The sequence below is a fragment of the Oncorhynchus tshawytscha genome, linkage group LG05, assembly GCF_018296145.1.
Source record: "Oncorhynchus tshawytscha isolate Ot180627B linkage group LG05, Otsh_v2.0, whole genome shotgun sequence".
NCBI classification, from domain to species: Eukaryota; Metazoa; Chordata; class Actinopteri; order Salmoniformes; family Salmonidae; genus Oncorhynchus; species Oncorhynchus tshawytscha.
Window position 1 is genome coordinate 16,692,396 of NC_056433.1, and position 141,240 is coordinate 16,833,635.

A 141,240-nucleotide genomic window follows, 5' to 3' on the forward strand; every position below is an offset into this window, starting at 1 on the left:
TATATATATATATGTATATATATGTATATGTACAGTGCCTTGCGAAAGTATTCGGCCCCCTTGAACTTTGCGACCTTTTGCCACATTTCAGGCTTCAAACATAAAGATATAAAACTGTATTTTTTGTGAAGAATCAACAACAAGTGGGACACAATCATGAAGTGGAGCGACATTTATTGGATATTTCAAACTTTTTTAACAAATCAAAAACTGAAAAATTGGGCGTGCAAATATGTATATATATATATATATATGTGTATGTGTATATGTGTATATATGTGTATATATATATATATATCAATTTTATAAATGGAATAATTGTGTGATATGATAGCACTTTGCAAACCCGCTCCCCCCGTCACCCCAAGATGAATGGTTATATATATGTATATATGTGTGTATATATATATGTATATATATATGTATATATATATGTATATGTGTACACAGACTAGCTCAAAAACAAGTGGAAATTGCTAAATTATCCAATGGATTATGATACTTTTCAGGTCAAAAAAAAGTGGAGTTGCAAAACGTTAGCAGCTCTTGTTTAGTTTACTCCATGGCTCAGGCTACCAAGTGGACACAAGGCTGTTTGGCTCATCTGTTTTGCAGAAAGGAATAACTTTGCAGCTGTTTCTGATTAGCCCTGAAATGAAATGTAGGCTGAACATATCATGTAGGAAAAGATTCACTCAGATTTGCACGAAGTGGGCATTTCAAATTTGTCACTTCAAGCCCAAATATGTCATACTTTGACTAAAATGATGACTTATTGACTTAAATTGTGTGCAACATCATGGGTATGCTCTGGCCATCGCTCAAAAAAGTGGATTTCTACTGGGGTGTGTGTTTAAGGAAAAGTTCACATGAAACATTGATAGCCTGAGAGGACGTGACCTTATTTCCCCTCCTCCTCCTGAAGCAGTGACCAAATTGAAATGACCTTTCTCCGGTTTTCCAAACAGGCCACAAATATATTGACAACATTAAGAAAAAGTAACTTCCTCAAAGTGATGAATAAAGCGCCGAGGTGTGGCTCTCTATTGAGTGGAATGTAAGACGGGCGGACGGGCATCATATTGGGGATTGAATCAGTAGCTGACTGCTAATTAGCCTCTCATTTCCCATTGGAGATATGGACTGGGGTAGTTGGACACAGATGGCCACTGAGGCGTAGCAGACTGAAGGAAGGAGCCGCCTAGTGTAGCTAGGAGCAGGGACCGGGAAATTGCAGTCAATCAGAGCGTAGCCCAGGCGTCAGATTTAACGAGGCTCGGTCTGTCATGTTCAAGCAGCATCACTACAACTAGAGGCCTTACCTCTCTGTGTTCTCTGGACTGTGTCCTAAATAGCACCTTTGCATTCCCTCTATATTGCACACTAGTGTCCTCGTCAAAAGTAATGCACTTTATAGGGAATAGGATGCCATTTGGGATGCACACTGAGTCTGTCACTGTATAGAGGCATCACAACTAGACACCTTCCCTCTCTGTGTTTACTGGGTCTCCAGTGCTGTCAGGGTCTGCTGAGCAGTGAGACAAGCGTTTAAGCTGTTTAAGACCGAGGGACAGCCCTGTTTTAGGACGCTCCCTCATTAAGTAGTGGACCTTTATACCCTCCTCTCTGATATTGTCTTTCTCCACAAATCACCTTTTCAATCAGGTTGGAGGATAGTTGTATCACATCAATCATAACCGGTATAACCGACACATCATAACCGGTATAACCGACACATTCCATTTGTTTGGTGCCTCCCCATTAAGGCTTTGAGTAGCAGACTAGCAGTGTATACAGTACCTCTGGGTGTGAGTAGGGCTCAAAGTGGTATGTTTGAAATGACTGATTTCATTCTGAAGTGCTCATAATTAAGGTTAAGGGACTCTATCATTCCATTCTCTCTCCTTATTGAATCTCTGTATGTGGGCCAGTAGAAAATAAGTCAAGTAGTGTCACCTTGGACTCCACACATACCAAGGCAAAATGATTGTAAAAACCTTCAAAACATCTAATGGGGCATGAAACAGAGATGGTATTGTTTCACTGCTTTGATCATTTGGTTTATTGTTTTGCTGGTTTTTGTCCTTTGGAAATGGCAATGCAAACATTTGGCCCATGGAGAGAGTTTGTCAAAGTGTGCATGACAGAGTGGACAGAATTTAGAGCGTTCCAAACTCTGCGGTCTTCTCCACATACTGTAGAAAAGGTATTTTTATCCACCATGCTCTCATAAAAGCATGCCTCGTAGGACTAAAGAAGTAGCCTACATTTATGACTATAGATGAGCTGATGTCAAAATAACAGTAAAAAGAGATGATTCAGCAACAAATCTATAGATTTCCATCTCTGTAGATCCGAGAGTCATGGAAGTGCACGTTTCAATTTCATGACAGAATGTAAGATCTGAGCTACTTTTATATCAACAGTTTTCTATATAACTAAGGTTAAACAATTCTATAGATTTTTTTTGTTCAAGAGTCTATCTTTCGACTGTTATTTTGACATCAGTCTCAAAGTTAAGTCAACATATGTTTACTACTACCAGACTATCCTATATACAGAATAGGAACACGGAGTGTGTGAGGGGTTGTCACTCATCCACTCTAACCAACATCAAACAGAAGAAGAATTACATCCTTGATTAATCGGTGCAATTACTGGCATGGGTAGATTGATGGGTCTTGTGAAGAATTTAATTTGGCTGTAGGAGTGCTTCAAAGATTCATGAGGGGGGAAAGGGCTGGGGACTATCTCTATTGAAGCAGACTCTTAGTATTCCAGCCACATCCAGCCAGAGGAGAGGAGGCAGAGCCAGCACCCACCCATATGAGGACAGCAAGCTCTTCTGATGAGCTCAGCCGAGCGCCTGAACTCTTAAATCTGGGCTAAATCTCCTGGCCTCCACACAGGTCAGTCGCTCGCCAGGGGATGGGATGGCCTTGGTGACAACAAGTATTTTTGAAGCCCGCCTGAAAAAGCAACCTGGTCTCAGAACATTTAGTATTATTCATTATGTAAATCCAAGACACTCCATTTACTATGATATGTTATGTTTTGTATGATATGTATTCATTTGTGGATGTTCAGCACCCATTTTGTATGATATGTTACAAATTACAATTCTTATTATATGTTACGAATTTGCAAAATGTACAATATGTTATGAATTAGCTAAATGTACAATATGTTATGAATTTGTAAACGTATGATATGTTACGAATTCTAGCTAGATGGCTAGGTGCTAACGTTAGTTAGCTCGCTAACATTAGCAAGGCTAGAGGTTTGGGTTAGCGTTAAGTTTAGGAGTTAGGTTAAAGGGTAAGGTTTGGGAAAGGGTTAGCTAAAAAGGTTAAGGTTAGGCTTATATGAAGGGTCAGCTAAAATAATTAAGGTTAGGGGAGGGTTTAGCTAACATGCTAAGTAGTTTCAAAGTAACTAAAAAGTAGTAAGTAGTTGAAAACTTGCTAATTGGCTAAAATGCTAAAGTTGTTCGTGAGATTCAAACTCGCAAACTTTAGATTGCTAGACGTACGCGTTATACGCCCACCCATCAACCCCAACCAAACACCCTAAGTAACCATCTGTCTTATGTAATCATACCAAAGGTAACATATCATACTAAATGGAATGTCTCGGATTTACGTACAGAACAATATGTAATGATCTGAGACCAGGTTGGAGAAGGATGCAACAAGGATGCTGCTTTCAGTGGCTGATAGGTAAAATGAGACAGATTGAGACATGAATGGTTTTGGTTTTGAACTCTCTCTCCCCTACTTTTCCTGACGTTGAGTTTTAGGAGTCCTGAAATGTTCCACTTTTATTCTTAGCATCGTTCTTTTATTAACCACAGTGTTTTTCTGGAAATCTTTAAAGGGATCTGGTCATGTAATTCTGACTGTGGTAATAGGCCAATTCTGCAATAAATACATTTTCCTAAGAATCCCACGTACTCTCAGTTTTTGTATTTATTTTGTGTTTTTCAGTTTGTAATTATGTAATCTCTCGTGGGAAGATCTATGTTAACATAACAGGTACTATATCTGTCTGGAAAGAATTTGGGATGCGTGGGGTAACGAGCAGCAGTAGTTCCGAGGTTTGGGTTTGTCATTAGGACAAATCACGTGTTAGCATCTTTCGAATTTGGGAATGGGAGGGGACATTTGGCCGATCACTTGCCCGTAACTTGCAAAGCGAGACGGTCGCATCTCTTAATCCCTTCTCTTAACAAGTAGGAACCCAGAACATAATCGAGCAGCTGACCAATTACTCAAGACTTTAGTTCTGGGTTTAGCGATTCGTATGTATGTGCTCCCTATTGCCTCCTACCAAATGAATAGCTTCTAGTACCTCAGAGGTTGATTGAAGTAGCAGTGTTTGAGAAACAGTTTCATAACACTCTGTTTGATTCAGTGTTGATGTACACCCACTTCTTCATGGAGAAACAACATACAATCCTTCTTTCGTGTATCCATCCCTGTTTATAATTGAATGGGCGACCCCGAGCTAACATCAAACAGAGCAAAGAGAAATTCAATAAACAGTGCTGTGGTGAATGACGCAGTGGTGGGCTGAGTGGAGCGGCTATCTGGACAGCTCAGGCCTGGCTGGCACAAACAGGGAGTTTGATTGCCATACTCTTTTGATGGCTCTGTCCATCACTCTCCAGATGGACTCAGTCGTCTTGATAAATAGAGAAGCAGAGAGGCAGTCAGAGGAGAGGCTCTTCCATCACACAGGACTGGAGGTCTCTGGGGCCGAGGAGATGTGGATGACTCAGAGGGAGGGGGGGTAAGGACATCTTGTCTGTGTGGCTTGTATGGGGTCTGAATACACACCAGGCACCCAAGGGGTTACAATCAAGTGTTTGATGTTTTTCCTCATACTAAGAGATTCTAGTCACCGGTTCATAGTTTAATCAGTGAGTAATGGCACCGGAGTGGATGCCTGACATTTTATGGGCTCTTAACCAACCGTGCTATTTTGTTTGTTTTTTCGCATTGTTTGTAACAGATTTTATACATAATGTTGCTGCTACTGTCTCTTATGACCGAAAAGAGCTTCTGAACATCAGAACAGTGATTACTCACCTTGAATTTGACAAATAATTTTTCTTTAATGAGTTGAACGAGAGGGATTTACTCCAGACACCCGACGAGGCCATCATCCCCTGCCATTCGCAGAATAAAAAGGAGATATAGAGGAAGGAGATCAGGGTGCTTTGTAAGGATCCGGCAACGAGTGGCTAATCTGCCTTTGCCATCGGTGCTATTGGCCAACGTACTATTACTGGATAATAAAGTGGAGGAACTACAAGCACATACATCCTACCAACGGGACATTCAAAACTGTAATATCTTATGTTTCACCGAGTCGTGGCTGAACGACGACATGAATTACATATACACTACCGTTCAAAAGTCTGGGGTCACAGAAATGTCCTTGTTTTTGAAAGAAAAACACATTTTTTGTCCATTAAAATAACATCAAATTGATCAGAAATACAGTGTAGACATTGTTAATGTTGTAAATTACTATTGTAGCTGGAAACAGCATATTTTGTATGGAATATCTACATAGGCATACAGAGGCCCATTATCAGCAACCATCACTCCTGTGTTCCACTGGCACGTTGTGTTAGCTAATCCAAGTTTATCATTTTAAAAGGCTAATTCATCATTAGAAAACCCTTTTGCAATTATGTTAGCACAGCTGAAAACTGTTGTTCTGATTAAAGACGCAATAAAACCATCCTTCTTTAGACTAGTTGAGTATCTGGAGCATCAGCATTTGTGGTTTCGATTACAGGCTCAAAATGGCCAAAAACAAAAAACACTTTCTGAAACTCATCAGTCTATTTTTGTTCTGAGAAATGAAGGCTATTCCATGCGAGAAATTGCCAAGAAACTGAAGATCTTGTACAACGCTGTGTACTTCTCCCTTTACAGAAATGGTCTCTAACCAGAATAGAAAGAGGAATGGGAGGCCCCGGTGCAGAACTGAACAAGAGGACAAGTGCATTAGAGTGTCTAGTTTGAGAAACAGACGCCTCACAAGTCCTCAACTGGCAGCTTTGTTAAATAGTACCCGCAAATACCAGTCTCAATGTCACCAGTGAAGAGGCGGCTCCGGGATGCTGGCCTTCTAGGCAGGGTTGCGAAGAAAACGGCATATCTCAGACTGGCCAATAAAAATAAAAGATTAAGATGGGAAAAAGAACACATACACTGGACAGAGGAACTCTGCCTAGAAGGCCAGCATCCTGGAGTCGCCTCTTCACTGTTGACGTTGAGACTGGTGTTCTAAACAAGGGGCACCACCAAGGAAGCGGCACCATGAAGTCCAAAGAACTCGCCAAACAGGTCAGGGACAAAGTTGTGGCACCACAACAAACCTGCCAAGAGAGGGCCACCCACCAAAACTCACGGACCAGGCAAGAAGGACATTAATCAGAGAGGCAACAAAGAGACCAAAGATAACCCTGAAGGAGCTGCAAAGCTCCACAGCGGAGATTGGAGTATCTGTCCATAGGACCACTTTAAGCTGTACACTCCACAGAGCTGGGCTTTACGAAAGAGTGGCCAGGAAAAATCCATTGCTTAAAGAAAAAAAAGAAAAAATGTTTGGTGTTTGCCAAAAGACATGTGGGAGACTCCCCAAACTTACGGAAGAAGGTATTCTGGTCAGATGAGACTAAGATTTAGCTTTTTGGCCATCAAGGAAAATGTTATGTCTGGCGCAAACCCAACACCTCTCATCACCCCGAGAACTTCAGTCCCTGCCGATGAAAAACATCCCCACAGCATGATACTGCCACCACCATGCTTCACTGGGGATGTTTTTCATCGGCAGGGACTGGGAAACTCGTCAGAATTGAAGGAATGATGGATGGCGCTAAATACAGGGAAGTTCTTGAGTTTCAGACTTACAGAGATTTGAGACTGGGACGGAGGTTCACCTTCCAGGACGACAATGACCTTAAGCATACTGCTGAAGCAACACTTGAGTGGTTTAAGGGGAAACATTTGTCTTGGAAATGTCTTGGAATGGCCTAGTCAAAGCCCAGATCTCAATCCAATTGAGAATCTGTGGTATGACTTAAATGTTGCTATAGACCAGCGGAATCCTTCCAACTTGAAGGAGCTGGAGCAGTTTTGCCTTGTGGCTAGATATGCCAAGCTTATAGATACACCGAAAGAGACTTGCAGCTGTAATTGCTGCAATAGGTGGCTCTACAAAGTATTGACTTTGGGGGGGTGAATAGTTATGCATGCTCAGGTTTTCTGTTTTTTTGGTCTAATTTCTTGTTTGTTTCACAAGAAAAAATATTGTTTATCTCCAAATTGGTGGGCATGTTGTGTAAATCAAATGATACAAACCCCCAAAAAAATCTATTTTAATTCCAGGTTGTAAGGCAACAAAATAGAGAAAATGCCAAGGGTGGTGAGTACTTTCGCAAGCCACTGTAACACTGAAACATGCGTGAGAGCATCAGCTGTTCCGGACAACTGTGTGATCATGCTCTCCATAGCCGATGTGATTAAGAACTTTAAATAGGTAAACATTCACAAGGCCACAGGGCCAGACAGATTACCAGGATGTGTACTCCGAGTATGCAATGACCAACTGGCAAGTGTCTTCAGTGACATTTTCAACCTCTCCCTGTCTGAGTCTGCAATACCAACATGTTTCAAGCAGACCACCATAGTCCCTGTGCCCAAGAACACTAAGGTAACCTGCCTAAATGACTACCAACTCATAGCACTCACGTCTGTAGCCATGAAGTGCTTTGAAAGGCTGGTCATGGCTCACATCAACACCATTATACCAGAAACCCTAGACCCACTCCAATTTGCATACCACCCCAACAGATCCACAGATGATGCAATCTCCACACTGCTCTTTCCCACCTGGACAAAAGGAACACCGATGTGAGAATGCTATTCATTGACTTCAGCTCAACACCATAGTGCCCTCAAAGCTCATCACTAAGCTAAGGACCCTGGGACTAAACACCTCCCTCTGCAACTGGATCCTGGACTTCCTGATGGGCCGCCCCCAGGTGGTAAGGGTAGGTAACAACACATCCGCCATGCTGATCCTCAACACAGGGGCCCCTCGGGGGTGCGTGCTCAGTCCCCTCCTGTACTCCATGTTCACTCATGACTGCACAGCCAGGCATGACTTCAACACCATCATTAAATTTGCAGATGACACAACAGTGGTAGGCCTGATCACCGACTACGACGAGACAGCCTATAGGGAAGGGGTCAGAGACCTGGCTGTGTGGTGCCAGGACAACAACCTCTCCCATAACGTGATCAAGACAAAGGAGATGATTGTGGGCTGCAGGAAAAGGAGGACCCAGCACACCCCCATTCTCAGCTACTGGGCTGTAGTGGAGCAGGTTGAGAGTTTCAAGTTCCTTGGTGTCCAAATCACCAACAAACTAACATGGTCCAAGCACACCAAGACAGTCATGAAGAGGCAAAACAAAACCTATTCCCCCTCATGAGACTGAAAATATTTGGCATGGGTCCTCAGATCCTCAAAAGGTTCTACAGCTGCACCATCGAGAGCATCCTGACTAGTTGTAGCATTGCCTGGTATGGCAACTGCTCGGCCTCAGACCGCAAGGCACTACAAAGGGCAGTGCGTTTAGCCCAGTACATCACTGAGGCTAAGCTTCCTGCCATCCAGGACCTCTATTCCAGGCAGTGTCAGAGGAAGGACCGGAAAATTGTCAAAGACTCCAGCCACCCTAGTCATAGACTGTTCTCTCTGCTACTGCAAGGCAAGCAGTGCCAGAGCACTAAGTCTAGGTCCAAGAGGGTTCTAAACAGCTTCTATCCCGAAGCCATAAGACTCCTGAACATCTAATCAAATGGCTACCCAGACTATTTGCATTGCCCCCCCCCCTCCTCTTTTACGGTGCTGCTACTCTCTGTTTAATATCTATGCATAGTCACTTTAATAACTCTACCTACAGTATATGTACATATTACCCCAATTACCTCAACTAACTGGTGCCCCCGCACATTGACTCTGTACCGGTACCCCCTGTATATAGCCTCACTATTGTTATTTTACTGCTGCTCTTTAAATATTTGTTACTTTTATTTCTTACTTTTTAGGCATTTTCTTAAAACTGAATTGTTGGTTAAGGGCTTGTAAGTAAGCATTTCACTGTTGTATTCGGCGCATATGACAAATAACATTTGCTTTGATTTAATAATTTAGTCAAAGTAAGTCTGAGGAAAGAGTAAGATGTGGGAGGGTTTCTAATGCAACTGACTCTAAGTATCAGTAGTAACCTGGCTGAGTGCTGAAATGTTGAACAATGCAGAATCATTTGGGCACTATGTGCTAATCTTACCTCCTGTCATACAGTCAGCCCCTATAAAAGACAAGTTAATAGATTTCTGTAATTGTTTCTATCTTGACTCTTTGACACCGCAGCACTTACTTCTCACAATTAAAATATACCAATGTTCTCCACACATGTGCAGAGACAAGTACAGATGGTCCCAGTCAAAAGTGTATGCTTTTTCCTGCGCCTTTTAAAATGCGTAGTGTAGCTCCTAGAGTCTAGAACTAGCTATGATGAAAACACAGTTATTTCTTTACTGATATACTGAACAAAAATATCAACGCAACATTTAAAGTGTTGGTCCAATGTTTCATGAGTTGAAATCAGAGATCCCAGAAATGTTCCATACTCACAAAAAGCTTATTTCTCTCAAATGTTCTGCACAAATTTGTTTACATCCCTGTTAGTGAGCATTTCTCCTTTGCCAAGATAATCCATCCACCTGACAGGTGTGGCATATCAAAAAGCTGATTAAACAGCATGATTATTACACAGGTACAGGTAGACCTTGTGCGAGGGACAATAAAAGGCCACTCTAAAGTGTTTTAAGGGAGCGTGCAATTGGCATGCTGACTACAGGAATGTCTACCAGAGCTGTTGCCAGATAATTAAATGTTAATTTCTCTACCATAAGCCGCCTCCAACTTAATTTTAGAGAATTTGGCAGTATGTCCAACCAGCCTCACAACAGCAGACCACATGTAACCACGCCAGCCCAGGACCACCACATCTGGCTTCTTCACCCGGACAGGTGAAGAAACTGTGAGTTTGCACAACCAAATCATTTCTGTACAGCCTGTCAGAAGCGCATCGTCCTCACTAGGGTTTTGACCTGACTGCAGAGTGGCGTCGTAACTGACTTCAGTGGGAAAATTCTCACCTTTGATGGCCACTGGCACACTGGAGAAGTGTGCTCTTCACGGATGAATCCCGGTTTCAACTGTACCGGGCAGCGGTTTGCTGATGTCAATGATGTGAACAGCGTGCCCCATGCAGGCGTAAGCTACGGACAATGAACACAATTTCATTTTATCGATGGCCATTTGAATGCACAGAGATATCTTGACGAGATCCTGAGGGCCATTGTCATGCCATTCATCCACCGCCATAACCTCATGTTTCAGTAAAATCTTTGAAATTGTTGCATGTTGTTAAATTTTTGTTCAGTGTACTTAAGCTCTCAAGGAGAGTGACACAGGGGTTAGGAGAAACACTGTAAAGTGACACCATCTCTACCATGCTGAATAGGTGGATAGAACCATAGAATTAGAATGAATAGAACTTAGAAGTGAATCAGACAGGGGATATGGAACTCCCAAGCCTGATTATGAGATGCATAGAGTGAGAGAGAAATTCCATTTCTCTTCTCTTTCAGGAAATGAGGTAAGGCTATATCTGATAACATTTCATTCAACATGAAATGAAATGATCCCCTCCGACTTCATATGAACTTTTGTGATTTGGTTCTGGGGGGTTTGGTTTTATGCTCGCATAGAAATTAATATGAATCAACATTGTAATAGGACTTTGTATCAATCCTCATGTGTACTGCTTTCTGCTTAGAATTGTTTTAAATTTTGATGACATTGTCTCACCTTTAATTCAGATAATGATATGTAATATGTGCCGGGCGGATAGGATAGTGCTGTTCCACTGGAGTTCTGAATCCTTTTCCATCACAGAACTCACGAGTCTCAGCTTTTATCTCCTATTCAACCATTTAATTAAAATATAATTAAACAAAATCTCCATTGATTACAAAATACACATATGAGATCTCAGTTAGTTAGCAGCCCACTGAGAACATTATTTTTCAGACCATTTTTTGTTCTACTAATCAATTTCTGCTAATAACTTTTATATTTTTCAGAGTAGCATCTGTGTACCAGTCACTGATTCATGCTGCTACCCACGAGGGTGCTAGTGGCTTAGTAGTTGGCAAGAAGATCAGGCAAGGCAAGAGGGCTAGTTTCCCACACCACCACCCCCATGTTCTGTAGTTGTGATGATGCCAAAGTCACTGCTTACTTTCTCCGCTTTTTTAATGTATATAAAACATATTAGTATCCCCATGGTGACAGTCTTACTGGGGCCCGACACATAATGAAAAAGACATTACAGACAAAATGTACATACATTTAAAACATTAGCATGTGGTGTGCGTGCGTGTGCATCTATCAATTACACATACATGTCAGTACATACACACAACAAGTAGGTCACATGGGGGAGAGGCGTTGTACCGTGAGGTGTTGCTTTAGTCAAACAGTAAAAGTCTCAACTCAGTTAGTGATTTGAGAGGGCCAAAATCCCAAATCATAAAAAGCTGTATACAACTATATCATCCATCATTTTGTGACCATTTCAAATTAGGCTAGTAACTGATATCACTGAACTTCTCCACATGGCCAAAAGTTATTTATCACCAACATGTGTTCATTAAATCACGGAATGATCACGGAATCAAACAAAACACAAGTTCTTCAGCTGGAAAGCTGTGATGAGGTGTCTTGAAGTCACAGCTGGCAGGTTGAAAACATCTTCAAATGCCTTTCATGAAGAAACGGCACTAAATTCACTCCATTTCAATTCACCTCGGAAAATAAAATCACAGCAGATCTTTAGAAAAGGACGCCATCTGGCATTTAAGACTTCATTGAGAGGGAGCTATAGTCTTTTGAGAAAGTTATTGTGTCAAAACTGTGCATCAAAAATGTCTTTATGGAGAAAATTACAGCAATGCAAAAAATGACTTCTCTCTTTGAATTTAGAGGGTCTTAGAACAAATTGTAAAATAACAGCTTTGGTTTCCCTTTGAGGACATGTTCCTTTTCAACTCCTGTCTCAATCTCACACCCTTAGCCCCTCCAGCTATAATTTCTGACAGTCTCAGAACCTCATCACTCTATAATTCCTCCAACCCCTTTACTTTTTGGAGAGTTCTGTTTCATCCTCCCTTTCCGCCCACCCAGGTCTGGATGGGGGACAAGAACAAGAACATGCAGTAATGCACAGCAGGTCATTTCATCACTCTATTTCAACCCATAGTTCCCTAGGAGCCCAGCAACAATTTCATTCCTCACCAAGTGCTCTTCGTCCTTTGGTCTCATCAATCATCATTCATATCGAGCAGGTCCTCTTCCTCACCTATTCAGAACAAGGCTTATGGGCCCTGGTCAAAAGTAGTGCACTAAAAAGGTATATGGTGCCATTTGGGAAGCACACCATGTCAACAACATGGGGTTCATCTTCGACTGAGGACATGGACAGGTACGTGAGGATGACAGGCCTGCTCTTGACTGGTAAACCCATTCATGATTGGCTACAGGGCCTTGTATGAAATGCCATGGTCATTCATTCATTGTTTATAAGATTGGACCACTGACCCTTATCACCAACACTATCATTATAGGTAGTCATATTAAGGCTGGTGTATGAGAGGGTTGGCCAATGGCCATCAGTACAAAGTAGAGTTACTTCTAATGGAAGGACTCCCTCTCCACATAGTGCCTCCACTCTCTCTTTCTCTCTCAGTCTCAGCCTATAGTGAAACGTACTCGTGCAGGTCTTTGTGTTTTTCATTTTGTCATTTGTGTTGAATGTGAAGTGGGAAGGTGAGAGAGACTGTCAGTGTGCAAGCCCACACACACAGATCATCATTCATTTGGTGAGCAGCTGTTGTAAAAAAACAGGGACTCTTGAGAAGCTGTCAGATGTTCTGTGAATTGTTTCAGCCATTACATTTGTCATCTAACATCAGGCTTGGCTTTCATTTCAAATATCCAGTGAAGTAGTAGTCTCTATTATTTGAACGGTCACCATGTCTGGTGGTATCTGGTGGTGGAAGGTGCTGGTACGACACGGTTGTTAGCCCTGTAACACATCAAAACAGTCCCACATGCAGCGTACCTCATCTCTGGGTAAACAGTCCATGAATTAATGTTTACTGCCACCTTGTGCGTCAAAGGTGCCCCTGCAGTATGTCTAACTAATAACACTATCATTTCTCTACGATTTTCATAGCATTGGAACATACCAAATAAAGGTTTAGTAAATGTGTAATAAATAGCCACAGAAGAGGTACTGGTGATGGATAATGGGACCGAAATTATCTTAAAACACAGGATTATTATGGAAACAATGATGTGTTTCCGGTTTCCAAGACATAGATTAAGCCTAGTCCTGAACTAATAAGAATGTCCAATGGAGAATCTCTATTGAAAGTGTCATGGTAATTGACCCTAAAGGTCTACGACATGAAAAAAGAGCCATTCCACTGGAACCATTAACAGCAGAGATCCACATAGCACGTTGGGGGCGATGAAACAACAGAAGCCCATTCATTTTAAATGAAGGAAGCCAAGTGGGTGGGGGGGACCGATGGGCCATGCGAGCATGTGCGAGGGACTAAGGTTGGAGAAAGTTGAACTTTATTCAAATATTCTGCAACATCGTGTCTGGTTGCAGTCAAGGTCACTATAGCTTCCAGCCCCTACTGGGTTGGCTGTTTCCACTGGGCACAGACGTCAGTTCTATCATTCAGCCTACAGTAGCAGTCAAGTGTGGTGTTCAATGTATGCCTACATTCCATGAAACTTTTTTTTTTAAAAACATGCAGGGCTTGACATTAACCTGTTGACTTTAACTTGCATACTATTGTTTGTACAGATGAACATGGAACCTTCAGGCATTTGGAAATTGCTCCCAAGGACGAACCAGACTTGTGGAGGTCTACAATTATTTTTACTGAGGTTTAGTTCTTCAGACAAGGAGGTGACTGAAAATGTTGCTGTGTTGTTTGATGCAAGAAACCACTTTACAAAATAAAATGCATTATTATTACCATACCATCATTACAGAGAATCAGACAAGTTATGCTACCCTCTGCCTATTGGCTACTTAGCTTATTCAAGCCTGTCTCAAAATACAACAGTGCCCCTTTAGACAAAAAAAACTCTACCCAACTCGCTTTTCAAAGATGTCTAGAAATGTACACATTTTGTGCTCTTGTAGGAAGCAATCACTCCCCTATTGCTGACTACAAATGATCTATAACTGGGCTAATAACTCACTAACAAGCAAAGGATATGAACAAATATGCACAGGCACATCTACTCACAACCGCTCATGCTGTAAACAGTCCAGTTCAAAGTGAATGGCACAGATCCATATATGGCAATGTTCTATTTGCATATGGGTCTACTGCAGGTCTGATTGGTTATGCCGCACCGGTCTGTGTGTCAATGCAATAGAATTCTCCTTCGATGTGTTCTGCCAACAACAAAATCTCTTGCATTGTTAGTTTTGCATACTAAATCTTGCATAATTCATTTTATTTTGGTATGTTCATTGAAAGTGGCTAATACTGCGTTGATTCAATCATAATTCCCACCTTAAAGGGAAACGTTGATAGTGTTAACTAAGGCGGAAAACTCTAGCGTAGCTTAGAGGGAACATTGGTCCCAAATGGGCCCTGGTCAAATGTAGTGTACTACATAGGGAATAGAGTGCCATTTGGAACGCATACACACTGCTACTTCTTATTCACTGATAGAAAAAACCTTTTGTGTTACCCTACTCATCAGCACATACTGTAGCCAACTCTCCTGTTATGATATCACCTCAAGCCCAAGACAAACTATTACTGGTAGTTCTGGTCCATGTACATTATATGCCTCTGTCAGCAGACATAAGAGAGAAAATGTGTTTGTGAGCAGTAATTGTAGCAATACAGCAGCATGCAAGGAGTATGATTATAGCCTCCACCGTTTGTGGTGATGAGTTTGCAGACTTGGTCATTTTTACAGACGTGGCACTGAGTATCTGCTATTTAAACAAATATTTATTGGGAGCTGTACATTTTTTTAAAAGTGACTCTCCCTGTACACCAGTGGTATTCAAACTTTTTCAGCGGGGACCACATTTTTTCCACCAGAATATATATTTTTACATCAATAAATAACCTTCAATTCATCAAATGTTAATCTCTTATCAAAATTAAAAGAAACCATAATTTTTTAAAAACTCAATAACCCCACTGCAGTTCCTCTAGGGGGATACGACCCAGACTTTCAAATACCACTGCTGTATTTAACAAATTAAGCAATAAAGCCTGAGGGGGTGTGGTATATGAACAATATACCACCACTAAGGGCTGTTCTTATGCACGACGCAACGCGAAGTTGTTAAATGCGGAAGACACATTTCAGTTGAATACATTCCGTTGGACAACTGACTAGGTATCCCCCTTTCCCTTTTTATTGGCCATATACCACAAACTCCCAAAGTGCCTTATTGCTATTATAAAGTGGTTACCAACATTAGAACAGTAAAAGAAAATGTTTTGTAATACACGCGGTATTTGGTCTGATATACCACGTATATCAGCCAATCAACATTCAGAGCTCGACCGCCCAGTATATAATGTTTAATCTATTATTCTAAATGAGTATACCAGTAGCAGCCCACACATACAGTTGAAGTTTGAAGTTTAGATACACCTTAGCCAAATACCTTTAAACTAAAGTTTTCATAAATCCTGACATTTAATCCTGGTAAGAATTCTGTCTTAGGTCAGTTAGGATCAACACTTTATTTTAAGAATGTGAAATGTCAGAATAATAGTAGAGCGAATGATTTATTTCAGCTTTAATTTCTTTCATCACATTCCCAGTGGGTCAGAAGTTTACATGCACTCAATTAGTATTTGGTAGCATTGCCTTTAAATTGTTTAACTTGGGTTAAACGTTTTGGGAAGCCTTCCACAAGCTTCCCACAATAAGTTGGGTGAATTTTGGCCCATTCCTCCTGACAGAGCTGGGTCAGGTTTGTAGGCATCCTTGCTTGCACACACTTTTTCAGTTCTGCCCATATATTTTCTATAGGATTGAGGTCAGGGCTTTGTGATGGCCACTCCAAAACCTTAACTTTGTTTTCCTTAAGCCATCCTTAAGCCATTTTGCAACTTTGGAAGTATGTTTGGGGTCATTGTCCATTTGGAAGACCCATTTGCAACCAAGCTTTAACTCCCTGACTGATGTCTTGAGATGTTGCTTCAATATATCCACATAATGTTCCTCCCTCATGATGCCATCTATTTTGTGAAGTGCACCAGTCCCTCCTGTAGTAAAGCACCGGCACAACATGATGCTGCCACCCCCGTGCTTCACAGTTGGGATGGTGTTCTTCGGCTTGCAAGCCTCCCCCTTTTTCCTCCAAACATATCGATGGTCATTATGGCCAAACGGTTCTATTTTTGTTTCATCAGACCAGAGGACATTTCTCCAAAAGTTACGATCTTTGTCCCCATGTGCAGTTGCAAACCGTAGTCTGACTTTTTTTTTTAATAAAAAAATATATATATATATTTTACCTCGTTTTCTCCCCAATTTCATGGTATCCAATTGTTTAGTATCTACTATCTTGTCTCATCGCTACAACTCCCGTACGGGCTTGGGAGAGACGAAGGTTGAAAGTCATGCGTCCTCAGATACACAACCCAACCAAGCCGCACTGCTTCTTAACACAGCGCGCATCCAACCCGGAAGCCAGCCGCACCAATGTGTCGGAGGAAACACCGTGCACCTGGCAACCTTGGTTCGCGCGCACTGCGCCCGTCCCGCCACAGGAGTCGCTGGTGCGCGATGAGACAAGGATATCCCTACCGGCCAACCCCTCCCTAACCCGGACGACGCTAGGCCAATTGTTCGTCGCCCCACAGACCTCCAGGTCGCGGCCGGTTACGACAGAGCCTGGGCGCGAACCCAGAGTCTCTGGTGGCACAGCTGGCGCTGCAGTACAGCGCCCTTAACCACTGCGCCACCCGAGAGGCCAGTCTGGCTTTTTTATGGCAGTTTTGAAGCAGTGGCTTTTTACTTGCTGAGCGGCCTTTCAGGTTATGTCGATATAGGACTCTTTTTTACTGTGGATATAGATACTTTTGTACTTGTTTCCTCCAGCATCTTCACAGCATCCTTTGCTGTTGTTCTGGGATTGATTTGCACATTTTGCACCAAAGTATGTTCATCTCTAGGAGACAGAACGCATCTCTTTCCTGAGCGGTATGACGGCTGCATGGTGTTTATACTCGCATACTATTGTTTGTACAGATGAACGTGGAACCTTCAAGCGTTTGGAAATTGCTCCCAAGGATGAACCAGACTTGTGGAGGTCTACAATTCTTTTTACTGAGGTTTTGGCTGATTTATTTTGATTTTCCCATGATGTCGAGCAAAGGGGCACTGAGTTAGAAGGTAGGCCTTGAAATACATCCACAGGTACACCTCCAATTGACTCAAATTATGTCAATTAGCCTATCAGAAGCTTCTAAAGCCATGATATCATTTTCTGGAATTTTCCAAGCTGTTTAAAGGCACTGTCAACATAGTGTATGTAAACTTCTGACCCACAGGAATTGTGATACAGTGAATCATAAGTGAAATAATCTGTCTGTAAACAATTGTTGGAAGAATTACTTGTGTCATGCACAAAATTGCCAAAACTATAGTTTGTTAAACAATAAATTTGTTGAGTGGTTGAAAAACGAGTTTTAATGACTCCAACTTAAGTGTTTGTAAACTTCTGACTTCAACTGTAAACATATACTGGTTAGGGGAGGGAGAGAGTGGAGTGACTGCAAAGAGCAGTGGTGCATGTCTAAATGTCTGCTTAGTGTGCTTACAGCTTTATGCTGTAATGCATGGCAGCGGGAAGATGTTTTGGGGTGGGGGTGCTGTCGATTGTTTGGGGTGGAGGGAATTTTGGTCAATGAGTATTTTTCTCTGCTCATAATGGCCTAGTGCTTCAGCACCCTCAGGGGTGCTTCAGCACTCTCAGCACCCCTACATCCTGCAGCTATGCCATTATTCAGTGTGTGGGTGGTGATTGAATTGAACAATTCAGATAGCGAGAAATGTTTTTTATATGCTGTATACACCTCTGTGGTAAAAGACACTACAATATTATAACTATATAATGTGTAAATGGAAAGGCACAATATTTTGCCCAAATTACTCTCCCTCTCTCTTTACGGACATATTCAATCAATCCCTATACCAGTCTGCTGTTCCCACATGCTTCAAGAGGGCCACCATTGTTCCTGTTCCCAAGAAAGCTAAGGTAACTGAGCTAAACGACTACCGCCCTGTAGCACTCACATCCGTCATCATGAAGTGCTTTGAGAGACTAGTCAAGGACCATATCACCTCCACCCTACCTGACACCCTTGACCCACTCCAATTTGCTTACCGCCCAAATAGGTCCAGACGATGCAATCTCAACCACACTGCACACTGCCCTAACCCATCTGGACAAGAGGAATACCTATGTGAGAATGCTGTTCATCGACTACAGCTCGGCATTCAACACCATAGTACCCTCCAAGCTCGTCATCAAGCTCGAGACCCTGGGTCTCGACCCGCCCTGTGCAACTGGGTACTGGACTTCCTGACGGGCCGCCCCCAGGTGGTGAGGGTAGGCAACAACATCTCCTCCCCGCTGATCCTCAACACTGGGGCCCCACAAGGGTGCGTTCTGAGCCCTCTCCTGTACTCCCTGTTCACCCACGACTGCGTGGCCATGCACGCCTCCAACTCAATCATCAAGTTTGCGGACGACACAACAGTGGTAGGCTTGATTACTAACAACGACGAGACGGCCTACAGGGAGGAGGTGAGGGCCCTCGGAGTGTGGTGTCAGGAAAATAACCTCACACTCAACGTCAACAAAACTAAGGAGATGATTGTGGACTTCAGGAAACAGCAGAGGGAACACCCCCCATCCACATCGATGGAACAGTAGTGGAGAGGGTAGCAAGTTTTAAGTTCCTCGGCATACACATCACAGACAAACTGAATTGGTCCACTCACACAGACAGCATCGTGAGGAAGGCGCAGCAGCGCCTCTTCAACCTCAGGAGGCTGAAGAAATTCGGCTTGTCACCAAAAGCACTCACAAACTTCTACAGATGCACAATCGAGAGCATCCTGGCGGGCTGTATCACCGCCTGGTATGGCAACTGCACCGCCCTCAACCGTAAGGCTCTCCAGAGGGTAGTGAGGTCTGCACAACGCATCACCGGGGGCAAACTACCTGCCCTCCAGGACACCTACACCACCCGATGCTACAGGAAGGCCATAAAGATCATCAAGGACATCAACCACCCGAGCCACTGCCTGTTCACCCCGCTGCCATCCAGAAGGCGAGGTCAGTACAGGTGCATCAAAGCTGGGACCGAGAGACTGAAAAACAGCTTCTATCTCAAGGCCATCAGACTGTTAAACAGCCACCACTAACATTGAGTGGCTACTGCCAACACACTGTCAATGACACCGACTCTACTCCAGCCACTTTAATCATGGGAATTGATGGGAAATGATGTAAATATATCACTAGCCACTTTAAACAATGCTACCTTATATAATGTTACTTACCCTACATTGTTCATCTCATATGCATACGTTGATACTGTACTCTATATCATCGACTGCATCCTTATGTAATACATGTATCACTAGCCACTTTAACTATGCCACTTGGTTTACATACTTATCTCATATGTATATACTGTACTCGATATCATCTACTGTATCTTGCCTATGCTGCTCTGTACCATCACTCATTCATATATCCTTATGTACATATTCTTTATCCCCTTACACTGTGTATGACAGTAGTTTTTTTTTTTGGAATTGTTAGTTAGATTACTTGCTCGTTATTACTGCATTGTCGGAACTAGAATTACAAGCATTTCTCTACACTCGCATTAACATCTGCTAACCATGTGTATGTGACAAATAAAATTTGATTTGATTTGATTTGATTCTTAAATGCTACGATTGGAGAAGAACAGTGTCCACGCCTTCTGGTGCAGTCACTGAAAGTAGGGGGGATAACTTCAGTGTTCTAATACACTGCGCGGGCAACGAGCAGATAAAATGGGAGTGCGTGAGCAGGTGAAGAGCATTTTATTATACCTCTGCGTCTGTAGTCATGTTTGTACTGAAGAGTGGGAACTCACGCTGCTTCATACCAACGATGTCCACGCACGGGTTGAGGAGACAAGCAAGGACTCCGGCAAATGCACCAAGCCTCCGTGTTTTGCCGGGGTGGCACGGAGATTTACGAAAATAAAGGAGATCCGGAACCGGGAGAAAAATGTGATGCTGCTGGACGCAGGAGATCAATTTCAAGGAACCGTTTGGTTTAATGTCTATAAGGGAGCAGAGGCTGCACATTTTATGAACAAACTTGGCTACGATGCAATGGTAAGCCGTTTAGTCCTAGTTGGGTAAGAATTCATATAAATATGGGCTAGTGTTGGGGTATTCAACTACTATTTGAGAAAGTCCGGTCACACACATTTCCTAGGTGGCAAAGGTCCTGATAGATATTGTAATGTATCGGTGTAGTAACATATGATACCTGAGTGACAGAATCAATGGGGGCCCCCTGGCAGTCGAGGCCTCTGGGCACATAATCTGGCAATGATAACTACAAGATTTAGATAGCTGGTTAGCCTAACTAGCTAACATGGGCTGGTAGTTGATCCACTGGACATTTCTGACAGTTTATGAAAAGCTCTCTGTCTATCAGTGAATGAGATAGCAAAACTGCCCATATATTACCACATTTGGTCATTTTACCTTGTGCATTCTACGATACAACTCTCAATAGCAGTAGCCTAAATTGAAAGCCCCCCCCAACAAGAAAAGATACAGGTACAACGGGGACATCTGTGATGTACAAGGGACAGGTAACCTGGAGTAAGGTGTCAATGAGGTAGTGGGTAAAACTAGTCCTGACAAAGGACTACAATTCCCACTGGCCCGGGAATAATTCCAGGCATCTTCATATTATGTTTAGGAAGCCAACCCCAGGATATGTCCAATCACAGAGATGTTTTTAATTCCATCAGTTGTTAGTAGACATGTAGCCTCTACTCCACTGACCAGGGGAAGTGACAGCCTGGGGCAGAGGCTAGTAGACATTAGATGAAGACAAATATTACTTTTGATTCGATTAGATATACTAATCTAAAAATATGTTTATTTGTTTTCTAAGATGAACTTGGCAGCACAATAACTACTGAACATTATGGCTGATTTGTTGCACACTTTGTTAACAGGTGAAATATTGGGGATGACTTTTACCTTTGTTTTGATTACACAGGAGGTTGGTGGCACCTCAATTGGGGTGGATGAGCTTGTGGTAATGGCTGGAGCGGAATAGATGGAATGGTATCAAACACATGGTTTATGTGTCACATCAAACACACCACCATTCCATTTACTCCGTTTCAGACAATATTATGAGCCTTCCTCCCGTAAGCAGCCTCCTGTGGTTTTGAACTATCTTTATAGGCTCTGGGGAATCATGAGTTTGACAATAAAGTGGAGGGACTTATCAAGCCGTTTCTCCAGGAGGTGAAGTGCACAGTCCTCAGTGCTAACATCAAAGCAGACGACACACTAGCACCTCGCATCAGTGGCCTTTATTTCCCTTATAAGGTATTTGATGTAGACTCTAAGAAAGTGGGCGTGGTGGGATACACATCAAAGGAGACGCCTGCTCTGTCACAAACAGGTACAATTGATTGAAGTTCTAGCTCCTCTTCATCTGTCTTCCTCTCTAAAAATCTCTTTCTCTTTTCCTCAATCCCTCTATTGAGCTTCACTTAATACATTGTTATTCATATTCAGGCATTGTCTCCTCACAATAATCCATATTGATCACTTTGTCCAGGTTGCTTCATATTTGCTTCCTATTTTTGTCTTGGAGCAAATCTGATTTTGAGATGCCTTTCCATACGTAGCTACATTTGAGGATGACCCTGGTGTAAAACCATTTTTTGTTCCAGGACCTAACTTAGTGTTTGAGGATGAGATTGATGCTCTCCAGCTCCAGGTTGACAAACTCATCACTTTGGGGGTCAACAAGATTATCGCCCTTGGTCACTCTGGCTTCGTTACAGACAAAGAAATAGCCAGAAGGGTAAAGGGTGTGGATGTGGTCATCGGAGGACATAGTAACACCTTTCTGTACACAGGTATGCATAATGTTTGCTATAGGCTACTTTTCTTATTTACAATCATAGTAGCTAGCCGCTGTAATTCTTCAGAACACCATCTGGTAAACTGTCATCATTTTTGTAAGGAGCCTACAGTTGATTTATTCCAGAACTGAACATGTGTCCCTGGCTGTCTTCACAGTTTTCAAATCAAATCAAACTTTACTTGTCACATGCGCCGAATACAACAAGTGTAGACTTTAATGTGAAATGCTTACTTATACAAGCCCTTAACCAACAGTGCAGTTCAAGAAGAGAAGTGATCCAAGAGTGAAATCAAGTAACAACAGACTGGAAATGTAAATGAACGTGCCAGAGGTTTCCTTCTAACCTCAGCACCATAGAAAGTCCAAAACAACGTAGCATGTTATGTCCAATCAAAAGGACATAAATTCTTCTTCCAGTCCTGTCAAGGAAGTAGGTCCACTAACAGCTCAGCCAAAACACTAACCATGCTGTTTCTGCTACACATGCAGTAGATGTTTGTACTTTATGCCTCAGCAGCTCTTGGCCCATGACTGTGACCATCTCATCCTTAGTGCAATTTCAAAAAGCTGAAACGATGAGTATCTGCCACCTGCCTTACCTGTTCTCCGGTGATGCCAATCATAGCCTTACTCTTTGTTAACTTGAGCTGTGCTGATAACTGCTTTTTCCACAGCAGCAGCCATGATTAATGTTGGAATGTTTTGTTAGGGCCATTAAACTGTCTGGTTCCCACACCTGCAAGTTCAATAAACTGTAGGGGAGAGTGGGTTAATTTGAGCCAGAGAGGACTAAGTGACTAAGGGAGGGACTAAGAGAGTGATTAAGTGATTGCTATAAGGTTTCCCTTTGAACGGTGGCCTATACAGTTCACTTATGTGGTGGGAAAGCACAGAAATTAGCAATGCAAGAAGACTGCATTGAGTCTTTATTCACCCCACGGTCATTTAGGGGTTGTATAAATTGCAACGCTGTTTTAGTACACATGACTACAATGCAACTGATGACTGATATTAACAATGTTAATCAATTCAATGGTTTACATTCACCGTTTCTAGGAAAACAGCCTTCCTCTGAGGTCCCGGCAGGTCCCTACCCGGTTATAGTAAGGTCAGAGGGTGGGCGTGATGTCCCTGTGGTGCAGGCCTTTGCCTTTGGGAAATATCTGGGTTACCTCAAGGTGACGTTTGACGAAGCTGGCAACGTGCTCCAGTCCACAGGCAACCCCATCCTTCTGGACAGCTCTGTACCAGAGGGTGAGTACAGTACTGCTGAGTAAAATGAGGGGAAGTTGACAGTAAGTGCATCCCAAATGGCACCCTATTTCCTATATAGCGCACTACTTTAGACCAGGACCCATAGGCAACCTTTCTTCAGAACACTTGCATCTGGTAAAACTGTTATATGTTTTTGTAAGGAATTATGGAGCCTAGAGTGGATTTATTCCAGAACTGAACATGAAAGCAACAACAACAGACTGGAAATGTAATTGAAAGCGCCAGAGGTTTCCCTCTGACCTCCGCACCATAAAAACTCCATAACAACATAGCCTGTTTTATGTCCAATCAAAGCACATCAATTCTACCTCTAGTCCTGTCAAGGACGGAGTTCTGGTCAAAAGTAGTGCACTATATAGGGAATAGGATGCCATTTGGGACGTAAACAGTGAAATGGACTTCCGATTGCATCAGCAGTGAGTACATGGTGATACACAGTAGTTGTATACTTGTAGTGCATGGTGATATACAGTAGTTGTATACTTGCAGTGCATGGTGATATACAGTAGTTGTATACTTGTAGTGCATGGTGATATACAGTAGTTGTATACTTGCAGTGCATGGTGATATACAGTAGTTGTATACTTGCAGTGCATGGTGATATACAGTAGTTGTATACTTGCAGTGCATGGTGATATACAGTAGTTGTATACTTGCAGTACATGGTGATATACAGTAGTTGTATACTTGTAGTGCATGGTGATATACAGTAGTTGTATACTTGTAGTGCATGGTGATATACAGTAGTTGTATACTTGCAGTGCATGGTGATATACAGTAGTTGTATACTTGTAGTGCATGGTGAAATACAGTAGTTGTATACTTGTAGTGCATGGTGATATACAGTAGTTGTATACTTGTAGTGCATGGTGAAATACAGTAGTTGTATACTTGCAGTGCATGGTGATATACAGTAGTTGTATACTTGCAGTGCATGGTGATATACAGTAGTTGTATACTTGCAGTGCATGGTGATATACAGTAGTTGTATACTTGTAGTGCATGGTGAAATACAGTAGTTGTATACTTGCAGTGCATGGTGATATACAGTAGTTGTATACTTGCAGTGCATGGTGATATACAGTAGTTGTATACTTGTAGTGCATGGTGAAATACAGTAGTTGTATACTTGTAGTGCATGGTGAAATACAGTAGTTGTATACTTGCAGTGCATGGTGATATACAGTAGTTGTATACTTGCAGTGCATGGTGATATACAGTAGTTGTATACTTGCAGTGCATGGTGATATACAGTAGTTGTATACTTGTAGTGCATGGTGATATACAGTAGTTGTATACTTGTAGTGCATGGTGATATTTTATTTATACTGTAATATATCAGTAGTATGTCTCTCTGTCCACTGTCACTGTATCTTAGTACAATGATAAGCAGGAGTTCACCATGAAAACGTCAACACTGTTATTATCACTATCAGGATCATTATAATCTACACACGCATTAGAATTATTATATTGTATGGAGTATATAGTAAGTGTATATGATTCCGTCTTGTCAGACCCCAGTATTCTGGCTGAAGTCAACGAGTGGAAAAAGGCCCTGGCAAATTACTCCTCCCAGTATGTGGGGGAGACCCTGGTGTATCTCAATGGAACGTTTGAAGAGTGCAGGTTCCGAGAGTGCAACCTGGGAAACCTAATCTGTGACGCTATGGTAAGTTAGTAGTATTCAGAAAAGCTAACCAAAGGAGGTACCTTTGTGCCAGTCTGTAACCTACTGAAATCCTCTGTTTTTTCGCTGTAGGTACACCACAACATTAAATATGCAGACGAGCTTCAATGGAACCATGTTAGCTCCTGTATCCTCCAAGGGGGATCGATACGGTCATCCATAGATGAGCGGAGTCGAAACGGTGGGTGTGCCTTTATGGGTCCGTTTCCTGGACACAGATTAAGCATAATCTTGGACTAAAAAAAAAAACATTTTCAATTTCTCCAGGACTAGTCTTAATCTGTGTCCAGGAAACCAGCCCTGTGTGTTTAAGAGAGAGAATAAACTCCAGCAAATGCTGAGGAAACTGAGTGAAATGTCTTTTGTTAGGTTCCATCACGATGGAGGACCTCATTGCTGTGTTGCCGTTTGGAGGCACCTATGATCTGGTTCAGCTGAAGGGATCTACTCTGAGGAAGACTTTTGAGCACTCCGTCAGGAGATATGGAGGGAACACAGGGGAATTCCTTCAAGTATCAGGTATCAGACACTGTTTTATTTGAATTGGTACAGAGGGTCACAATATGACATCATGCAGGGGCAGTTACGCTGAGTGTACAAAACATTAGGAACATCTTCCTAATATTGAGTTTGCCCTCAGAACAGCCTCATTTGTCTGGGAATAGACTACAAATGGTTGAAAGCATTCCACAGGGATGCTGGCCAATGTTGACTCCAACAACTGATGCTACTGAGCCAGATGTCTATGTGTCAGGGAAGAAGCTCCAGGTGGTATCTGATTTTAAGTACCTTGGCATCATACTTGATTCCAACCTCTCTTTTAAAAAGCATGTGAAAAAGGTCATTCAAATAACCAAATTCAACCTAGCTAATTTATGATTAAAACAATTTTTTTTTACTACAGGAGGTAGCAAAACTGTACTTCAAATCTATGATACTCCACCACTTAACATAAAGCTTGACTAGTTGGGTCCAAGCTTGCTGTACAACATTAAAACCCATTCAGTCTGTCTACAAACAGGCTCTCAAAGTGCTTGATAGGAAGCCCAATAGCCATCATCACGGTTACATCCTCAGAAAGCATGAGCTCCTGAGTTGAAAAAATCTTGTGCAATACACCAACGCATGTCTTGTACTCAGGATCCTAAATGGCCTGGCTCACCCTCCACTCAGTACTTTTGTTAAACAGAAAACCCAAACATATGGCAGCAGATCCACAAGGTCCTGCCATGAGAGGTGACTGTATAGTTCCCTTAAGGAAAAGCACCTTTAGTCAATCTGTTTTCTCTGTGATAGCTTCCCATGTCTGGAATACACTGCCATCAGACACACATAACTGCACCACCTATCACACTTTCACAAAAAAACATGAAGACATGGCTAAAGGTCAATCAGATTTATGAACATTATCCCTAGTTGTGTATTGCCGCTTTCCATGTTGTCTGTAGCTTATGAGGTGCAACACTTTGTTGCTTTTATGGATTTTGTCTACGTTGCTCTGCGTGTGCTCAATGACTGTCTGTATTATTGTAATTGTAAATGTTTTTAATAACCTGCCCAGGGACTGCGGTTGAAAATTTGCCGGCTGGCTAAAACCGGCACTTTTACCGAAACGTTGATTAATGTGCACTGTCCCTGTAAAAATAAACTCAACTCAATGCTTCCCACAGTTGTGTCAAGATGGCTGGATGTCCTTTGGGTGGTGGACCAATCTTTTTTTAAATTTTTTATCTTAATGATTTTTAAAAAACATACAATCTACCCACAGTGAAGCAGCTCAACATTTACATTACATTCAGTCATCTAGCAGACGCTCCCATCCAGAGCAATCCACAGGAGCAACCAGGGTCAAGTGTCCCGCCCATAGGCAAATTCGACAGATCCCCCACTTTGTCGAATCGGAGACCTGAACCATCCAAGATCCCCCCCACAGTTCCCTGTGAGAGCTACCCCTCAACGATCCAAGACTCCCCCACAGATCATTCTTGATACACACAGGAAACTGTTGAACATTAAAAAAACAGCAGCGTTGCAGTTGACACAAACCGGTGTGCCTGGCACTTACTACCATACCCCATTCAAAGGCACTTAAGTCTGTCTTGATCATTCACCCTCTGAATGGCACATATACACAATCCATGTCTCAATTGTCTCAAGCCCTAAAAATCCTTCTTTAACTTGTCTCCTCCCCTTCATCTACACTGATTGAAGTGGAACACTCAGTGTGTCTCTAATAGTTATCTATCCCCAAGAGCCTGTGCACCTTTATTGAATTTAGTTTTTGTTACATATTGGTTACATATAAGTTAAGACCAGCAACAGATTGAGGAACCTACATGAGGAAGCGGAATGAGGACAGGTGTTTGGTCTCCCGCTGTGTTTTGGACTGATTTTATTTCACTCTTGTACAATCTCAATAGGATTTCATGTAGAGTATGATATGTCGAGGCCCCCTGGGGAGCGCGCTAGGAGTATTAGTGTGCTCTGTACGGACTGCCGGGTGCCAGTCTATGAGCCTCTGGACGACAGAAGGCTATACAAGGTGGTCCTGCCCTCATACATGGTGGAAGGAGGAGACGGATTCTCCATGATTAAAGAGGAGAACCTGAAACATGACAGTGGTGAGCTCACAGAACTGAACAGATTACAACACAATGGTTGTCCTAAATGGTACCCTATTCCCTGTATAGTGCACTACTTTTGACCAGGGTCCCAGTCAAAGGTAGTGAACTACATAGGGCACAGGAAGGAAAGAGTACCATTTGCGACACAGACAATCTATCGCTATGGGTGAGCTCCTCTCTGCAGACTCACAACTTTCTTATGAACAGGAACCCTTTGGTAATTTTCTGTTGTACAACCATTAGAGACCAAGCAATGTTGGTGAACTGTTGCATGAGGGTTGAAAATTGAAATGTTCTTGACGTCACAATGAATCTGTGTCTGTTTCTCTTTCAGGTGACATGGACATATCGGTGGTGGCCAGCTACTTTGCTGAGAGGAAGAAGGTGCACCCGGCTATAGAGGGACGTATCAAGATTTCCAACTCAGCTTCAGGGGGGCCTGGTCACATGGCTCTGTTATTCATGCTGGGGCTAGTGATGGCTCTGTTTGGGAGACTATGAGAGATCCCTGGCTGCAATCATGATGCAAAGCTCACCATTGGATATGTTCTTCTCACCAACAGCATTCAAGGGAAGAGCTCAACTCTAGTTAGTCTATTGAGTACAAATTGAACAGGGATATGGTGAATGGATATTTCACCAATGCTCTGATTTTTCTTTCTAAATACTGCAGTTTGATATGAAATTCGCTATTGAAACTTCAGGGAAAATACTGTAAATGTATTATCCTATGGCTAAAACTAGAAATGATGCACTGGTAAGTCTCGTGTACAGTCGCTGCTGTCAAGCTCTTGGTCTGCGATCCAGTTTGAGCATAAACATACATTTGCTATGTACTCAAACAGATGACCGGTGCTTGTTTAAGTGTGTGCCCCTGGCAGAGCCTGCTTAACCAGCATTAGGACTGAAGCGTTACAGGTTTTGGGTCATTTCCGATTGAGCCGACATATGCAGTCTCCGCTAACGGGGGACATTGCCTTTAAATGTCAATCACGCTGTAACACCGAATGTCCATTATACGGATAGAATAGACTTTGTTTATGAGATAGGGTGTCCAAACACAGAGCTCCAGAATAGTTGTCTAAAAGAGCTTCAAAATATTGACGACATTAAATATAATCTCTCAAGGTGGGATAAACAAGTAGTGATCAAACTTTTGTAAACATTTAGAGAACTCTATTTACAGGACATACCCACTCAAAGTAACGAGGTAGCAGGAAACTGATACACTTGGTATTCTTGATTCACACAGAAAACTGTTGAGTGAAAAACCCAGCAGCGTGGCAGTTCTTGACACAAACTGGTGCGCCCAGCACCCTATTACCATACCCCATTCAAAGGCACTGAAATATTGTCTTGATCATTCAGATTGAAGTGTATTTAACAAGTGACATCAATAAGGGATCCTAGCTTTCACCTGATCATGGAAAGAACAGGTGTTCTTAATGTTTTGTACACCAAAGAGGGAATGTTTTTCTCTTGAGTTGTAATTTCTAAATAGCCTATGATAAATTGTGACCTAACATTTTAGATTTGGTGTTGTGATATTGCAACAAGGTTGGTAATAGTACAATATACTGATGATATGTACCTAAAGCCTGAAGGTTATACAGGCAAATTAACAAATTGTTCTCCTTACTGTTTTTGAACATCTAGCAGCTATTTCTGCATATACAAACTGGTCACCAACTGTAACAATTCATCAGTAAAAATACCAATAAATTGTCATGACCAAAAAAAAAAAAAAAAGAGCTCATCTTAAACTTGTTAAAAACAAAGAAAAACACAAACTATGAAATGCCACCCAGGCGTAATTCCATTGAATGTAGTAAAGGAAAGAAGGAAAGAATTACATAACATCCCTCACAGTTACTCTTTAACTTGTGAGTGGTGTAACCTTGAGCTTTGCTGCTCTCACTATTCATCAGATCTCTGTCAGGGCCACGGGGTAGAGTAGTATTCTGAGGACAAGGACCATTCTGTCTCTGGATTGCTCACAGAAACACAAGCTTTATTATTCACAGGGGCCTGCTATTAGTCTCCACTGATGGCACTGACCCAGCTGGCTCTGACCAGTGGGAATGTACATGGTGTTGCCAATTACCACATCCACGGAACACTGCATGGAAAGTATCTCCTTTTCACAGTGGACTAAAACATTATCAGGGCAGAAATGAGACTCCAAGGAGGGAAGGGAGATGGAAATCACATTAGGTCATATGCAGGACACAACCTCATTTTAGAAAACAGAAGCTGACAAACAAATTGAATGAGAAACAAAACAGGTCTTAGTGCTCAGCTTATTGCTCCAACCTACTTCTCAGCTGTAAAATGACACAAATGAACCTACAGTTACCATACAAAATACAGAGACTGTTTAAAGCCCAATTGAATCTGTCATCTCACTTGGAAAAGGGAAGACATCTAAAATTGACACATCTAACTAAAGATGGACCAGTTTGCAGGCAGCAAGGCATTATTATATCCAATAGGTAAATATTTGACCACCCAGTACAATCTATAAATATATTTTTATTAATGCATTATTATACATTGGAATGTTGATATATGCTCACAGAGACATTGGAATTTGCTGTATTGCACTTTGGCTCCAGGAAAAGGAAGCAAGCTGTTTTCTAAATTCACTGGTTACTGTCTGCCGACTGCTCCCCTTGTCCCTTCTGAAGAGACAACATACAGTATCAGCAGGGAGGTACACAACCTACATCCTGTTACCGTTCTACTTTCACTTAATTTATAAATGTCTAAATAGTTTGGAAAAGACATCCGGTTGATTACCCCCTAGTTGAAACACAAAGTGAGTGTTTACTTTCAGGAGCCCTATGGCAGAGAGATGCTTAAGTTAAATACAATATACGGTGCCTTGCTAAAGTATTCAGACCCCTTGGATTTCATTGTGTTACAAAGTGGGATTAAAACAGATATAATTATATTATTTTTGTCAACAATATACACAAAATACTCTGTCAAAATGTAAGGAAAATGTGATTTTTTATTAATAAAAAATATATATAACTAACAGTTGTTGCATAAGTATTCAGACCCTTTGTTTAGGCAAGCCTAAATTAGTTCAGGAGTAAAATATGGCTTAACAAATAAAATAAAAAGTTACATCGACTCACTGTGAAATTATAGGGGTTGACATGATTTTTAAATGACTAACCCTTCCTTTGTCCCACATACATACAACATATGTAAGGGCCCCCAGTCAAGTATTGAATTTCAAGCACAGATTCAACTACAAAGACCAGGGAACTTTTTTGAAAGCCTCATAAAAAGGGCCGTGATTGGAAGATGACAATAAAACATCTGGCATTGAATATCTTTAAGCATGGTCTAGTAGTTAATAATTATGCTGTGAATTATACAGTATATTAATAAACCACCCAGACACAGCATGGACTAGTTCAGGGGTCGGCAACCCTGTTCCTGGAGTGCCGCACATACTGCAGCATTTTGTTCCAACTATGTACCACACTTGATCAGTTCAGTGATTACCTAAATTCAAAACACCTAGTCTTCCAGGCTGGTTAAATCAAACGCATAAAGTGCCTGTGGCCCTCCAGGACCAGGGTTGCCCGTTCCTCCTCTAATTATGCTGTATTAAACGAGCAAGCCACATCAAAGATGTAGTCATCCTTCTGAACTGAGCTGCAGGATAGGAAGGAAACTGCTCAGGGATGTTACCATTAGTGATTTTAAAACAGAAATGGAGTTCATTGGCTGTGATGGGAGAAACTGAGGATGGATCATTGTAGTGACTCCACAATAATGACCTAAATGACAGAGTGAAAAGAACACAAATATACAAAAAAAAAAAACATGCATCTTGTATGCAACAAGGCACTACAGTAATACTGCAAAAAAAACATGTAATTGCCTTCTTATTGTCCTGCATGGTGGTGGCTGCAGCATGGCATGCGTATCAGGATAAAAAAGAAGCACAGGCTAAATCCTAAAGGAAAACCTGCTTCAGTCTGCTTTACACCAGACACTGGGAGATGAATTCACCTTTCAGCAGGACAATAACATACAGCACAAAGCCAAATCTACACTGGAGTTGATTACCAAGAAGACGGTGAATGTGAAGTTACAGTTTTACATCAATCTGCTTGAAACACTATGGCAAAACTTGAATTGCTGTGTAGCCATGATCCCCAACATCTTGGCAGAGTATGAAGAATATTTACAAGGAAAAATAAAATATCTTAGACACTTACCCAAGAAGACTTACAGCTGTTATCGCTCCTGAAGAGTTTCTAACATGTATGGACTCAGGGAGCTGAATACTTATGAAATTACTATATTTGATTTATTACATTTTTATTAATAAAAAAAAAAGGTTGTATTTTTCAGACACTGACAGAGTATTGTGTAGATTGTTGAAAAAATATATAATTAAATCCGTTTTAATCACACTTTGTAACGCAATAAAATGTGAAGAAATCCAAGGGGTCTGAATACTTTTGCAAGACACTATCTAAAGCTGTGTTTGGTAACTTTACATTTATTTGTGTAATACAAGCAAATACACAGTAACGTCATAAAGAATTAAGAAACAGAATCTGGCCAGTTTACTTTTAAGAACACAGCTAAGGTTGACGTATACAGCACAATAATGGCATTGTAGTAAGTAGGCATACATATTATGACAAACGTATTACGAATGGTTGCCCTGCATACAGTGGCTTGCAAAAGTGTTCACCCCCTTGGCATTTTTCATATTTTGTTGCCTTACAACCTGGAATTAAAATGAATTTTGTGTGGGGGGTGTATCATTTGATTTACACAACATGCCTGCCACTTTGAAGATGCAAAATATTTTTATATAAATATTTCAAACAAGACAAAAAACTGAAAACTTGAGCTTGCATAACTTTTCACCCCCCTCCCAAAGTCAATACTTTGTAGAGCCACCTTATGCAGCAATTACAGCTGCAAGTCTCCTGGGGTATGTCTCTATAAGCTTGGAACATCAAGCCACTGGGATTTTTGCCCATTCTTCAAGTTGGATGGGTTCTGCTGGTGTACAGCAATCTTTAAGTCATACTTCAGATTCTCAATTGGATTAAGGTCTGGGCTTTGACTAGGCCATTCCAAGACATTTAAATGTTTCCCCTTAAACCACTCGAGTGTTACTTTGGCAGTATGCTTAGGGTCATTGTCCTCTGTTCCAAGTGAACCTCCGTGCCAGTCTCAAATCTCTGGAAGACTGAAACAGGTTTCCCTCAAGAATTTCCCTGTATTTAGCGCCATCCATCATTCCTTCAATTCTGACCAGTTTCCCAGTTCCTGCCAATGAAAAACATCCCCACAGCATGATGTTGCCACCACCATACTTCACTGTAGGGATGGTGTTCTCGGGTGATGAGAGGTGTTGGGTTTGCACCAGACATAGCGTTTTCCTTGATGGCCAAAAACCTATATTTTAGTCTCATCTGATCAGAGTACCTTCTTCAATGTTTGGGGAGTCTCCCACATGCCTTTGGCGAACACCAATTTATTTCTTTAAGCAATGGCTTTTTCTGGCCACACTTCCGTAAAGCCCAGCTCTGTGGAGTGTACGGCTTAAGGCGGTCCTATACTGCAACAAATACTCCAATCTACGCTGTGGAGCTTTGCAGTTCTGTCAGGGTTATCTTTGGTCTCTTTGTTGACTCTCTGATTGATGCCCTCCTTGCCTGGTCTGTGAGTTTTGGTGGGCGGCCCTCTCTTGGAAGGTTTGTTGTGCCATATTCTTTCCATTTTTTTTATAATGGATTTAATTGTGCTCCGTGGAATGTTCAACGTTTCTGATATTTTTTTATAACCCAACCCTGATCTGTACTTCTCCACAACTTTGTCCCTGACCTGTTTGGAGAGCTCCTTGGTCATCATAGTGCTGCTTGCTTGGTGGTGCCTCTTGCTTACTGGTGTTGCAGACTCTGGGCCCTTTCAGAACAGGTGTATGTATACTGATATCATGTGACACAGATTGCACACAGGTGGACTTTAACTAACCATGTGACTTCTGAAGGTAATTGGTTGCACCAGGTTTTATTTAGGGGCTTCATAGCAAAGGGGGTGAATACATACACACACACACCACTTTTACATTTTTTTTATATTTTTAAATAAGTAATTTTTTTCACTTCACCAATTTGGACTATGTTGTGTCTGTCCATTACATGAAATCCAAATAAAAATTGATTTAAATTACAGGTTGTAATGCAACAAAATAGGAATAACGCCAAGGGGGATGAATACTTTTGCAAGGCTCTGTATAGCTGATTCTCAGAAGTTTACCTTGCCGAGTTCTGGAAACAGTTCTTCGACAGCAATATCCATCAGAACGTACGTCATCTTAGGGGAGCCAAAAGACAGAAACAAGAGGAGAGAAAACAGTTAATATCGCCATGAGACCTTGGCTGCAGAGAAGCTGTTACTCGTCTTCATGTTTGCCTTTTAGCTTTACCTGCTTGTTGAGAAGTGGCTGCTGGAAGCCGTCAAAGAGAAGTCGGATGCCCTCGTACTTGGCCTCCTGTCCAATGCACTTTTCCATAAAGTCTACAAGGTGAAAAGACAGACACAGCAATACTGTACAGCTGAACTGAGGCCAATGTTATCTGCCTTTGCCATTAATGGGACTGATTGGTGAAACTGGAATGTTTTTACAATGGAAAATATCTGGGATAGGAGGAAACTCTAGGATGATCCCAGAGTTTCCGACTTGCAATTCCGTGTTGGATGATCGCTCAAAACAAATTTTTCCCACTCAGAGCAGGTGAATATGGCAAAAGAAAACTACTGAGTAGAGATAATATTAATAGTCAGCCAAAGCCTGGGTCTAACCTGGCAGATAATTAATCATCTCTTCAAATGCCTTCTTGGCTCTTCTCTGCTTGTCTCCTGTCGTGCGTTCCTCACTGTTCTCGCAGAACACAGCATCTGAAATTTAGCAGAAAATGTAATTATGAGTTTAGGAGAGCTGGATTAAGTAAGGCAGGGCAATCCCAGACCTCAATGGACATGGGATAACAAACAATATCATGGTGATTGGATTTGGATGAGCACTGAAGTGAAACAGCACATCTACAGTGATTGTATGCTACTCTTAAACTTTGGTTGAGCCTTAGGTAGGAAGTAGGAGGGGTTGGGGGAGAATGTCAACAAAACAGGATGCGTTACTGAAGGAACATACACAAGCGACCGCACGCACAAACACACACACGGAGAGAGACCAACACACACACAGTACCTCTGAGCATGGTGACGAGAGACACCACACGGTGCTCCTGCAGGATCATCTCTAGTTTGTGTTGAATGTAGCTATCCATGTAGGCCTCAAATGTGTTCTTGAGCAAGATCCGCCCCCCTGACAGGATGTGATGCAACCAGTCTGGCATGTGGAACACGACTCGACCTGTCCATCAAACACAATGAAAAGAATCATGACTGGGCAACAGGTGTGTGTCTGACAGTCTGCTAAATCAGTGTTTCCCAACTCCAGTACCCCCAACAGCACACATTTTTGTTGTAGCCCTGGACAAACACCTGATTCGGCTCATTGGGGGCTTGAGGATTAGTTGACAGGTTGAATCAGGTGAGTTTGTCCGAGGCTACAACAAAAATGTGTGCTGTTGGGGGTATTGGAGGACTAGTTGGGAAACACTATGCTAAATGACTAAAATGTAAAAATAAAAAAAAGTCTATTGGCTGAATCCTATAACAGTTAGTCATATGTTACAAGCTTTGGCTTTTCCATTTATGTTTTGAGGTTGGTCTTTAGCTCGTTATCACGTAGGGCGCACCAATTGCTGTCACCTCGTTAGTCAGTATCTGTTACACCTGTGCTGGTTTCCATCTTGTTAGTGGGAAGGTGTTTCACCTGTGCTGGCCCAAGTGCTATTTAAGAGTGGCTGGCCCAGTGCTCCAGTTGTCTTGATAGATGCAGAGGGTTAACACCTTTAGTTGGCGCTCTCTATTTTGATTTTTAGACAAACAATCCTTTATCTGACTTTGTTTCACGCCATTAGTTTGGTGTGGGTTTTTCTTTTGTTAGCTTTTTCTTAGGCAAATTTAGTGGGCGCTCATGGTGGGTCTCTTAGGTTCCAGTTGTTGTTGCTAGTCAACTTTCTGTGGACACCCCCATGAGTGTTTTTCAGAACCCCTCCTAAAACCCCACTTGTTTTGGTTGTTGTCAGTGACTCATTGTTTGTTCTCCCTTCTGAGTGCTGGGGAACGTACCACATAGTTCAGTTCTTCTCTATGAAAGGGAACTACTACTTGTGCCTGGTCACTTACCCATAAACATCATGTAGTCATACATCCCTTCTACCGAGATCATCTCCATAAAGTAGTTCCGGTTGTGTGTCTCCAGAGTCTCAAACAGATTAGCATTGTTTTTGTAGAGGTCATTGGAGAGCTAGGGAGATCGGAAGGGACAACGTTTTTTCATTCTGTCAATAAATACAACTGTCAAGGCAGTTCTAAGCTATAGAACAGTCAGTCAAGCCATCTTCTAACATCTTTAATTAGTGGCTCGCAAAAGTATTCATCCCCTTGGCACTTTTCCTATTTTGTTGCCTTACAACCTGGTATTAAAATTGATTTGTTAGGGGTTTGTCTCATTTGATTTACACAACATACCTACCACTTTGTAGAAGCAATATGTTTTTATTGTGATACAAACGAGACAAAAATTTTTTTTTTTAAACTTACGCGTGCATAACTATTCATCCCCCAAAATCAATACTTTGTAGAGCCACCTTTTGCAGCAATTACTGCTGCAAGTCTCTTGGGGTATTTGACTCTAAGCTTGGAACATCTAGACACTGGGATTTTTGCCCATTCTTCAAGGCAAAACTGCTCCAGCTCCTTCAAGTTGGATGGGAATGTACAGCAATCTTTAAGTCATACCACATATTCTCAATTGGATTGAGGTCTGGCCTCTGGCTAGGCCATTACAAGACATTTAAATGTTTACCCGTAGGCCACTCAAGTGTTGAGTCATTGTCCTGCTGGAAGGCGAACCTCCGTCACAGTCTCAAATCTCTGGAAGACCGAAACAAGTTTCCCTCAAGAATTCCCCTGTATTTAGCGCCATCCATAATTCCTTCAATTCTGGCCAGTTTCCCAGTCCCTTCTGATGAAAAACACCCCCGCAGCATAATGCTGCCAACACCATGCTTCACTGTGGGGATGATATTCTCGGGGTGATAAGGTGTTGGGTTTGCAGCAGACATAGCGTTTTCCTTGATAGCTAAAAATCTAAATTTTAGTCTCATCTGACCAGAGTACCTTCTTCCATATATTTGGGGAGTCTCCCACATGTCTTTTGGCAAACACCAAAATGTGTTTGCTTAAAGAAAAAAATAAGCAATGGCTTTTTTCTGGCCACTCTTCCGTACGGCTTAAATTGGTCCTGTGGACAGATACTCCCAATCTCCGCTGTGGAGCTTTGCAGCTCCTTCAGGGTTATCTTTGGTCTCTTTGTTGTCTCTCTGATTGATGACCTCCTTGCCTGGTCTGTGAGTTTTGGTGGGCGGCCCTCTCTTTGCAAGTTTGTTGTTGTGGTGCCATATTCTTTCCATTTTTTTTTTTTTACAATGGATTTAATTGTGTTCTGTGGGATGTTCAAAGTTTGATATTTTTTTATAACCCAACCCTGATCTGTACTACTCCACAACTTTGTCCCTGACCTGTTTGGAGAGCTCCTTGGTCGTCATAGTGCTGCTTGCGAAGTGAGTAAGACATTTAAACGTGTTAACCCTGCAAGGCTGCAGGCCCAGACGGCATCCCCAGCCGCGCCCTCAGAGCATGCGCAGACCAGCTGGCCGGTGTGTTTACGGACATATTCAATCAATCCCTATACCAGTCTGCTGTTCCCACATGCTTCAAGAGGGCCACCATTGTTCCTGTTCCCAAGAAAGCTAAGGTAACTGAGCTAAACGACTACCGCCCGTGCACTCACATCCGTCATCATGAAGTGCTTTGAGAGACTAGTCAAGGACCATATCACCTCCACCCTACCTGACACCCTTGACCCACTTTTGCTTACCGCCCAAATAGGTCCACAGACGATGCAATCTCAACCACACTGCACACTGCCCTAACCCATCTGGACAAGAGGAATACCTATGTGAGAATGCTGTTCATCGACTACAGCTGAAACACCATAGTACCCTCCAAGCTCATGCTCGAGACCCTGGGTCTCGACCCCGCCCTGTGCAACTGGGTACTGGACTTCCTGACGGGCCGCCCCAGGTGGTGAGGGTAGGCAACAACATCTCCTCCCGCTGATCCTCAACACTGGGGCCCCACAAGGGTGCGTTGAGCCCTCTCCTGTACTCCCTGTTCTTGGCCATGCACGCCTCCAACTCAATCATCAAGTTTGCGGACATACACAACAGTGGTAGGCTTGATTACCAACAACGACGAGACGGCCTTGAGGGCCCTCGGAGTGTGGTGTCAGGAAAATAACCTCACACTCAACGTCAACAAAACTAAGGAGATGATTGTGGACTTCAGGAAACAGCAGAGGGAACACCCCCATCCACATCGATGGAACAGTAGTGGAGAGGGTAGCAAGTTTTAAGTTCCTCGGCATACACATCACAGACAAACTGAATTGGTCCACTCACACAGACAGCATCGTGAGGAAGGCGCAGCAGCGCCTCTTCAACCTCAGGAGGCTGAAGAAATTCGGCTTGTCACCAAAAGCACTCACAAACTTCTACAGATGCACAATCGAGAGCATCCTGGCGGGCTGTATCACCGCCTGGTATGGCAACTGCACCGCCCTCAACCGTAAGGCTCTCCAGAGGGTAGTGAGGTCTTCACCGGGGCAAACTACCTGCCCTCCAGGACACCTACACCACCCGATGCTACAGGAAGGCCATAAAGATCATCAAGGACATCAACCACCCGAGCCACTGCCTGTTCACCCCGCTGCCATCCAGAAGGCGAGGTCAGTACAGGTGCATCAAAGCTGGGACCGAGAGACTGAAAAACAGCTTCTATCTCAAGGCCATCAGACTGTTAAACAGCCACCACTAACATTGAGTGGCTACTGCCAACACACTGTCAATGACACTGACTTACTCCAGCCACTTTAATCGTGGGAATCGATGGGAAATGATGTAAATATATCACTAGCCACTTTAAACAATGCTACCTTATATAATGTTACTTACCCTACATTGTTCATCTCATATGCATACGTTGATACTGTACTCTATATCATCGACTGCATCCTTATGTAATACATGTATCACTAGCCACTTTAACTATGCCACTTGGTTTACATACTTATCTCACATGTATATACTGTACTCGATATCATCTACTGTATCTTGCCTATGCTGCTCTGTACCATCACTCATTCATATATCCTTATGTACATATTCTTTATCCCCTTACACTGTGTATGACAGTAGTTTTTTTTGGAATTGTTAGTTAGATTACTTGCTCTTATTACTGCATTGTCGGAACTAGAAGCACAAGCATTTCGCTACACTCGCATTAACATCTGCTAACCATGTGTATGTGACAAATAAAATTTGATTTGATTTGATTTGATTTGATTTGCTTGGTGGTGTCTCTTGCTTAGTGGTGTTGTAGACTCTGGGGACTTTCAGAACAGGTGTATGTATACTGAGATCATGTGACAGATCATGTGACACTTAGATTGCACACAGGTGGACTTGAACTAACCATGTGACTTCTGAATGTAATTGGTTGCACCAGATCTTATTTAGGGGCTTCATAGCAAAGGGGTGAATACATATGCACGCACCACTTTTACATTTTTTGGGGATTAAGGTCTGGGGAGTTTCTTGGCAATGGACCCAAAATATCTATGTTTTGTTCCCCGAGCCACTTAGTTATCACTTTTGCCTTATGGCAAGGTGCTCCATCATGCTGGAAAAGGCATTGTTTGTCACCAAACTGTTCCTGGATGGTTGGGAGAAGTTGCTCTTGGAGAATGTGTTGGTACCATTCTTTATTCATGGCTATGTTCTTATGCAAAATTGTGAGTGAGCCCACTCCCTTGGCTGAGAAGCAACCCCACACATGAATGGTCTCAGGATGCTTTACTGTTGGCATGACACAGGACTGATGGTAGCGCTCACCTTGTCTTCTCTGGCCAAGCTTTTTTCCGGATGCCCCAAACAATCGGAAAGAGTCATCAGAGAAAATGACTTTACCCCAGTCTTCAGCAGTCAAATCCCTGTACCTTTTTGCAGAATATCAGTCTGTCCCTGATGTTTTTCCTGGAGAAAAGTGGCTTCTTGGCTGCCCTTCTTGACACCAGGCCATCCTCCAAGTATTCACCTCACTGTGCATGCAGATGCACTCACACCTGCCTGCTGCCATTCCTGAGCAAGCTCTGTACTGGTGGTGCCCCGATCCCACAGCGGAATCAACTTTAGGAGACGGTCCTGGCGCTTGCTGGACTTTCTTTCTCTCGCCCTGAAGCCTTCTTCACAATAATTGAACCGCTCTCCTTGAAGTTCTTGATGATCCGATAAATGGTTGATTTAGGTGCAATCTTACTGGCGGCAATATCCTTGCCTGTGAAGCCCTTTTTGTTCAAAGCAATGATGACGGCATGTGTTTCCTTGCAGGTAACCATGTTTGACAGAGGAAGAACAATGATTCCAAACACCACCCTCCTTTTGAAGCTTCCAGTCTGTTATTCAAACTCAATCAGCATGACAGAGTGATCTCCAGCCTTGTCCTCATCAACACTCACACCTGTGTTAACGAGAGAATCACTGACATGATGTCAGCTGGTCCTTTTGTGGCAGGGCTGAAATGCAGTGGAAATGTTTTTTGGGGGATTCAGTTCATTTGCATGGCAAAGAGGGACTTTGCAATAAATTGCAAATCATCTTATCACTCTTCATAACATTCTGGAATATATGCAATTTGCCATCATACAAACTGAGGCAGCAGACTTTGAAAATTAATATTTGTGTGTCATTCTCAACTTTTGGCCACGACTGTACATATCAAAAGTCTGTTTTTTATATGCATAGTTTCAGTGGAAAATGTTCTTCTTCCAAAAGTGATAAACCCTGGAATGACCGGAACAGTCATGGTTTATGTTTTTGGGAAGATTTGTGTAAAGATGTGTAAAGATTGATCGTTCTGACATACATTTGAAGTCGGAAGTTTACATACACTTAGGTTAGAGTCATTAAAACTTGTTTTTCAACCACTCCACAAATGTCTTGTTAACAAACTATAGTTTTGGCAAGTCGGTTAGGACATCTACTTTGTGCATGACACAAGTCATTTTTACAACAATTGTTTAACAGAGATTATTTAATGTATAATTCACTGTATCACAATTCCAGTGGGTCAGAAGTTTACATACACTAAGTTGACTGTGCCTTTAAACAGCTTGGAAAATTGCAGAAAATGAAGGCATGGCTTTAGAAGCTTCTGGTAGGTTAATTGACATCATTTGAGTCAATTGATGGTGTACCTGTGGATGTATTTCAAGGCCTATCTTCGAACCTTGCTTGACATCATGGGAAATCAATAGAAATCAGCCAAGAACTTAGAAAATAAATTGTAGACCTCCACAAGTCTGGTTCATCCTTGGGAGCAATTTCCAAATGCCTGAAGGTACCACGTTCATCTGTACAAACAATAGTACGCAAGTATAAACACCATGGGACCACGACACCACGCAGTCGTCATACTGCTCAGGAAGGAGATGTGTTCTGTCTCCTAGAGATGAACGTACTTTGGTGTGAAAAGTGCAAATCAATCCCAGAACAACAGCGAAGGACCTTGAAGATGCTGGAGGAAATAGGTACAAAAGTATCTATATCCACAGTAAAACGAGTCCTATATCGACATAACCTGAAGGCCGCTCAGCAAGGAAGAAGCCACTGCTCTATAACCACCATAAAAAAGCCAGACTACAGTTTGCAACCGCACATGGGGACAAAGATCATACTTTTTGGAGAAATGTCCTCTGGTCTGATGAAACAAAAATAGAACTGTTTGACCATAATGACCATTGTTATGTTTGGAGGAAAAGGGGGAGGCTTGCAAGCTGAAGAACACCATCCCAACCGTGAAGAACGGGGGTGGCAGCATCATGTTGTGGGGGTGCTTTGCTACAGAAGGAACTGGTGCACTTCACAAAATAGATGGCATCATGAGGAAATATTGAATCAACATCTCAAGACATCAGTCAGGAAATTAAAACTTGGTCGCAAATGGCCCTGACCTCAATCATATAGAACATTTGTGGGCAGAACTGAAAAAGTGTGTGCGAGCAAGGAGGCCTACAAACCTGACTCAGTTACAACAGCTCTGTCAGGAGGAATGGGCCAAAATTCACCCAACTTATTGTGGAAGGTTGTGGAAGGCTACCCAAAACGTTTGACCCAAGTTAAACAATTTAAAGGCAATGCTACCAAATACTAATTGAGTGTATGTAAACTTCTGACCCACTGGGAATGTGATGAAAGAAATTAAAGCTGAAATAAATCACTCTACTATTATTCTGACATTTCACATTCTTAAAATAAAGTGGTGATCGTAACTGACCTAAGACAGGGATTCTTACAAGGATTAAATGTCAGGAATTGTGAAAAACTGAGTTTAAATGTATTTGAGGTGAGGTGAGGTGTATGTAAACTTCCAACTTCAGGCAGGGTAGCCTAGTGGTTAGAGCGTTGGACTAGTAACCGGAAGGTTGCAAGTTCAAACCCCCGAGCTGGCAAGGTACAAATCTGTCGTTCTGCCCCTGAACAGGCAGTTAACCCACTGTTCCTAGGCAGTCATTGAAAATAAGAGTTTGTTGCCTAGTTAAAATAAAAGGTCAAATAAAGTGAGAACATCCTGGCAGAGAGCAGGGGTAAGGAGATAATCAGTGATTAAGGCTGTCCACTCAGGCAAGATATATCCCTACATATAGCTAAGCTGGATGGGAGGGGTGTACATAGTGTTTCCACTGTGAAGTATGTATAGGCCAAGTGGACAGATGGGGAGTTTTGCACAGAGATTTTAACTTAGGTAAAACCAGGGAATTTGGGGAAAGTTTCGGGAATTTTGCAACCGTAGCTGACCTTGTTGTACTCAGCAGTAGAGCTGAGGGTGGTCAGCTCAGGCCTGCTGGGTTTGACTTTGGGAGATTCACAAGAGTTGAAGAAGGACTGGATGAAAGGCTCTAGGTTCTGTCCTTTCTGGCAGGCAGAGGAAAAACAGACACAACATCATGATTAATATCACACCACTGAGCTGAGAGGTCTGCAACACCATTGTCTGATCATATATTCTTTATTTAAGAGTGAAATAATTTCAGTGACTAACTATAGTATATCCCAAGAGATATTCTACTATTAAAATCCCATAGGATAAATGCCTCTTACCTCTTTTATAATTTTTCCAGGGACAGACCTGAATATTTTACCTGAGAAGGAATAAAATACATTTGTCAACACAGCTACACATGATGCTACATAGCTAATCAACAATGAATTTCTCCTATGAATTTCTCTATGGCATCTTTAGGCCTCCTTGTATGAATGTGTGGGTTTTTAAGGATGCATCCCAATTGGCACCCTATTCCCTACACATTGCATACCTATTATGCTCTGGTCAAAAGTAGTGCACTATATGGGAAATAGTGTGCCATTTGGGATACATACAACCTATTAATTTTTAGTGCTCCTTGTGTTATACATAAGTGTTATTTGATGCGCCATACCCAGGTTTACATCAGGCATCATCTTGTCCATGAACTGAGTCTCCATGCTGTGAGGTGACAGGAAGTCTGCCAACAGCTGACTGTTACTCAACTCTGGGTGCTGCAGCAGTCTCTGTTTACAACACAGACATATATTATAGTAGTTTCGATTTCATAGAACTGTATAGGTACTACAGTTACTGTACACTACAGAGCAATAGGCCTACGTACACAGTGTACATAAAACACCTTCCTAATATTGAGATGCACCCCCCTTTGCCCTCAGAACAGCCTCAATTCATCAGGGCATGGACTCGACAAGGTGTCGAAAGCGTTCCACAGGGATGCTGGCCCATGTTGACTACAATGCTTCCCACATTTGTGTCAAGTCAGCTGGATGTCCTTTGGGTGGTGGACCATTCTTGATACACACAGGAAACTGTTGCGCCTGAAAAACCTAGCAGTGTTGCAGGTCTTGGCACAAACAGGTGCACCTGGCACCTACTACTATAACCTTTAACCGGTCTCCTCCCCTTCATCTACACTGATCGAAGTAGATTTAACAGGTGACATCAATAAGGAATCATAGCTTTTACCTGGTCAGTCTATATCATGGAAAGAGCCGTTCATAATGTTTTGTAGGAATACCTGCAAATACTCCTCAAATTCTTCCCTCTTTGATGATAGGAACTCATAGTTCTTTGGTCCTATAATTCTTTTCGAAGGGAGCTGTGCATCTGCAAATGAGCCTGTGCAACAAAAAAAACAAGTTAAAAACTACCAGTGACACATCAAATGTGAAAAAAGGTAACGGAAGCTCACATCTACTAACCACAGGACTTCAGAGATGACAAAGCCAAACATGTATACTTCCTCTGAAGAAATGTGTGAGAAAGTACACAATGTCGTCTTACCGTGGAATTCTGTGAGTTTATTTTCTAGAACGTAGAATTCCATGTATCGTCTGAAGATGGACCAGTCCTCTCTTTCATGTCCCACTGAAACAGAAAAAAAATCACTCAAGAATCAACACAATTGAAAACCAACATCAATACTGCAGTTTTACATTTCCCCCAATTCCCACACACATAATTCATAGAACACATATATAGTGCATCCTAAATGGCACCCTATTCCGTACAAAGTACACTACTTTTGACCAGGGCCCTCTGATCAAAAGTAGTGTACTGTGTAGGGAATAGGGTGGCATTTGGGACTTTAACATAAACAGCTCTAGCCGTGCCCTCACCTTCCTTCATGTCATTGCGTTCCACGTCGATGCAGAACACGGGGACCCTCTCCTTCTTCACCTCGTCATCGTAGAAGTCAATGTAGGGGATGGTGATGCTCCAGGCTGACAAGTTCCTCATGACTCCTGGAGTACTAGCTGCCTCCACAGGGGAGTCATCCTCCATCACCATAGTCGCTTCCTCAACCTGCAACACAACATGGGATGTCAAAAAGGCACTTCATATAATTAATTAAAATTCCTTTATTTGTATGGCATGTTCAATGATGTGTTAGTGTGTGAAAATTCAAAAACGATATTGGAATTGGAAATAATTGTTGTGTGATACTTTAAAGTGTTATCCCCGGAGTGTATTTTTTGAAACTGTACTTACTACTAAAGTAACTGACAATTCAATCAAAATCACTATGGAAACTCAGCCTGTGGTTACAATATGCAGGAATAGAAATCCCCCATTCATATGCATGGTGGAGGATGGGGATGTGATCATAGTTTCGGTGTCAGTGTTCGTTTTGGGGGGGTTCTCACCGCTTCATCTTCAGCATCGACCATGGAGTACGGCAGCATCGCCCCCTCCATGGTGGTGCTCTTGAAGACGCCTTTGATTTTGCTGCCGATCCGGCTGATCCCAAACGTCTCCCCTCGTTTTGAGACGTTCCTTCACAGGCACACACGAACACAGAAGTGAACACACACTAGGAAATTGAATGCCAGACAGGCAGCTGTGTGAAACTGCATGTGTTGTTGCTGTCAACAGTTGATGCCACTTATCCAAACATCTGCTGTTAATGCAGCGATGCCTCAAATGGTGCTATACAGATCAAAATAATTCAAAATGCTGCAAAGATGTTGAAACTATAAGTCCAAAGTCAAAATGCCATGCTGAGGTCCAAATCCAAACATGAACACACAAAGAGAGCACACATTATGAAACGTTGCACATTCTACTAATGCCAAGCAGACAGATGAGAACAGATGCACTCAAGCAATGAGAGGTAGTTTGTAGTTGTGTACAGGAGTCCATGCTTACAGACTGAGGCTCACATCTAGCCATATGTCAGTAAAGGTGGTTTGAATGTTGGATGGGCAACTTAGTGCAGACCAAATATTAGGGACAAGAAGGGAAGGATGAAGAGGTGAAATTGAGGCCCTCCAACGCTGTCCCGACAAGGAGATCTGGCGTCCATTATACACAAGAGAACTATGGGCGCTCACACAAGACATGGATAGACCATTAGAGAAACAGTATGAGAGGAGATTAGTTATGGGGCCATGGGAAACCCCATATTTATCCTCTTCCTCCATTCTGTGGCTCGAGTTCAACGCCAAAACTAGAAATTAAAATACTATTTAAAGCACCTGCTACCTTGTATGTTCAACAATTATTCAACTGAATAAAAACAATTACATATAACCCCAACTCTTGTTCAGTTACAGCAATACAAAAGGTAAAGAGCAAGTCTTAAAAATAAAATAAAAACGCTAACTTGCAAAAGCCTACTGAAGAAAAGTGCTTATTGCCCCACAATGCTTTTTCTACAGCAAATGTTGGTTCCATTCACTGCAGTCTGGGCTAATTATATCTGGCATGCAGGAAACTCAATGGCAGTCGGGCAGCAGGACATTAACCTGGTCTGCATCATTCCCAAACACATACTCACCTCATATCATCCACACTCAGACTATTCCTGGAATAACAGCAAGATAAACAGCATAAGCCCACAGCTACAGGCTTCAAATAGTACAATATAGCTTCAGTGCCATCGTTTGAGGTGGGCGTAAACAGGCTTATGTTAACAAGACGCCACCCTAATGTGGAGTCTTGGCTGAGAAGTAAAGATGCACGGTGTAGAAATAGCCATTGAAACTACACTTAACACTTCTGTTATGAAGATGAAAGCTCTCCAATAAAGTCTCTATTTAGATACAAAGAGAAAATGTGTGTGTATATGAGTGAGTGAAAATAAAGAACACTAAACACTTCAGCTTAGAAGAATATTACACCTCTTTCTAATGTCAGTCATTGCCATCAGGAGCACAAACCTGTTCATTCTGGAGTCCCTTTTTGGAGACTCTGCCCCCATCAGCAGGTATCTGAAATACTGCAGAGATAGAGTTATGAATGGGAAAAATATTATCAGTTAGTCAACTTGCTTTTGTATATTGAAAACGTTCACGCTGTCATTGTATCATGTTCTGGCTCGTTGTAGGATAATTCCATTGAAGGCGATTAGATTTGGGTGTATGGTTTATGTCCACATAGAAAGTACAGGTTGTGTCCCAATAATCTCTCTTTTTCCAGAAATGTGCACTTGTTCACTTCCCTTCATGGATTAGAAAGGAAAATGACAGGCAGGTACAGTTGAAGTCCGAAGTTTACATACAGCCAAATACATTTAAACTCAGTTTCACAATTCCTGACATTTCATCCAAGTAAAAATTCTCTGTCTCAGGTCAGTTAGGATCACCACTTTATTTTAAGAATGTGAAATGTCAGAATAATAGTAGAGGGAATTATTTATTTCAGCTTTAATTTCTTTCATCACATTCCCAGTTGGTCAGAAGTTTACATACACTCAATTAGTATTTGGTAGCATTGCCTTTAAATTGTTTAACTTGGGTCAAACGTTTTGGGTAGCCTTCCACAAGCTTCCCACAATAAGTCGGGTGAATTTTGGCCCATTCCTCCTGACAGAGCTGGTGTAACTGAGTCAGGTTTGTAGGCATCCTTGCTCGCACACGCTTTTTCAGTTCTACCCACAAATGTTCTATATGATTGAGGTCAGGGCTTTGTGATGGCCACTCAAATACCTTGACTTCATTGTCATTAAGCCCTTTTTCCACAACTTTGGAAGTATGTTTGGGGTTATTGTCCATTTGGGAAGACCCATTTGCAACCAAGCTTTAACTTACTGACTGGTGTCTTGAGACGTTGATTCAATATATCCACATAATTTCCGTTCCTCATGACGCCATCTATTTTGAGAAGTGCACCAGTCCCTCCTGCAGCAAAGCACCTCCACAACACGATGCTGCCACCCCCGTGCTTCACGGTTGGGATGGTGTTCTTCGGCTTGCAAGCCTCCACCTTTTTCCTCCAAATATAACGATGGTCATTTGGGCCAAACAGTTCTACTTTTGTTTCCTCAGACCAGAGGACATTTATACAAAAAATACGATCTTTGTCCCCATATGCAGTTGCAAACCATAGTCTGGCTTTTTTATGGCGGTTTTGGAGCAGTGGCTTCTTCCTTGCTGAGCGGCCTTTCAGATTATGTCGATATAGGACTCGTTTTACTGTGGATAAAGATACTTTTGTACCTGTTTTTTCCAGCATCTTCACAAGGTCGTTTGCTGTTGTTCTGGGATTGAGTTGTACTTTTCACGTCTCCTTCCTGAGCGGTATACTATTGTTTGTACAGATGAACGTGGCACCTTCAGGCGTTTGGAAATTGCTGGTCTGGCTGATTTCTTTTGATTTTCCCATGATGTCAACCAAAGAGGGACTGAGTTTGAAGGTAGGCCTTGATATACATCCACAGGTACTTGAAATATATCCTCCTATTGACTCAAATTATGTCAATTAGCCTATCAGAAGCTAAAGCCATGAGATAATTTTCTGGAATTTTCCAAGCCGTTTATAGGCACAGTAAACTTAGTGTATGTAAACTTCTGACCCACTGAAATTGTGATACAGTGAATTATAAGTGAAATAATCTGTTTAAACAATTGTTGGAAAATTGCTTGTGACATGCACAAAGTAGATGTCCTAACCGACTTGCCAAAACCATAGTTTGTTAACAAGAAATTTGCGGAGTGTTTGGAAAAAAATAGTTTTAATGACTCCAACCTAAGTGTATGTAAACTTTCGAGATGGAAACTCCCTCTAGCCGAAGCCTACTTGACCATTACAATGTTTTAAAATGTGTGGGCAGTAGTGAACGAGCGCAAACTTCAGGAAGCAGGTGAGATCATTGGGATTCAACCAGAGAGTAGTGTCAGTGCATGGCTGGGGCTCACCCCATCGCTGTGGCAGAACATGGGGGTGAAGACACTCTCCAGCAGGGACAGGACATGCTCGTAGGCCTCAAACAGGCAGCGCATAGTCTGTAGCTTCACCACTCCCTCGTACGGCCCCTCTGCAACTAAAACAAGATACATGTTTTTAAAGGTTTATGGACTTCCAGAAAAGAGCACATCTCACATCACACTGTGTTAAATGATTGTGGTAAAATTGTAAGCACCAAGTCACTACCACAGCTTACTGTTTCGTATTTCCTCAACGATGAACCGGTCAAAACTGATCTTGTCGATACTCTCCTCCAAGCAGTAGGTATCGTAGACGTGCTGCACCTCACCATGCAGACGCTGCAGCTCAGCTTCACTCAGCTCTGGACACAGGATCTTATCATTGAACTCCTCTGTAATATCATGAAGGAGAAGTGGATGAATGCTGTTAGTGTTACCAGATTGATCTGTGCTTTATAAAACTTTCAAATTCAAAAGCTTAACTGAAAATAAGTGGGGTTGTGTAGTACCTCTCTAAATATCACTGGCTTGTCTATATGGTTATTTTACATGTCCTCATGGACTTACATTAAATGGATCTTTGATGAATTTATATAAATGCCTCTCAATAGAGCAGTATGCAGGAAAGACCTTACAGCCTCGTATGAGGTTCTATGAGATTTGTCCTTACCCACGGTGAGTAAGAACTGGAGCACGTGCACGGCTCCCTCCTGCTTTAGGAAGTTCATGAAGCGGAACAGAAGGTCCTGCTGCTCCCGAATCTCCTTCAGCTCCAGCTTCAGCACCTGGGAAACCAGATGGCAGAAGGAAAGACAGAGTTCAGCAGCTGTGTGTGCTCCCTAAATGGCACACTGTTCCCTTTATAGTCAACTACTTTTGAACAGGGCCCATAGAACCCATAGTAATGCACTATATAGGGAATAGGAGGCCATTTGGAACACATCCTGTGTTTGTCCATGCAAAACTCTACCAATATTTCATTTATCAATCTCTTCTCTTTTTTGTGTATTCTGTATAAGTTCATTAACTACCTTTCTCATTGTGCTTGTAATGGCTGATAGGGTACTGTACAGACAATTAATTGCTCAGTGGACTGGATATGTGGGTAACAAGGGCTTTCTGTGCCCATAGGACTAACTTACAGATGTCTTCTTGGTACGAGGGTCAGCGTATTTCTGCAGGAATGGAACCAGGCTAGATGGTGGCTCCATGGCTGGCTCAGACTGGGAAAACAATTTAAGGAATGAATCACAAATGCACGACTGCATGATGCTTCCACTAGAAGATTGGTCAAATGTGCAATTTACTTACTGGAGTGTCATCAACGAATATTAGCACCATGTGGTTCACAGTATCCTGAAAAGCAACAGGAGGAATGCATCAGTATGATGGAATGTGTCAACCACCACAGTTACATTGCTAAAATTCCAGTTCTAAAATGTTCTGCTCGTTCATGCATTTCATTGATACAATCTTAATGCAGAGAGTTCTGAGTTTGTATAATTGGCCCATTCACTTGATTCTGCTCCTTTGAAAAACGAGGCTTGCTCAGCGCAAAGCTGTTCTTGCACGAGTCATGTGAATGGCCTTTAGAGTCTACACCCTCTATCACTAAGCACACATACATCATCATACTTACAGGATCAGCCATGAAGTCCATGATGGGGAGGAACACAGAGCCTACCAGGATCTCTTGCATCAGCACAGCTAGAGATCTGACAAAGAGTAAGACACATGATTCCAATTGCCTTGGTTCAAAAATAAATGTTTTCCTTTCCCTTCAACAGGTACACGGTCTCTGGCTGTGTTCCAAATGGCACCCTTTTCCCTTTATACGACACTACTTTTGCCCTATGGGCCCTGGTCAAAAGTAGTGCACAATACAGGGGGTAGGGTGCCATTTGGGATGTAACTGTCTGGTTGATTTGGCCTACCTGCAGTCAGTGGCTTTGGGAGGCATGAGATAGGCAAATAGCATCTTTGTCACCTTCCTGAGATAACGCAGCTCATCTTTGCGACTATGCAGGGCAAAATGTAAGTCAGGGCCATACTCAACCAGAGCAGCCTGCTGCAATCCCTCAGTGTTCTTCACTGAAACACACACACCCAGTATTAAGCCTTGCACATTTAGTTCTCTACTGAACAACATCTTGCAGTGCAGAAACTTACTGCAATTTGTGTTACCAATCTACAGAAAATAAACCTTTTTGCTTGGCCTTTGCAATTATTTCAACGTGCTTCATAGCTGCTTTCATCATTTTGCCAGAAATAACTGAGGGGACATCAACCTGTATGAAACATTTTCACAGTTAGTGTAAAGCCTGAGTACATTAACAATGTATTAACCATAATCAGCAATATGTGGACCCTTGAAAAAGAGAGAGACTCTGGGTCTCAATGGTCTTTTCCTGGTTAAATAAAGGTTAAAAAAATAAATTAATTAAAAGGCATACATAACTTGAATCGACTGAGAGCTATGCATCACCTTCTGAGCGCGTCGAACTAACACAGATGCAAAGAACCGAAAGGTCATTCTCAGTTCATCTACACATGCCTCATCATCTGTGATGTTCCTGTCATGTAAAGAAAAGCATAATGAAATATGCATTCACACTTCCCTCTCCACAGAACAGGGAAGTCTGTTCAAAATTGTTCAACTGTTCCACAGTTCAAAACTGTGGTAGAATCTACTCACCGGTACCAGGGATATACAAAATTCTCCAGAACCAACTCGAGCACCTATGGGCCAAACGATAATACAAAATGGATTTCCTGATTTGGACAATAAAGACATTGACTGATTGACAATCTGTTATAATTGTGATTTCTAATCAAAATCCTATTTAAAATGACCCATTGCAATACCTCAGACACGGAAGCATCCACTTTGGAGTAGACTTTCAAGTCCAACCATGGCTGATAGTTTTCTAGGAGTAATGTTGGTCTGTGAAGGACAACATATTTCAATAGTGATGTGAAAGAGAAGCACCGACTCAGTGTCCACCAGGTGGCAGATTAACTTTGCCAAATCCTTCTTTGACTTTTACTAATCAATCAATGCCACTGCTGTTCATTGATGCTCAATACAAGCTTCCATTCATTCACCATACAGTAAATGTGACATTTGGTCTGTTCTCCATTTGTGCTAGGCTTATATCGAGTGGTCTGACATACCTGTGACGTTTGCACTTTACTTTCCCACACACTGCACAGCTGTGTCCCAATGGAAACAGCTCCTGTTGCTCTTGCTGGTGGAAGAATAGATAGGGAGACCCTGTAGCTACAACACTTGTCACTTACTTTTGGATATGCCACTGACTAATGAGAAATTATCAACTGTTTACAGAAACATAAAAAGCAACTCTATTACAAAACACTGCATTGCCCTCTGACTATTGGGTCATATTAATTATGGCACACTGAAGGAAAACATTTGCAACAGAAAACTACAATGAGTGTTTAATTCAGGAGGTTGTCCCTCCATTTCAATCTGTATTCTTCCATTTGGTGCATAGTGAACATGACCCTTGTACTTCAGGTTTTTGGAATGTGCTTACTTTGTTCTTGGGCTTTATGGTGTACAGGATGTTGGGCAGGAGTGATTCTGGACCGAGGGAGCAATAGAACGTAATCACTCCAGCCAGGAAGGACCAAAACACCATCAGAATGTGAAGATACCTAGAATAACCAGGTCAGACACATAGATGTCTAATACCTCAACTGAAAAAATGAAATATTCTGAAAGAATGAGTATAGACAGGATACTGACTTTTCCCCTGACAGTTCTGAATTGAGCAAGATAACCGTTTTAACTACTTCAGATTACATGAGCATAAGGTATAACATTTGTAATTTATTCAAAAATAGACCTTGTTTGTCCACAAAACCTACCTATTAAGAAGTATAGTTAATGACAGCATGAAAACCAGAAGAAAGCAAAAGACAGGATATTGACGTCCAATTTCCCTCAAGACATCAATTTGCAGTCCTTGCTTCAGGCTCTCCAGATAAACTGGAATACATTCCATTTTACAAATGGGATCTGTTGAAGATGTGAACATTGTATTTACTCACGCTTGCGTGAAAGATGTAGCTAGCAAGTTAGTTACATGGATAGCCTACTATTTGAAGTAATAAAGTTACCAGTAAAAAGTAACAGCACACCAGCTACAATTTACTAAAATTATCAAGAGGCACGCGACATTAACTAGCTGGCTACTTACAAATGAGTAATCCAGGCAGCTAGTTCTACTTCAGACAGTGAACCATGTTATACTTTTGTGTCAGTTTCAGATAGAAGAAAGTATAGCTAACTATGTCTTCATTTTAATTGTAGCTAGCTGGCGTTATTTCCGATGCCAGAAAGCGTTGTTTATTTCCTTGACAGATCGACTGTTTCCTTAATCCTACAGTCGTCACTTCCGGCTCTAATCCTCGCCACTAGTAGAAAGGCGCAGCAGAACAGGGATCGAAGGATAGGAAATGCGACTGGGAAATCTTTAGTACCAGTAGTCTTTAGTTGTATTAGCGTTCATATTTTCTGTAACGTTTGTTAATAATTCCCTAATTTTTGATAGTTAAAATTCTAGCATTTCCAATTAAACTCATAGTTTTGATAGTGACATGATCAGTAAACAAAATAAAATCTGTATTTGCCTATTGCTGTAAATTCCAGAAAAAGGGCAGTGAATGTAGTGTACTAATTCTACAACTCAAACATGCTGATTATCAGTCTTTTCACCAATTTCCATTACATCTATACACTTGTTAGATTGATAAAGTCATACACATGGATACAGTAGCAAGAGCACTACAATGAAATCAAGACCTTTATTTTTTTTAAATAAATTACTCACCTCAATTTACAGTATAAAACCATTTATTTGCAAGACTGCAAAAAAAAAAAAAAAAAAAAAACTTGTTAGCCAGCCAACAATATTTTAACACGGGACTTACTGGAGGGAGTCAACTGTGTACAAAACCTGATCAAGTTGTTCAGTATCCTTTATGCAATTTTTTTAAAAAGCTGCCGCATCCTTTTTGAACTGGATAAAACCAGTCATATCCAGCTAACTCCGCTACTAATCATATGTTCAACATGATGCAGATTGAAGACACTTGTCAAATGTGACAAAAAGGCAGCTGGTTGGATGTCTGATCAATGCTCAAGTTGTACAACATGATTAGGCAAATATCTGTACACAAAGTAGGTGGATGGCTTTCAAACATTAGTGTATGCAACCTTACAAAAGGGATGCAATTATATACAAATGTTAGACTTCCTATCCCATTGAGCAAAGAAAGGGACACTTTAAAGCTTGAAAAATGTTTTTTTTTCTGGTGTTCAAGCTTTTACAAAAGTAACATTTTCCTAAACTATAATACAACCAGTAACTACATTATCTGAAGCACACCACAAATTCAGTTCAGCCTAGATGAAAGCAAGGCTTGTTCATTCAGGCTCATTACATGAGATTATTTAACATGCAGCGTTTGACTGTTCGCAGTGTCAGACAAATAGCATGCAGCACCTATAATAAAACTACATGTGCTCTGCTGTTGCTCTTGTGCATATTTAGTAGGGCCGGGATGATACCAGTATCGCGATACTCGTATTGTGGCAAGGAAACAAAACCCTAATGTTGGAAAAAAAACATTATGGTGTCATCCAGTCACATGTATGTACTTTCCAAGCTATAGCACACAATACTTTACATATAGTAGATGTTTTAAGTAACAAAGAGTTGTCTGCTTCGTGTTATTTTTGCCATGGGAAAAAAAATTGTGCGATACTGGTACCTTCACAGTCCTAATATTTAGTGGGTGAACAAGCCCTTCTTTCATCAATGAAGTTTTCCTATTTACAGTACAAACAGGGCAGTTGAATCCTCTGTACGGAGGTAGTTAACCAGTGGTGTAAAGTACTTAAGTAGTAGTTAAAAGTAATTTTACTTAAGTCAATTTTTTGCTTATCTGTACTTTACTATTTTTGACAACTTTTACTTCACTACATTCCTAAATAAAATAATGTACTTTTTTACTCCACACATTCTCTGACATCCAAAACTACTTCTTACATTTTGAATGCACATCCAAAACTACTTCTTACATTTTGAATGCTTAGCAGGAGAGGAAAATGGTCCAATTCACACACTTATCAAGAGAACATCCCTGGTCATCCCTACTGCCGCTGATCTGGCAGAATCACTAAACACAAATGCTTCGTTTGTAAATTATGTCTGAGTGTTGGAGTGTACCCCTGGCTATGCGTAAATAAATAAAAATACAAGAACATGGTGCCATGTGGCTTGCTTAATAAGGAATTTGATGTATACTTTTGATACTGAATTACATGTTATCAATTACTTTTTATAAATAAACATATTTAAAAACCAAATACTTACTTTTACTCATGTAGTATTTTACTGGGTGACTCACTTTTATTTGAGTCATTTTCTAATTAACATATCTTTTACTCAAGTATGACAATTCAGTACTTTTTTCCACCACTGTAGTTAACCAACCCTTTAAAATAAATTCTGAAAATAACCACCTTCCTGGAATGCCTGACTATTTACGCCAGGGGATTACGCCTTAAAACATTCTCTTAAAACCAATCCAAATCAAAACATGTCTATTCCAGCATAAAGCTGCATTAACCACACAAATGTACATTAGCATCAAGCTCCTCTGAGCCACTTCAAACTTAGACAAAGTGCAAAAGACATAATTACATTTCATTTCAGGATGAAGAGTCCCCTGGGAAATCTCAACATCTTCAGTCATTTAAAATGGCATACTCTTTGGGGATATGGGGGAAGGTGACAAGTAAATATAAAAAAAGTCCAAGCAAGTGATTTGTGTTCTCTTTTGATCATCTTCTCCTGTAGCAGTTCTGGGAGATATTCTAGCCTTAAAGCAGCATATCATTGGACCATTGAGTTGACCTTACCATCACTTCCATTGGCAGCTTCCTGGTGTAACCCCCACATACAGTAAGTAGCAGGTCAGTCTTCATAGTTACAGGTCAGGACCGGCCTCGACCTCTTTTCCCTGCTAGTCAGGTAACAAAAGGATGCAATTAGAAGATAGACCACAACAGAAGACCACATAACATCTACACATATGTAACTACAGAAAATGGGCTACTGCACATTAAAGACAAAAACTTTTAAGCATTCATCGACTTCCACACCTTTCAACATCACATGCAACAAGTCTATGCCTTTAGGAAAAGGTCAAGCAGAACAGTGGCGTTGCTGTGTTCTTTAAAAGGAGAAAAGTAGTAGGGATGTGGAAAGATCAGGGGTTATGGCCAACCTACAAGCTCTACAGACAGTCCATGCATGACAATTATTGCCCACCATTACTCAATTAGGAATTTGAGAAACATGCAAGATCAGTGAAGGCTACCAATGACTATCGATCTAAGACACGAAAAGCTTCACAAATTGTGCTTTCTTAATAGTCGAAGGGAGAGATTTGAAGTGGCCACCAGAGAAAGATTTCACACTTGTTTTCAGGGCATGTCTTTAATGAAAATCCATTTAAATTTGGGCTACAAAAAAAAGTGAAATCAAATAGACAATGTTTGAGATATGGCGATTCATTTTTAAAAATATGCTCTGATGGGGTATGTCTCCACACATACGTAAAACTTGAATTGTGGAAAGATGCCGACTGCTGAACTAGGTGATAAATTTGATGGCATGCAAAAGTGACGTTGCAGCATGTGGCTAACATTGGCAAACCTTTAGTCCTTCTCTTCCACAAGGAGCCTTAAATTTGAAGGCAATTTAAAGAGAGAATTTGCCGAAACATGAATTTGCAACACAATTTGAAGTTTTGTACACTTGTGTGTGTATGTTTATTAAAGCAGACAAACAGCAAAGAATACAAGCCAAAATGTAAAGGCAAAAAATAGGACTAGTCTCTTTTTTTTTCTTCTTTTTTTTTTTTACAAGACAAGCTATTTCCTAGAATTACCTTGTAAACATACAAATTGTAATTTCATTTGTTTTAAAAAGCGAGGCTACATATTTAAGAGACATAAGCGTTGTTGCTGTTAGCTACTTAAGACATGGAGATCAGAATTGCTAAAAACATACATAATACTACCATAGCCAAATAGAGAGCTGGAGCACATGATTGCAAATTTAAAATGTCAAAACATTATGGAAATCACAATCAACTTTATAAAAAAAATGTACCAGTTCGCCAGAAGCAGGTGGGATTGTATCTACGGTTCAAATCCAAGCGGATTATTAAAATATATACAAGACAAAACTTGCCAGATGTTACCAAATTGGAAAAAAGGGAGGCGACCGTATGGATTTACAACTAATCAGATCAAGCCTCTAAAAAAATGATTTGAAATCATAGCCCTAAAGTTCTACTTCCACTGTTGCCCAAAAGAATCCTGATAAAACTCCTGGTTGTCAGATTTGTAACCATAGTTACCAGAACGATCACCACCTTGGAGCGGTTGCTGAGCAATGGGTTGAGAGCCCCAGTTCTGATTATTGGTCTGGCGCCGCTTGGAATCTGGCTGGTTGTACCCATCAGCTTTGCGCTTTCCTCCTACATTTCCACCGCGGCCACCCCTTGCACCACGTACCCCGCCGCGGCCTCTCTGCTGCACACCTCCTCTGGCACCTCGTACACCTCCTCTGCTTGATCCTGGACCGCCACGCGGTGAGAAGCCACCTCTGCCCCTGAAAGCACCTGCACCGCCTCGGCCTCTGGCTGGTGGTGGCCCCCAGGCACTTCTGCCCCCTCTTCCTCTAGCGGGAGCCTGATAGTCATCATAGCCGTAGTAGGGGTCCTCGTATCCATCACGGTAATTGTGGTAGTCATAACCATAATAATCGTAGTAATCCTCATAGCCATAATAGTCGGGGGGGTAAGCATACCCTCCCCTACCACCACCTCTACTTCTTCCACCTCTTGTGGGAGGGGGCAACTGAGGGGGGCCGTAGTTGTAATAATAATCATCATACCTATGTGGGAAAAACAAGCAGAACCATGCAAAAAATGTTCAAGGCACTACACACATATGGACTCATTACTGTTCTTACGGGATTAGAACTTTGGAATGGTTGCATGACCAATTCAATTTGGGCTTTGAAAAGTGGAGCCTTTTGTGAAGAGGTGTAACATTTGGGAAGACTTCTTACATGTTTGTTTTGGCTGCTTGTCTCTGAGCTTTGCGTTCTTTCCTCTTCTGATCAGGGGGCTTTGCAAAGACTATGTCAATGTGTTCTCCCTCTAGATCTTTGCCATTCATTTCAGCCAATGCCTGTGGAGATGGTGGCAAACTACAGTCAACATACAATTACACACCTATGCACCGTCATGTACTTACAGCAGTGTATTCTCATTATATTATCGCTCAACGGCAGTACCTTGACTGCACTGTCCCTCTCATCAAAGTGAATGAACGCGTAATCTTTCAGCTTTTTCACTCGCTCCAGTCTACCAAACTTGCCGAATGATTTTTCCAGTATTTCTTCCGTAACACTGTTCGCAAGGTTTCGGACAAACAAAACTTTGACCTGTGGATTGAAATGCATGAAAGGAAACGTGTTATGAATTTCAAGTACATGGTTTCCACAAAGACGTCGGTGTGATCTCCACCCAGTTAAAGACTAGCTGTTGCGTTTTGTTAAATGCAAGACTTGAGGTTGATACATTTTCAACTGCAAGCCTATGAAGCAAAACTTCAGGTGGGAAACCAATCAATGTACATCCCCTGTCCTTCAACAGAGGGATTTTTATACCCGAGATAAAGTTAAATAGGCAACATTCAGAAACCCCAGCGGCGTCCCAAATGACACCCTATGTAGTGCACTACTTCTGCACAGGTCCAATGGCCCCGAGTCAAAAGTAGTGCACTATATAGGGAATCATTAGGGATAAAACTCATTTATCCAGTGTTTCATCACTTTGTAATAATCAGATCACCTACCTTGGCCATGACCTCCGAATCGGGTTCCTCGATGGGGTCTGCCCATTCCACAGTAACCACATTCCCCCAGACTTTCACCTTGCCACTCATCAGCCTGCGTCTGGCCTGAGCAGCAGTTTTATGGTCCTCGTATTCCAAAAAGCAAAAACCTCGGTTCTTCTTTTTGTCATCCGGCTGATGGTACAGTATGACATCATTAAGACCCTCTGTTGGAAAAAGAAAAAAAGTCAGTTCAGGTTTGAAGTGCATTAAATATCACATTCTCATAGCTAAAGCAAATCTGCTCTTGATGTAGTTAGCTACAACCAGAAGACATGTCATTAACTTCACCTAATCTCACCCAGCAGCAAATATGTTTCTTACCTGTGACTTTAGCAAACTCCTCAACCATCTGCTCTTTCGTTTTACTCTTGGGGATGGAGCCGACGAACAGCCTGTTATTGGCAACAGATATACACACTCCAATGTGCTTGCCGGGGCGTATTTCATGATTATTACACTACGGAAAGAGAGGAACTCGTCAACCAGGGTGACAAGCATAAATATGAAACCACCATGGCACAGAAGGTTAATATTTTCAAATAGTTTAAACCGATGAAGCCTGAAAACAAATTTGAGGAATACCATAGAGCAGGGTTCTCCAACCTTTTCTAGCATGAGCTACAAAAAAAAAAAAAAGTGGCTTTCAAATAGGCACATTTTCCTCCCTCCCCTGCAACTCTTCCCCAGGTCCTTACTGTACAAGAGAAAGTAGTGCACTGCGTTTTCAGTAAATATACCAGGTAAAATCATGGTTAATAAACAAAGGATTTTTTCTCTCTCCAAATGAAGGTGTATATTTCCCAAAATTATGTTCTCAATTTTATTTTTCCTGGTTTTAGATTTGTTTCTAAATCAAAAATACAATTGTTCAAAGAAAAACTACATTTGATTTTCTGAGTCTATGACAATGCTTTAAATCACACCTGAAGACCATTTTTATAAGTCTGGAAGAAAATGAAGACATTGATTATTTTGTGTAATTCTACCTTTAATTGTGCATCTGGCAGATGAGGAATGTGCCATCTGATGTGCCGTTCTAGTGATGGTTCTGTACAGCTGCTGCTCAGATTTCATGGCAACGTTTGCAGGTAACAAATAGATACAAATAATATACTTCTGCCAGGTTAGCCTACTTTGCAGTTAACATTTAATTGAGACGGCTTTGGGGAAAGCATTTCTGTCAACCCACAAGACTTATCACATCAACTAGCTACACACGGAGCGATAGAAACGCGTGCACAACACAGACAGGGGCAATATTGCTGCAAATTAACTGGCAGATATTGTGTTAGATTTAGCTTTTTAAGCCAATAGTGGCTAACCAGGGGTTGAGATAATGTCAATGTTGGGTTGATTAGATCGTAGCGGATACTGGTGAAATTTGTTTATCACAGTTTGCAGTGGAACATATGGAAATTGCATGTACTTTCAGAATTGTTTGGCGAGCTACTCATGTGGGCTGCGAGTTACTAGTAGCTCGCGATCGACCTGTTGGAGATCCCTGCTGTAGAGGATGCCATAACTGGAGTGTCAAGGTTGGTGTTGCAAAATTCCCAGGTATTCCTGAAATCCCGGTTGGAGGATTCCTGGAATCAGGAGCAAATAATTATGAAATGTGGAATCCTACAATCAGGATTTCTGGAAAACCATGGAATTCATTTAAAGTTCCTGGAATTCTGCAACCCTCGTCAAGGCACAAAGACACACTCACCAGGTTTACTGCCTCTGAGGCAGCCTCTTTAGTGCAGAAAGTGACAAAGGCGTACCCCCTGTTCAGGCCACTAAGTGGGTCCATCATTAGACGTAGATCCCAGATAGGTCCCGCCTTCTCAAAGAGCGGCACCAGCTCGTCCTCAAACAAGTCTCTAGGAATTTTCCCAACAAATATCTGGAAAGGGAGGGAACATGTCATGAAGAAACATCTGAGCAGATGCGAAAGTGCCCGGTTATGGAAATAAATACACAAAAATGATGGAACTCAAAAGGCACGAGAAGATTTATTTATTACACTTTAGTGTTTTAAGTTTCAGCCCAGTCAGATCTTAGCAGTAAGCTCTCAGAGTCTCTCCAGAACTACAAATATCATTAGGACAAACAGCAACTTGAAGACGTTTGAAGGTCTCATTCATGTGCGTTTGTTCACTGAAAGGTAAAGACCTTACCTCTGTTCCAATAGTGGGTTGAGAACCTGAATACACAGACTCTGGGGGGGGGCCTCCATACTTGCGCTGACCCGTTGTCACATCAAGTGTATAGCTGGTTCTATCAAGCAGAGCCTGACAATCAAAATAAATAGATTAAATGTTGCAACTACACAAAAACAATGCTTGATTGTCACAAATAACCAAAATATTCACAGACTTTTGGAACCTTGGTATAATACTCTTGACAAGCTAAGTGAAGTCTAGTCTGCCAGCAAATGTCCAACTACTACAATAATGCCAAGGCAGTGGGAAGAGATTGGAACAGAAATATTTAATTTCTACAAAGAGCATGGAAAGTTAAGTTCCTGGTGTTGACATACCTTTATTTTTGCCTCATCTGGTCCCTTTGTGGAATCTGAAACTTTGGTCCCTTGCTTCTCCCTCTGTCTGTAAGTCTTCATTACTCCACAGAGAAATGCACTTTTGTTCTGCATGGGAACATTGGAGCTTTTATGTCCTCCCAGTGTTTCACTAAATCAGAAAAACATCCTCAACCAAGAGTAACGCTGCCCCACTTACTTGCACATGCGACAGATCACTTTCCTTAAACTGAAGCAGGACTTGCAGAGCACCTTCTTCATTAAATTCTTTCAACGCTTCAATAGCCCTTTCATCTAGGTCACTGTGTGCTACCAGTCCTGTAGATGAGACATTCCAAATATAACCATTTTGTTCACCAATGACATCACAATAAGACATGGCATTATGTCCAATCAGATCTTAGCGGTAAAACATCACAGCAATGTTGAGTTGCTCCGGGATTTGAGTAATAGATATCATGTGGACAAGCAACACAAAGTAGTCAATATTGCTAGAAAATGTTGGGTTTGTAAGTGAAAACATGAACAAGGATAACAGAAACTTAAGGAAATTAACAAACATGCAGCTTATCAAAAGAGGAAGAATATCTCACTATCTGCACCCATAAGCAAGCACCACACTGTAAAACCCAAGTCAGTCAGCTGTACTTGTACAAGTAAATACAGATGTCTTAAGAGGCCTGTTATGCTTTTCTTTATATTGTCCACATTGTGTTTCTGGGGGACATCACTTGTCCCAGTCCAGGCAGCTGGTGCCATTGTTCCTGCATATGCCATGGCCTCAGATTCCCCTTGAGACCATATCAAGACAACCCTCCCCCATCCACACCAGTTTCAAAATGTATACTAATCCACAATAGGTTTCCATCCATATTAAGCAATAGCTTCTCTACTCTGTCTTGGCACATTTCATTAAAATTCCCACTCAGAAATACAGTTTTTTGGGTAGGGTGAGGATAGCTTTGTTTGTACCCATTTTGCAAATAAATCAGACAAAGTTTCTGTGGTAAATACAAACTGGTAATATAACTAAAAAGGCAGACAATTACGGTAGTTGCGCTCACCTGCTACGTAAATTGCATCTAATTTTTCTGCAATTTTCTGTGGTAAACCAGCGTCTAATAAAGTCTGGAAATGGTCTGAATGTTTAACTTCTGCTGCAGTTGTGTCCACTGTAGTTGTGTCCATTGGTTCTTCTGTACCATTTCCATTTACTTGATCAGTCACCATGTCTCCAGACATCTGTGTAATGCAATGAGTCAAATAAATTAGACGGGGAAATGTAGTATAGCAACAACCCTTTTATGATCATGCTAATCATTAAACTCCTGCAACGAAGAGAAATGTTTTACGATGGTCTTGTTTTAGCAAGCAAACAGTGCCTTAAAATAACTAAATTCCAGAGGTACCCGACTTTATACTGAACTTCGGAAATTAAGATAACCGTTAAATATAACTAACGTTAGCTACAGTATGTAGCTAACATTTGGGTGTGTTTTTGGACTCATTTAGGAACCAGCAAACTAGCGTTACACGTGTTTTGTGCGCACTGACGGCACTGCTGTAGTAGGCTTGTTTAGCAATGCATTGTAACGTAGCCAGTAAACTAATACCACAGATATAACTAAACCCCATTGTTCTACAATTAACGCATTTGCTAATACATTAGCTAATGTTAACCCCTTCTTCAGGAATGTGTCTAAAATATTTGCCCCTGGTTCGCTAGTAACATAAGTGAAACTTACATAGCTAGCTACTCCGTGGCCCCGGCCTGGTGTCCAGCCGCCAAATAACTAGCTAGTTAAGTTAGCTGTCTAGCTAACGACATTAGCTCTGGAATCCATTTTCAAAATGCCGGGTAGGAGTAGCTAGCTTGCTAGTTAGCTAACGTTAACCACGTTACACATTGTTTGAAAACACTACAAGAACAAACCGCTTCACCTATCCCTAGCTTGACCAGTTGGCACATCAGGCAAATATTTACCATTTGATAGTTCACTAAGGTGCACGGTGTTGATTTTGTCTGATTTCAGGGTGTTACAAAAAAAAAAGAAAAAAAAATCTACGATTCCCGGGGTAGGTCGGGTTTTCACTCCTGTCCCGATAATGTAAAATGGCGGCTAGTTAACGCCGCGAGTGCTTCAACATATATGGGGTTTCTGCAGCTGCAAACCACGGGCTGGTGCATTTTGACGATGTAGACTCGAAAAGGAAGAGAGTGGGCCAACTCGGTGGGAACTCTGTCTCCCTCCAGCAGATGGCGATTTGTCGTTCTTTCGCCAACCAAAAAGCAAGGAGTTTTTGGATGGTCAGTGTCGAAATTGGTCAACAAGCAAATTAATGGCTTATTTGTAACGTGAAGTTTACTTGATCGAATATACGTTTTGTAATGCTTAAGTTCTTACGAGTGTAATGATATACACTATATATGCAAAAGTAGGACACCCCTTCAAATGAGTGGATTCTGCTTTTTCAATCACACCCATTGATGATAGGCGTATAAAATCAAACACATAGCCGTGCAATCTCCATAGACAAACACTGGCAGTAGAATGGCCTTACTGAAGAGCTCAGTGACTTTCAATGTGGTACTGTCATAGGATGCCATCTTTCCCAGAAGTCAGCTGGTCAAATTTCTGCTCTGGTCAACTGTAAGTGCTGTTATTGTGAAGTGAAAACATTTAGGAGCAACAACAGCTCAGCCATGAAGTGGTAGGTCACACAAGCTCACAGAATGTGTGCTGAAGGTGTAAAGTGTAAAAAATGGTCTGTCCTCGGTTGCAACAGTCACTACAGAGTTCCAAAGTGCCTCTGGAAGCAATGTCAGCACAATAACTGTTTGTAGGGAGATGCATGAAATGGGTTTCCATGGCCAAACAGCTGCCTAAGATTACCATGCACAATGCCAAGCGAAGGCTGGTGTAAAGTTTGCCACCATTGTACTGTGGAGCATTGGAAACACGTTCTCTGGAGTGATGAATCATGCTTCACCACCTGGGTTTGGTTGATGCCAGAAGAACACTACCTGCCACAAACAGAGTGCCAACTGTAAAGTTTGGAGAAGGGGCAATGGTCTGGGGCTGTTTTTCATGGTTTGGGCTTGGCCCCTTAGTTCCAGTGATGGGAAATTTTAATGCTACAGCATACAATGACATTCTGTGCTTCCAACTTTGTGACAACAGTTTGGGGAAGGCCCTTTCCTGTTTCAGCATGACAATGCCCCCGTGCACAAAGCGAGGTCCATACAGAAACCGTTGGTCGAGGTCGTGTGCAAGAACTTGACTGGCCTGCACAGAGCCCTGACGTCAACCCCAACAAAGACCTTTGAATTGGAACAGACTAGGAGCCAGGCCTAATTGCCCAACATCAGTCACTAATGCTCTTGTGGCTGAATGGAAGCAAGTCCCCACAGCAATGTTCCAACATCTAGTGGAAAGCCTTCCCAGGCGAGTGGATGCAGTTATAGCAGTAAAGGGCTTATTAATGCCCATGATTTTGGAATGAAATGTTCGACGAGCAGGTGTCCACATACTTTTGGTCAATGAGTGTAAGTAGGATACGTAACATCCCGGAAACTTTGAGAAAAAACACGTTATATCGGAGTTGTCGCGAGGTGGCTATGTTAAGCGAGATGTATCCACCAATCCAAAGAAAGGTTAGTCGGGAGCGAGATAGCTCGCTGTGTTGTTTTGTGGACGACTCCCCACACTGTCTAGAACCGGGAGCCATCTTGTCAGTATATCCATAATATTTTATAGCCAACAGTTTATTAATGTGACTGGGACTTGTTGGTGTTCAAATACTGGAGAGTGAGACCAAATCATGGACGCTGGACAGAGTGGATTTCAGTTGTAACAAAATGGCAGTTTATTGAGTCAAAAGATATCTTGTCCTGCAGTTTAAACGTGCACGGACCTAGTCATATGACTCAGTAAGGAGTCAGCAAAAACAGGCATTTTTAGGAATAATGTAGGTGGAGTCAATGAGGTTACAGTGGGGAATCACAGCAGAGTGACAATGGGGAACCATGTTTTGTGCAACAGCAGTTTGTGTCTCAGTCATGGGGTGTGTTGTGCAAGCTTTAATCCTATGGTCACAAACAGGCTCTTAAAGCAGCCTGAGGGCACTAAGGCCACCTAAATGATGCTTACTATATGTGCTTGATATATGAGCTATGTATATGTATATATGACAAATCCCCCTCTTCACGTCTATTAGACGTGAACAATAGAAATAAAATATGAAGCAACCCAACAATTTGGTAGAAACCACATTTTTGAGTCCCCCTCTTCACGTCTATTAAGACGTGAAAACTATAGGAGAAACGAGAGGAGGAGATAAAGAAAAACAAAAACCCCCTCTAGTTTGCAGCGAAGCTAGGCAAATAAGCAAGGACAAAAAGGCAACACTAGGTGCTACACTTGGAATGGGCAAGAGGAGAAGTCAAGAGGAAGGGGTTCCTGAAAAGGTGCAAAGGCCTCATTAGGGTCCTCAACCCCCAAAAGCAGGTACATATGGGCCTGGTCCTTGGGCATAGGGGTAATGGCAGTGGTAATCACTCTAGTGGCTAATGTGCGAGCGCAAGGAATACAGCAACAACCGCACAGGGTTAGGATAGCTACAAAAACAGCAATGGACACTAGGATAGAGGAGATTAGTGTTTTATATTTACCAAAAGCATCCATCCAGGAGTCCCACATAGAGGTATCGACCCCAGAGTGGTATTTCATTTTACCATTAAGTGTTCGAAGTCCCTCTAGGGCAATGGTGAGACTACCATCCGTGGCTGTGTTATTGGGAATAAAAGTACAACATTGCTCACCGAACATGGCACATACACCACCACGTTCAGCCAAAAGCATATCGACTGCGATTCTGTTTTGGAAGGCCATGAGGGATGTGGCAGCCAATTGGCCATGAACAGCCTCGAAACCTTGTTGAGTCCAGTTGCCTAGTTTCTGGACATTAAAATGAATGTAATTTATTCTATCAACATTTTTGTTAACTGTGCACCACCAGCAGATTGAAGATTCAAAACCCGCAGCAACTTGGTCAACTAATTTATACTCATCTGGTACCCCCCTGGGTACTCCAATGGCGTCAATATATGTTGGATCCCCAGCTGTTGGGGTAACCGCACGCTTGGTCCTGCTAGGCCAATAGATAGGGCCTTGGTCATTTATGCGAGTTAGCAGGTCTTGGACGCCTATGGGGTAGACAGAGATAGGCAACAGGAGGTTTATGAGGGCACAGGTACCAGTGGCGTCGCGGGGGAGTCTGTCAAACAGACGAGTTCCCCCACACCACCACCACACATCAGCTCTGGATACTGGTTTATAAGGGGCCGTAAACATGTGAGTGTATGAGCAGAAATCAGTAGGAATATCACAAACAAATGTCAAGATATTCCTAGCCTTGCCCAGGGAGAGAGAGATATCCCTCTAACTGGGCGAGGTTCCTTTTTCAGGGGAGATGGAGTTTGATACTCCATCACCTGAGTCAGGAGTGTCTTCATTTGGTATCGAAATTAGGCTGTTCAAATCAGCTCTGACTTCAGTCAATGTTCTGGAAGGAGTTGGGGCTGGGGTGCAATGTGTAAGGTGGTGCCAAGGTGCGCCTGATTTACCTTTGACCTGGACTGAGTGTGAAGTAACCTCCTTCACTTCGTACGGTCCAGTCCACCTGGGTTCCAGCCACTTTCTTTTGTGGACTTTAACCCTCACCCAGTCACCAACTTTTACCTTCAGTAGTGGCGTGTCCCCCGGCAGCTCCCCCTCTTGGACCTTGCGAACCTGAGAAGAGAGTGCTGCAGAGAGTTCCGTCAATTTTTTTACATAGTCCGACATTTCAATTTGTTGTACATCAAGAGCGGGCATATGACCTCCCTCCCTTGGTGGACCAGGCATGACTCTACCAGTCATTATCTCATGAGGAGAGAGATGGGTTCCACCAGACCTTGGGACCGGGGGTTGGTACACAGAACTGAATCTGTGTGTTATGCCAAATCTTTCTTCCACCTGTCTTAGGTGTTTGTTACTGAAATGTGAGCCAGTCAGATTTGATTTGTCTTGGGATGCCATACCTGGGTATTAGTTCGGTTTGTAGCCACTTTAATGACTGACCTAGCATCCTCCCCTGCTGTTGGTATTGCCTCTACCCATTTGGAGAACCTATCTACCATAACTAAGAGATAGCGTTTCCCTTTTGATACATTATCGGCGCCCATATCGGTGTAATCTATGCTGATGTCCTGAAAACATGCATTACTGGGTATGAGCCCATTGGTGTTTGATATGGTTTCTTTGGGTTGTGGCTGCCACAAATATTGCATTCGTCACAAAATAAGTCAGTCATTTCTTTCATGTGAGGGTGCCACCAGATGTGCAAGACCCTTTGAAAGGTCTTTAGTTTGCCTTCGTGTGTGGGGCCATGTGCTTCTCGTAAGAGTTCCGGACAGAGGGGGCAACCAGTCTACCGTCATGACATCTCCAGAGTTCATCTGGTCCTTTGGTCGCCCCTTTCTGTGCCCAGACTGAGTGTTCATAGGGTCCTGCTGAGTGTTGTAGCACCACTATGTCTTGCTGGGTAAGCTCTGTTTGTGATAGCTGTGGTTGCAGTACCATCTGTTTGGGAGCGTAACCTCCAGCCTTCTTGGCTGCTTTATCGGCTGCATCATTTCCCGCACTGATCCTGGTGTTCAATTGCTGGTGTCCTTTACACTTCATGATGGCTACCTTTGCCGGTAGTGATACTGATGCTATTAGTTTCTCCATCTGTGTCTTGTGTTTGATTGGGAGGTTTCCTGTTGTAGTGAAGATCCTTCTTACCCATTGTGGTCCATCAGTGTGGACTGCTCCATGAGCATAAGCTGAGTCTGTGTAAATGTTCACAGTCTTTCCTTTTGCTCTGATGAGGGCCTGTGTCAATCCGATGATTTCAGATAATTGGGCCGATGCTGGTTGAGGGATGATGGCTGATTCAAGGGTGACATGTGAGCCGTCTGGGAGTTGCTGTACCACCGCATAGGCTGCTATGTTTCCTTCTTCTCCTTTGTAGCAGCAGCCATCAGTGTACAGCCAGTGGTCCATTCTTCAGGTCTGGTCTCAGTTTTAGTACTTGTGCCGCTCTTTCGGCACAAGAGTGGGGCAGTCCTTCTTCTGCGTTGAGTGCATCTGCCATATTTTTGTCGGTGTTAACAAACGTGATATGTGACTGAGTGCATTTGTTCTGGATCTTGGTTTTTCTTTCAGCACTGAACGTGAATTCTTTACTCATCAGATACGCAGCAACGCCATGATGGGTGTGGATCTCCAATGGATGACACATCACGAGGTGAGCTGTTTTTTCAATAGCTTTTGCTACTGCAGCAACGTATCTGGAGCATGTTGTCTGTCCTACCTCAATGTGGTCAAGTTTGGAGGAGTGGTACATCAAGACCCTTCTCTCCCCCTCTTGTTTCTGGAATAGGACGGACGAGGTGAATCCTTCCTTTTCAGAAACATCCAAATGGAACTTGTTCTTGTAGTCAGGTGCAATCAGAGCTGCCGCCACCGATAGATCCGTTTTCAGGAGTGCAAAGGCTGTTGAAGCTTCAGGCGTCCAGGCCAGGGGAGCATGGAGGTTTCTTGGTCCTGCTTCACGCACTATTTCCCTCAGTGGTTCAGTTCTGGCTGTATAGTCGGTAAGACAGTCTGGGCCACTATTTGAGAGATGTCTGTTTTGGTGCCTGTCTCCTGGGTTTCTTCCGCCACCATCTGTTTCTTAGGTTTTTTCTCCTTTTTGTGCTTCCTTCAATTGGAGTTTCAGGAGTTGTACCTGGAGGGACTGGACTTGGTTCTCGGATCCCCCTCTGTCTTTATTGTGTTGGCCCACATGGTGGTGCACATGAGCATTAAATTGGGTCAAAGGAAGTGCGATCAGTCCCACTGTTCCTCTCAGTTTGGTCTTTACATCCCCTGGGCAGCCATTAACCACCATCTCTTTCCACATGTTGAGGGTGGTGTCTGTATGGTCAAATGGTTCATCATGGACTGATCTCCAGGTGGATTTAGCTCTATCCAGATATTCTGCTGGATGCTCACCTGGGTTGATAGTGAAGGAGGACAGGGTGGCATGATTCCTTTCAGTAGGGTAAGCTCTGCGCAGTTCATCCCATAAAACGGTCCTGAATCGATCTAGGGGCAGGGTGGGTGGCTGGGCTCCGAGGTCGGCTGCTGTCATGATGCCGTTCATGGTGCCATGGTTGGTGGCTCTGGCTAGTAGTGCTTTCATGTCTCCTAGGCAGAGATCCAGACCCGAGGTCAGGGTCTGAAGTTGGAGTAGCCAGGCTGAGGCCCCTCCATGCAGACTGGGCATTTGTTCCATAAGTGTGGTCAGGTCAGTCATCTTCCAAGGTTGGTACTCTAAGTAGTGCGGATCAGCTGCTGGGCGTAGGGGATACATGCTGGCTCCACCCCGTTCAGAGTCCCAGTGTTCTATGGCGGTCACTCCTTTAGCTTTCAGTCCAGCCTGCCGGACAGACGTCCGGGTGGTGGTGGCCCTCTGGGTGTCGGTCACGTCTGTCACCTTTCCCTTCACTATGCCTTCGATGTGGTATTTACCCATCCCTTCTCCTTCGACGCCCATCAATTCTCTTGCTAGGGCTATGGATTTATTTAGTTGTCTTCTTAGGTCTTGTATCTCGTATTCAACCTCTACACCGGTGGGTGCGTATTTGTTACTGTCCTCCTCATTTTCCGTTGCCTGGCTCACCTAGTTTCAGGCAGGTGTGTAACAATTATCAGAATAATTCTATCTCTTTAGGGAATATCGATAGAAATTGGAAAACCAAAAGTTGTTCAGTGAATTATTTAAATACTTTCTAAAAATAATTCAGCAATCAACTCTTGGAACAATATATTAGCAAATTCAAGCGGTTCTATAACAATTGTCAGAATAATATTAACATCCTGGGGAATACCAACAGCAGAAAAAGGGAAAAAGCAACCAGTCAGTATTCAGCACGGCGGCTGGGTTAATTCTCAGCTCGGCGACTGGTAAGAGCAGTATTTGGCTCAGCGGCCATCAATATTACACCGTTTATGTATTCACAGTATGGCAATTATTCCCCAACAAATGTTCTCTCTGAATTGGGCACAACCGCATCCCCAGTCCCAAAATCGCGGAACGTCAAATCTGGTTATATTAATTCTACCTGACTTCACTTCATGCACAACCTATTAAAAATAGGACGGTTTTCTATGCAGATTTCAGTCCATCTATTCATTCAACTTCACTTCATACACAACCTATTCAAAATAGGACAGTTTTCTATGCAGATTTCAGTTCATCAATTATTCAGCTTCACTTCATACACAACCTAATCAATAGGACGGTTTTCTATGCAGATTTCAGCTCATCAATTATTCAGCTTCACTTCATACACAACCTAATCAATAGGACGGTTTTCTATGCAGATTTCAGCTCATCAATTATTCAGCTTCAACACATTAACAAATCATAAAAGGTTCTGTTATGCACAAGATATCTTTTGAACTATGCCTTCAACAGTTTTAGTAGCAATTTAGCAACGATTCATACTCACACTCAGTACTACTGATCAAAATTTGGTTGTAGGCTAAGATACAATATGCAGATTTTGATTTAACAGGCTCTGCTTACCTTTTGGGTGAGATCTCTGATCAGTTTCCTGAGGCAAGTCGAATGGTTGGAGGTCTCCTGGTCTACAGGTCACTCTTCCGTCTGATTCGAACCGGATGATTTGTCTCGTCTCTCACACCGACCTATCGTGGATCTAATTCAGGAAGAAAACCATCCTCTGCTACCAAGTTTTGTTGGTGTTCAAATACTGGAGAGTGAGACCAAATCATGGACGCTGGACAGAGTGGATTTCAGTTGTAACAAAATGTCAGTTTATTGAGTCAAAAGATATCTTGTCCTGCAGTTTAAACGTGCACAGACCTAGTCATATGACTCAGTAAGGAGTCAGCAAAAAAGGCATTAGACAGAGGTTACAGTAAATTTTATACATGGAATAATGTAGGTGGAGACTTGTCGTCTCGTTTTCTGAATGGTCCCGAAGGGTTGGAGGCGGACCTGCTCTAGCCAGAGCAGGAGCCCCATTGGTGCACAGCAGAGTCCTCTGCTCTTGGCACCCGACCAGTAGCGAGGGGAGTGAGGTGTGTGTGTTCGTGCGATGAAATGTCTGTGTGTCAAGGAGTCGTGAGGTAAGGGGAACTGAGAGGGGAGTGAAGTGTGTGTGTTCGTGCGATGAAATATCTGTGTGTCAAGGAGTCGTGAGGTAAGGGGTCTGAGAGGGGTAGTTTATGGCTGGGGCTAGGTTGGTTCCTGTTTTGGCAGGGGTACGTGCAATGACTTAAGTCAGGCGGATTAGTTTGGCGCTCTATAACTGTTTGTGCGGTTAGTATCCTTGTGACAATGGGGAACCATGTTTTGTGTAACAGCAGTTTGTGTCTCAGTCATGGGGTGTGTTGTGCAAGCTTTAATCCTATGGTCACAAACAGGCTCTTAAAGCAGCCTGAGGGCACTAAGGCCACCTAAAGGATGCTTACTATATGTGCTTGATATATGAGCTATGTATATGAATATATGTATATATGACAGACTACTGGTAGCCCAATAATGGACCAAATGAGCCAGACGTTACTTCCTATAGTCCAAGGACCTTACATGTTCTGAATGTTTAAAGGTGAATTGGCTCTGGAGGACAAAACAGCTATATACTCAACCTAAACGTGAATCGATTCTCAATTGCTGTACGGTTCTAGAACCATAAATCGCTCTACTTTCATATCACATGAAAATAATTTCACACGTCTTCCGTTTACACACAGGTTTTAGGAGACGTTTTCCGTAAAGCACCGTGGGAACCCTAACCCTATAAAAAGTGTATACATTTTACATTTTTTGACAATTATTTATCGCTGAGAAAGATATGTCCTTCCAAAACCTTACTGCAAGTGATGTGTGTTCTGACCAAGTGTTGGGGCTCTTAAGGTTAACAACTTCCCATACAGAAGACGCCTTGTCCAATGATTTATGTGTAATGTAATGGAACTGATCAAGCGCTACGGCTACTAAGTGCTTTTGGCACATAACATAAGCAGTGGCCTAGTGACATTGTCCAGAACAAACAGGGAGGCATTTTTATAGGTGTTAGATATTTCAGGCATCATAGCTATATTCTTCATATGCCATCTTCATCCCTTTGTCATGTCCTATAAATGAGTTCTCACAAGAAAAGTTAAGGGCATTATCAAATCAAATTTGATCGGTCACATACATATGTTTAGCAATGTTATTGCGGGTGTAGCGAAATGCTTGTATGGACCCAAATAAAAGTGCATGTGGACCTGTAATCTTTAGAACAGCCAGGTAAATAATCATTTCAAAAGCAATATTTTCCAAGGCTTCACAGTATTTTATGCATCATTTCATGAAGAAATCTATATTATCCTGGATGACGACCATAATTAGTTATTACATTTTGCAGTGCTAGGACTGATCTTTAGCAGTCATTTCTATGAATGTGTTTCAAGTTTATGAATCAGGCTCTGGTTCAGATTAATCGGATTCAGATGAGTCATAAAATTCAGATGGAGATTCAGTTGTTAGTCTAGTCAGACGAAGAGTCAAGCAAAGCCAACAATGTATCCAATTCGGAATCCTAAACACTTTCAGACTCTGTCCCACATAAAGAGAGCCTGGCCCTTGATGGGGACTGTGTTCTGCTCGATGGTGGTTGGCTTGTGGTCCTCTAGGCTTCTGACAGCCAGTGCAGTTCTAGATGCATGTTCAGGTGCATCCTCCTTTAAAATTTGCACCAGTCTTTCAAGATAAATACCTAGTAAATTACCAGTATGCTACTTTCACCGCTTCAGGGCATCAATTCCATTTTACCAGCACCTAAATTATACAATTTGAGAAACACGTTGGGGTGTTTTATAGTCCGGGATTAGAATTAATCTTTGTCCAGAAAACTAGTCCTTAAAATTGGAAGCTAATCAAGCGAAAATTGATTTATTTTAAATTGTAACCTGTGGTGAAAAACAGACCAACATCAACAGGTTGTTCCTGAGTAGGTTCTGCCTGATGCAGGTCTTGCATCCTCTGGGTGACTTCAGTCACACACCCTCTGCATGCCACTACTCAGGTATGAGCATTGCATTGCTTCAGTTGTGTTACAGTACAGGGAAAAACATACATTGCAAAGAGTCAGAGGCTCCATTTCCATTTGTCTCATCTCAATGGTCCCTCCACTCAGACCTTTTCCTATGGCTTTTGAGGATTGGACATATTGAGGAAAGATAAATTGAGAATGGGGCAAAGGTATTACCTTTGTTACATCTCTCCTCTAGCTCCATGGGAACTCTTTGAACCCACTATCACATCATTCCTGCACTTCATGACCACTTGCTCCAAGTGCAACACCATCTCCTCCAAAGTTAATTATTTAACTAGGCAAGTCAGTTAAGAACAAATTCTTATTTACACTGACAGCCAGGCAAAAGGCCTCCAGCGGGGACTGGGGCTGGGATTAAAAATAAAAGACAACACATCACGACAACACTACATAAAGAGAGACCTATAAGACGACAACATAGCATGGTAGCAGCACAAAACAGGGTACAAACATTATTGGGCACAGACAACGGCAAGAAGGTAGAGACAAATATACATCACACCAAGCAGCCACAACTGTCAGTAAGAGTGTCCATGATTGAGTCTTTGAATGAAGAGATTGAGATAAAACTGTCCAGTTTGAGTGTTTGTTGCAGCTTGTTCCAGTCGCTAATGGTAAGGTCCTCGGTGGAGGTGATAGGACAAATGCACCCCTAACAAATAGTCTGTCTTGTGGATCTCCATGCTGTGGGAAACTTTCACCCGTTTAACATGTTTTGATTGATAAGGTCCATGTTGAGAAAGCCACATGCAAAGTATTTTACATCTAACGTTCCTCAAAGTTGAGTCAGACCTTACATCGACAGAACAGTCTTACTCCGTTCTCTCAAATGATAAAATTACTTAAATTAGGCCAAATTCATTAGAGCACAGGGCGGCGCAAAATTGGTCCAGCATCGTATGTGTAGGGTTTGGCCGGGATAGGCCGTCATTGTAAAAAAGAATTTGTTCCTGACTTACCAAGTGAAAACATTTTTTTTTTTTTTAAATAGCTGCTGTCATACCACTAAGAAATTGAACATGCAGCTTTTCTTAGAAAATAAGATCTAATCTTTAGATAATTGATATTTAAAGAATAAATATTTAACAATGACATACTGATACTGTGATTATGAGATCTGACATTATGACGCATTAGATTCCACAGGCCATCATTCACACCCAAATTAGTTGGGACAAAAGCCTATGCAGTGAAACAAAAACAAAAGACTGAACGCATTTAAATTCTCTTTATTAAATTCAAACATCCAGTTACTCCACAAATCAATACAGTCAATATAACAAACTTTGTCCTAGGGTAGCAGTTTCAATTTAGAGCGTTGTAAATGAAAAGGCAATAAGGCGGTCTCCACATTGGTAGTGATGGCCAGCTCCATTGTATGATAAAGATCACAATGACCCTTGCGAAGACAGTCACTAGGAATTAAATAAATGAAAGAAAACACCTTGTAACAACCTTTATAAAGCTATTCTCCCCATAATCCTGCTAACACATTTGGTTGCAAATTACATTTCGTTGTCAATCATGTTCGGGATAGTGTCATCCTAAATACAATCTTGCAACAACTTCACAAAATGCAAGTGTAACACTGTGTCCTTTTCTGGTCTGCTGTCCCCCAACCTTGAAGCCCAGGCGTCGCTAGTCAACGAGACAATTTGGAAGGATGGAGTCACGACTAGCAGTGCCCTGAAAGACAACCAGGAAAATGATTTAACGATACACCCTTTTGCATGTTAAAATGTGACACCAGAAATCTGCAAATTGGGGACTCCTGAGTGGCGCAGCAGTCTAAGGCGTCACCACAGACAGGGGTTCAGAGCAGACAGAAGAGTCACTACAGACAGGGGTTCGATCCCAGGCTGTGTCACAACCGGCCATGACAGGGAGTCCCATAGGGCTGTGCACAAAGGGCAAAACATCGTCAGGGTTAGGGCAGGGTTTGGCCAGGGAAGCTTTACTTGGCTCATTGCACTCTAGCGACTCCTTGTGGTGGGCCTGGCGCCTGCAGGCTGACAACGTTCATCAGTTGAACGATATTTCCTCCTAAACATTGGTGCGGCTGGCGTACATACGGGTTAAGCAGGCGGGTGTTAAGTGCGGTTGGGGAAGGAGGCATGATTCGACCTTCGCATCTCCCGACGGAGTTGCAGTGTAATTGTATATCACGAAATGGGGGAGAAAAGGGGGTAAAAAATAAATAACAATAATGACAAAAAAAGTCCGATCCGAAAGGGTTGACACTCTGACACAAACCTATAAGATACTTAGTTAGCTACAGTTTGTATTTTTCCCATCCATGTCTGATCTGAAGTTACCTGAAGGACAGTATGGTAAAAAAAAATTACCATTAACTTTATTGTGCATGTGTAACGGATGTGAAACGGCTAGCTTAGTTAGCGGTGCGTGCTAAATAGCGTTTCAATCGGTGACGTCACTTGCCAGGGCCGCGGCTTTTGTGGAGCGATGGGTAACGACGCTTCGGCGGTGACTGTTGTTGATGTGTGCAGAGGGTCCCTGGTTCGCACCCGGGTATGGGCGAGGGGACGGTATAAAGTTATACCATTACACATGTCAGATCCGACAGGGTTGTCAATCTTACAGGAATCAGGTTCGGGATAGGTTCATCCTTAATACAATCTTGGAAGGAGTTTGCACAAAACTAAGATACTTACAGCTAGCTACAAGATGTACTTTCTCCATCCATTCTGGTCTGCACTTCCCTGAAAGACAGTACAGTCAAAATATTAACATGAAGTTTGTGCATGCATGTTCAAATGTATCATGATCAATTATGCTAATTGTATTTCAGAAGTCAGATCCGACAGGGTTGTCAATCTTATAGGAATCAGGTTCGGGATAGGTTCATCCTTAATACAATCTTGGAAGGAGTTTGCACAAAACTAAGATACTTACAGCTAGCTACAAGATGTACTTTCTCCATCCATTCTGGTCTGCAGTTCCCTGAAAGACAGTACAGTCAAAATATTAACATGAAGTTTGTGCATGCATGTTCAAATGTATCATGATCAATTATGCTAATTGTATTTCAGAAGTCAGATCCGACAGGGTTGTCAATCTTACAGGAATCAGGTTCGGGATAGGTTCATCCTTAATACAATCTTGGAAGGAGTTTGCACAAAACTAAGATACTTACAGCTAGCTACAAGATGTACTTTCTCCATCCATTCTGGTCTGCACTTCCCTGAAAGACAGTACAGTCAAAATATTAACATGAAGTTTGTGCATGCATGTTCAAATGTATCATGATCAATTATGCTAATTGTATTTCAGAAGTCAGATCCGACAGGGTTGTCAATCTTATAGGAATCAGGTTCGGGATAGGTTCATCCTTAATACAATCTTGGAAGGAGTTTGCACAAAACTAAGATACTTACAGCTAGCTACAAGATGTACTTTCTCCATCCATTCTGGTCTGCAGTTCCCTGAAAGACAGTACAGTCAAAATATTAACATGAAGTTTGTGCATGCATGTTCAAATGTATCATGATCAATTATGCTAATTGTATTTCAGAAGTCAGATCCGACAGGGTTGTCAATCTTACAGGAATCAGGTTCGGGATAGGTTCATCCTTAATACAATCTTGCAACGAGTTTGCACAAAACTAGCAGACACTTACAGTTGTTAGCTACAGACTGTATTTTTCTCATCCATGTCTGGTCTGCAGTTACCTGAAAGACAGTATGGTAAAAATGTTTTTTACCATTAACTTTATTGTGCATGGATGTTCAAATGTATCATGATCAATTATGCTAATTGTATTTCAGAAGTCAGATCCGACAGGGTTGTCAATCTTATAGGAATCAGGTTCGGGATAGGTTCATCCTTAATACAATCTTTGCAAAAAACTAGGAGTAGACAACAGATTCTTACAGGCGTTACAGGAAGCCATGTTCTGGTGTAGAGGATTCCATTTCTGGTCTGCATCCCAGAAAAACGGTAAGATGAACAGTTTCACATTAAACCCTGGTGCATGTTCAACTGTGGTATCAGAAATCTGCAAATGGTATTTCAGAAGTCAGATCCAACAGGGTTGTCAATCTTACAGGAATCAGGTTCGGGATAGGTTCATCCTTAATACAATCTTGCAACGAGTTTGCACAAAACTAACAGATACTTACAGTTGTTAGCTACAGACTGTATTTTTCTCATTCATGTCTGGTCTGCAGTTACCTGAAAGACAGTATGGTAAAAATGTTTTTTACCATTAACTTTATTGTGCATGGATGTTCAAATGTATCATGATCAATTATGCCAATTGTATTTCAGAAGTCAGATCCGACAGGGTTGTCAATCTTACAGGAATCAGGTTCGGGATAGGTTCATCCTTAATACAATCTTGGAAGGAGTTTGCACAAAACTAAGATACTTACAGCTAGCTACAAGATGTACTTTCCCCATCCATTCTGGTCTGCAGTTCCCTGAAAGACAGTACAGTCAAAATATTAACATGAAGTTTGTGCATGCATGTTCAAATGTATCATGATCAATTATGCTAATTGTATTTCAGAAGTCAGATCCGACAGGGTTGTCAATCTTACAGGAATCAGGTTCGGGATAGGTTCATCCTTAATACAATCTTGGAAGGAGTTTGCACAAAACTAAGATACTTACAGCTAGCTACAAGCATGTACTTTCTCCATCCATTCTGTGTACTTTCTCCATCCATTCTGGTCTGCAGTTCCCTGAAAGACAGTACAGTCAAAATATTAACATGAAGTTTGTGCATGCATGTTCAAATGTATCATGATCAATTATGCTAATTGTATTTCAGAAGTCAGATCCGACAGGGTTGTCAATCTTACAGGAATCAGGTTCGGGATAGGTTCATCCTTAATACAATCTTGGAAGGAGTTTGCACAAAACTAAGATACTTACAGCTAGCTACAAGATGTACTTTCTCCATCCATTCTGGTCTGCAGTTCCCTGAAAGACAGTACAGTCAAAATATTAACATGAAGTTTGTGCATGCATGTTCAAATGTATCATGATCAATTATGCTAATTGTATTTCAGAAGTCAGATCCGACAGGGTTGTCAATCTTACAGGAATCAGGTTCGGGATAGGTTCATCCTTAATACAATCTTTGCAAAAAACTAGGAGTAGACAACAGATTCTTACAGGCGTTACAGGAAGCCATGTTCTGGTGTAGAGGATTCCATTTCTGGTCTGCATCCCTGAAAAACAGTAAGATGAACAGTTTCACATTAAACCCTGGTGCATGTTCAACTGTGGTATCAGAAATCTGCAAATGGTATTTCAGAAGTCAGATCCGACAGGGTTGTCAATCTTACAGGAATCAGGTTCGGGATAGGTTCATCCTTAATACAATATTGCAACGAGTTTGCACAAAACTAGCAGACACTTACAGTTGTTAGCTACAGACTGTATTTTTCTCATCCATGTCTGGTCTGCAGTTACCTGAAAGACAGTATGGTAAAAATGTTTTTTTTACCATTAACTTTATTGTGCATGGATGTTCAAATGTATCATGATCGATTATGCCAATTGTATTTCAGAAGTCAGATCCGACAGGGTTGTCAATCTTACAGGAATCAGGTTCGGGATAGGTTCATCCTTAATACAATCTTTGCAAAAAACTAGGAGTAGACAACAGATTCTTACAGGCGTTACAGGAAGCCATGTTCTGGTGTAGAGGATTCCATTTCTGGTCTGCATCCCTGAAAAACGGTAAGATGAACAGTTTCACATTAAACCCTGGTGCATGTTCAACTGTGGTATCAGAAATCTGCAAATGGTATTTCAGAAGTCAGATCCAACAGGGTTGTCAATCTTACAGGAATCAGGTTCGGGATAGGTTCATCCTTAATACAATCTTGGAAGGAGTTTGCACAAAACTAAGATACTTACAGCTAGCTACAAGATGTACTTTCCCCATCCATTCTGGTCTGCAGTTCCCTGAAAGACAGTACAGTCAAAATATTAACATGAAGTTTGTGCATGCATGTTCAAATGTATCATGATCAATTATGCTAATTGTATTTCAGAAGTCAGATCCGACAGGGTTGTCAATCTTACAGGAATCAGGTTCGGGATAGGTTCATCCTTAATACAATCTTGGAAGGAGTTTGCACAAAACTAAGATACTTACAGCTAGCTACAAGATGTACTTTCTCCATCCATTCTGGTCTGCAGTTCCCTGAAAGACAGTACAGTCAAAATATTAACATGAAGTTTGTGCATGCATGTTCAAATGTATCATGATCAATTATGCTAATTGTATTTCAGAAGTCAGATCCGACAGGGTTGTCAATCTTACAGGAATCAGGTTCGGGATAGGTTCATCCTTAATACAATCTTTGCAAAAAACTAGGAGTAGACAACAGATTCTTACAGGCGTTACAGGAAGCCATGTTCTGGTGTAGAGGATTCCATTTCTGGTCTGCATCCCTGAAAAACAGTAAGATGAACAGTTTCACATTAAACCCTGGTGCATGTTCAACTGTGGTATCAGAAATCTGCAAATGGTATTTCAGAAGTCAGATCCGACAGGGTTGTCAATCTTACAGGAATCAGGTTCGGGATAGGTTCATCCTTAATACAATCTTGCAACGAGTTTGCACAAAACTAGCAGACACTTACAGTTGTTAGCTACAGACTGTATTTTTCTCATCCATGTCTGGTCTGCAGTTACCTGAAAGACAGTATGGTAAAAATGTTTTTTACCATTAACTTTATTGTGCATGGATGTTCAAATGTATCATGATCAATTATGCCAATTGTATTTCAGAAGTCAGATCCGACAGGGTTGTCAATCTTACAGGAATCAGGTTCGGGATAGGTTCATCCTTAATACAATCTTGCAACGAGTTTGCACAAAACTAGCAGACACTTACAGTTGTTAGCTACAGACTGTATTTTTCTCATCCATGTCTGGTCTGCAGTTACCTGAAAGACAGTATGGTAAAAATGTTTTTTTTACCATTAACTTTATTGTGCATGGATGTTCAAATGTATCATGATCAATTATGCTAATTGTATTTCAGAAGTCAGATCCGACAGGGTTGTCAATCTTACAGGAATCAGGTTCGGGATAGGTTCATCCTTAATACAATCTTTGCAAAAAACTAGGAGTAGACAACAGATTCTTACAGGCGTTACAGGAAGCCATGTTCTGGTGTAGAGGATTCCATTTCTGGTCTGCATCCCTGAAAAACAGTAAGATGAACAGTTTCACATTAAACCCTGGTGCATGTTCAACTGTGGTATCAGAAATCTGCAAATGGTATTTCAGAAGTCAGATCCAACAGGGTTGTCAATCTTACAGGAATCAGGTTCGGGATAGGTTCATCCTTAATACAATCTTGGAAGGAGTTTGCACAAAACTAAGATACTTACAGCTAGCTACAAGATGTACTTTCCCCATCCTTTCTGGTCTGCAGTTCCCTGAAAGACAGTACAGTCAAAATATTAACATGAAGTTTGTGCATGCATGTTCAAATGTATCATGATCAATTATGCTAATTGTATTTCAGAAGTCAGATCCGACAGGGTTGTCAATCTTACAGGAATCAGGTTCGGGATAGGTTCATCCTTTGCAAAAAACTACAATCTTGGAAGGTTCTGGTGTAGTTTGCACAAAACTAAGATACTTACAGCTAGCTACAAGATGTACTTTCTCCATCCATTCTGGTCTGCAGTTCCCTGAAAGACAGTACAGTCAAAATATTAACATGAAGTTTGTGCATGCATGTTCAAATGTATCATGATCAATTATGCTAATTGTATTTCAGAAGTCAGATCCGACAGGGTTGTCAATCTTACAGGAATCAGGTTCGGGATAGGTTCATCCTTAATACAATCTTTTTGCAAAAACTAGCAGATACTAGTTGAGTAGACAACAGATTCTTACAGGCGTTACAGGAAGCCATGTTCTGGTGTAGAGGATTCCATTTCTGGTCTGCATCCCTGAAAAACAGTAAGATGAACAGTTTCACATTAAACCCTGGTGCATGTTCAACTGTGGTATCAGAAATCTGCAAATGGTATTTCAGAAGTCAGATCCGACAGGGTTGTCAATCTTACAGGAATCAGGTTCGGGATAGGTTCATCCTTAATACAATCTTGCAACGAGTTTGCACAAAACTAGCAGACACTTACAGTTGTTAGCTACAGACTGTATTTTTCATCCATGTCTGGTCTGCAGTTACCTGAAAGACAGTATGGTAAAAATGTTTTTTACCATTAACTTTATTGTGCATGGATGTTCAAATGTATCATGATCAATTATGCCAATTGTATTTCAGAAGTCAGATCCGACAGGGTTGTCAATCTTACAGGAATCAGGTTCGGGATAGGTTCATCCTTAATACAATCTTGCAACGAGTTTGCACAAAACTAGCAGACACTTACAGTTGTTAGCTACAGACTGTATTTTTCTCATCCATGTCTGGTCTGCAGTTACCTGAAAGACAGTATGGTAAAAATGTTTTTTTTACCATTAACTTTATTGTGCATGGATGTTCAAATGTATCATGATCAATTATGCCAATTGTATTTCAGAAGTCAGATCCGACAGGGTTGTCAATCTTACAGGAATCAGGTTCGGGATAGGTTCATCCTTAATACAATCTTGTAACAACTTTATTGTGCATGGATGTGTAGTGCAATTGTTAAGTATTCAGACAGTGACTTTTTCTACATTCGGTTAGGGTCCAGCATTATTCTAAAATGCATAAAATAATCTACACACAATACCCCATAATGACAAAGCAAAAACAGGTTTTATTTTAACTTGGTAAAAAATTAAAACACCCTGAAACATCTAATTTACATAAGTAATCCAACCCTTACTCAGTTTTTTATTTTATTTTACATTTATTTAAGCAGGTAGGCTAGTTGAGAACAATTTCTCACTTACAACTGCGACCTGGCCAAGATAAAAGCAAAGCACCGCTACACAAACAACAACACAAGAGTTACACATGGAATAAACAAACATACAGTCAATAATACAATAGAAAAAGTCTATATACATTGTGGGCAAATGAGGTAGGATAAGGGAGGTAGGTAATAAATAGGCCGCCGTGGCAAAATAATTACAATTTAGCAAATAAACACTGGAGTGATAGATGTGCAGAAGATGAATGTGCAAGTGGAGATACTGGGGTGCAAAGGAGCAAAATAAATAACATTATGAGGTAGCTTGGATGGGCTATGTACAGTTGCAGTGATCTGTGAGCTGCTCTGACAGCTGGTGCTTAAATTTAGTGAGGCAGATATGAATCTCCAGCTTCAGTGATTTTTGCATTTTCCTGTCATTGGCAGCAGAGAACGGGAAGGAAAGGCAGCCAAAGGAGGAATTGGATTTGGGGGTGACTAGTGAAATATACCTACTGGAGCACGTGCTACGGGTGGGTGCTACTATGGTGACAAATGAGCTGAGATCAGGCAGGGCTTTACCTAGCAAAGACTTATAGATGACTTGGAGCCAGTGGGTTTGGCAACGAATATAAAGTGAGGGCCAGCCAGTGAGAGCATACAGGTCGCAGTGGTGGGTAGTATATGGGGCTTTGGTGACAAAACGGACGGCACTGTGATAGACTGCATCCAATTTGCTGAGTAGAGTGTTGGAGGCTATTTTGTAAATTACATCGCCAAAGTCAAGGATCGGTAGGATAGTCAGTTTTACGAGGGTGTTTGCCAGCATGAGTTAAGGATGCTTTGTTGCGAAATAGGGAGCAGATTCTAGATTTAATTTTGGATTGGAGATGCGTAATGTGAGTCTGGAAGGAGAGTTTACAGTCTAACCAGACGCCTAGGTATTTGTAGATGTCCACATATTCTAAGTCAGAAACGCCCAGAGTAGTGATGCTGGATGGGCGGGCAGATGCTGGTAGAGATCGGTTGAAGAGCATGCATTTAGTTTTACTTGCATTTCAGAACCGTTGGAGGCCACGGAAGGAGAGTTGTATGGCGTTGAAGCTCGTCTGGAGGTTAGGTAACAAGTGTCCAAAGAAGGGCCAGAAGTATACAGAATGGTGTCGTCCGCGTAGAGGTGGATCAGAGAATCACCAGCTGCAAGAGCGACATCATTGATGTATACAGAGAAGAGAGTCGAGAATTGAACCCTGTGGCACCCCCATAGAGAGACTGCCAGAGGTCCGGACAACAGGCCCTCCGATTTGACACACTGAACTCTGTTAAGTAGTTGGTGAACCAGACGAGGCAGTCATTTGAGAAACCAAGGCTGTTGAGTCATCCGATAAGAATGTGTTGATTGACTGAGTCGAAAGCCTTGGCCAGGTCGATGAATACAGCTGAACAGTATTGTACTTTGTTGAAGTACCTTTGGCAGCAATTACAGCCTTGAGTCTTCTTGGGTATAATGCTACAAGCTTGGCACCTGTATTTGTTGAGTTTTCCCATTATTCTCTGCAGATCATCTCAAGCTCTGTCAGGTTGGATGGGGAGCATCGATGCACAGCTATTTTCGGGTCTTTCCAGAGATGTTCGATCGGGTTCACGTCCGGGCTCTGGCTGGGCCACTCAGAAATTTCTCCTTAAGCCACTGCTGCGTTGTCTTGGCTGTTTGCTTATGGTTGTTGTCCTGTTGGAAGGTGAACCTTTGCCTCAGTCTGAGCTCCTGAGCGCTCCGAAGCAGGTTGTCATCAAGTATCTCTCTGTACATTGTTCTGCTCATCTTTCCCTTGATCCTGACTAGTCTACCAGTCCCTGCCGCTGAAAAACTTCCCCACATGTTGCTGCCACCACCATGCTTCACCGTAGGGATGATGCCAGGTTTCCTCCAGACATGACTGTTGGCATTCAGGCCAAAGAGTTCAATCTTGGTTTCATCAGACCAAATAATCTTGTTTCTTATGGTCTGATAGTCCTTTAAGGTGCCTTTTAGCAAACTCCAAACTGGCTGTCATGTGCCTTTTACTGAGGATGGGCTTCCATCTGGCCACTCTACAACAAAGGCCTGATTGGTGGAGTGCTGCAGAGGTTGTCCTTCTCGAAGGTTCTCCCATATCTCCAGAGGAACTCTGGAGCTGTCAGAGTGACCATAAGGTTCTTACTCACCTCCCTGACCAAGGCCATTCTCCCCCGATTGCTCAGTTTGGCAGGGCAGCCAGCTCGAGGAAGAGTCTTGGCGGTTTCAAACTTCTTCCATTTAAGAATGATGGAGGCCACTGTGTCCTTGGGGACCTTCAATGATGAATACATTTTTGTGTACCCTTCCCCAGATCTGTGCCTCGACACGATCCTGTCTTCGAGCTCTACAGACAATTCTTCCAACCCCACGGCTTGTTTTTACTTTGACATGCACTGTCAACTGTGGGACATTATACAGACAGATGTGTGACTTTCCAAATCATGTAGAAACATCAAGGATGATCAATGGAAGCAGGATGCACCTGAGCTCAATTTCGAGTCTCATAGCAAAGGGTCTGAATATGTAAACCATTTCATTTTAAAAATGAATACATTTGCAAAAATGTTAAAAAACCTGTTCTTGCTTTGTCATTATGGGGTATTGTGTGTAGATTGAGTTATTTATTCTAAAATGGATTTAAAAAATGAGACTGTAACGTAACAAAATGGGGGGAAAACGAAGGGGTCTGAACACTTTCCAGGAATGCACTGTACTTAATTGTAATGCATATATAAATTGCAATTAGTAATAATATTAGCTAGCAACAATATATAAATACTCTATTTTCATATTTTACAAACTGAAGGTTGACAATGTTTTTGAAAAGGTTAAAAAAAAAAAAAAAATGGAAAGTTATGTAAACTGATGTACAATATTCATTCCTATTACAGGTATTTTTCAACCATTTCAAAATTATGCCAAAGTTAGAATACCTTTAATTGTTTAAATATTGTATTCAATCGTGGTATTGCTTTCCACCCTCTTATGCTTCATTCAACGCAGTTAGGTCGGCATGTTTTAAATCATAATGTAACACCATCAAATGTCATGCATATTTTTGTGCTAACGTGTAAAGATAGAAGGGGTCGACTAAAAATAATGTCGACAAAATTCTATTGTTATACTTGTTTGGAAAAATGGGGTGCCAATAAAGCATTGGTTCTGAAAATACATTTCACTCAATCATTGTTTTATATTGACTTAAATAAAACAAGGAATATGATAAGTTAGCCACATTTGAGGTCTTAGACATTTGCAGCTAGTTGTGCGTCTCTAACAGGGTGGAAATACCTCAAGGTCCATGTGTGAACAATCCGCCTATAAATATTAGGATTCAGGTGCTTGACCAATGTTTTTCTTAAAGTCAAACATGTCCTTTTTGTGATAGAATACTAAGAAAAAAAAAACAAATATGAACTTTTACCCCAAAAGTTACGAGGACCAAAAGACAATGGAATGCCCATTGACCACAAATTATTATATTTACACTTGTATTCCATTTTGACACTAGAATACATGTTTGACTCATATCGATGCCACACAGGCTGTTTTCAAAACGTTAAGTTGCTTTTAGGAGCAGTCGCTCTTTTTTAATACAATCTTGAACAAAACTAGCAGCTGTTAAAATACAGTATATTCTTACAGGTTGTCTTGTTTTTGCATACAGACTTTAATGGTATGCCACACTATTTCACAAAACTAGCAGCAGTTAAATTGACTTACAGGAGTTGCATTTTTTTTTCCATTTCTGCAGTCCCCTGAAAGACATTAAGACAAGAATAGCCTGTTAGCATGTACGTTTATTGTGCATGTTCAAATATAACATAGCTAACTAATGTAATGTAAATTGTATTTCAGTAGTCAGATACGACAGTGTTGTCGAATTTCAGAAGTCAGATTCGTCAGTGTCTACAATTTTGCACAAACCTAGCAGCAGTTAATTCATACAGCCGTTAGTTTTTCCTTCGAGCTAATGTTTCTGGGTTGCAAAAGGTGCTTGGAGCGCAAGCAAACTTCGCTAACACGCGGTGCTCTACTTATGCTTAACATTATTTCACATATCATTTTTAAAAGTGATGATTGACAACTAATGTCAATAGCTATCTGTCGTGCTATCTAGGTTATAACTGCAGATGTATTGCTAAAAGTCTTACTTCCAGTGCACTTCGCCAGCAAGCTAACTGAGTCAACAAGTTGGAAATTGCAGATAAAAGAGATCCCGTAAGCGTTTCGTGAAGTACTTATATTCAAATTCATCACACGATTCAAAACAGCCGATTCGAGCATTGGCGAAAGTGCCATTGAAATCGCTTTTTTCTCGCTACAAAGGCGCTGATTGGCTCCATTCGGATTTGTCGCCGTGCTTACTGATGACGTACCAGCTAAACGCGCAATTTGAAATGTACCAGCTAATCTAACTAGCCAGCTGTGAATGAATCTAGCGGAGCTATTTTAAAAAAATGATAATAATTGAGTCAATTAATTAATTTAACTTGCTTGTAAATTGCTCGTATTTGTATTGTTATAAAATTTGTTGTTCAGTACGCCATGGATGTTGGTTCACATTTACAGTAAATTCCGATTTTAGTTAGCGAACTAACTACGCGTTAACTGTTGATTTCCCCAACCAACTAACGCAAATTATTGACAATAAGATAACTACCTAACTAAGTAATGATTTCTCCCAAAAATGTGTGAATAATATTACCTTTGATAGTTATAGATGTTTATTTGATACCAGGGTTGTATGTAAACAAATGTTTTGGTTTTACAGGAATTTTGAGCAAAGCTTAAACAACTATACCGGAGACGACCCACTCGATCCATGGGACAGGTAACTTGTCAATGCAATGTGTGTAACCTTTATTTATTTAGAACATCTTCTTACTTACAATGATGGCCTGCCGGGGAACAGTGTTCAGGGACAGAACAGGGGGGGAGGCACCAACGAAAAGTAGACAATGAATGGTTATTCATCTGGCATTGATTTGACATTTTCACATGCATATCGCACTTGGTTTGAGAGGAATATAACATTGTAAAAATAAAAATAAACTAAATCAAAGTACTGATGAAGCAAGCAATTGATTGTGATTAGTCATCTATGTTTTTTTGTCCAGCTTAAATTTGTTGGTGTATAACTCTTTACCATTTACATTATTTCAGGTTTATAAAATATCTAGAGAAGAGACTACCTGCTGAAGACTCCAAAGCGATTTCTCTTGTGCTAGATCGTCTAGTACAAAGATTTCTCCAAGAAGAGCGTTATACCAATGACATCCGATACGTAAACTACTGCATTAAATGTGCAAGTTATTACAATGAGCCCATCAAACTATACAGCCACATATACAGTAAGGGCATTGGCACCAGAGATGCAGTCCTCTATGTGGCGTGGGCTCAACAGTTTGAGCAGCAGGGCCTGCTTCAACAGGCTGACGCCGTGTACCAGAGAGCCATTGAAAACCAAGCTAAGCCAACTGACACTGTCCTTCAGCAATACAGGTAACTTGAAGTATTGTGTTTACCTTTCCATGTTGATGTTTCTATTGTTGATACATTTTAATGTATTCACAGAATGTTTCAAACCAGGACTTCTGGAAGTGGGGCAGGGGCTTCAGGTGAGACTTTTGTGTGCATTTCTTCCTTCTGTACTGGATCTTTGGCTGTGGAAATTATCAAAGGAAACTAATGTATCCACTATCTAACCTGTGTTTATGAAAACAGAAGCTGTACGGAATCCTCTTCAGAATTCCAACTTTGTAAATCAGCTGCATACCCACAGAGTGCCCAGCCCACAGTGCAAGGTGAGTTACTAACAGTTTTTGTAGCTTCAAACTTGGTATACATTGGTTAGTGGCCGTTTCTCATGTGTTGTTCATAGAAAGTGATCAATATGATATATTTTTTTTGCCACAGGACCCTGAACGTCTGTTCCAACTCCCTACAGACAGAACTGTTCGCATGTAAGTCACTAGACAGAATACCAATTCTTCTTATTGTCCCTTGTTTTTTGAACGTTACATTACCTCTAATGAAATTACTCTACCACAGAATCTCCCGGTCTGAAAATGTGGTGGTAAATAAACCCAATCAAGGCCCGGTTGTGAGCCTGCAGACAGTGTCGATGTACCGTACGGAAGACCTCGTCTGCGATGGGTCCGAACTATGCTTCGAGGAGGTCAGAGCCAGACGATACTTTGTGAGACGCAAGCAAGAGAAGAAACGGAGAGAGTTTGGTAGGATCATATGACTTCTTAACCCAGCGCTGTTCCATCACACTCTTCTAAAGAGAAGAAATGTATGGCTGGATTTTAGTGTAGTCAAAGACATCGATATGAACAGGCCACATGATATCCTTTAGACACCCTTCATCTAAATCAAATGCATTAACAACTGGTTGCTTAGCTCACTACCACAGGGCTAATAGTGGGTTTGGACCAACATTTTCTTTGTGTTCTGTTACCAGAGGAACGTCAGAGTTTGGTTAGAGAGCAGGAGGAGGAGGTAATGAGGATGAACCGGCTGTTGGAGGAGCTGGAGAGTAATCTCTGTGTGAGCTCTACAGGCCAGGGAAGCACCGCCAGTGTTCTACCAGTGCGGCAGGTGAGAGAAAACACATTGCCTTTTTATCTTTAGTCGTTTCTGTTATAGTTTCCCTCGTACACTTTAAAAAAAAAAACATTGGTATACATTTCTGTTTCAGACACTCTGCACACCTGTAACAGACCTGAATCCTGAGTTCCTCCAACATTCCTTAAGGCAACCTCTACTCTCGAGCAACCTCGGCATCAAACTCACTCCAGGCTTTAGACTGAACAGTGGACAGGGCCCCAGACAAGGCATGGTTAGGGAATCTGAGACACACCTTCAGTGTGACAATCTCAGGGCTCCCATTACAGGCACTCTGCGCTCACAGAGATCCGTTTCCTCATCTGGACAGTTGGAGGAGGTAAACACCTCCCATAGACGCTCCCTCCACATGCCAGAAGCAGCAATGGGTCACTTGTGTGAATGTACAAAAGCTCCAAAACCATTTGCAGTCGCTTCCCAGGCATATTCTCTACAAGCTTCTCTAGTTCAGCCCCAACCAGAACAAAACCCTAAGCCATTTGGGTCGGCCCCACAGAAGCCAGCAGCCTACAGATCTGACGTGCAGCTTGGTGGAGTTCCAAATCAGGGTGGTCACTCTCACCTCAGCAGCATTTTCCAGCAGCACAACGGCAGTGATCATCAGTAAGTGATAATGAGTCGTCATGTCTCCAGATTGGTTCTGGTTTTTCAGATGTGTAATTGTTCCCAGCCAGACTTGATTACATATCTTATGCTGCTGCTTAGTCAGAGTGAAACGCCTCAGAGATTAAGCTAATTAATTTGTTTTTAATTAATTTGCCGCTCATCATCTCCAAGCTATTCTCTTTGTTTTTTCTAGTGAGGTGTCTGTCAGTGAAGCTCCTGAGTCGGAGGTGAAATTAGATGGTGAGTAAAGGATCGTAACCTGGGCCCGTTATCCCCTTCATTGGAATCCGCATGGGAATTAAAAGATTGTTTAATTACACCGTCCCTCACTCGCTCCTATTCTCTCTGGCAGTGTCACAGGGAGGGTCTGGAAACATGTCCCATATCACTCCTAACACTTCTCTGGGACTGGTGCAAGCCACCCCGTCCAGGGTGCTCCCATCCCCCACAGTCAACACACGGGAGGCACTTGGTGATAAATGCATACTTTTATTGATGACTCAGTCATAAACCATGTTGTGTTTACATATTGGTGATTTAGATGTCTAAAATGCAGAAAAACCACTGTGGTGCTATCTACTACACCCAGTCCCTTTTTTTGGTGGATATATTCTAATGTATTACCATACCGGTGTATGGGAAAGACGCTACAACCAATGGAGTCCTTAGTATCTCACCGCTCTTTACCCTCACCTCCAGATGCTATCATGGACATGTTCCAGGCTCCAACCCTCCTGCAGGAGGACCAGTTCCGCAGCATGCCAATGCATCCACATCAGGCAGAGAACAGCTTTGATGCTGGCTACCAGAGAACGGGTAATTCAATTCCCATCTGATTGGAACTTCTCAAAACCTTTGTTTCACACTGTAGGTCAAAGTGCATGTAAAAAAATCGTTTCACATTGTACAGTAAAACAAATAAATAAAATTAGAGGTAAAAGCCAATAACGGACAATAAAAGCGACACATAATGGCGGGTCGCCCTTTTTGGTTTTACATACAGTGATTAAATGGTCTTTCTATAAATGTTTTTGTTGTATTATGTAATGGAGGCGACGCTTCATTCAGCAAGCCCCGCAATGCAGTCCCTTTCACCATCTTTCAGGATGAGAATGACATAAAGGAGAAATGCAGGTGAAGCATTGCATTTATTTGCCTGCATCCCTTTCTCTTTGCCGTCTCTTTAATTCAACATAGGCCATTTATTAACAATGCATTATTGTTCTTCTCCTGTTCCATTTAGTGCTGCTATGGTGGACAATGCAAAGCCACCAAGGGCCCTAGCAGAAATCCCTGTATCTAAACCAGAGAAACAAAATGTAAGTGCCCAATTACATGGTGACTTACCCATGTTGATTCAACAAGGACTCAATGTTGTTGATGGTTGGGTTATTTTAAGTTGAGTACACAATGCAAACCTTTATCGTTTCGTGTGTTTGCTCGTTTACATTTTTTAAAATCAGGAATCTCCTTCGGAATTGATACCAGATGAGAGCACTATGTGGGAAGCACGCTACAACTCCCTGGCCGCCTGCCCCAACAGCACCAGAGACTTTTCACTGTCGGCTCACCTGGTCTCCACGCCCTTCCAAAACAAAGCTCCTTACTCCTGGGACTTTGATCAGGATCAAGGTAGCCCTCTGTCTGAGCTTATACAGGATGCATCCCAATGGGTACCATAGGGCTCTTGTCAAAAGTGTTGCACTATATAGGGGAATAGGGTGCCATTTGGCAGTTCAGAAATCAGATGCCCTCACCTGGCAAAACATGTCTGTAGTTCAGAACAACAATGCTGTCTATAGTAAGTATTTAATTTTTTGTTTTGTTTTTCTCTCTAGAAAATGATCAACCCAGAGGCTTTGGGGGTCTGGAAGAAGTCCCTTTCCTACGACAACCCACAAAACTCAGGTACTTAACAGTAACCCCCTATTGTAGACTACCGGTAACTGCAGTGTACTGTATGTGTTCACGTTGAATGTTTCTTGGTCCACGTTTTTGATGTGTAGTCAAGCGTGAGGGTCAAACCATTGTAGTTGCCTCCATGGTGGTGATAATGACCTCCTTCCTCAGCCCTATCATAGAGCAGAGCCCACCTGATGGGTTACCTGAGACTGGCACGGAGTGCTGTATGAGAGCTCAGGGCTTTGCTGAGCAGGGCACCATCGTGGGAGAAGGGCTAGCCCTGGCCCAGCGAAGCCTGGCTACCTGCTCCATGACTGAAGTGCAGCATCATGCCCCGGCCGCACTGTCCTTCAGAGACCAGACTGCCCCCCTGACCCATGCTGAGGTGGCAGTGGCCAAAAGCCCTCCTTCCAAGGCCTCAAAGCCAGCCTGGGATGTCTATGTGAGCCCAGAGCAGTCCTCAAAGCCAGCTTTTCCTCTCCCACAGCGTGCACCTGTGGCAGAAGCATTCATTTCAAAGAGCCAGATCTATGCCCTCAAATCCAACTTTGATGTTCCAACTTGTCCAGAGAAAGCCCCAACGGCTGCCTTCGATATCCCCATGAGTCCGGAGTGTGCACCCAAGTCAGACTGGTTAGTGGTCAAAAGCCCAAAGGTTGTGGTTGAACCTGACTTGGATGCCTTCATGAGTGCCCGCCAGGGTCGGAGAACAGTCGGCATCCTTCTGGAGACCGTGGACATCCCCATGAGTCCAGATCCACCTAAATTTGGCTCGGGTGTGACCATGAGTCCATTCCAGTCGTCATCAAAGTTCAGAATGGATATTCCTATGAGCCCAACTCCAGAGGTGAGGTTTGGCATGGATATTCTTATGAGCCCAGACCAAGGTTCAAAGGTGAACATTGATGTTCCCATGAGTCCAGCAGCTCAAGGGGCAGCGGCTGTAGAGCTGGTCTCCGACCCCTGGGATGAGGAGCTGATTTCCTCCCTGCTCTCCAAGCTGTCCACACCACTCACCTCACAGCCTAACTTCATCACCTGGCAGTGCAAAGTCCCCAGCATTGCACCCAAGATGACCATCAAGATCGGTAAGAAAGTCGTCTATCTTTGTTTACAAGCAGTGACATTAAAATAAAAACACCCCCCCCAAAAATGACATCTGAAAATGGCTTTGATGGTCGTCACACAGGTGAAGGCTCCTTACGGGTTGACTGTGTACTCGGGCAGGGTGCCTTTGCCACAGTCTACCAGGCAACTGACCTTAACACCTCGGAGAAGATGATTTTAAAGGTAAGATGGAGCTTGACTTTATATTAATTTAAAACAGTTGACTCCCCTGACCCTTCAATGAAATTAGTAGTAATTATTTTGCCTCTGCCATTACTAAGGCCAGAGAACATGGCATGTTTTTATGGAGCTGGCCCTCGCAATGAATGCGCTCCTATTGGGTGATTGATTCTCAATGCTTGAATGTGTCTTTCTTGATCTATAGGTGCAGAAACCTGCCAATCCGTGGGAGTTTTACATCAACTCTCAGCTGAATGCCCGGCTGCAGCCCAGCGTGCGCCACCTCTTTAATAACATCCACTCTGCCCACCTCTTCCAGAACGGTAGTGTGCTATTGGGCGAGCTCTACAACTGTGGCACCCTATTGGTGGGTAGTAACCGCTCTTCATCACCCACCAGACTTTGTCAATCAATTAAAGATCAAGGATACTTCCCAATTATATCCCATTCTTCCCAAAGTGTGTAATGTTTCACTTCCATTCACTGATTTGAAAGGATTGGTATAAAAAATATAGTGGAAACTCACTCTAGCCCATGCCTGTATCAATCTAATGCTTTTAGATTTGTGGGAAGTGGTGAACAAGTTTACACTATAGGAGAAAGGAGATCTTATTGGGATGCACCCAAGGAGAGGCCACAGCAGTGCACTGAAAGGAGTTAAACATGTTTTATTATTCCCCTCTAGAATGCTGTAAACCTGTACAAGAACCTTAGTGACAAGGTGATTCCCCAGCCTCTGGTGATCTACTTCACTGTCTGCATCCTGCACATGGTGGAACAGCTGCACAATATCCACATCGTTCACGCTGACATCAAACCAGACAACTTCCTGCTGGGAGAGAGGTAGTGACGTCCCTGAGTGTGTAAAGGAGACCTATAGGAATCCTGTATCAAATGCTAAACTTAATATGTTCAACTGTGTCATTTCAGTGAGGAACATCTTTTTTTATTTTAGTATTTTCCTTCCAATCATATAGTAGTGGGTGGATGCAGTACTCTACCAGGGATTTCAAATGTCTCTTAACTGTTTTAATTGTTTGCCTGTTGTTCTTTAGGTTCCTGGAGAAAAAGTCTTTTGACCAAGAATATCTGGATCATGGCCTCTCCCTAATTGACCTGGGTCAGAGCATTGACATGACTCTGTTCCCAGAGGGCACAGCTTTCAACGCCAAGTGTATGACCTCTGGCTTCCAGTGTACAGAGATGCAGAGTGGGAGACCATGGAACTACCAGGTGAAGATTGCGTGCGTGCTCCTGTAATGATGGTGGATGTCTGATAATACCTGTTGAGGATATTAAGTTTCTTTGTTTTAGACGGACTACTTTGGTATAGCTGGAACGGTGTACTGCATGATTTTTGGAACATACATGCAAGTGACGCAGGAGGGTGGCGTGTGGAAGACAAATGCAGTATTTAGAAGGTAACCCTTTTAGTTTTTTTACACAACCCACAACTTATTTTTTGCTCTCAAACTCGTTGACTATATTTGTTGTAATTTTGAAAACATCTCTCCACTCCACCGCAAATAGTTAAAATTCACACTATTACCTTTCCCCTCGTCTGTGTCCTCCAGAAATCCCCACAGTGATCTGTGGACAGAGTTCTTCCATACTCTGCTGAATGTACCTGACTGCAGCTCCCTGCCCTGCCTGCGGAGCCTGCGCAGTAGGCTGAGCACTGTGCTCCAACAGAACTACAGCAACAAGCTGCCGTCACTGAAGACCCGCCTGGTTATCCAGCTGTTAGAGAGCAGGACGACACGGAGATAGGTTCTCAGGGAGTTCTTTCGACTCCTGGTTCCTGTTCAGTAGGTATACAATTAAAGAAAGTGGTCTGAAACTGAGTGGAACTTGGGAGATACAATCTGGACTTTATGAACAACCCTAATGAACACGACCCTAGATCGATACTACTGCGATGTCGGATTTCTAGTCCATTTGTAAATACAAAAGATTGACCTTAAATCGGGTCCGGTCACTGTGATAACCTTTTATGCATTTTAATGTTTTTTAGTGATAACCATTTGTCCATTTAAATAACAGAAATTGTGAGGTTGGCGACATTATGGTGTATTTAAATTTGTAAAGAATAAATAAACATTTAAACATTTCTCTCTTGCAAGTGTAGTTTATCTCATGGCCTTTGAATTTCTTTTGGCTCTAACTTCATGCAGAAATATGTCACTAGGTGTCACCCTTGTTCAAGAAGTTGAGCAACATGCTCTAGTTTGTGAATTTAGTGTGTAATTTTAAGGACAGTATTTGATATTAACATAGTATATAGTTGTGTATTCCCTTGATACTACAATGCAAGATAAATGAAGGCGAGGCAATTATTTATGTTTCAGTACCTATTGCCAGATGTTTGATAGTAGCTAGGTTAATGCACCAGCAGAATATAGCAATCAAAAATGACTTTTCATCCAGAACAATAGATCAAAACAAATTAAGGAGGTGATGTACGAAATTAGCACAAAATACTTGACTGGTTCCAAGCGTCGGAGCAATTCAGTTTTGAGTCATACCAAAGACTTAAAATGGAACCCGATGCCTCTGCTTGGCGCTCGGCATTAAGGACATGGATTGGGTGATGAACCCCTGTGATAGGCTAGTGTCCTGCCCAGGAGGTGTCCTGTGATCTGTTCTGGTTTGGACAAGGCTTTCTTACAATTCAGTTTGGATCCAGGCTACATATGTAATTACCACAATCTGTGCCTCTACAGTACAGTTCCCTCACAGGTGCCTCTAGTTGTGCCACTGTCTATTCCATTGCTAGGCACCCTGTTTGACTCCCACTTTGCCCTCTGATGTCCTCAGCATTTATTAATGTTTGGTCACAGTTTTTCTGTCCCCAATGGTACCCTATTCCCTCTATGGCACCCTATTCCCTTGTGGGCCCTGGTCAAAAGTAGTGCACGGGAGAGGGAATGGGGTGCCATTTGGGACATTAGCATTGTCAATCAGAAGCCTGTGATATGAAAAGAGAGGGCGCAGCAGAGATTTGAGATTTCCCCGCAGCTGGAACGGTGATGCTGAAACAGACCAGACTTTTAGGGTGGACGCTAGAGTAAACCTCTCAAAGGGTGTTAACGATAGAAGCGTGCCTTAATCTGTTTTTCCTTTACCATCCCCTCAGGTGAGAGTGATATCAGAGACCATCAATACTAGCCTGGCTGACACGACCCATGATCAGGCCACTGATCTGACACCTTGTAATGAGAACCTAGACACCCTAATGAATAGGGAGGATTTACACAGAACAAACCTCATAACATTGAATATGAATCGAGGCAATTACTTTTTTATTTGGTGTATTCCGGTGTGTGAGATATTAAATGTCACAAACTGAAAATTGAGTTTGTAGTTGTGTGGTGGCCTTAACATAACACAATTTGCTATCTGCTTTTTTATTTATTTTATATTGAGTGAGATATCCATGGGGTATATCGTCACATTAAGGACACTTCATTACTTTCCTACATAAATCCAACATAAAAAATAACTCTGAGGTGACTAATTCAGACTGAACAGTTTGATTATTTCACAAATCCAATCTGATGCTTGCAGGTGATTATTATTTGTTATAAGAAGCTTCCATGAGAACAGCCAGCAAACCTGTTCATACTACAAGCGTCAATGTCAGTCGTCTGTCATTTTGACTAGAGCCCATTATCCCCTTATATTCAGGTTAGTTGAACATCCATTGCTGTGACAGCAGCAGTGACAGCCCATCCATAGGGTGCCATGCACAGTGGTGAGAGAAACCCCTGGTCTTCAGCAGTCCTAGTTGGGCTCTCAGCAGCCATCTAAACACCCATTTAACCCTGCAGAGCTCCACCTTGTGGAGTGCAGCAGGCATCATCCTGTCTGACAGTGTCAGCCTCGTTGTCTGCCAGAGAAGAAGCTGTAACTGTGACACGGCTGGGGAGGTCAAATAAAAATGTATTTGTCACCTACTTTGTAAAAAACAGGTGTGGACTAACAGTAAAATGCTTACATACGGACTCTCCCCAACAACGGAGAGAGCAATAAAATAGAGAAATAATAGATAAGTAAAAAACATAATGACAGGTACACATTGAGTAACAATAACTTGGCTATATACACGGGGGTACGAGATAGTTAACAATAGCAGCATATGCAATGTGTCAAGTGCAAAAAAGGGTCAATACATACAGCCCAGGTTGCTTTTTGGTTAACTATTTAAATAGCTATTTAGCTGTCTTGTGACTTAAGTAAAAGATGTTCAGGGTCCTGTTGGTTTCAGACTTTGGTACCGCTTGCCGTGCGGTAGCAGAGAACAGTCTATGACTTGTGGCTGGAGTCTTTGACCATTTTTAGGGTCTTCCTCTGACACCGCCTGGTATAGAGGTCCTGGATGGCAGGGTGTTCCACCCCTGTGATGTATTAGGCCATTCGCACCACCCCCTGTAGCTCCTTGCGGTCGGAGGCAAAGCAGTTGCCATAAAAAGCAGTGATGCAGCCAGGGGCCCTGGTTAAAAAGTAGCGCACTATAAAACAAATAGGGTGCAATTTTGGGATGCATCCTGACTATTTATAGTAACACCCCAATTATAGTGTTCAGGTATAATTTAGCACGTGCTCCTCTCTTGCTTCCTGTATTGCTCCATGTGCCTGACATGTAGTATAATGTAGGGCTATGAATCTACAAGTGTCATTCCCATAGGCTAACTGGGAAAAGGCCTCTGCAATGGAAATGTAAGCAGCAGTAATACTTCAAGAGGCACCACCTCAAACCAAAATAGCTCAACATGTCAGTTTGTTACTGTAAAGTGTATTATAGCATCAACATCCCTGCCATTTCACCTCCATTCAGCTGTGTTTCGCTTGTCTGTTCTAAGACATGTGTTGACATTGTGTATTTTAAACAGTGCACCATGATATTTACTTTTTTTCTGTAGCCTAAACTATGCATGTTGTATTTAAAACAAACCAAAATTAATACGCCCAAACCAATAGGCATACCAAATGTATTAATTAGGAACAGACACATACTGTACTCATAGAACAAACAGAGTCAAATCATGTGAAATGCAAAACAATGTATTTGGTAGAAAGAATACATACTATTCACTTCTGAATAAATCTTTAGGTAAAATATGCAGAAATAAAATGAGAGGGAAGCCTAATCAAAGGAGGCAGAGGGAGCCCGCTGGAGCTTTGGTCCTCAGTGTTGGATGATACTGCAGAATCAGCTGGTCCGGATACCACCTTGGCTGTGGCTGAGCTAGGTTTCACCTCGTGCTGTTGTGGAGCCAGCAGGGTCTTGAGCTCCACGAAGCCTCCTTCCAAACCATTCATCAGCACCAGCTGTTTAATGAGGGCAGGATGGGGTTGTGAGACAGTAGCTGTGTGGGTCGAGGTCTCTAGAGCCAGGCTGTGTGAGCTTTGCACGTGGGCCGAGGCGGTGGTCACTCCCTGGGTGTGGGCCGAGGGGGCCGAGGCGGTGGTCACTCCATGGGTGTGGGCAGAGGCGGTGGTCATTCCCTGGGAGTGGGCCGAGGGGGCCGATGCGGTGGTCACTCCCTGGGTGTGGGCCGGGGGTGGTCACTCCCTGGGTGTGGGCCGAGGGGTGGTCACTCCCTGGGTGTGGGCCGAGGGGGCCGAGGCGCTGGTCACTCCCTGGGTGTGGGCCGAGGCGGTGGTCACTCCTGGGTGTGGGCCGAGGGGGCCGAGGCGCTGGTCACTCCCTGGGTGTGGGCCGAGGCGGTGGTCACTCCCTGGGTGTGGGCCGAGGCGGTGGTCACTCCCTGGGTGTGGGCCGAGGGGCTGAGGCGCTGGTCACTCCCTGGGTGTGGGCCGATGCGGTGGTCACTCCCTGGGAGTGGGCCGAGGGGGCCGATGCGGTGGTCACTCCCTGGGAGTGGGCCGAGGGGGCCGATGCGGTGGTCACTCCCTGGGTGTGGTCCGAGGGGGCCGAGGCAGTCGTCACTCCCTGCCTCTGAAGGTGCTCCATGTGTTTCATGATCAGGTTGTCCTCCAGGTGCCTGAGTTCCTCCTGGCCCATGAACAACACCTTATCCCGCCGTCTGAGTGGGGCAGTGCGTTTCAGAACAACAGCGGGGGCTCCTGCCACCTGGGTGGGTTTCCTAGTTGGCTGGCTGGTTGCCGAAGCAAGGGCGGAGTGGTATGACTGGGCCACCATGCCGGGAAAGTGTTTGAGCTTCACCTCCATACACTTACTCCTCACCTTCTCCTCCAGCCAGCATCTCTCCGGGGTCAAGCTCCTCACAGGGGATGTCTGGTTCAGAGAGTGTCTGGTCTGGGAGGGTTTGGTAGCATGAGTCTCGGCTGGCTGGAGCACGGTGCTGGTGGTAGTCTTCTCCACAGGTCTGGTGGCTGGTGAGCTGTCCTTCGCTATGGCTGCAGTAGCCTGCGGCTCCTCCGCTGGCCTTGTAGTCTTATTCTTCAACCTGAACTCTGTGTTGCAGTGCGCTCGTCCAGAGAACACCGCCTGATGGTCGGTCACATTGCCCATAATCTTCCCGTCACCTGCGCTGCCGGAGGTAGGGAGCTGTTGGAGCGCAAGGTTGCCCACGTACCTGGTGACCAGCTTGGGGAAACCCCAGAGGAGCTGGCTCTGCTTGCGGCAAACATGAGACTCAAGCTTCTCTCGGACCTCCTGGCAAATGAAGGGGATCCTGGCGCCCTGAGCGTACATCATGATGGACTTGGGTTTACCCTCTAACCCTGGAGACTGGCATGGAGCCTTGGAGGGAGATGGAGGGTTGGCACCCTGAGGGCAGAAAGCTGGAACACTGGCAGTTTTCCTGGTGATCTTTGATCCTTTCTTAGCCTGAGAGGTGGTAGTGGTGGTGGTCGGGGTGGACGCAGAGGTGGAGGTTGAGCTGGTGGTGCCTCCCCTCTTCAGTCTCTCTGGGATCAGCCACCTAACGATGGAGATCATCAGCACGGCAATCCTCCAGCGCTTGCGGGCCACCTTAGATTATAGATTAAATTAGATTAATTCAAATCCAACGAGGAAATTAGACAGACAAACACCTAACCAGCAACTCATCAACTAGACATTTAACAGAAGTGGATGTCTCAAATGGCTCTCTATATCTTATATAGTGCACTATGTAGGAAATAGGGTCAGAATTTATTTTTTTAAATTTACAGACCTTCTGTGTCACGTTGAGTTCCAAATGTCTGGGGTGCCAGCGGCACAGGACGGCCGGGTCTCCATTCCTCGGCACGACCTCAAACAGCTGTCTCACCATTTGAATATGTCTCACAGTCTGAGTCCTGGAGAGGTCTGTGCGGCCGGCAGCTCTGTCTTTACAGCCAGTGACAGTAGAAGCAGCAGCAACAGGCACAGCGACAGGAGAGTCCAATTTGGCCTCCATCAGAGTCCAGTTTAGCCTCCAACCAATAGCAGTATGCTGATGAGGGCAGGGCTGGTATTCCAGAGGTTGAGGGGAGCCAGAAGGAGTCACGTACCTAGAGGAGCTGCAGGAGGAGCTACAGGAGGCGCGTGTGGAGCCATTGTGTCTGTCCTTAACATCACCACCTCCTGGTAGCTTGAGGCAGGGCTTAGCCAGTGGGCTGGGACTACTTGAAGAACAGCGACTATCTGGACCACCGCCTTTCAGGAATTTAAACCTGTCAGGTGGATGCCGTTTCCGCCGTTTATTGCAGGTTCGGCAAATGCTGCAGTCACTAAATCTGGAGGATCTAGAAGATCTAGAATGTGATCTAGAATGTGATCTAGAAGATGATCTGGATGAGCATGAGTCAAAGCACGATTGGGGTTCAGAGCAGGATTCCAGGTCCACCTCAAAGGTGAGGTCCTCCATATGTAACGTTAGTTCCTCCAGTCGTTGGAGGTAGCTGTAGTAGAGATGAACTCCCTCTGTGAAGTTATTGACCAGCGCTCTGCAAAAGAACATTTAAGACTGGGTTAAAATTAAGTTACATATGGGTAAAGACTGCGTAAAAATTAAGCCCAAAAAATTAAGCCATTTTCATGATTTTTACAAAAGTTTTAACCACATGAAAGATCTCTTTGAAATCCCAATGAATTATGAAGGATGAAACTTACTGGTCAATGTCGCCAAAGACATCATCCTGTTAAAAAAAAAAGGATTTTGAAATATATATAAATTGTAAATTCTGTACAATGACACGTTGCAAACAATGGCAAAATTAGGAAGTTAAGATGGCCGACCTTCAGCACCACTGAATGGAGAGCACTCGTGTATACTGTATATACAGTACCAGTCAAAAATTTGGACACACCTAATCTTTATTTTTACTAAAGTCTACATTGTAGAATAATAGTGAAGACATCAAAATGATTAAATAACACATATGGAATCATGTAGTAACCAAAAAAGTGTTAAACAAATAAACATTTATTTTATATTTCAGATTCTTCTAAGTAGCCACTCTTTGTCCTGATGACAGTTTTGCACACTCTTGGAATTCTCTCAACCAGCTTCATGAGGTAGTCACCTGGAATGCATTTCAATTAACAAGTGTGCCTTGTTAAACATTAATTTGTGGAATTTCTTTCCTTCTTAATGCGTTTCAGTTGTGTTGTAACAAGGTAGGGGTGGTATACAGAAGATAGCCCTATTTGGTAAAATACCAAGTCCATATTATGACAAGAACAGCTCAAATAAGCTAAGAGAAATGACAGTCCATCATTACTTTAAAACATGAAGGTCAGTCAATCTGGAACATTTCAATAACCTTCTTCAAGTGCAGTCATATAAACCATATGATGAAACTGGCTGTGAATGTGGACCGCCACAGGAAGGGAAGACCCAGAGTTACCTCTGCTGCAAAGGATAACTTCATTAGAGTTAGTTGCACCTCAGATTGCAGCCTAAATAAATATTTCACAAGTAACAGACACATCTCAACATCAACTGTTCAGAGGAGCCTTCATGGTCAAATTGCAGCAAAGAAACCTCTACTAAAGGACACCAATAATACGAAGAGACTTGCTTGGGCCAAGAAACATGAGCAATGGACATTAGACTGGTGGAAATTTGTCCTTTGGTCTGATGAGTCCAAATGACGGCACACCCCAGAGGTGCCATCACTATTATAAACTGGTCACCAACCTAATTAGAGCAGTAAAAATACATGCCCTGGTCTGATGGTGGTCTATATGGTCTGATATACCTACCACGGCTTTCAGCCAATCAGCATTCAGGGCTCCAACCACCTGCTTTATAAATAGTGGTAGTCATTCTGCAGTGCTGAATGGACAGCGCCACTGTCTAGCCAGCTATAGAGTTTTAATGTATGTGGGAAGTGGGGCAGTTTATGGCAGGGCCATGTATTTAGAGAGTTGGGCCAATGCGGTTTCTGCATTATGGTGCATTTACATAACACTTCAACATTCTATGGCAGCAATGTTAGCTCCCCATTAAAAATATATGGGGGATATTTTTTTTTAAACCTGTGTAACTGAATGTCTAGAATATTCAACATTCTCTAAATATATAGCCCTGGTTTGTGGGCAGTTTGTCACACCCTGGACACTTTGTCACACACGCGTCAAACACAATTAGACTATATAAAGAAGTAACTTCTCTCTACTGGTGGCGCGCACTTACATCGTCCTTACACAAATGGATGGCCCAGAACAGGAGCAGGAGAATGGAGAGGAGAATCAGGAAAAGGTGAAGCCCGATGACCCCGTCAGAACCGAACTCCTCCTCGGATACTTGTAGGAGCCTGGGCACACAGAGGCCCATGTAACTTACTGCAGTGGCAAACATGTTAACATCTTCCTTCTTCAGTCACCCATCGCCATGATGACCACCCTAACGTTATTTAATGCTCTACCGCGAAACCACGAATGTAGCTTCGATCCATTTCTGTTCTGGTGGTTGCGCGCTCCAAGACCAAACGTGGGGTTGAAGCCACATTACAACGTTACTGCTCTGCCTGATTGATAAAGTGTATCTGACCGTTACAGGTTGTTGTGAACCATATAACCTGCATGTGTGCGTCACGCTATTATGACTCAATCATGGTGTGTAGTGCGTCACGCAATCAAAGTAAACAGTTGCGAGGTACCACGAAGCATCCTTAATCGAAATCTCTATGGCCCAATATGCCTCAAAGACAAATTCCCGTGCTGTGTCCCTCTATATGCCACTCTAATTAACCATATGGACAATGTATGTCATACCCTAAGAACACATAGCAATAGTCTATATTTTTTTGTCGTGGGGTTTGAGAATTCTACAAGTTAAAGCAAAACATCACCAACCTAGAATGTTTTTTTTTCAGCTTGGGGTTTGCTAGGCTACCCAGTCTGATTTGGAAGATTGTTGATATAGGTCATCTCCCACAGGCCACACATTATTTTATTGGACCCTCGTTGCTTTTCAAAACCCTTCAAACAACTGCAGAAACATTTATATTCATGCTTCCTAACTTACTAGAGAGGTGTGTTTAAGTCACAATCGTATTTGTTCCACCTCTGCATTTCATTTCCAAACTAATAATCTATTTCAATAGTTTGTTTACCACCCCGCTGCGATCACAAAACAGATTAAGAAGCTGCTCACGCCTGATCTGCAATGCAGAATATAAAGTCTGCCGTTAAAACCAAGTGGGCTGAGGGGTTTGTTTGGGTAAAGAGTAAATAAAGAGGTGAGGTGCCACAGAATATCAATTAAATGTTATGATATCATCCCCAATGTCATTTAAGAAAAAAGAGGAGCCCCCTAAAAGAGGAGAGAATTGTAAGGTAATGCATATGAACAGATTTATCCATTAACACACACATTTATTCTCACTAACAGTACCTCTCAGTGGGAAAAACTGGTTAAAATGTTGTAATTTCCTCTGACAATCACAGTAAAATATGTTTAATGTGACCATTAATTCAAGTGCTGTTATTGAAATGTCAATATATAATATATATGTATACATATATATTATATATTGACATGTAATAATAATGTCAGAATAGCCTCAATTCGTTGGGTCATGGACTCTACAAGGTGTCGAAAGCATTCCACGGGGATGCTGGCCCATGTTGACTCCAATGCTTCCCACAGTTGTGTCAAGTTCTCTGGATGTCCTTTGGGTGGTGGATCATTCTTGATACACAGGGGAATCTATTGCTGCTCATTGTACTCTATGATCACTCTGCTACACAGCTGATGCCTGCTGGACTGTTCATTAAACTGTACTTCATTTTGTTTATCTTTTGGGCCCAGCCCCGAACTCAGGCTCTGTGTGTAGCTAACTGACCCTCTCTGCCCATTTATCGCCATTTACCCGTTGATCTTGTCTTAGCTGTTTACCCATTGTTGTCTCACACGTTGTTGTCTTAGCTCTCCCAAGCAACACCTGTGATTGCTTTATGCCTCTCTCTAATGTCAATATGCCTTGTATACTGTTGTTTAGGGCATCTCTCGTTGTGTTATTTTACTGCGGAGCCCCTAGTCCTGCTCAACATGCCTCAGATAGCCCCCATGTCTCACCCCCGACACATGCAGAGACCGCATCTAGCTTAACTGGCGCCTCCAGAGATGCAACCTCTCTCATCGTCACTCAATACCTGGGTTTACCCCCACTGTACTCGCAGCCTACCATACTTGTCTGTACACTATGCCCTGAATCTATACTACCACGCCCAGAAATCTGTTCATTTTATTCTCTGTTCCCAAAGCACTAGACGACCAGTTCTTACAGTCTTTAGCTGTACCCTCATCCTACTCCTCCTCTGTTCCTCTGGTGATGTAGAGGCTAACCCAGGCCCTGTGTGTTCCCAGGCGCTCTCATTTGCTGACTTCTGCAACCGTAAAAGCCTTGGGTTCATGCATGTTAACATCAGAGCCTCCTCCCTAGGTTTGCTTTATTCACTGCTTTAGCACACTCCACCAACCTGGATGTCCTAGCCGTGTCTGAATCCTGGCTTAGGAAGGCCACCAAAAATCTGGAAATTTCCATGCCCAATTACAACGTTTTCCGTCAAGACAGAACTGCTAAAGGGGGCGGAATTGCAATCTACTCTAGAGATAGCCTGCAGAGTTCTGTCATACTATCCAGGTCTATGCCAAAACAGTTCGAGCTTCTACTTTTAAAGATCCATCTCTCAATAAATAAGTCCGTCACTGTTGCCTCTTGTTATAGACCCCCCCTCAGCTCCCAGCTGTGCCCTGGACACCATATGTGAATTGATTGCCCCCCCCATCTTTCGTCAGAGTTCGTACTGATAGGTGACCTAAATTGGGATATGCTTAACACCCCGGGCCTTCCTACAATCTAAACTAGATGCCCTCAATCTCACACAAATTATCAAAGAACCTACCAGGTACAACCCCAAATCCGTAAACATGGGCACGCTCATAGATATCATCCTGACCAACTTGCCCTCTAAATACACCTCTGCTGTTTTCAACCAGGATCTCAGCGATCACTGCCTCAACCTTCGTCTCTCCCGAGCCCGTACGGGAGTTGTAGCGATTAGACAAGATAGTAGCTACTACAACAATTGGATACCACGAAATTGGGGAGAAAAAGGGGTCAAATTTAAAATTAAAATTAAAAAAAAATTTGTGATGTCGCTCTTGCTGCGGGTGATTTTTTGATCCACCTCTACGCAGACGACACCATTCTGTATACATCCGGCCCTTCTTTGGAAACTGTGTTAACAAACCTCCAAACGAGCTTCAATGCCATACAACTCTCCTTCCGTGGCCTCCAACTGCTCTTAAATGCAAGTAAAACGAAATGCATGCTCTTCAACCGATCGCTGCCCGCACCCGCCCGCCCGACTATCATCACTACTCTGGACAGTTCTGACTTGTATGTGGAGAACTATAAATACCTAGGTGTCTGGCTAGACTGTAAACTCTCCTTCCAGACTCACATTAAGCATCTCCAATCCAAAGTTAAATCTAGAATCAGCTTCCTATTTCGCAAGAAAGCCTCCCTCACTCATGCTGCCAAACTTCTCTCGTAAAACTGACTATCCTACCAATCCTTGACTTCAGCAATGTAATTTACAAATTAGCCTCCAACACTCTATTCAGCAAATTGGATGCAGTCTATCACAGTGCCATCTGTTTTGTCACCAAAGCCCCATATACTACCCACCACTGCGACCTGTATGCTCTCGTTGGCTGGTCCTCGCTACATATTCGTTGCCAAACCCACTGGCTCCAGGTCATTTATAAGTCTTTGCTAGGTATAGCTCCGCCTTATCTCAGCTCACTGGTCACCATAGCAGCACCCACCTGTAGCACGTGCTCCAGGTATATTTCAGGCAGGTATATTTCATTGGTCATCCCCAAAGCCAACACCTCTTTGGCAGCCTTTCCTTCCAGTTCTCTGCTGCCAATGACTGGAACGAATTGTAAAAATAACTGACGTTGGAGACGTTATATCTCCCTCACTAACTTTAAGCGTCAGCTGTCAGAGCAGCTTACTGATCACTGCAGATATAAGCCCATCTGTAAATAGCCCATCCATCCATCTACCAACCTCATCCCCATATTTGTTTTTGTTTTTCTGCTCTTTTGCACACCAGTATTTCTACTTGCACATCCTCATATGCACATATATCTCTCCAGTGTAAATTGCTCAATTGTAATTACTTCGCCACATTTGGCCTATTTACTACCTTACCTCCTTACTTTATTTGCACACACTGTATACAGATTTTCCATTGTGTTATTGACTGTATGTTTGTTTATCCCATGTGTAACTCTGTGTTGTTGTTTTTGTTGCACTGCTTTGCTTTATCTTGGCCAGGTCGCAGTTGTAAATGATAACTTGTTCTCAACTGGCCTACCTGGTTAAATAAAGGTGAAATGAAAAAAGAAATACAAATAAAAACTGTTGAGTGAGAAAACCCCAGCAGCATTGCAGTTCTTGACACACTCAAGCCGGATACCTGCTACCATACCCCGTTCAGAGCCACTTAAATATTTTGTCTTGCCCATTCACCCTCTGAATGGCACACATACACAATCCATGTATCAATGCTTAAAAATCATTTATCCTGTCTCCTCCCCTTCATCTACACTGATTGAAGTAACATCAATAAGGGATCATAGCTTTCACCTTGATTCACCTGGTCAGTCTACTGTATGTCATGGAAAGAGCAGGTGTTCCTAATGTTTTGTATTAATGCAATACAATTGGTCCCTTCAAATAAATAAATGGTAATGCATCAATTGAGATTAACAACTTTTTATATCACAGCAACACATGTGTTATTAATCTATCAACAACCTTTATGAAATGATCAAATGATACAGGTTTAACCAAGATAAATGTTATTGGAATATCATGCTTGGAACTGAATATCATGCTTGAAACGGTGAAGTGGGTCAGAGGTGAAGTATGGGTGAAGTGGGTGAGGGTAGTCAAATTCTGTTCTAAAGGTCATAACCTTAATAGTTTTGTGTTACAGAGGAGAAACTAACTAAAAACCATTTTGTGCTATCCCAAATGGCACACTATTCCCTATATAGTGCATTACTTTTGACCAGAGCCCTATGGAAATAGGGTGCCACTTGGGATGCAACCATAATCATTGTAACACCCACTAAAATCTACATTTATCCTGGCATGCTGCGAGGATACTTTTTAGCATTGTATTTATGGACTATAGAGTTGAATGTCGATAAACACATTAAAGTGCAAATGTAACAAAAAGTCAAACATGCTTCCCAAGCTCACTTTAACCTTTTGCTCTAAGAGCAGATGCAGACTGATTATAGTAAAAGCCTACTGTATGCAGGAACCAAACCTGAGGCTGTTTGAGCTGCAGAATCACAGCAAAGAAATCTCCCTCTTGTACATTACATGCAATGCCTTCTGCATATGGAGAATTTAGAACTCTATTTTACACTGAAAGAAAGTGAGTTATTTGTCATAATGAGTTGTCTAAGGTCAAGCAAGAACTTTTCAGCTTGCCTGTTTTCCAAATTGTTTGTGAACTAGCGTGCACCATGAAGCGTTTGCATATCTATTCCCCTAGCACTTCTGTCTTCAGACTTGTTCTGCTTCGTCACCTGTGAGTCTGAGGCAGTGGAGGCTCCTCAGAGGAGAAAGGGGAGGACTTGACCTCAATACAAAACCTAGGGGGCTCATGGTTCTCACCCCCTTCCATAGACTTATACAGTAATTATGACAACTTCCGGAGAACGTCCTCCAACCTATCAGAGCTCTTGCAGCATGAACACATGTTGTATACCCAATCAAACGATCAGAAAATTAATCTAGTACTGAAAGCATAAGCTACAGCTAGCTAGCACTGCAGTGCACAAGATGTGGTGAGTAGTTGACTCAAAGAGAGAGAAAGACAATAGTTTAAACGTTTTTAACAAATTCATTTCTTCAAAAATGAAAGAGAAGCAAGAGAGAGATTTTGTCATTTATTTTCATTTTCACTTACTTAGCTAGCAAATGCAGCTAGCTAGTTTAGCCTACTCAAACACCCTGCTCAAACAGAGGGGTGCTATGTTAGCTAGCTGGCTATATCCAAAACAACACTGGTACTCTTCCAAGTCAATGTAAGCTTTTGGTTTGACTAATTTATTGCCACCGGGGCCCACCGGTGTAACTGCTAAACTGCTTACTGACTGTACTGCATGATTGCAGCAGGTTTACTAACGCGTGAGTTCTATTAGCTATGCTGACTATGTTACTTTAGCTAATATGGTAACAATGATGTAGGCTGTGTGTTGCTAGCTCACATAAGTTGCTAGCTCACATCAAATTTCTCAAACTATTCCAACCACAAATTCTCTCAGCTTCAATTTTAAGCTTAAAAAATACAACAGCTTTCTTAGCTACAGCTAAATGTTTGTTTTTGACTTTGTTTGACTTTGTTTTGATTAATTCTAATTATATTTTCGAGGTTTGGCATGTTGTAATGGCATTATTTATGTTTAACAACCAATAAGTGCTCATGCACAAAATCCAGCTGCAGATTGAACATCGATTTTAAGCCTTAAAATACAACAAGGGATTTGTTTCGATGTAAAATGATTGGATGATGGATCATGACTGTTACGGCTTTCTTCCGTCGAAGGAGAGTCGGACCAAAATGCAGTGTGGTAGTTACTCATGTTCTTTAATGGAAATGAACGATACATGAAATAACATAAACCTACAAAACAGACCGTGAAAACCTACAAAACAGACCGTGAAAACCTATACAGCCTCTCTTGTGAAAAACAGAGACAGGAACATTCACCCACCAAACCACAGTGAAACCCAGGCTACCTAAATATGGTTCCCAATCAGAGACAACGAGAATCACCTGACTCTGATTGAGAACCGCCTCAGGCAGCCATAGACTATGCTAGACACCCCTACTCAGCCACAATCCCGATACCTACTAAAACCCCAATACAACAACACAACACAAAATAAACCCATGTCACACCCTGGCCTGACCAAATAAATATATAAACACAAAATACTAAGACCAGGGTGTGACAATGACCCTTTAAAGCTATTGTTGGAACAATGACAAAGCAGGCACTCTGCCTCTGTTTTGGTAAATAGCTGAGGTATAGGCCTGAAGAAATGTAACCACTCGTAAATTCATAGACAGAGTGGATGCAAGGACTTACTGTCATCATTATAGTTTTAACCATGTTTGAGGCTATACAGTATTTGTTTACATTGACTTTGTTTTACAAACTTAAAACAAGCTTCTATTTTGGGTTCTGATGGGATATGACAGTTGAACTTTGCTCATGGGGCATTTATAAGTGATATTCTTCAAGAATCAATGGGTTTCATCATTTTTTATTTAAAAAAATGGATGTAGCAGCTAATGATTCTTGCGTGACCATTCGTGCTCATTAGCCCCCAAGGCCCAAGCCACCAACCCAAAGCATGACATCAGTCACCACAGACTGGATCGCCAAGAGGAAAGCCTAACCAACAACGGACACTTTTAAAATGTACACTGCAGGTCTCAAACAGTAATAGAGTAAACTAATATGACAGTTGGGACCTAATGTCGGAGAAAAAAAGCATAATTAAATTGTTGCCAGCAGCACAGTTACAGTCACCAACGCTCTGGATAACAGGAAAACCAGCTCTGCTAGTGCGAGTAAAATTGTCAGAGTGAGGTGTTCTCTCATTTGTGTCTGGAAGTAGATAGCAAGCTTGCCAACATTAGCCAGTTAGCTTGGGTGCTTGACAGCCGTTGTGTTGTCAGAACGCTCAGATCAACCATATTCCTCAGCCAGAGCGTCCAATGTGCGCTCTTTTAATGCTCCGAGAGTGAAACGCTCATAATTTACAAACGGACAATCTGACAATGCTCGGAATTTATGAACGGCAAGAGCGCACTCTGGCACTCCAGATTGAATTTACAAACACACCCTTGATCATTTAATATATCCCCGGGCTTTTGCTTGAGTCTCTCATCATCTCTGGAATGAGCTACCTCAATCTAGGCTAGGGCCTTGGCTCGAACACATCTTGAAGACAGGACAACTCGTTTGCTGTACTGTGACTGTAATGTTTGTTTTGCTCACTTGTACTTGACTTTATCGTGTAGGATATAGGCCTACTACATGAGTGTGTTTCATGTTGTGGGTAAAAAAGTGTTCATGTTAGACCTGTCAAATCATTGAATTCCCAAGGGAAAGCAAGTTCCATGATCCCAGGGGAAATTTGGGACAAAGTTCACCCGGAATTTAGAATATCAGCATCCTGATTCCAAACTAGTTTAATAGGATAAACAACACAGTTTGATTATCAGATTATGTGATAGCTACTGCACTGTTGGTTCTCAAAGATGAAATTACATTGAATCAAATATTTTTTAGCAAAAGATAGTAAAACATTTTAGAGCCACAACATCAAATGGTATAGTAACGTTCATACTGTTAATGTCTGTTTGGGGACATTATTCTTTGCTCTTGGAGGAGAACTTGAAGTCAGAATTGGAAGGAAACTCATGGAAGTGGGCTGCAAAGAGGTTGTTAATATCATCGATCCATAACGCTTTTCTACTGCCAATTTCTGAATGGATAATTTAACACAGGCTAATTCAATTTTGGACAAAACCCCATATCTGGATGAGCCAATCATTCAGTGTTGTTAAATTCAGGATCTTTACTCATTTGGCTCTGTAAGACAGTATTTTATTACATAGATCTAAATCCTTTGTGTGATTGCCTCATTTTGTCCTCACAAGCTCTGGAATCAAGGATAATTCATGGGGGTTTGAATAAACAGAATGAGTGTAAAATCCAGCAGAAACCAGACAAAAAGATGTAGGCAAAATGAGAAATGTTAAACTTGCATACATTTTACATATGGGTGGTCCCAGGAATCAAACCCACTATCATGGTGTTGCAAGTGCCATGCTCTACCTACTGAGCTACAGAGGACCGCTATACCACCGTTTAGAACTTCCTTTCTCTGCTTCTTTTTCCTCTAAATACCATGTGGTGTTGTATGCATCAACCCACACATCTCTGTATTGTTACAGAAAGTATATCTGTGCAAAGCTATAGGGACAGGGTCCAGTAGAACAAATGTAAAGCCAATAGATTCAACCTCTAAATGAGACTTTAATCGTTCTTCTAAGATGACGCACAATTCAGTGTGTCATCAGCCGCGTTTACACAGCCAGCCCAATTCGTATAATTTGCCCAATTATTACACAACCAGCCCAAAAGCATCTTAAAGGTAAGTTCATCGTTAGAATTGGCTCGCAAGGTGTTGGTTGGAGTCTGTGCAGATCGATCTCGACAAACCATTTCTGTACGGCGCTCGCTTTGTGCACAGGGACACTGTCATGCTTCCCCAAACTATAGGCACAAAGAATTGTCTAGAATGTCATTGTATGCTGTAGCGTTAAGATTTCCCTTCACTGGAACTAAGGGTCCTAGCCTGAACCATGAAAAACAGCCCAAGTCCATTATTCCTCCTCCACCAAACTTTACGGTTGGCACTATTGATTCGGGCTGGTAAAATTCTTCTGGTATCCGCCAAACCCAGATTCATCCATCGGACTGCCAGATGGTGAAGCGTAATTCATCTCTTCAGATGAATTTCCAATTCTCCAGAGTCCAATGACGGCAGGCTTTACACCACACCAGCCAAAGCTTGACATTGCGCATGGTGATCTTATGCTTGTTCGGCCATAGAAACCCATTTCATGAAGCACCCAACAAACAGTTTTTGTGCTGATATTGCTTCCAGAGACAGTTTGGAACTCAGTAGTGAGTGTTGCAACCGAGGACAGACGATTTTTACATGCTACGCGCTTCAGCACTTGGCGGTCCAGTTCTGTGAGCTTGTGTGGCCTACCACTTTGCTTTTGAGCCATTGTTGCTCCTAGACATTTCCACTTCACAAAAACAGCACTTACAGTGCAGCTCTAGCGGGGCAGAAATGTAATGAACTGACTTGTTGAAACGATGGCATCCAATGACGGTGCCACGTTGAAAGTTACTGAGCTCTTCAGTAAGGCCATTCTTCTGCCAATGTTTGTCTATGGAGATTGCATGGCGGTGTGCTTGATTTTATACACCTGTCAGCAATGGGTGTGGCAGAAATAGCCAAATACACAAATTTGAAGGGGTTTCCAAATACTTTTGTATATATAGTGTATGTTTAATTCTGGGAAAGGAGCTTTTGAAATTCACTTTTTTACTTGTGGTTGGATTGTTAGGAATCATTTAGTGTGTGAACTGAAAAATAATGCTCAAGAATATTTTTGAATACATCTCTGCGTAGGTAGATTTGAAAGAGAGACTTCTAAAACAATGATCTCTGAGAACTTGTTATTCTATTGCCTCTCACACCTTTCAGTTTATAAATAACACAACATATATATTACCAATATTTACATAAATCAATCCACTGAACTGAAAATGGACAAGGTGATTGGCACTCTTTAAACATAATCACGGCACTTTTCCTCTTTTTTACGCTGTCTGACTTACAGAAATGTCTATATTTATCTGACTTTTGACTCCCTCTCCAGGTCCCCTGAGACAGAGCCTAATCAGCCTGATGGAGCATTCCTCAGAGATGCAGCCCATATGGCCCTGGCCAAAATAAGTGCACTACGTAAAGTGCACTATATAGGGAATAAGTTGTCATTTGAGACGCACACGGTGTGAAAACTACACAAAGATGACAGACTAGGCCTCTAATTACCTTCTTAGGCCCGTCATCACTGTAACAGTGGGTGTGACCACCTTTAGCTGTGGCAGCCTGGCAGACTCCCTTCTCTGGGCACAGCCAGAGGTCTAAGATACTGTATGTCAGACATGTGATTCAGAAATTAACTTGCCCTGTCTCCTGCCTGGCCTTCTGTGGCCGCTTTCAGTGATGACGGATCCGGGAGCAGACAGAGTCCCAGTCACAGGACTGCTGCCAGTTTGGAACATTAGCTGCAGTAGACATAAACTCAACACCTTTAATAAGCAGGGGCTGTTCCCTGACGGGCGCTGTCTTAGCTAGTTACTGTTAGCACGTTATCACATTCTCGCTGTAGTCACAAGTTCCTCTCTACTCTGAGGTCATATTATCCAAACATAATATGGAAAACATATCCCTAAGGAATGTTTTCATCTTCAATGCAGTGAAGCTGAAAGGTTTGTGCCTAACAATGCTTATGCAGAACCACATATTTAGATCTAAATTCATGGCTCTGTGCCTATGGAATGTTTCAAAATGCTAAATGTGAGGATCCACTTTCTGAAACCACATTTCATCCCCCATTATTCTGCTCAGACAGTAATGATGAAATGTCTTCCTTTTCTGCTTTGTTAAGAAAAATAGTTGCACCCCCCCAAAAAAAAAATATATTTGTCACAAGAACTTAGCTCCCTGTTATACAGAAAATACACAAGCAATGTAGTAATCTTCCAGAAAATTGGAACGGAAATGGCGCTCCACCAAACTGCAAGTCTTCCGACTAGCTTCGAAAGACACTACCATGGAATATCAAAGAGCCCTCACTGCTGCTCGATCAGCCTAGTTTTCCAAACTAATTGAGGATAATCTTTTTGATACTGTTGCAAAGATAACTAAAAAGCAACATTCCCCAAGAGAGGATGGCTTTCACTTCAGCAGTGATGAATTCATGAAAGTGATATAAAATCATGATTATTAGAAAGCAAATTAAAGACTTCTCTTTGAATCTGCATATTTCTCCAAAGCTCAGATGTCCTGAGTCTGCACAGAACTGCCAGGACCTAGGATTAATGAAGACACCCTAGGTTTTTAATCGTGTATCTCTTGACACATTCACAAAAATATTGATGGACTCTAAACCTTCCAGCTGCATACTGGACCTATTCCAACTAAGCTACTGAAAGAGTTGCTTCCTGTGCTTGGCCCTCCTATGGTGAACATAATAAATGGCTCCCTATCCTCCGTATGTGTACCAAACTCACTAAAAGTGCCAGTAATAAAGCCTCTCTAGAAAAAGCTAAACCTTGATCTGGAAATTTTAAAAACAATTGGCCTATATCAAATCTCCAAATCCTCTCAAAAATGTTATAAAAATAAGTTATGCAGCAACTCACTGCCTTCCCGAAGACAAATATTATATATGAAACGCTTGTCTGGTTTTAGACCCCATCATAGTACTTAGACTGCACTCGGGAAGGTGGTAAATTACCTTTTAATGGCATCAGACCAAGGCTCTGCATCTGTCCTCCTGCTCCTAGACCTTAGTGAAGCTTTTACATCATTGATCACCACATTATTTTGGAGAAATTTGGAACCCTAATTGGTCTACACGGACAAGTTCATGCCTGGTTTAGATCTTATCTGTCGGAAATATATGAGTCTCTTTGGATGGTTTGTTTTGATGTTCCTCAAGGTGACGTATTAGGACCACTTATTTTCACGATATATTCTACCTCTTGGTGATGTCATTCAGAAACAACTGTCACTGCTATGCGGACGACATACATGTTGTCCCAAAATATGCCTACCCTGGAATCCTGTGTTTCAGACATAATAAAGTGGATGGTGGCAAATGTTTTACTTTTAAACTCGGACAAAACAGGGATGCTCGTTCTAGGTCCCAAAAAACAAAAAGATCTGCTGTTTGATCTGACAATTAATCTTGATATCAAGGCACAAGGCGAGACCCAGATGCATACACAGGAGGCAGATGATTGGAGTCTTACAATGTTTAATAATACAAAGGGGTAGGCAAGAGAATAGTCGTGGACAGGCAAAAGGTCAAAACCAGATCAGAGTCCAGGAGATACAGAGTGGCAGACAGAGGCGTGGTCAAGGCACGCAGGTACAGAGTCCAGAAACAGGCAGGGGTCAAAACCGGGAGGACTAGAAAAAGGAGAATAGCAAAAGGACTACGGGAAAAACACGCTGGTTGACTTGACAAAACATACAAGAGGAACTGGCACAGAGAGACAGGAAACACAGGGATAAATACACCGGGGAAAATAAGCGACACCTGGAGGAGGTGGAGACAATCACAGGAACAGGTGAAACAGATCAAAGCGTGACACTTAATGGTTGTACCGTCGTCTCAAATAAAATTGTGAAGGACCTCTGCATTACTCTAGACCCTGATCTCTCTTTGACGAAGGTATCAAGAATATTTAAAGGGCAGCTTCTTTTCATCTTCGTAACGTTGCAAAAAATCTGAAACTTTTTGTCGAAAGTCTCTGGCTACCTGGATAAAGCGCTAAATAAACTTCTGTTAGTGCTAGATACGGCTGATCATATTACTCCAGTGTTAGCCTCTCTACACTGACTTCCTGTTAAGGCTTCTGGTGATTACAAGGTGTTACTGCTAACCTACAAAGCATTTCATGGACTTGCTCCTACCTATCTCTCCGATTTGGTCCTGTCGTACATATCTACACGTACACTACAGTCACAAGACGCAGGCCTCCTTATTGTTCCTAGAATTTCTAAGCAAACATCTGGAGGCAGGGCTTTCTCCTATATAACTAAATTTTATGCAATGGTCTGCCTATCCATGTGAGAGACGCAGATTCTTTCTCGACTTTTAAGTCTTTAATGAAAACTCATGTCTTCAGTAGGTCTGGCCCAGGTGTGTGAAGGTAAAGGGCAAGGCACTGGAATGACGAACTGCCCTTACTGTCTCTGTCTGGCAGGCTACCCTCTCTCCATTGGGATTTTCTGTCTCTGACCCTATTACGGGGGCTGAGTCACTGCCTTACTGGTGCTCTTCAATGACGTCTCTAGGAGGGGTGCGTCACGTCGTGCCTGGCATTTTTTGTACTATACTCGACTTGAGTGGGTTGAGTCACTGACGTGATCTTCCTGTCCAATTGTGGGCTATACTCAACCTTGTCTCAGAGTAGGAAGTTGGTGGTCTGTTGATATCCCTCTAGTGGTGTGGGGGCTGTGCTTTGGCAAAGTGGGTGGGGTTATATCCTGCCTGGTTGGCCCTGTCCGGGGGTATCGTCAGACTGGGCCACAGTGTCCCCTGACCCCCCTGTCTCAGGAGAATTACACCAGATATAACAGACCCACCCTTCCCACCTGGCACATAGACTATTGCAGCATAGATACTGGAGGCTGTCTTATCTGGTGTCCTGTATGAACTTACAGTAAGTACGCTCCCTCTAATCCTCGCTCTCTCTCTCTTTTTCCCTCCCCCCGGAGGACCTGAGCCCTAGGCGAGGACCATGCCTCAAGACTACCTGGCCTGATGACTCCTGGCTGTCCTCAGTCAACCTGGTTGTGCTGCTGCTCCAGTTTCAGCTGTTCTGCCTGTGGCTATGGAACTCTGACCTTTTCACCTTGTCCCGGACCTGCTGTTTTCAACTATTTTCTTCCAAAGTACATGGTTTTCTAGGGAGTTTTTCCTAGCCACCGTGCTTCTACATCTGCACTGCTTGTATACTATAGTAATTAATGTTGTGTTTTTGCAGATTGTAGTATACTCTAGTATTTGCTTTAGTGTATTTGTGGACTGTAGTATACTGTAGTCTATTTGTGGACTACACTATACTGTAGTATTTACTGTAGTGTTTTGTTTATGATCTTTCACATAGAAACATACTGGAGAAATACTAAAAGATAAAATGTTCCATAACCTGTACATAGATAGGTCTGGCATCTGAACAGATTGTTCAGAGCTTCTGCTCTTTTCTATAAGCTGTAGGAACACAATATATGGACTATATTCGGCATGCCGGTTTCTAGCTTACGGGTGGCACAAATTGTGATATGGGGAGGGGAATGGGTATATGGGGCAGCAGGGTAGCCTAGTGGTTAGAGCGTTGGACTAGTAATCAGAAGTTTGCAAGTTCAAACCCCCGAGCTGTCGTTCTGCCCCTGAACAGGCAGTTAACCCACTGTTTCTAGGCTGTCATTGAAAATAAGAATTTGTTCTTAACTGACTTGCCTAGTTAAATAAAGGTACATAAAAAAATATGCAAATCTAATACTGTAGTATTTACTATTGTTAAAAAAGGGTGTAGTGTTTTTGCAGACATTAGTGTACAGTATTTTTTGTGTAGATAATACTGTAGTATTTACTATAGTATTTTACAGTATACTACAACATTCTATAGTAAGTACTACACATGATTGAGGGACACTACAGTGTGTAGTGTGGTATTCTACAGTATACAACAGTTTACTATATCATTTCATAGTAAGTACTGTAGTATTCTATAGTAAACTGTATAATTTTTCCATGTGGCTAGGCCCTAATGAGTTCTGGGCAAGATATGGGGATGTGGAGATGTACAGTAGCATGGCCCTGGGATACATCCCAAATGGTTCGCTATTCCCTATGTAGTGCCCTACTTTTGAACAGGGCCTATAGGGCTCTAATCAAAACTAGTGCACTATATTGGGAATAGTGTGCCCTTTGGGATAGATTCTTGGAGTCTAAGGACCCTGCACAGCTCAGCGGTTTAAAGTTTGGGGATAAACAGAGCCAGAGAACCCCTGCAGATAAACATGTGGGGAAACACTGCTGCTGTATTGCAAAGCTACTGTGCTTCTGTCATACACAATTTGCTCAAAATATGTTAACAAGGACAGAGAGGTCGTATGGTGTAATGCTTTTTTCCCCTTCTCTTTGGCATAGTTTCAACATGCTATAAAAAGAGACCCACTCTGAATTTTACTCTGCAATCTGTTTATTTATTTTTTATCTCCCAAAGTGTAGCACTCTCAGGCCTAACGTGTGAGTAATTATGATTTTCTGAAATTAAGTCTGGAAGATGATGTTTGGCTGCCAAAAACAATGTTTCTCATTCCAATAATAATTTAGAGCACAAATTAAATAGGTAAAAACATTTTAATAAAAAATAAATACCTAATTGTCTGTTTGTTGAGCTGAGCAATCAGAGACAGATTTGTTTTACCTGCTGAACCTGCCAAAACAAATCTACCAAGGCTACGTCCGAAATGGCAACCTATTCCCTATATAGTGCACTACAGTACGACCTATATAATTCACTTCTTTTGGTCCCTGGTCAAACGTAGTGCATTATATAAAGAATAGGGTGCCATTTGGGACACATTCTCTGCCTTCATAACGCTGCCAACTTGGACAACTGATCATCTGATGACCAAAGTTTGGAGTGAAACAGACTTCTTGTATAGATGCTTGAGAACTTTTGTTTTGACAATCTTATTGTATTACTCTGAGGGTAGGGTATGCCTCCTCTCATGATAATCTGATGTCTAGAAATCCCATGGACAGAACATGAAGGTAAATTAATCTGACATCACAGTAGACTGGTTATAAACAGTGAGGATGACCTCATCCGCACCTCATCCTGTTCAGCAGTAGCCATTTATTGCGGGTTGCATCCCAAATGGAACCCAATTCCTGGTGCTCTGTCCTGTTAAAAAAAAAAGGTGCATATCTAGAACCAAAAAGGGTTCTTCGCCTGTCCCCACAGGAGGGGTTCTACCAAAAGGGTTCTCATATGAGGACAGCCACAGGACCCTTTTTTCTAGAGTATGTTTTTGACAGGGCCCTGGACAAAAGTAGGGCACTAAAAAAAGGAATAGGGTGCCATTTGGGTTCAGCCAGTGTCATGGCACTCAGCCTCCTGTCCTGTCCATCCTGACCAAGGCTCTCGCTCACTCATCATCGCTGCAGAGCTTCCATCCAACAGCACAGTCAGCAACTTTAGTGAGGTGCCTTCAGAAGTATTTATACTTCTAGGCAAGTCAGTTAAGAACACATTTTTACTTTCAATGACAGCCTAAAAACAGTGGGTTAACTGCCTTGTTCATAGACAAGATTTTTAACTTGTTAGCTCGGGGATTCGATCTTGCAACCTTTCGGTTACTATTCCAATAACCACTAGGCTACCTGCCGCCCCATACAGAAATATCTAATTTACATAAGTATTTACACCCCTGAGTCAATACTCTGTAGAAGAGGCGATTACAGCTTGGATTCATTTTGGGTATGTCTGCATCAGCTTTGCATATCTGGATTTGGGGATTTTCTCCCATTCTTCCTTGCAGATTTTCTCAAACTCTGTAAGATACACTGAACAAAAAAATGAAAAACAACATGTAAAGTGTCGGTCCCATGTTTCATGAGATTAAATAAAAGATTGATGGTAATTTGAATGTACAGAGATACCGTGACAAGATCCTGTCATGCCATTCACGTCATGTTATAGACTGATAACGCACAGCCCCACCTCACAAGGATCTGTACACAATTCCTGGAAGCTGAAAATGTCCCAGGTCTTCTATGGCTTGCATACTCACCAGACATGTCACCCATTAAGCAAGTTTGGGATGCTCTGGATCTGTATTCCCATTCATGTGAAATCCATAGATAAGGGCCTAATTAAGTTATTTTTATTGCCTAATTTCCTTATATGAACTGTAACTCAGTAACATCTTTGAAATTGTTGCACGTTGCGTTTATATTTTTGTTCAGTGTAGATGGGGAGCAGCTGTGAACACCAGTCTTCAAGTCTTTCCACAGATTTTCAATGGGATTCAAGTCTGGGCTTTGGCTGGTCCGCTCAAACACTTTCACATTCTTGTTCTGAAGCCATCCCAGCTTTGCTTTGGCTGTATGCTTAGGGTCATTGTCCTGTTGGAACGTAAAATCTTTGCCCCCCAGTCTAAGAGTGCTTGCACTCCGAAGCAGGTTCTGATCAAGGATTTTCCTGTATTTGGCTCCATTCATTGTTCCCTCTATCGTTTACCAGTCTTCCAGTCCCTGCAGCTGAAAGTATCCCCCATAGTATGATGCTGACACCACCATGCTTCACGGTAGGGATGGGTGATGAGCTGTGCCTGGTTTTCTCCAGACATAACGCTTTGCATTTTGGCCAAAGAGTAAACACTTTGTCTCATCAGACCACAGAATCTTTTGCCTTATGCTCTCCGTCTTTCACGTGCCTTTTTTCAAACTGCAGGCATGCTGTCATGTGCCTTTTTCTCATGAGTGGCTTCCGTTTGGCCACTCTCCCATAAAGCCCAGATTGGTGAAGTGCTGTAGAGACTGTTGTTCTTCTGGCAGGTTCTCCCATCTCAGCCAAGGAACTCTGTAGTTCTGTCAGAGTGGTCATTGGGTTCTTGGTCACTTCCTTGATCAAGGTCCTTCCTGCCCGGTTGCTCAGTTTGATCAGGAGGTCAGCTCTAAGCAGAGTCTGGTTAGATCCATTTTTTCTTCTTCAATGATGGAGATTGCTGTGCTCTTGGAAACTTTTAACACTTTCACATGCCTCATCACAATTCTATCTCTGAGCTCTATGAACTGTTCCTTGGACTTCATGGTATTGTCCCTGCTAAGACATGCACTGTCCAAACAATTGAATTGGCCACAGGTGGACTCCAATCAAGGTGTAGTGACATCTCAAGGATGATCAAAGCAAATTGGATGCACTTTAGTTCAATTTGGAGTGTCATAGCAAAGGAGTGTGAATACTTATGTAAATTTGATTTAATTTTCAAAATAATTTCAAAAGTTTCTGAAAACATGTTTCACTTAGTCATTATTGGGTATTGTGTGTAGATGTTTGAGATTTTTTTAAATTTAATAAATTTTTAATTCAGGCTAACACAAATGTTTTTTAAATAAGTCAATGGGTATGACTACTTTCTAAAGGCACTGTACCTACCTCAGCATTCAGCTTTCAAGTCTGAATGAAATATGTCTACACAGTGAATGAATGGACTGCATATGAGGGCACAGTAAATACGATGACTCACTGAGCAGGTGACATCACTGAGACAATGCTGTTGCTTATCAAAGTCAAGTGTGTCAAAGCCATAGAAATAGATTGCTAGAATCATAGAATAGAATCATTCAAATTCTTTGGTCATAGCTTTGCTTGGTTTTTAAAGTGGTTATTTTATGCTCATAGATTTTGTCCTGCTTTACATAGAGATGCATTTTGAACTCATATGATTAATGTCTTCTCTTAACGTCTATGAATTGCCCTTCTGCTACACTACATTAATATTGACCACTACCAACCTTTGTTTTCTATAAATTAATGTAGTGAATAAATTGTACACAGTCTAATGAACAGGACAATAGCAGATATATCAACCATTTTCTCTTTAGATTTTTCCACAACATTACCCGGTGCCCCAAACAATAGGAGGATTATATTTTGTGCTGTGGTGGTATATATCTCAGAACGGCATCATATTTCATCCCCACTGTGTTTTGCATGGCTCAGAGAGTTGTTAACAGATAAATACTTGAGCACATAATTCTCCCAGACTCCATTTCTTTAACAGGCAGGGACTGAATAGGGCCTTATTGTCTTTAAGCACATTCAATACATAGTAAATATCCAGGAAGCTATTGTTTTACCCACAATGCAGTGGGTCTGTGGAGATTGTTGACCTACTGCTTATTTTGTGTATTGCGTGTGTAGTGATCTTCTTCTTTGCATTCCTGGGAAGAGGACATACTACTCTATCAGGGTGAACCTACATGACAAAAGGTATATGGACACCTGCTCGTCGAACATCTCATTCCAAAGTCATTGGCAATAATATGGAGTTGGTCCTCCCCTTTGCTGATATAACAGCCTCCACTCTTCTGGGAAGGCTTTCCACTAGATGTTGGAACATTGCGGCGGGGACTTGTTTCCATTCAGCCACAAGAGCATTAGTTAGGTAGGGCACTGATGTTGGGCGATTAGGCCTAGCTCGAAGTCGGCGTTCCAAATTATCCCAAAGGTGTTCGATGGGGTTGAGGTCAGGACTCTGTGCAGGCCAGTCAAGTTCTTCCACACCGATCTTGAGAAATAATTTCTATATAGACCTCGTTTTGTGTATGGGGGCATTGTCATGCTGAAACAGGAAAGGGCCTTCTCCAAACTGTTGCCAAAAAGTTGGAAGCACATAATCGTCTAGAATGTCAGTGTATGCTGTAGCATAAGATCTCCCTTCACTGGAATTAAGGGGCCTATTCCGAACCATGAAAAATAGCCCCAGACTAGTATTCCTCCTCCAAACTTTACAGTTACACTATGCATTAGGGCAGGTAGCGTTCTCCTGGCATCCGCCAAAACCGGATTTGTCTGTCGGACTGCCAGATGGTGAAGTGTGATTCATCGCTCCAGAGAATGCATTTCCACGGCACCAGAGTCCAATGGCGGCGGGCTTCACACTACTCCAGCCAATGCATGGCACTGCGCATGATGATCTTTTGCTTGTGTGCGGCTCCTCGGCCATGAGAACCCATTTCATGAAGCTCCCGACAAACAGTTCTTGTGCTGACGTTGCTTCCAGAGGCAGTTTGGAACTCGGTAGTGAGTGTTGTAACCGAGGACAGACAATTTTTACGAGCTATGCGCTTCAGCACTCGGCGGCCCCCGTTCTGTGAGCTTGTGTGGCCTACCACTTCCCGCCATTGTTGCTCCTAGATGTTTCCACTTCACAAAAACAGCACTTACAGTTTTTTGACGAACTGACTTGCTGGAAAGGTGCATCCTATGACGGTGCCACTTTGAAAGTCACTGAGCTCTTCAGTAAGGCCCTTCTACTACCAATGTTTGATTATGGAGATTGCATGGCTGTGTGCTCGATTTTATACACCTGTCAGCAACAGGTGTGGCTGAAATAGCCGAATCCACTCAGGGGTTTCCACATGCTTTTTAGTGTAGCATCTGTCTGATGCAGACTTCCATATCTAGAGGAGTACTGATCCCCATTATGTTATCTGCTGAGGTCCTTGTACTGTGCTCATGCCTCTTTTCCTGATTTCCTTCCAACAGGTGGCTGATCAAGAGTTCCAAACCTCCCGTCTATCGAAAATATAACACAACATTTCTCATCTACTTGGAACTTTTCCTTTAAATGTTTTAGTAAGGAAATGTCATAGGTTCATATTAATTTCACACTCTGAGACGTTGTGGGTCGAAAACTGTTCAAATAATTCAGCAACAATTACTAACTACATAGGTTCCAATTTGGGGCGGCAGGTAGCCTGGTTGTTAGAGCATTGGGCCAGTGTACCGAAAGGTTACTGGATTGAATCCTCAAGTTGACAAGGTAAAAATGTGTAGTTCTGTCCCTGAACAAGGCAGTTAACCCACTGTTCCTAGGCCATCGTTGTAAATAAGAATTTGTTCTTAACTGACTTCCCGAGTAAAATTAATATTATTTTCACACACTGAGAGGTCGTGGGTCTGAATCCATTTGAATAATGCTACAACAATTACTATGCTAACCTACTTATTATTTTTCTATCTGCATCTGAGGCACTTGTTAGATGTTCTACTCGCACACTGATCTATTCCACTGTCAAGTAGTGCCATGGTTTGTTGGTAATGACAGAAAAAGGGGGACTGTCAGACCTGTAACAGACCTGTAGTCTAATGACATATTCCCCCTGAGGAGCCAGAAGCTTATTAGTGATGGCCACAAGACAGAAGATAAATGAACTCAAAATATCTAAATGCATGATTTATATTAAAGACCCCTACTGTTCAAAACAAAGTTGGAGTTCTAAGGAAACTGGGTGGAGCAGTCCTGGCACTCAAGGGCTCTAGTCTAGTAGAGCAGCTCTAGTCTAGTTGAGCAGCTCTAGTCTAGTTCCTGAGAGATAATCAAGGCAATACTTGTGCAATAGACAATGGGCTGTTTTGTTTAGCATGGTTGTGTTTAGATAATGTTACCATTATTGTGGTTTTGTTTTAGCCTGGTCATTCTTAATCGATTATCCTACACTGGATGTCCTGTTCTATGTAATGAGATAGTCGTAGATTTGGGTGATGCAGGAGGAGGGAGAGTAGAGAACAAGAGAACAGCCGATCAGATTTAGGATCAATTCAACTGAGGTTTTTAAAGATGAAGAAAAGCCATGTTTGAACATCTTACATAATAATTATAGGTTAGGTAAGGGCTCTTCATGCACAAAATGACTAAAGCCAATAAAAAATAAGCTTGATCAGAGACCTTTACTTTGGTATGACTCAGTTAGCGGTGGACTTTTTGTAAAACCCCAAGTTAATTTGCATCAAATGCTGGTGATGTTGTCAGACAGTATTACTGTTTCAACTTCGAAATATAGTTTCATTCAATCTCAATGGAAACATGATGCATGGCAGCACCAATGATGACACAGTTGTGGCCACTGCTCTACATGTGACTTCTTTTGATTAATCCTCAGCAGAGGAGGGTTACTAAAGACATAGAATTAGAGTAAATAGAACAGGTGTCCCCATTCAGGTCAACTATACCATAATGGTCAGAGGTTCCAAGCCTTTTCTACTCATTCTATGTCTATGCCTTAAGTATGTTCCTCTTCTGTTACATCACATCAATGTAAAGTATGGCCATTACATCATACATCATAATAAAACTAGACAAAATAAAGACGAGAATCGAAACAATCTAATCGATGTAATGAGCTCTCTTCAGCATGCCATCCCCGATGTGGAGTTAAGATCTGTATCCCAAATGGCACCCTATTCCCTACATAGTGCACTACTTTTGACCAGGGCCTTGGGCAGAAGTTATAGGGAATGCATAGGGAATAGGGTGCATTTTGGGACCCAGAAATGGGTTTAGATCACGCAATCACTCATGCACAGAGTGTGGTCTGATTGCCCTGCCAGAGGTTTATGGTTCTGTGGAATCCTTGCGATTGTTGACCCATGGATAAATAATAGAAACCTGCTGTCGACAGGTGGCATTTATCCCTACGTGGCCCTCCTGTTCCAAGGCACCCAATTAGATGCACAGAAACCTGTCGCTGACCTAATGAACCATAAAAAATAGCAATTTACTTGATAGGGATGGATGAGGGTCTACTTACAGTTTTTCTCAATTGCTAAAACACTAAAACCGATTGGCTGAACAAAGTTCTCAGTTGCCTGGACTCATTTAGCTAATTATACAGTCTGTTGTCAATACCTTAAACTATTTCACATGGTAAAACACAATTTGCAGATCTCACTTAAACTTTTCAGCAAAACTCTAAACACATTCTCATTCTCAAAACACATTCTGCACTCTAATGCACATGTCATCCATACTGGTAAACACAAGTGGCAACAGTCAAATACAAATAGAAAACATATGTTACTGATTGAACACAACCACTCAAAATTGATTTAACCTGTTTCAAATGATGCGACATAACCAATATAAGCCAGTTCAGAGAGGAAACAGGTTGTTGAAGGTGGGAAGGAGAAAGTCTGAGAATGGATACTGTAGTACAGTGCATTGTATGCTGTATACTGTACAATGGACAAATTGTATGGCCCTGAACATTGTGCTTTCCATTTATTATTACAGTCACTAAAGGTGACTGTCTGCTCCACTGGAACATCTCCATTCCATCTGGGCCACGTCAACTAGGACATGCTATGATCAGTCCTTTGTAGCTCAGTTGGTAGAACATGTTGCTCACATCAGGGCAGTGGGTTCAATTCCTGCGACCATCCATATGTAAAATGCATGCACTTATGACTGCAAGTTCCTTTGGATGAAGTGTCTGCTCACTGGCGTATATTATTTCTTAAGGGATCAAAGGCATCACTGCAGTCCGGTCCCAATGTGGACAACTAACTCCTCGCCTACTCTGTCCCCATGTGAACTATTTCAAGATGGACAGTGACTTCTTAGACGACTGTTATTGAATACTTTGCAGCATATTGTGTTCCAATTTTAATATCGAGTTTTGAAAGGGAAGTTAATATACATATTATTGTGAGAGAATTAAGATGCCATAAATTGACTTCCTGATACGGCTTTCCAATGAAAGTATCTTCCAAGGGATTTTATCACCAAGGTAATTCAACCATGCACATGCTGGTGGCACATAACACACATGGCCCCATGGGTAATGTATGCAAACCCAGATTTTTCATTCCTCTGATATTGTTTTACTTGGAAATAGGGATTCCTGGAGTCCCTCCAAGATGTGCTTCAATAAGCTTAATTGGATGGGGCTGAAGCAATTTTCTGGATCGAACCAGCTGGATCACTTTGATGCTTTTAAGAGTTTTTAAACCAAGATATTCATAACACCATTAACTTGTTTTTCCTTGACTGGATTGCGTAAAATGTGAAATATTGGGACATAATATAGCACTTTTCATTAGCAAAAGCCATCTTGCTTCAGATAATCACCAAGACATGATCATGATAATCTCATATGAGAGATGGACTAAGAGGGCTTCCTCTCCTCCTCTCCTCTCCTCTCCTCTCCTCTCCTCTCCTCTCCTCTCCTCTCCTCTCCTCTCCTCTCCTCTCCTCTCCTCTCCTCTCCTCTCCTCTCCTCTCTCCCTCTCCTCTCCTCTCCTCCTCTCCTCTCCTCTCCTCCTCTCCTCCCTCTCCTCTCCTCCCTCTCCTCTCCCTCCCTCTCTCCTCTCCTCTCTCCTCTCCTCTCCTCTCTCTCCTCCCTCTCCCTCTCCTCCTCTCCCCTCCCCTCCTCTCCTCTCCTCTCCTCTCCTCTCCTCTCCTCCTCTCCTCTCCTCCTCTCCTCTCCTCTCCCTCTCCTCTCCTCCTCTCCTCTCCTCTCCTCTCCTCTCCTCTCCTCTCCTCTCTCTCCTCTCCTCTCTCCTCTCCTCTCTCCTCTCCTCTCCTCTCTCCCTCTCCTCTCCTCTCCTCTCCTCTCCTCTCCTCTCCTCTCCTCTCTCTCCTCTCCTCTCCTCTCCTCTCCTCTCCTCTCCTCCTCCTCCCTCTCCTCTCCCTCTCTCCTCTCCCTCCTCCCTCCTCTCCCCTCTCCTCCCTCTCCTCTCCTCTCCTCTCCTCTCTCATCCTCTTCCATTGATTTTCGATAGTACAGGGGAAGCAGCATTTTCTTTTATTCACTTGAAAATACCTTTAAATCCTCATTTGCAATCTTAATGGTAATACTGTAGGTAGAGGAAGTACCACAGATACACTTTAACTCACTAAGGTTGGTAAATAAGGAAACATGAGCTTTGCTTTGCTTTGATTTGATTTGATTTTTAGCTTTGCTTAGTCACTTCACACAATCTCAAGCTATTTCATTTTCACACTGTTAACACCCACTCATGTGAAGACCTGTTTAAAGATTATTTTTCAATAATGAGATGATGCCATGACATTAATAATGGTCTTCTTGTTTTGCTCCAATATTATCTCCCACCAGCTGTTGGTTAACTACTAGGCTGTTGCCGGATGAACATTTTCTTTAAACCTACTGTGTTTCTAGATTCATTCATTTCAAAGACTTGGTCTAGAGCTTTGCTTCTCAGTAAATAAACATACAGTATGTGTTATTTTTGTTCCCCAGTGCCAAATAAATAAATCCTGGACAGTCTAATTAGCATGTTAAAGAGGAAAGTGTTATCAAAGGTCCTCCAGTGACAGGGCAATATTGAATGCCTATGGATGGACCACCTCGAAAGTGTCACACTTTATCACATTATCAGCTAGTGAATGGGGATTGGTTGTTAACACCCGGCCTGCAGCACTAGACTAAAGGCAATGGTCATTTAAAAGGACATTGTGAAAATCTGAATTCATACCAAAAGTCCTATATTTATAGTGCTGAATCACAGTAGCAGGCAGTGTGTTGGCAGTGTCTGAACTGAGATACGTTCTTGTACTATTACATTAGTCTCATTCTGAACATCTGACTCTGAACCTGCCTCATGGCTGTTTGCTAAGCTTCAGACATAAAGTATTATTGCAGAGCAAAGAGAGACATAACAGATTACAACTCTACCATCTGGAGGAATCTTTACTCAGTATGAGGCAGAGAGAGCCATACACACACACACACACACACACACACACACACACACACACACACACACACACACACACACACACACACACACACACACACACACACACACACACACACACACACACATACACCACCCAGCAGAAATATCCCTCTTATACCAGTCACAACTGATCCAATCAAGCTGACATGCCCCTGTCTCCAAGACTGCGTGACCCAGCCCAGTCACTGAAGATGTGTGCAAAAGTATTTGTTAACATGAGGCTGAAGGGGGTCTCATCTTCTCATAGCCAATTTGACCATCTGTCTGCAGTGAGGGTAGAGCAATCAGCATAAAAGCCCTTATCCTGAAACAGGGAGAAGAGAGAGGGCTCTCTGTAATGACAGATTCCTCACACAGGTTTTTTCAGGGGAAGCTAAATTGCTTCACAGACACCAATTTGCTGAAACAACTCCACAGCCTCAAGTAACCTAGCGAGCTTTGTCTTAGTACAGGAGTGGGGTGCACTACAGAAGCTACAGCCAACTAACGGTCTCTAAGAAAACCAGATTATTTCATGCCAAAATCCATGTCTCCGGTACACAGCTTTACTGCTCTGCTAATGATTGAAACTGTCTTAGTGTTGTTGTTGTGGTATGTACAGGGCCGTGATTGTGACATACAGTACACATCTTCTCAGCTAGCCTGGCATAGAGTCTACCCAGGACTGATGGGCAAAAGGCTGGCAGACGGCAGATCTTTATTTGTCCAATTATCTCTTTGTGCAGGGTGCCGTTTCACTGTTTCACACTCCGGCGACATGCCAGATGGCTTCATTAAGTTGGATGGGGGATGGCTCGCTGCCAGACACCTAAAGATGACTCGGTAGTCTGCTAACAGTGCTGAGTAGAGGTTCTGATGACTGAACACCCTCCAGGCATTGTGTTAGAAATTGTTCCTCTTCGCACTCGCACTGTCTCATCTCTACATTCCCACAGTGGTTTGGTCGTAGCATCTCTCTCTCTTGCTGCCGTGTGTCTTTGACCTTGGGTAACCTATTAAATGGAGTCTCCTCACATCAGATATGTTACCCTTCAATGGTGACATGTTTGCTTCCAAGAATCGTTTGGTATTCAGTAAGCTGCTGCAGGGGTGCTGCACTGTGGTTGACCTTGTGCTCCAACCTATTTGTGGGGGTGGTGTATGTGTGTGTGTCTTGGTGAAGATGGTATACTGCAGAGAGGAACATTTACTTTTCCTGTGGACAACGGACAATAAAGTAATCTTCTATCTCCTCTCTGAATTGGGAACTGAAAAATACAGATACTGGAGGAAAGTTATTCTATTCTGAGTTGGATCTAGTGCCATGTCAAATCGTTTGGGTCCTTTTAACCTTATTTCCTAATCTGTGAAGAGTTACAATAGCTCAGTCCACATTCCAACCTGTAGCAGCCTGAAATGAATATCCTACTACACCAAACACACTTCTCTGGATAGCATCATATATCATCCAATGTTACACAACATCGATTAATGGTGACAAGTCCCCTACACCCCTGGCACTCCCAAGGGGATGTTTCCTGTTTGGAGCACTCAGCACACAGCCGCTACGCCACCGGGTCGGGTCACCAAGGTAGGATTAATGTGTTCTGATCTGATCTATGGCCCTGGTCTGCGTCCCAAATGGCACCCTATTCCCTACATAGTGTGCTACTTTTGACCAGAGCCCAGGGGGAATAGAGTGCCATTTGGGATGCAAGCCTGGGCTTTTAACGACCTGCTGGAACGCACTCACAACTTGTCGCCCTCAGCTCCCTCCCTTTCAGACCTCAAAGTACATCTCCCTTTCAGACCTCCATCTTTATGTGACGTCATTGCTGTAACAGCATTCATCAAAGTCATGTAGTAGTACAATGTCAGTTTCGAGCACCAATAACTTACGCAGTGCAAATACCACCTGGAGCAGGAAGTATAATGGCAAGGCTGTTCCGGAGGAAGAGATGGCATAGTAGGTAGAGTGATTGTGTTTGATTGAAATCTCTACAGCCGGAGAGAGAATCTACTCAGTCTAGTCCATTGAACATCAGGAATGTTTTTCCACCTTCATTCCACAATGCCTACACCACTGTGATAAAGCACTTCTGCGAATTTAAAGTATGCAATTGAGTCATCATTCTGTCAGTTTTTCAATGTGTGTCACTGTACATGTACAGTGTTTATAAAGTACTTCAACAAATTAAAGGGGAAACCTGAGTGGATCCACAGATGACGCAATCTCGATTGCACTCCACGCTGTCCTTTCCCACCTAGACAAGAGGAACGTCTACACTATATGACCAAAGGTATGTGGACACCTGCTCGTCAAACATTTCATTACAAAATTATGGGCATTAATATGGAGTTGGTCCCCCCTTTGCTGCTTTAACAGCCTCCACTCTTCTCTGAAGGCTTTCAACTAGATGTTGGAACATTGCTGTGGGGACTTGCTTCTATTCAGCCACAAGAGAGGTTGGGCAGTGATGTTGGGCGATTAGGCCTGGCTCGCAGTCGGCATTCCAATTCATCTGTGCAGGCCAATCAAGTTCTTCAACACCAATCTTGACAAACCATTTCTGTATAGACCTCACTTTGTGCATGGGGGCATTCCCCCTGAAACAGGAAAGGGCCTTCCCCAAACTGTTGTCACAAAGTTGGAAGCACAGAATCGTCTAGAATGTCATTGTATGCTGTTGCGTTAAGATTTCCCTTCACTGGAACAAAGGGGCCTAGCCCAAACCATGAAAAACAGCCCCAGACCAATATTCATCCTCCACCAAACTTTGGAGCAGGTAGCGTTCTCCTGGCACCCGCCAAACTCAGATTTGTCCATCAGACTGCCAGGTGTTGAAGCGTGATTCATCACTTGCAGAGGTTAATGGCAGCGAGCTTTACACCACTCCAGCCGGCGCTTGGCAGTACGCATGGTGATATTAGGCTTGTTTGCGGCTCCTCGGCCATGAGAACCCATTACATGAAGCTCTTGATGAACAGTTCTTGTGCTGACTTTGCTTCCAGGGGCAGTTTGGAACTCGGTACTGAGTGATGCAACCGAGGACAGACAAGTTCTACGCGCTATGCACTTCAGCACTCCACGGTCCCGTCTGGTCAGCTTGTGTAGCCTACCACTTCACGTCTGAGCCATTGTTGCTCCTAGATATTTCCACTTCACAATAACAGTACTTAAAGTTGATCGGGGAAGCTCTAGCATGGCAGAAATTTCACGAACCTATTTATTGGAAAGGTGGCAGCCTATGATGGGGCCATGTTGAAAGTCACTGAGCTCTTAAGTAAGGCCATTCTACTGCCAATGTTTGTCCATGGAGATTGCATGGCTGTGTGCTCGGTTTTATAGACGTGTCAGCAATGACTGTGGTTGAAATCGCTAAACCCACTACTTTGAAGGGGTGTCCATATACTTTTGTATATATGGTGTATGGGAGAATGTTGTTAATTTACTACAGCTCAGCTTTCAACACCATAGTGCCCTTCAAGCTCATCACTAAGCTAAGGACCGTGAGACAGAACACCTCCCTCTGAAACTGTATCCTGGACTTCCTGACGGGCCGCCCACAAGTGGTAAGGGTAAGCCAATACACATCCGCCATGCTGATCCTCAACACGAAGGCCTCTCGCGGGTGCGTGCCTAGTCCCCTCCAGTACTTCTTGTTCACCCACGACAGCGTGGTCGCACACGACTCCAACAACATCATTAAGTTTGCCGACGACGCTTGTAGCTGCTTCCCGTGATGTATTGTTGTCTCTACCTTTTTGCCCTTTGTGCTGTTGTCTGTGCCTGACAATGATTGTACCATGTTTGTACCATGCTGCTATACCATGATTGTACCATGCTGCTAACATGTTGTTCTGCTGCCATGTTGTGTTGCTACCGTGTTGTTGTCATGTTGTTTTGCTACCATACTGTGTTGTCATGTGTTGCTGCCAGTGGTGGCTGCTGAGGGGAGGACAGCTCATAATAATGTCTGGAACAGAGTGAATGGAATGGCATCAAACACATGGTTTCCATGTATTTCATGTATTTGATACCATTCCACTGATACCGCTCCAGTCATTACCAGGAGCCCACCCTCCCCAATCAAGGTGCCACCGACCTCCTGTGGTTGCTGCTATGTTGTGTTGTTGTCTTAGGTCTCTCGTTATGTATTGTTGTGGTGTCTCTCTTGTCGTGATGTGTGCTGATCGTGGACTACATGAAAGGGCGGGCCGAGCATGCCTTCATTCACATCAACGGGGCTGTTGTGCAGTGGGTCGAGAGCTTCAAGTTCCTTGGTGTCCACATCACTAAGGATCGATCATGGTCCACTCACACCAGCACAGTCGTGAAGAGGGCACGACAACACCTCTTCCCCCTCAGGAACTGAAAAGATTTGGCATGGGCCCTCAGATCCTCAAAAAGTTTTACAGCTGCACCATTGAGAGCATCTTGACTGGTAGCATCACTGCATGGTATGGCAACTGCTTGACATCCGACTGCAAGGCGCAACAAAGGGTACTGCATATGGCCTACATCAATGGGGCTGAGCTCCCTTGCAATCCAGGACCTCTGTACCAGGCAGTGTCAGAGGAAGAACCTAAAATTGTCAAAGACTCCAGCCATAGATTGTTCTCTCTGCTATCTCATGGCAAACGGTACTGATGCAGTCTGGAACCAACAGGACCCTGAACAGCTTCTACCCCCAAGCCATAAGACTGCTAAATAGTTAGTAAAATAGTTAACCAAATAGCTACCCGGACTATCTTCTGTTGTGTCTTTGGCTATGCCGGATTAAGTGATATGACATGCTATTCTATCAAATAATTTCTCCGTAATTATTATCACCTGATTGAGCTAATCATGTAAATGTAATTAACTAGAGAATCGGGGACCAATAAATAATATTTATAGAGCTGTTATCTTCCGAATAAACTCTTAAAGACCTAGTAATATTTTACATTAATAGCAGTCAATATCAATCATCATCTTGCGCTCTAAATTCCACCGTCTGAGGACAACCACAGAGAATAAAAATATATATGTTTTCGCTTTATCCATTTCCGTGAAAAATTGGAAATCATGACAGTCCAAAAGACTTTGGAAAAACAATCCACGGTAAGTGATGCGCAGCGCACAAAACGTACAAGCAAGTACTAAATACCTAACTAATCACACAGATTTACACATACACATTATTAAATCATAACTTGATTACGTCATACAGGAAAACATCCCTGGTGGGCAGAACATATTTTTTTTAATTTTACCTTTATTTAACCAGGCAAGTCAGTTAAGAACAAATTCTTATTTTCAATGATGGCTTAGGAACAGTGGGTTAACTGCCTCTTCACAGGCAGAATGACAGATTTGTACCTTGTTGTACTTATTTAGCGGGGGTTTGAACTCGCAACCTTCCAGTTACTAGTCCAACGCTCTAACCACTAGACTACCCTGCCACCCCATATAGGAAGGGAGAGGAGGGTGTGTTTGAAAAGTTTTATAGCTCATGTCCCTTCACAGGGGCGGGCCACTGATTGAGCAGCCCTATCTTATGAAAACCCAAATCTCACATTTTAGAAGCTAAAATCACATTTCATCCCATCACAAATAACTTCATATTCAAACATTTAAATTAAACAATAATTCAATGTGAATCCGATAACTCTGATGTGTAGACTTTCCACTGTAGAGTTTATGTAATCTTATCATTGATGAGAATGTCTCAGATGTCAACCGAACTGACATCATATTCATTAAGTACCACCGCATATGTTCAATTGTTCAGATTACCAGAATATAGTTAATTCCCCCCCCCACCTACGGATGTTCCCAGAATCTCTATGTTAACCAAGGGTTTTGCAAATGTAACCTCAGTAGGGTAGAGAGAGGAAAAAGGGGGGAAGAGGTATTCATGACTGTCATAACCCTAACCCCCAGGCCAACGTCATTACACTTCATTGAACTTTTTTGGCTCATCACATATGCTGCTGCTACTGTTTAATAGCTGTCAATTTTGAATCAATTGAGCCTGTATCTCTGACTGTGAGAAGGTTCCCGATAAAGGATAGGCCATAAACCCTATGGTAAGATCAGGTCCCCCCTTCTCAGCCTTTCTGAGTCCACACACTGAACAGCTGTTAGTTTATATCATTATTCATATTCTAATGAGGTGCTTAAGAGGGGGGGGGTCTTAAAGTAGCAATTAGTTTTTATTATTATTATTAATTGCTTTATCGCTTACCCTGTCATGCATAAAAAATGACTGTGTGCATTTGTGTGTAAGTAACAAATGATTTACATCAGTCCCCCCCAGACTTCTATATTGATTGTGTGCCCTTATCAGATATCATAATTAATTTATATGTAACAATTTGATACTCATAGGCCGACACACAGAAACAGAATCAGTCACACAGAGGAACTTGGCCTATAGTCCATCTGATTAGTAGTAGGCCTATGATTTACATAGTTCTTACAGATACTGCTTTGTCAAATGTTCCAATCCTCACCAATAGGCTTACTGATGTTCTGGTGACCTTTAAAGGGGCCTTTGGTCCTTATCACCAGACCTCAATCCCTACAGTACTTTCCATAGGCCTATTAATTTGATCAGTGAAAACGTATTGAGTTGGAAACATTACTAGGGTAGATGGACATCATGCAGTAAATAGCCTTTTTTATCATCTGATTCTTATGTTGCCTGGTGATGTGCAACTGCTTCTAGCAAAATGTGCCCCCTAGTGTTACAGTGGTTTTATTTCAGTGCGACTCACTGACAACCTTGATATTTGGAGGGAGACAAAAACCAAAGGCTACCAAGTGGCTGTAGAAACCGTCAGAATTACTTTAATGGATTCTCACGATAAACTTGACAATTTTAGAACAATGACATCAGTGCACATCTATGTCCAGGGCTAATGGCGCGGATTATTCCAAGGTTCTACCGACCCTCAGTCGAAAATCTTCGGTGGGCAATGTGAGGACACCTGATGAACGGTTCAGCGCGTGGGAAATTGCGCTCTAAATTCCACCGCCTGAGGACAACCACAGAGAATAAAAAAATATATGTTTTCGCTTTATCCATTTCTGTGAAAAATTGGAAATCATGACAGTCCAAAAGACTTGGAAAAACAATCCACGGTAAGTGATGCGCAGCGCACAAAACGTACAAGCACTTCTTAATGAGGGATGCCTTTGTATTAGGCTGTCTCCTGATCAGTCACGGTTTTCTGCAGGTAAATATTGCCTTTTTGCTTATCCACTACTCGATTACATTTAGAATAGCTGCGTCTTGATTTCTTTAACTTGTGTTGAAATTATCAGTGGAAATTACTTGTCTATGATCCAAATAACAATTTTCACTAATAAGCCAAGCTATATTTTACTCATTCTTAAGATATGATCTGTCTCACTGTTTTAGAATGAGATGTTATTGAACGGATATATGAATATGTCGCTCATACCATATCTTATATATAATAAAGGGATCATGGGTGTATTTCTCCAGAAAAGCAAGCATCTAAGGTAAATGTGTTTAAATTGAATAATGCTCAACAGAATGCATGATTTCCTTTCATTGATGCATAGGCCTATTGCCAATCCCTTTGAAAAGGTAGTCTATAGGCTGCCTGCAATTAAAAATAAATACTTTCCTATTCAAATCAAATCAAATGTTATTTGTCACATGCCGGAATACAACAGATGTAGATCTTACAGTGAAATACTTACTTATAAGCCCTTAACCAACAATCCTTTAAGAAGTTTTAAGAAAAATAAGTGTTGAGTAAAAAATAGATAAGTAATTTGTTTTAAATTAAAGTAACAAATAATTTAACAGCAGCAGTAAAATTACAATAGAGAGGCTATACACAGAGGGTGCAGGTATGAGGTAATTGAGGTAATATGTACATGTAGGTAGAGTTAAAGTGACAATGCATAGATAATAAACAGAGAGTAGCAGCATTGTAAAAGAGGGGTCTGGGTAGCCATTTGATTAGCTGTTCAGGAGTCTTATGGCTTGGGGGTAGAAGCTGTTAAGAAGCCTTTTGGACCTAGACTTGGTGCTCCGGTACCGCTTGACGTGCAATAGCAGAGAGAACAGTCTATGACTAGGGTGGCTGGAGTCTTTGACAATTTTTAGGGCCTTTCTCTGACACCGCCTGGTATAGAGGTCCTGGATAGCAGGAAGCTTGGCCCCAGTGATGTACTGAGCCATACACACAACCCTCTGCAGTGCCTTGTGGTCAGAGGCAGAGCAGTTGCCATACCAGGGAGTGATGCAACCAGTCAGGATGCTCTCGATGGTGCAGCTGTAGACCCTTTTGAGGATCTGAAGACCCATGACTAATCTTTTCAGTCTCCTGAGAGGGAGTAGGTTTTGTTGTGCCCTCTTCACGACTGACTTGGTGTGCTTGGACCATATTAGTTTCTTGGTGATGTGGACACCAAGGAACTTGAAGCTCTCAACCTGCTCCACTACAGCCCTGTCGATGAGAATGGGGGCGTGCTCGGTCCTCCTTTTCCTGTAGTCCACAATTATTTCCTTTGTCTTGATCACGTTGAGGGAGAGGTTGTTGTCCTGGCACCACACTGCCAGGTCTCTGACCTCCTCCCTATAGGCTGCCTTGTTGTTGTTGGTGATCAGGCCTACCGCTTTGGAGTCTGAGCGTCGGAGCCGGTGTAGTACGATTAGATTTTGTCATCGGAAAACTTAATGATGGTGTTGGAGTCGTGCCTGGCCGTGCAGTCATGAAGGAACAGGGAGTACAGGAGGGGATTGAGCACGCACCCCTGAGGGGCCCCTTTGTTGAGGATCAGTGTAGCGGATGTGTTGTTGCCTACGCTTACCATCTGGGGGAGGCCCGTCAGTAAGTCCAGGATCCAGTTGCGAAGGGAGGTGTTTAGTCCCAGGGTCCTAAGCTTAGTGATGAACTTTGAGGGGACTATGGTGTTGAATGCTAAGCTGTAGTCAATTAATAGCATTCTCACATAGGTGTTCCTGTTGTCCAGGTGGGAATGGGTAGTGTGGAGTGCAATTGAGATTGCATCATCTGTGGATGTTAGGGCGGTTTGCAAATTGGAGTGGGTCTAGGATTTCTAGGATAATGGAGTTGATCTGAGCCATGACCAGCCTTTCAAAGCAATTCATGACTACAGACGTGAGTGCTACAGGGTCGGTAGTCATTTAGGCGGGTTACCTTAGTGTTATTGGGCACATGGACTATGGTGGTCTGCTTGAAACATGTTGGTATTACAGACTCAGACAGGGAGAGGTTGAAAATGTCAGTGAAGACACTTGCCAGTTGGTCATTGCATGCTCGGAATACACGTCCTGGTAATTTATCTGGCCCTGCGGCCTTGTGAATGTTGATCTGTTTCAAGGTCCTACTCACATCGGCTGGAGATTGTGATCACACAGTCGTCCGGAACAGCTGATGCTCTCATGCATGTTTCAGTGTTACTTGCCTCGAAGCAAGCATAGAAGTTAGTTAGCTGGTCTGGTAGGCTCGTGTCACTGGGCAGCTCTCGGCTGTGCTACCCTTGGTAGTCTGTAATAGTTTGCAAGCCCTGCCACATCTGACGAGCTTCGGAGCTGGTGTAGAACGTTTCGATCTTAGTCCTGTATTGACACTTTGCCTGTTTGATGGTTCGTCAGAGGGCATAACAGGATTTCTTATAAGCTTCCATGTTTGAGTCCTGCTCCTTGAACGAGGCAGCTCTACCCTTTAGCTCAGTGCGGATGTTGCCTGTAATCCATGGCTTCTGGTTGGGGTATGTACGTACAGTCCCTGTGGGGATGATGTCACCGATGCACTTGATGAAGCCAGTGACTGATGTGTGGTACTCTTCAATGCCATCGGAAGAAGAATTGACAGAGGAAGAACAATGATTCCAAGCACCACCCTCCTTCCAAGCTTCCAGTCTGTTATTCAAACTCAATCAGCATGACAGAGTGATCTCCAGCCTTGTCCTCGTCAACACTCACACCTGTGTTAACGAGAGAATCACTGACATGATGTCAGCTGGTCCTTTTGTGGCAGGGCTGAAATGCAGTGGAAATGTTTTTGGGGGAATTCAGTTGATTTGCATGGCAAAGAGGGACTTTGCAATTAATTGCAATTCATCTTATCACTCTTCATAACATTCTGGAGTATATGCAAATTGCCATCATACAAACTGAGGCAGCAGACTTTGTGAAAATTAATATTTGTGTCATTCTCAAAACTTTTGGCCATGACTGTAGTCTACTAGTATCTCTGAACCCAAAGCTTGGAGTGAGGTTGAGGTGGGGCTGGTAGCCTGTAACCTCTTCTCTCCTTCTTTGGAGATCAGTCACCATCAAGTGTGTTTGCACTCCTGTTCTGTTAATGATCTAAACAAAGGCTGCATGTGACAGGAAAGAGAACACAAGTGTGAAGATCTTAGAATAGGCATATGGCTCTGGCCCCAAGAATTCACCTTTGCTAACACTAGCGGGACCAGGAAATTTCCACTGGGATAGCTAATAAAATTTTGGTACTAATAAAATATTTTGTTGGGGGTGCTAGACCTATTCTTGAGGGGGCTTCATCCTAGTCAAACCCCCTCACTGGATCCACAATGTTTACTAGATGAACACAGATGAACTCTGAGATGAGTGCATCCTTGCACTGGAACAGCATAATCTCTTTCCATAAATCACCCTACCTTGTGCTTAGCCTCACAGGAATGATAGGTAAGCTTCTCACACAAATCACATAATATTGTATTTAATGCCCAGATGATCAGGATCAGCATTAGCCGCACCTAGGTCTCACATGCCTCTTTGCAATGTCCGTCAGCTGCACTCTGCTGAGCTACTGTACAGTATGAATTAGTCCAAAATGGCACCCTATACCTTACATAGTGCACTACTTTTGACCAGGGCCCATTTGGTTCAGGTCAAATGTAGTGCACTATATAGTTAATAGGATGCCATTTGGGACACAGATAATATCGCCAGCCTATCTGAGTGTGTGTGTGTGTGTGTGTGTGTGTTAGCACACACCTACCAGCTAGCACACCTGTAATGTGTACTTATCCCTCTCCAGCAGTAATGAAACTGCTCACAAGGCCCAGCCAATGACATTAAAGAATGGAGGCAGATGTTTGTGATTATAGCTGCATGCCAATTGGCACTCTATTCCCTGTATAGTGCATTTGACCAGGGCTCTAGGGCTCTGGTCAAACGTTGTGCACTGTGTAGGTAATAGGGTGCCATTTGGGATGTACATCATATCTCTTCATTTAAATGCACTGAGAATGTCCAATTCAGACAAGGTGCTGGATTATACATGGTCTATCTCCCTTAAAAATAGTCTGTCTATGAAAACAGTATAACTGTTTAATTTGATAAATGTTTTTATAATATCATTTTGAGTTAAGATGTCATGTTCTCATAATTTATTACGCCTGCAACATTTGCCAACTCCATAGCCTATGCTGTGAATCATAACAGAGATACAATTTAGTCTTTAAGGATTGGAATGGCTTAGGGCCCAAGTCATATTTAATCTTTCTGCTAGTGCAGTGATTAGACCTTTTAATATTTGAGATTCTGCCAGACAGCTGAAGATAAATAGCCTCAATCATCAACTGTTGAGTGTGAGTGTGGCTAGAGGTGAAAGTACTGCGATATTTAATGCTGAATCTGAGAGGATCCTAATTGATTCCACTTGTCTCACTTCTCTTTTTCAAATTCTGAGCTATTTAGTACACTCTTAGAACACTCTAGATCCTAAAAGGGTTATTCTGCTGTCCCCATAGGAGAACCCTTTGAAGAACCCTTTTTGCTTCAAGGTAGAACCTTTTTGGTTCCATGTAGAACCCTTTCGTGAGAGGTTTCTACCGGGAACCCAAAAGGGTTTTTACCTGGAACCAAAAAGGCTTCTCCTATTGTGATAGCTGTAGAACACTTTTGGAAGCCTTTTTTCTAGGACATCATGTTGGACATCATTTGACTCAACAGTAAACTTGTTGCTGAAAAAAGGTAAATGTTCATTTGTGTTAAAATATCTGTTGCCTGAGACCAAAGTTGGTTAGAAAGTCCAGGCTCTGTCTGTCACTGTGTGCCCACACTTTTTTCAATCTAAATAAGTTACTGATGTTGTGCCTCGTTCCTAGTACTACCTGAGGAAGACCACTATAGCAGCTCGGTTGAGCCCTCAGGTGAAAATCAATAGTCTGCTACTTTTATTCTTCCCAAGGCACCCTTTATTACAGCAGTCCAGACAAACGACTCATGGCCTTGCATTCTGTCGGTCGTCATTCACAACCAGCACATAAACTCAAGCTCTGTGTTTACTCACTAAAACCTCACTCTGCCACTCTCCTTTATCGTCTCTGACGACCACAGGCCAGGGTGATCTCAAGGGTGGTCTCTATTGTTTGGGATTCTTCAGGTGTTGTCTTGAGAGAAAGTAACAGTAATTAATTGAAGCCAGAGTGGAAAGGGTAACTTGCAAAGGAAACAATTCAAGTGCTGTCAAGAGCTGGAGAAACACAAAGGGTGTACACAGCAAGGTTCCTGTATCACAGCAAATCCAATTCAACTATTGACATCCACACAAAGAGACAGAGCTTGATTATGTATTCAAGTCTGTAATTCTTATCCTGTGCATTTTTTTTAGGTCGACAGAGAACGAGACAATAACAAGGACAGATCAGGGGCATCAGTATTAATTCATGTCTTAGTGCTGCTGTGTGGCTGACTTCCCATCATGGTCAAATGTTATTATATTTTAGGAGTCTCACCACCAGCCAGATGTATAGAACAACAGATAAGCAAAGGTTTAGGACAGCAGGAAAGAGAGGCTATTTACCAAATGGCACCCTATTCCCTACATAGTGCACTGCTTTTGACCGGAACCCTATGGTCCGTGGTCAAAATGCACTACAGTAAGGAATAGGGTGCCATTTGGGATGCAGACAGAAAGTTATTCAAGAAATATTCATTCTCTCCCAGGGAGGGACATTATTTCTTTAACAG

At 42.4% G+C, this 141,240-nt stretch overlaps 6 protein-coding genes and 24 non-coding genes across 68 annotated transcripts; 2 read left to right on the forward strand and 28 right to left on the reverse strand.

The window, feature by feature from the left end:
- The first annotated feature begins 20,226 nt into the window (after positions 1-20,226).
- On the forward strand, positions 20,227-29,761 carry LOC112250019 (5'-nucleotidase). The gene is made up of 9 exons (XM_024419824.2): positions 20,227-20,634; positions 21,730-21,952; positions 22,227-22,415; positions 23,480-23,677; positions 25,216-25,370; positions 25,461-25,569; positions 25,758-25,907; positions 27,809-28,009; positions 28,347-29,761. The coding sequence occupies exons 1-9, from the start codon at positions 20,305-20,307 to the stop codon at positions 28,511-28,513; spliced, it is 1,722 nt and encodes a 573-aa protein (XP_024275592.1). The 5' UTR covers positions 20,227-20,304; the 3' UTR covers positions 28,514-29,761.
- A 763-nt stretch (positions 29,762-30,524) lies between these two features.
- On the reverse strand, positions 30,525-53,411 carry LOC112250020 (sorting nexin-14). Of its 4 annotated transcripts, none has more exons than XM_024419826.2 (30): positions 53,229-53,411; positions 52,897-53,047; positions 52,563-52,683; positions 52,180-52,253; positions 51,871-51,949; positions 51,701-51,744; positions 51,491-51,578; positions 51,209-51,293; positions 50,940-51,096; positions 50,645-50,720; positions 50,317-50,361; positions 50,148-50,228; positions 49,676-49,790; positions 49,242-49,397; positions 48,997-49,121; positions 47,020-47,078; positions 46,638-46,664; positions 45,505-45,634; positions 44,977-45,163; positions 44,642-44,725; positions 44,376-44,476; positions 43,749-43,860; positions 43,411-43,451; positions 43,108-43,224; positions 36,317-36,437; positions 35,271-35,435; positions 34,865-34,960; positions 34,488-34,579; positions 34,319-34,375; positions 30,525-30,693 (listed from the first exon to the last, which is right to left on the reverse strand). In XM_024419826.2, the coding sequence occupies exons 2-30, from the start codon at positions 53,031-53,033 to the stop codon at positions 30,655-30,657; spliced, it is 2,811 nt and encodes a 936-aa protein (XP_024275594.1). In that variant the 5' UTR covers positions 53,034-53,047; positions 53,229-53,411; the 3' UTR covers positions 30,525-30,654. The 4 variants fall into 4 exon arrangements, with proteins under 4 accessions (XP_024275594.1, XP_024275593.1, XP_024275596.1 ...); XM_024419825.2 differs by having other exon boundaries at positions 51,464-51,578; XM_024419828.2 differs by lacking the exon at positions 46,638-46,664.
- A 405-nt stretch (positions 53,412-53,816) lies between these two features.
- Positions 53,817-66,356, reverse strand: LOC112250021 (heterogeneous nuclear ribonucleoprotein Q). 9 transcript variants are annotated; one of them, XM_024419838.2, is made up of 12 exons: positions 66,211-66,356; positions 62,603-62,780; positions 61,738-61,856; positions 61,539-61,646; positions 61,177-61,290; positions 60,726-60,902; positions 59,336-59,471; positions 58,973-59,178; positions 58,410-58,559; positions 58,182-58,303; positions 57,623-58,004; positions 53,817-56,058 (listed from the first exon to the last, which is right to left on the reverse strand). In XM_024419838.2, the coding sequence occupies exons 1-12, from the start codon at positions 66,217-66,219 to the stop codon at positions 56,026-56,028; spliced, it is 1,734 nt and encodes a 577-aa protein (XP_024275606.1). In that variant the 5' UTR covers positions 66,220-66,356; the 3' UTR covers positions 53,817-56,025. The 9 variants fall into 9 exon arrangements, with proteins under 9 accessions (XP_024275606.1, XP_024275605.1, XP_024275604.1 ...); XM_024419837.2 differs by having other exon boundaries at positions 53,817-56,061; XM_024419836.2 differs by having other exon boundaries at positions 57,481-58,004.
- Positions 66,357-74,953: 8,597 nt separating this feature from the next.
- On the reverse strand, positions 74,954-86,930 carry LOC121846489. 26 transcript variants are annotated; one of them, XM_042321577.1, is made up of 21 exons: positions 86,382-86,416; positions 82,133-82,184; positions 81,881-81,930; positions 81,633-81,688; positions 81,377-81,424; positions 81,119-81,166; positions 80,873-80,928; positions 80,617-80,668; positions 79,872-79,919; positions 79,631-79,678; positions 79,385-79,440; positions 79,129-79,180; positions 78,638-78,685; positions 78,133-78,180; positions 77,633-77,688; positions 77,379-77,430; positions 77,136-77,183; positions 76,895-76,942; positions 76,654-76,701; positions 76,413-76,460; positions 74,954-75,426 (listed from the first exon to the last, which is right to left on the reverse strand). In XM_042321577.1, exons 4-21 carry the CDS (start codon positions 81,649-81,651, stop codon positions 75,416-75,418), a joined length of 834 nt encoding a protein of 277 aa, XP_042177511.1. In that variant the 5' UTR covers positions 81,652-81,688; positions 81,881-81,930; positions 82,133-82,184; positions 86,382-86,416; the 3' UTR covers positions 74,954-75,415. The 26 variants fall into 26 exon arrangements, with proteins under 26 accessions (XP_042177511.1, XP_042177489.1, XP_042177514.1 ...); XM_042321555.1 differs by lacking the exons at positions 81,633-81,688; positions 81,881-81,930 and adding an exon at positions 86,813-86,930; XM_042321580.1 differs by lacking the exon at positions 81,119-81,166.
- LOC121846618 lies at positions 76,302-76,373 on the reverse strand. The gene has a single exon (XR_006083539.1). It is a non-coding gene; the product is annotated as a small nucleolar RNA SNORD50 (small nucleolar RNA).
- Positions 76,543-76,614, reverse strand: LOC112251895. Its single transcript, XR_002953762.2, has one exon. It is a non-coding gene; the product is annotated as a small nucleolar RNA SNORD50 (small nucleolar RNA).
- On the reverse strand, positions 76,784-76,855 carry LOC112251898. The gene has a single exon (XR_002953765.2). It is a non-coding gene; the product is annotated as a small nucleolar RNA SNORD50 (small nucleolar RNA).
- Positions 77,025-77,096, reverse strand: LOC112251886. Its single transcript, XR_002953754.2, has one exon. It is a non-coding gene; the product is annotated as a small nucleolar RNA SNORD50 (small nucleolar RNA).
- On the reverse strand, positions 77,266-77,337 carry LOC112251911. The gene has a single exon (XR_006083533.1). It is a non-coding gene; the product is annotated as a small nucleolar RNA SNORD50 (small nucleolar RNA).
- LOC112251888 lies at positions 77,520-77,591 on the reverse strand. The gene has a single exon (XR_002953756.2). It is a non-coding gene; the product is annotated as a small nucleolar RNA SNORD50 (small nucleolar RNA).
- On the reverse strand, positions 77,768-77,839 carry LOC112251900. The gene has a single exon (XR_002953767.2). It is a non-coding gene; the product is annotated as a small nucleolar RNA SNORD50 (small nucleolar RNA).
- Positions 78,022-78,093, reverse strand: LOC112251904. The gene has a single exon (XR_002953770.2). It is a non-coding gene; the product is annotated as a small nucleolar RNA SNORD50 (small nucleolar RNA).
- LOC112251885 lies at positions 78,263-78,334 on the reverse strand. The gene has a single exon (XR_002953753.2). It is a non-coding gene; the product is annotated as a small nucleolar RNA SNORD50 (small nucleolar RNA).
- On the reverse strand, positions 78,527-78,598 carry LOC112251894. The gene has a single exon (XR_002953761.2). It is a non-coding gene; the product is annotated as a small nucleolar RNA SNORD50 (small nucleolar RNA).
- On the reverse strand, positions 78,768-78,839 carry LOC121846613. Its single transcript, XR_006083534.1, has one exon. It is a non-coding gene; the product is annotated as a small nucleolar RNA SNORD50 (small nucleolar RNA).
- LOC112251887 lies at positions 79,016-79,087 on the reverse strand. The gene has a single exon (XR_002953755.1). It is a non-coding gene; the product is annotated as a small nucleolar RNA SNORD50 (small nucleolar RNA).
- On the reverse strand, positions 79,272-79,343 carry LOC121846614. Its single transcript, XR_006083535.1, has one exon. It is a non-coding gene; the product is annotated as a small nucleolar RNA SNORD50 (small nucleolar RNA).
- On the reverse strand, positions 79,520-79,591 carry LOC112251907. Its single transcript, XR_002953771.2, has one exon. It is a non-coding gene; the product is annotated as a small nucleolar RNA SNORD50 (small nucleolar RNA).
- LOC112251909 lies at positions 79,761-79,832 on the reverse strand. The gene has a single exon (XR_002953773.2). It is a non-coding gene; the product is annotated as a small nucleolar RNA SNORD50 (small nucleolar RNA).
- Positions 80,002-80,073, reverse strand: LOC112251889. Its single transcript, XR_002953757.1, has one exon. It is a non-coding gene; the product is annotated as a small nucleolar RNA SNORD50 (small nucleolar RNA).
- On the reverse strand, positions 80,250-80,321 carry LOC112251897. Its single transcript, XR_002953764.2, has one exon. It is a non-coding gene; the product is annotated as a small nucleolar RNA SNORD50 (small nucleolar RNA).
- Positions 80,504-80,575, reverse strand: LOC121846615. Its single transcript, XR_006083536.1, has one exon. It is a non-coding gene; the product is annotated as a small nucleolar RNA SNORD50 (small nucleolar RNA).
- Positions 80,760-80,831, reverse strand: LOC121846616. Its single transcript, XR_006083537.1, has one exon. It is a non-coding gene; the product is annotated as a small nucleolar RNA SNORD50 (small nucleolar RNA).
- LOC121846617 lies at positions 81,008-81,079 on the reverse strand. Its single transcript, XR_006083538.1, has one exon. It is a non-coding gene; the product is annotated as a small nucleolar RNA SNORD50 (small nucleolar RNA).
- LOC112251908 lies at positions 81,507-81,578 on the reverse strand. The gene has a single exon (XR_002953772.2). It is a non-coding gene; the product is annotated as a small nucleolar RNA SNORD50 (small nucleolar RNA).
- Positions 81,768-81,839, reverse strand: LOC112251890. The gene has a single exon (XR_002953758.1). It is a non-coding gene; the product is annotated as a small nucleolar RNA SNORD50 (small nucleolar RNA).
- Positions 82,020-82,091, reverse strand: LOC112251891. Its single transcript, XR_002953759.1, has one exon. It is a non-coding gene; the product is annotated as a small nucleolar RNA SNORD50 (small nucleolar RNA).
- LOC112251893 lies at positions 82,276-82,347 on the reverse strand. The gene has a single exon (XR_002953760.1). It is a non-coding gene; the product is annotated as a small nucleolar RNA SNORD50 (small nucleolar RNA).
- An 81-nt stretch (positions 86,931-87,011) lies between the features above and the next one.
- On the forward strand, positions 87,012-95,196 carry LOC112250026 (mitotic checkpoint serine/threonine-protein kinase BUB1). Of its 3 annotated transcripts, none has more exons than XM_024419840.2 (23): positions 87,012-87,060; positions 87,433-87,492; positions 87,825-88,163; positions 88,236-88,279; positions 88,386-88,465; positions 88,578-88,624; positions 88,713-88,897; positions 89,128-89,264; positions 89,365-89,894; positions 90,091-90,137; positions 90,250-90,369; positions 90,597-90,713; positions 90,950-91,031; positions 91,141-91,216; positions 91,361-91,529; positions 91,736-91,805; positions 91,968-92,887; positions 92,989-93,089; positions 93,292-93,453; positions 93,772-93,929; positions 94,142-94,319; positions 94,401-94,507; positions 94,661-95,196. In XM_024419840.2, the coding sequence occupies exons 1-23, from the start codon at positions 87,029-87,031 to the stop codon at positions 94,854-94,856; spliced, it is 3,957 nt and encodes a 1,318-aa protein (XP_024275608.1). In that variant the 5' UTR covers positions 87,012-87,028; the 3' UTR covers positions 94,857-95,196. The 3 variants fall into 3 exon arrangements, with proteins under 3 accessions (XP_024275608.1, XP_024275610.1, XP_024275609.1); XM_024419841.2 differs by lacking the exon at positions 87,012-87,060 and adding an exon at positions 87,067-87,229; XM_024419842.2 differs by lacking the exon at positions 90,250-90,369.
- Positions 95,197-98,832: 3,636 nt separating this feature from the next.
- Positions 98,833-101,192, reverse strand: LOC121846594. Its single transcript, XM_042322738.1, has 3 exons — positions 101,152-101,192; positions 100,232-100,985; positions 98,833-100,047 (listed from the first exon to the last, which is right to left on the reverse strand). Exons 2-3 carry the CDS (start codon positions 100,904-100,906, stop codon positions 98,851-98,853), a joined length of 1,872 nt encoding a protein of 623 aa, XP_042178672.1. The 5' UTR covers positions 100,907-100,985; positions 101,152-101,192; the 3' UTR covers positions 98,833-98,850.
- Positions 101,193-141,240: the final 40,048 nt, after the last annotated feature.

Excerpts from the sequence above, each read along its gene's own strand:
- LOC112250019 (XM_024419824.2), top strand. The coding sequence starts at position 20,305 with ATGGGAGTGCGTGAGCAGGTGAAGAGCATTTTATTATACCTCTGCGTC. Across the intron at positions 23,678-25,215 it reads GGACAGCTCTGTACCAGAGG|ACCCCAGTATTCTGGCTGAA; the intron begins GTGAGTACAGTA and ends CCGTCTTGTCAG. Across the intron at positions 25,908-27,808 it reads GGAATTCCTTCAAGTATCAG|GATTTCATGTAGAGTATGAT; the intron begins GTATCAGACACT and ends CAATCTCAATAG.
- LOC112250020 (XM_024419825.2), bottom strand. The coding sequence starts at position 53,033 with ATGGAATGTATTCCAGTTTATCTGGAGAGCCTGAAGCAAGGACTGCAA. Across the intron at positions 51,950-52,179 it reads GTAAAGTGCAAACGTCACAG|ACCAACATTACTCCTAGAAA; the intron begins GTATGTCAGACC and ends TGTCCTTCACAG. Across the intron at positions 47,079-48,996 it reads TGTTCTGCCACAGCGATGGG|TATTTCAGATACCTGCTGAT; the intron begins GTGAGCCCCAGC and ends CTATCTCTGCAG.
- LOC112250021 (XM_024419829.2), bottom strand. Across the intron at positions 61,647-61,737 it reads GTGATCTGTCGCATGTGCAA|AACAAAAGTGCATTTCTCTG; the intron begins GTAAGTGGGGCA and ends GTTCCCATGCAG. Across the intron at positions 58,560-58,972 it reads ATTCGGAGGTCATGGCCAAG|GTCAAAGTTTTGTTTGTCCG; the intron begins GTAGGTGATCTG and ends TTCAATCCACAG.
- LOC121846489 (XM_042321555.1), bottom strand. The coding sequence starts at position 86,915 with ATGAATTTGAATATAAGTACTTCACGAAACGCTTACGGGATCTCTTTT. Across the intron at positions 79,441-79,630 it reads AGTACATCTTGTAGCTAGCT|GGATGCAGACCAGAAATGGA; the intron begins GTAAGTATCTTA and ends ACCGTTTTTCAG. Across the intron at positions 76,702-76,894 it reads AGTACATCTTGTAGCTAGCT|GGAACTGCAGACCAGAATGG; the intron begins GTAAGTATCTTA and ends ACTGTCTTTCAG.
- LOC112250026 (XM_024419840.2), top strand. The coding sequence starts at position 87,029 with ATGACGTACCAGCTAAACGCGCAATTTGAAAT. Across the intron at positions 89,265-89,364 it reads GTGTTCTACCAGTGCGGCAG|ACACTCTGCACACCTGTAAC; the intron begins GTGAGAGAAAAC and ends TTTCTGTTTCAG. Across the intron at positions 93,090-93,291 it reads CGGAGAAGATGATTTTAAAG|GTGCAGAAACCTGCCAATCC; the intron begins GTAAGATGGAGC and ends CTTGATCTATAG.
- LOC121846594 (XM_042322738.1), bottom strand. The coding sequence starts at position 100,906 with ATGGAGGACCTCACCTTTGAGGTGGACCTGGAATCCTGCTCTGAACCC. Across the intron at positions 100,048-100,231 it reads AACTCAACGTGACACAGAAG|GTGGCCCGCAAGCGCTGGAG; the intron begins GTCTGTAAATTT and ends CTATAATCTAAG.